Raw genomic sequence first — 144,179 nt, forward strand, 5'->3', positions numbered from 1 at the left:
AAGTACCAATCTAGTTGCATGTTTATCTTCTTCAAAAGAGAGAGAAACTAGAGCAGAATATCATTAATGCATTCTGTTGAATTGATGAAGAAATCATTCTTCATCTATTGACACCATTTAAAAAAAAAAAACTCTTCAATTTCTCAAATTCCCATAAATTTCTTCTCATTTTGATCCCGCAATCCAATCTAAGGCCATATAATAGTAGAGAAGACACTTATGGTGGTCTATAAATTGTTGGAGGGAAGAATTCAACTGGAGATCGCTTCAATTTGTGAGTTCTACAAAGGTTGTACTATAAACCCTAAATTCTGGAAAACCATGAACATGTATGCTAAATTGCTAAAATTTATGTAGTTAAAGTACTTAAGATCCTAATTGCTTCTGCATGTTGGATGTCAACACCATCAATTGGTACTAGAGTATGATTTAAGTACTCAATTTACATTAATGTTAGCTTGGTGAGTATTTTTTATAAGGTGTATGAAATGGGGCTGAAATGGATATATTATGGTTTTGACATCAAAATTCCTCTTCAATTATGTTGTAATTTTTGTAATTGGCTCCTTGTTTATGGGCCTTAATGTGTGCTTAAGAGTCTGTAAATTTGTTAGAGTCAATAGTGCTACTTGAGTAGCGTTGCAATGCTATTCTTCAGCCAACCCAGAAACAAGCGTGCGCGGGTCCAACGATTCAGCCAGTTCGTGGTTCGGCCAATTCGATTCCATAAGGTCTGATTCAACCCATTTGATGCCTTAGAGGTCTGATTCGAGCGATTTGGAATCGGTTCGGGTTGGTTCAAGCGATCCAGCAGCAATTTTGACCCTTTATTATTATTATTATTATTTTAATAATTTAGTTTATTGCTTGTTGAGGATGTCAAAACCATGATCATGCTTTCCTAATGTTCTTTCATGCAAATTTTATCACAGGAAGAGTGTGTCATAAACCATCATAATAACAACAGAGCAAACAAGACAATCAAAGCATACAAAGCATAGTCTGAGCACAATGCTCGAGGACCCCAATCTAATATAAAAACTACCCAATGAGTACCCCACCCTCAACTTAATATAATACATTGTCCCTAATGTATCTCAAGTATAGCTCAAAAAGAAAAAATAACAAGGGAATAGAAAACCTCCCTAGAAAATATAGTCGCGCACGGGATGGTGGTGGTAGTAGGGCTCACCTTTAAAAAAGATGCTCTTCTCTTCTAGGTCGTCCCTACAAAACAAAAACCAAAAAGAAACCTAATCTATAAAACAAATAAAGAAAGCAATAAATTTTTCAAGGTTGGAGCAGCTCTTTGTACTTATTAGTAAATTTTTGTGCCAATTTTTGTGATTTGAACCCACCATCATTAGTAAATTTTTCTGCACAATCTAGTGTTAGCATTGCTTGCTATAGTCAGTGCTGTAAGATTTTTAGATAGTTCTGTTGGTACTTCATGTGTGTAAGTTGTTTGATACTTCTCTGTGATATTTCATTTCATTGATGCAAAAAACAGTTTCCTTTTCTTCTGAAAAAAGGAAATCCAATCTTTGCCAATTATAAAGCCTTTAAAACTGCCATTAGACATATCTTTATCAGTATGGCCGAGAACTTCGCCAACCAGAAAGAATAGAAGCAGAGATCATGGTTCACCTCGATGAAGCCTTTAGAAGGACAAATCCACCGTTAAGGAATATCGACAATTCATTACCTTACCATAGAAAGTTTGTACATTTTCAAAATCCTGGATCCTGTACAAAATACCTAAATCAAAATGTCACTAAACTGGATTTTTTTAAATTTTTTATTCTTGGTATGCCACTATAGACAACACATCATTGGCGATCAATACGTTTACGAGGCAGTTGAAGCATTGCTCGCCTATACCCAAGGGATTCCCATGCAGTCCCAAGACCTGGACTAGAGTAACATCAAAGATTTTCTTGGTATTAAGCTCATCTGAAGATGTGACTTGGTTCAAACCTCTAAGCTGGGATTACCTATAGAGGAAGGCCTTGCCACTCAGTAATTTGAAAATGAGTGGATGGCAACCAGCTTTCAGTTTGAATATTGAACTGAGAATGACACTTATTACTTGATACTACGATCAAGTAGACACGTAGGTTTTGACTAGGAGGAGATCAAGGATTTTTTCTCGCCTTTTCTGTGCTACTACTAGTCAGAAATTTTGAGCCCAACGAGCAAGAGGTTATTCAATTGTCTAGCCAAACTTTAAACATGGATTTGCTAACTTCTAATAAAAAACAAAAATTGGATTCCCATGAACAAGAAATTATTCAATGTCTAGCCGAACTTTGAATGAGATACAAATGCAACAATGAAAATTTTAGAACTCAAGAATACAGTTGTACAAACTATAGAACGGATCTTGTTCAAGTAAGGTCGTAAATACAACAATAAAATGAGAACTAAGTCCATGAATTTAAATACAACAAAAAGGAAGGCCAAGAATATAAGGGACTATTTTCATTACGTTCCAACTACAACGTATAATTCAACAGGAATGTCATTCGGAATTCATTTTTTGACGGGAAGGAGGTATATAAATGAAAGCAATCTATGAACCATGTCCAATGTTGGAAATAAATTTTGGAGGTTGGAGGAAATTTGAAGAGATGATTGAAAAAGAGGCTACTTGTGTTATTGAGCACTTCTATTTTTTTGGTTTGATCCAAATGTTAAGACATACCTCCTATTTATACTAGTTGGCTCCCCTAAATCTATGGCTATGATTTTGCCAACACATTCATGATCTAATGATTACAAATATTTATCTAGACTATTCTCTACAATTACCTATTTTTCTCATATTTTCTAGAGAATCCTACAAAATGCTCTAATATTTCCTACATGTAATTTTCTTGAATATTCTAATGTTTGATATTTCTAGAACTTGGGCTTTTGTTTGGGCTAGGCCGAATTACTTTTAACCCAAAATCAAGTTTACATTTCAACACCCCCTCTTAAACTTGATTTTGTTACTCCCAGCAAATCTCTCAATCTTGTGAAGTCTTCTTTTTTAAGAAGCTTAGTGAAGATGCCAGCTACCTGATCATTAGTCTTCACATACACTAATTGCACATTCTTTCTTTCGATGCACTCTCTAACATAATTATAATGTGTATCAATGTGCTTATTCAGATTGTGGAAGTCTAGATTCTTGGCCAAGGCAATTGCTGATTTGTCGTCTACGAAAATTTTGGTTGGCTCCTATTGTGGTAGTCTCAATTCTTGTAATAGATTTCTCAGGCAAATTGCATGACAAACACATGAAGTAGCAACCACATATTCTGCTTCACATGTTGAGAGAGTAACAATTGGTTGCTTCTTTGACATCCACGTGAAGGCAGTGTCTCCCATGTAGAACACAAAACCAGTTGTACTTTTGCGGTCATCCACATCTCCACCCCAATCGCTATCACTATATCCAATAGCTTATAATTATTAGAAACATAATAGAATAGGCCGTAGTTATCGTACCTTTGATGTATTGGAGAATTCTCTTTGCTGCCTTCTAGTGTGTGGTTTTTAGTTTCTCCATGAACCGACTAATAACTCCAATTGCATAGAGAATATCAGGTCTTGTGCATGTTAAATATCGCAAACTTCCAGCCAAGCTTTTAAAGAGTGTTGGATCAACTCTTTCTCCTTCCTCGGAACGTGACAGTTAGATTTCACATTCCATGGGTGTATTGACTGGATTAGAATCATCCATTTTGAACTTCTTGATCACTTCCTTAGCATAGCCTTCTTGTGTGATAAAAATGTCTTTATCTTCTTGCTTTACTTCAATGCCAAGGTAGTAAGACATGGGCTCGATGTCGGTCATCTCAAACTCGCTCTTCATCTCTTCTTTAAACTCATTGAACATGTTTGGATTGCTACCTGTAAAGATCAAGTAATCTACATACAAGCATAAAATCAATATATTATTATTTTGGACTTTGATGTAAAGTACGTGCTCATATGGACATTTGATGAAATTTTTTTGGTGTAGATACTTGTCTATTTGAGCATTCCATGCTCTTGGAGCTTGCTTTAATCCATAAAATGCTTTTTCAGTTTAAAAAATTTCTCTTCTTTTCCCTCAACTTTATAACATTGAAGTTGCTCAATGTAAACTTCTTCCTCTAGTACTCCATTGAGCAAGGTAGATTTCACATCTATTTGTTGGATTTTTCAATTGTTCTAAGCTGCTAATAAAATTATTAATCTAACAGTTTTGAGTCGAGCAACAGGAGCAAATACCTTATCATAGTTGATGCTGACTCGTTGGCTATAACCTTTTGCCACTAGTCTTGCCTTGTATCTTTAAACTTCTTCTGTTGCATTCTTCTTGGCTTTATAAACCCATTTCACGCCAATTTCCTTGTGATCTTTTGGAAGCGAAACTAGCTCCCATGTGTTGTTCTTCTTAATTGCATTAATCTTTTCTTCCATAGATTTTTTCCAATTTGGATTCTCCATAGCTTCTTGAAAGTTCATGGCCTCACAATCAGCAAAAAAGACAACAAAGAAAGACTATCTTGATTTTCAATTACCTCATAAATTTCTTGTAAGCTTCTGAAGCATTGAACACTTGAGCTTGAGCTTCCGCCCTCTTAAGAACTTGAAGTTGGAAAAGTTGGTGGCATAGAAGGCTCCTCTTTTGTTTACGCTGTACTTATTTGCTCCATGTCATCTTCTTCGAAGTAAGGCAAGAAGTTGTAGTCTTCATCATGTCTTCCTCGATCCCATTCTCCTTCTTCATCGAATACTACATCTCAACTCAGGATTGTCTTTCCTATATCTGGATTATAGAGCTTGTAGCCTTTGGTATTTGAGTCATGACTGATGAAGATATGTTTCTCACTTTTGTCATCCAACTTGCTTCTCTTTTCATTTGCTATATACACATGAGCAATGCTTCCAAAGACTCTGAGATGGGAAATCCCAGGTTTCTTTTCAATCCATGCTTCTTGTGGCATTTTTTCAGATATACTTCTTGTTGGAGATCAGTTAGATAGGTAGACTGCACATGCTATTACTTCTGCCCAAAACTCCTTTGGCAGTATTTTGCTTTTAAGCATATTTCTTGCCATGTTCAAAATTGTTTTGTTCTTTCTTTCTGTCACTCCATTTTGTTAAGGGATCTCGGCACAATCAAGGGTCGACAAATTCCATGATCTTCACAATATTTTTGGAATCCATTTGATGTGAAGTCTCTTCCACGATCAGATCTCATGGTCTTAACCACTAGACCACTTTCTTTCTCAACAAGGGATTTAAACTTCTTGAAGTTCATGAACACCTCTGATTTATGCTTTAAGAAATATACCCATGTTTTTCTTGAAAAAAATATAAATGAAGAGAATAAAATAGTTACTCTTACCAATTGAACTTGGTTTGATTGGTCCACACATATCTGTATGTATGAGTTCCAAAGGCCTTTGAGCTCTTGAATTTGACTCCTTTGGGAAGTTTTTATTGAACTGCTTACTAAGTAGACATCCTTCACACACTTGATCAGATTGGCTTATAAAGGCAACCCTCTCATCATGCTCTTCTTGGAGAGTGACTCTAATCCCCCAAAATTGAGATGCTCATATCGAAGATGCCAAAGCCAAGATGCATTTTTGTAATAGATCTTAGGGCATTTTGCAACGTTATTTTGAATGTTGAGTATAAACATTCTATTTTTGGTCATTGGTACCTTAGCAATCAAATTACCTGCACTATCTCTTATAGAAAGGTTATTGTCTTTTAATCGAATGTCATATCCTTTCTCTAGGAGTTGGCCTAGACTCAAGATATTACTTTTCATATTTGGCACGTATTGGTGATCACCATTCTTCAATCGATTGAGAATGTTACCTCTTCCTTTTACTTCCACCTTGGATTCATCTCCAAAGGCTATATTGCCGCTCACTGATTCATCAAGTTCCACGATCATGCTTCTTTCTCCACACATATGGTTGTTTGCCCTAGTGTCCAAGTACCATGCATTATTTTTGCTCCATTCATCATTCATGCAAGCCATTAATAAAGTGTCACATTCTTGACTTCTTTCTTTAATGTAGTTCACTTTCTCTTCAACTTTATTGTTCTTGAGAGCTCTACATTCCGATGCATAATGACCAAACTTCTGACAATTATAGCATTTAATGTTTGATTTATCGTACCTTGATCTTGAGTTGCCTTGTCCAAGACCTCTTGTTGAGTTTCCTGATCCTCTTTGGGAGTTACTGTTGTTGTCTTTATAGGGCCTCCAACCACGTCCTTGTCCTTGTCCATGACCTCTTTTTCATCCTCGATGCCCACCATGTTCTCGTCTTTGTTCGCTTCTATTATTCGAATTAATTGCTTCACTAGTGGAATCAACTTGCAACTTAAGTATTGATCGACGATTCCTTCCTTCTTTTTTTTTTCTTTTCTTCATATGCTTGTAACGAACCTATGAGTTGCCCAATGGTAATAATCTCCAAGTCTTTTGTCTATACGATTATGGCGACAATATGTTCAAACTTTAGATTTAATGATCTTAGTATTTTCTCCATGATTTTAACATTATTAATCTTTTCACCATTTTTTTTTAAAGTTGATTGGTGATAGTTAAGACTCTAGAAAAATAGCCTGAGATGGGTTCCCCTTCTTTCATATGCAAAGTTTCAAAGTTAGCTCTTAGAGTTTGAAGACATACCTTTTTAACTGGATCTGCTCCCTTGTATGATGTTTGAAGCTTCTCTCATGCTTCTTTCGCCACTTTGCTTCCAAAATCTTTTCAAAAGCATCATCATCTAATCCTTGATAGATTAGATAGAGAGTCTTCTTGTCTCTCTTTCTTGAATCTCTCAAACTATCCCTTTATGTTTGAGAAAGACCACCATCATTCTCCGATTCAATGTATCCTTTCTCTACGATCTCCCACACATCTTGTGAGCCAAAGAGAGCCTTCATCTTGATACTCCAATTATCATAGTTGCTCTTGTTGAGCATAAGAACTTGGGATGAGACCATGCTATTGTTTGTCATCTTCTTGAAAAGAGTCTTTAGGCTTTGGTACCACTTTGTTGGAAAGAAATTTTGGAGGTTGGAGGAAATTTGAAGAGAGAATTGAGAAAGAGGTCACTTGTGTTATTGAGCACTTCTAATTTATTTTTATTTTTTTTTTGGCTTGATCCAAATGTTAAGACATACCTCCTATTTATACTAGTTGGCTCCCCTAAATCTATGGTTGGGATTTTGTCAACACATTCATGATCTAATGGTTACAAATGTTTATTTAGACTATTCTCTGCAATTATTTATTTTTCTCATACTTTCTAGAGAATCCTATAAAATGCTCTAATATTTCCTACATGTATTTCTCTAGAATATTCTAATGTTTGATATTTCTAGAACTTGGGCTTTTGTTTTGGCTAGGCCCAATTACTTTTAACCCAAAATCAAGTTTACATTTTGGCAATCCAAACCGAACAAAAGCTTAAATATTCAAAGAAAGCAAATGAAGAGAAAAAAAGGAAAAATTACAAACCCACCCCTAACCTATATGGTTAGTTACAATCACACCCTTAACTTTCAATTTAACCAATTATACCCTCGCGGTTTCTTAATGGTAGCACTCAGCCCCTTTTTATTATAGTTATCTGTGGTGTCTCTCGTCTCCTTCAATGGTTTGACTTAATTTGAATGCAAACCCACTTGAATTTTGATGTTAATTTTTTCCTCCACCACAGTGCAGATACTACTAATATTAATAGTAACAGTTTACATTTCTTGATGGTACAGTTAATGGAAGAAGAAGGAAGATTTAAAGAGGAAGTTGCAGAGGTTCAGGCTTGGTCGAATTTATAGAGATTCAAGCTAACACATGGTCGTACATGGCAAAAGACATCGTGTCACATAGTAGTCTGGGAAAAATCAATACTTCAAACGATTTAGCTAAACAGCTATCGCAAACCCTCACAACCCACCAAGCCAATGACATAGCCTCGAGGATGAAGAGAGAGATATTAGATAGGAAATCATGGTGGGTTCAAATCAATCCCAATGTTTTGTAGAGGCTATAATTGATGGTTACCAAATGAAATTTTTGGCTTTTGATGAAGAGAGGGAAGAGAGGATGATGAAGAGGGAGAAAGAAACAAAGAAAATACCAACAAATTTAATTTAATAAAATGGGTTAATTGCAACCATTAAAAAATTACAGGGGTTTAATTGATCAAATTGAAAGTTCATAGGCGTGATTGTAACCAACCCCATAGCTCAAGGGTGGTTTTTGTAGTTTTCGTTTATAAGTGTTATAATGGAAATTAGAACTAAAATCAATAAGAAAGAGTTGCATACGAACTTAGGGTGAACCCAAATTTTTTTAAAAGGGTTTTAAAATTGGATTGAGATAGACCTAAGTTCAAATGGTTCTAAAGAATTTAGTAACCTAGATTAATCTTTTAAAATCGGTTTAATATGATTAAATTGATTGGCATAAAAGATTAAATTTGTTTTAAATCTATCTATAAGGGACCTTTTGTCTAAGGCAGGTTCTGTCTAAGCTGGGGTTCTTAAGCTGACGGAAACGGAACACCCATACCTGGGAACCTACCTGGAAAGGTAAATTAGATAGATTTTCTACAAGCATGCGACAATTGGACAAAGACTCCGTTAAAGAGTTTAATGGATGATGATCAAAAGTTGTTTAACTATCCAAGGTAAAAGTTACTTGGACAAACCTAAAAGTCACTTAGTTAAAATCCTTAGCCGTGTTTTTTCTAAGTAAACTAAATCCTAGGTTATAAAATACTCAATGGGATGAAGAGATGTATCTGATATGTCTATGATTCCACTCACATTTCTCCCTGAATGTTCACACCGTGAGATTCATGCTTGGCCTCGTGGTGCCCTGGGAGAATCCCCCTTCGGATGGTATTTGCATGAGTCAATATCAAGGTGGACGAAGAGAGTGTTTATAGTAAGTGGGTGAAGGGTGTGTGTCAACACGTCCTATGGTCTTTTTCATTGGCTCACACCATGAGATCATTCTGTACTCCCTCGTGGCACCTTGGGAGCATCCCCCCTTCGGATAGGTTTTGTGCAGTTGGTCAAGATCAAGGTGAACTCCAGAAATGGATAAGGTCACTTTAGGTTTTGCCCCAATCGGATTTTTTTTCTCTTCGAATTGGCTGCTTGGGGCGGATCTCTAGGGCCTAAAATGGCATGTCACACTTACGGGAGATTGTTAAGTAAGTTAATGATCTCTTGACCAAATCAATGATGGCTAGTCGTTATAGAAGCAAGAGTTGTTCTGGTATTAATGACTGGTTGAGAACTTCTCAATTCAGAAGAGGGATAATTAACCTCCCTTCAGCGGCTTTTATCCTAAACCTTTGAAGTATCATTGCGAAACTAGATGTCACACGGGGTTCATATTAGTTTTGCTAAAACCTTATTGGGTGTTGTTTGTTTTACAACGAGTATTTGCTTAAAACCTAACGTAGGTCAATGTGCTTTTTCTTTTTAGAAACTCGTTAGTATTTCCATTTAGTGCTTTTAATATGACTGAATACATGTAGTGAAAAGAATCGTGTGAAATGTATTTCGTGGCCAACGACCTCGAATTTGTCATGGTTAAGGAGTGTCCTCAAGTCCTGACCCTTGATGCACCACGAAGTGTTCGTAATGCATATGAGGTGTAGATGAAGGCCAATTTATTGGCTCGACTTCACATTTTGGCTAACATACCTGATGTTTTAGCCACAAGGGTTGAGCACATGGTCATTGCACGCGAGATCATGGACTCGTTGCAAGATTTGTTTGGACGTCAGTTCTTACTTGTCGAGTACAAAGGAATGGATGATGAAGCCAGTAGTGTCAGTTATTCTGACACTGATCCCACTACTCTCCAAAAGAGGAGGAAAGACTCTTAATCGACGAAGATAATCTCATGTTCTCTTTCATTCTATTTTACATTCTGCACTTTATTTTCTGCAATTTAATTTTCCTATCAAACTCAATCTCAAAACTCGTCTTTTTTACTGCTTTCCAAATACCAACTTAGCTTAGAGAAGGTTTAATGTTATGCTCTCTATGGTTTGACTCGGTCTTGCTACTAAGAATACTAGTTAGTTGAAGTGCTAGATCGTGAATATAATTAGTATTTGATTGATAGATCACTTTAACTATATTATAATTCTACTTGTGCGGTTGCATGAATGAATAGATAAATAAGAGTATATTTACGAAAGACCTTTGATATCAGTGATGAATTTCTACTCACTTGATAGACTTTCAATCAAGTCAGTAATAGAAGTTTGTCATTGAACTGAAAGACTTGAGTTGTAAATGAAGTCTATCAATGATAAGTAACTTTCTTAATCACTTAGATGTTTGATGATCGGTACTTTAAGCTAGAATAGGGGAAAACGAGTTGAGGATTGAACAAAACATTTATGTGCTTATAAAGACCAAGATAGAATTGACTAAGCAAACACAAAATGATTAGTTTTAAATTTTCATATGATTGTATGCATTTGATTGAGCTTGCATATGTGAATATTTTTGTTATCTTAGGCTTTGAGGTTAAAGTAAATGATGTGCAGACGATTATATGCATTTGATTGAGCTTGCGTATGTGAATATTTTTGTTATGTTAGAGTTTGAGATTAAATTCATTTTTACTATTTTGATTGTACCTTACTCGAGGAGTAGTAAGATTTTGGTTAAGGTGATTTGATACCTCTCTTCATGAGTTATCTTATACTCACTAATCTTATTGATTTAAGTTGTTTAATATGTGTTACATGTTCATATTTGTAGGAAATTGAGCATAAGGTGCTTTTTGGAGCGTAGAGGACAAATCAGGGTCAAAATTGAGCTTTCTAGATCAAAATTGGAAAACATTACAAAACTGCCTCTAGCCTAAGCATCGCAATGCTATAGCACAATGCTTAAAAACGGTGGAATACATAAGGTAAGCGTTGTGACGCTATCCTGAAGTGTCACGATTTTCTCGAAAAAAACATTGCAATAGCATTAAGAAATGTTGTAGAACATTGGGAAAATCACTGCAAGCATTGCAATGCTACTTAAAGTATTGTGACAATCTTAGTGATGCTATAAATTGATTTCTTTTCATTTTAGGTCATTTTTGTGGAGGGTTTAGGAACTGTTAGGTTCAACTTTGGTTGATTTTGGCCAAAAATTCTTGAGATTTCCATATTTTTTCTCTGTAATTGATGATTTTGGCATCGAAGATAAAGCTTTGATGACCAGTTAGGCCCGAAATGTTGATTTTGTGGTTTATTAGGCAATTATTTGTGGATTCGATGAGATTTTGACCGATGCGTATGGTTTTTTCTAATCTTCATTTTTACTTTTCCTTGCTTTAACTTCTAGCATGAGCGTGTTAAGTAGATTAAATTGACAACTTAATTGCATACTTGTGTGCTTTGTTTGTCTATGCCACGTATATCGAGGTTATTTGTAATTATAACAAACACATGCTTAATTTGAGTAGTCGTAAGTTGGTTTTATAGGTTTTTAGAATATTTGGCATTACCAAGTTCATCATATTGCTCATAATCGACCTTAAGATTATAAAAGTAATAAAATTGAACCTGGCCAATTTAATCTTTTGTCTTAATCGATCCCTCGACTTAATGCAACTAATCGACGAGCATAGAAGGTTATTGTATCCAACTTGTTGATTATTTTAGAATTAATTGGTATGTTTTATTGCTAATTAATTGAATTAGGGGAGTTTGTCTGACATTTTCAAATCAATTGATTGGGCTGTAAAATTAGATAACCTTATTCCTGTGATAAACCAATGAACAAATTCGTAAGTAGCCAAAAAATTTCTTAATCTAATCATATCTCATTCCACCCCAGTGAACTCGCGCCCATTTCGACAATCCCACAATAGTAAGATATTTTTGTATAGCAAGATATCATACCTGAAGAAAATCGGAAGCGAAATTTCCATGAGCAGCAGAAGTAAGATTATTCCAAATCACAATCATGAATGAACATAATATTTACAGTCGACTTCAAACAAGCGGTTATACAATTCATACAGAAATTATAGCATGAAAAACTCAAATACACAAAGGAAAAAACTGTACGAACAATTGACGATGCGTCTCCATGCTCTTTTGTGCACGACCGCTAGAACAGCAGCAATCTCGAATGCTTGATCTACATGAACGCAACACCACACGAACACTTCATGCTCATTCTCAACGATCGCCTCGTACACAAACTCCTCAGCAACATGAACGGCCTCCAGAGCACCACGAACGGCCTCCACAGAATCTCAACGGTGTCGAGTTGAGTCTGACACCACCAACAAGGCTACCTTTTTATTCTCGGTGTGAGAATCCAGAGGGTGGACTCTATTCAGACTTGGAATGAGGCAGACGAAAGAGGAAATACCGATCGTATCCTCGACTAGGCAAGTGGGAGATGGTGGAGACCTATCGTATAGGTCGATGCCCAATCGTTTAGATAAAGCTAAGCGATTGTCTAGCAAAAGCTATGCGATCGTTTAGCTCGGTTCTGTCGCCTACAGACTCTATACGATCGTTTACTTTGGGCAAGCGATCGTCTAGCAAAACTATGCGATCGTTTAGTAAATACTGCACGATTGTTTATCTCACCCAGCCGTCATTTAGTAAATCTATATTTACTTGACGACTCCGTGAGTTTCTTTTGCGCGAGAGAGAAAACTCAAAAAACTTTTTGCCAGTTTGTAAAAACTCTTTTCAAAATAGGAAAACCATTTTCCTTTTAAACTCACGGTTACCATGAATGCAATAACCACTCATTCAATTGGTTATTAAAGAAAAAGAATTATCCAATAATTAATATTATTATAAATATAAATGATAATCAACTTATCATACTATATTTATAACCTACAGTTTTAATATTTCATCTCATGAAATATATAAACCATAGTTCTTTTTCTATTCCATGGTACTTAATGTAAATCTCATTTACATCAATCCTCCACTAGATGTATCTCTTACATCATACCGATTATATCATATATAATCAAAATACCTCTTGTCATTTGAACATTTCATATCAACACCAAGAACTGATCCTCAGCTGAATCCATTAAGCTACCAAGGATACCTTATGAACCTGTAGCTTGAAGCTCCAACGGTACGTGAATAACTGACTAAACTCTTTAGTCACGGGATCCACCATCCGTTAATTGTCAGGCACTCCACTAAAGCCCGACTGTTGAACTCTCCTCACCAACCAATCAGCAGTGCGACAACCCTTCACAAATCGCTCATAAGTACAGCTGGGCCAATAACCATTATGCCCCTGTAGTTACATTTGTCTCGTTAAGTACCACTGATTCCTCTAATGAATATAAGTCATAGTTCTACTATGATTGAGTCTTCTCTTCCAAAGAGAAGTTGTGGCCACTATGTTCAAGCCCCGGAATCAGCCCTTAAGGGAGCAATCTCTCTACTTATCCCTGCTTCGGGAAAGAAGTGAATTTCATCTTGTGGATTGAGTTCCCAGCTCCCAAGGCATGTTGAGTTGGCAATCTGGCCACTCTCACCCATACTAATCAAAGGACCATCCTCAAAGGAAGGAGTTCCCAAAACACTCAGGATTGAGGTCGTGTCACCTATGGTCGTTTAGGTAAGATGTAAGCCTCTAGTATCAACTGCGTTATATATAGAGTCTAGTCATCTCGTGGTCCAGGTCTTATACAAACTCTTTATATAGGACACCCCCACTCGCACGTCTCCACATGAATGGTCAGGATCTACCATCTATAGTAGTTTACAACACTTGAAAACCTCTACAAAGCGGGTCGTATCCGTAGTGTCACCAGGATCAGGTATCCCACCTTAATTCTTATACTACAGACCTATTTAGGTTATCACTTAAGGCATGATCCACTTGTATATCGCATATACATGCTTAAGTTCACATAAGATAACCAAGGAGCTTTGTTTATTGGATATGAGTAAATACCAGAATTAAATAACACTTATTTTATTCATTAAACAATGTATATCTTTACAAAATAATAAGACTCCGGGAGAATTAGGACACCAATCCCGACAATACCAACTTATTCCAATACTGCAAGAAGACAAACTCTTGACATGTTTTTCCTGCAAATATGAAATGTGCACACACATTATCATTGTTGAACTTGGTAGTTAAATTTAAGCTTATGTGATGGATGCATAGAGCGTGGAATGTATCGAAAAATACAATATCAATTGACTTAGCAATACTTTTATGCCTGAACACAAACACCAGTCCATTGACCTGATCGATCGTTGCTTCCAACCTCCTCATGAACCACGTCCATGAATCATTGTTTTCTTTATCACCCAACCCAGAGGCAACTGCTTATATGTTCTTATTGGCATCAATGGAAACAATTACAAGCATAATTCCCTTATACTTTCTTTTCATATGGGTTGCATCTGCTACTATCACGAGTCATATGCAGTTCAAATAATCCCTTAGTGATGCCTCGAGTGCCATGTACACATACTTGAAATGCCTCTCAGGATAAAGCTCAAACTCATATTGCTTATCAGCATTGGCAATCTTCAATGCTTCACCAAACCGTGTTAGCAAAAGGAAAGACTCTCAAGGGGATCCTCTGGCTAGTGTCAATGCACATTCCCTAGCTCGACATGCCCTCTCGTAACTAATGTTAAGCCCATACTCCTTTCGAAAATCTTGAATGATTTCCTTCGGTTTGTAACCTCGACTAACATCCTGATATTTGGTCTTTATTAGTTCAACAACAACCCAACTCTTGGTTTGTTTATGATCATGTTTCCTTAAGATTTTCTAACATGTGTGACCACTAACATATTTCACGATTTTAAATGTATCAGAATCTTTAAGTTTAATTGCCCTAACATTCTGTTTGCATGCCGAATCTACACATTTACAACATACAACTACATTTTATCTACACGAAATTGAAAGTTCTTCATAATGGCAATAACAGACAAACACGAATCTTCTTACTCGAAAACAGGTTATCGATCTAGACATCTTCTACAATAGACTCTGAGGAGACAATGATCGGGTACGTTTTTAAATGCGAGGTACACTTCCTCTTTCTACTAGTTGCACTTGGTTCACAACTTGTTATCGAATCAGTAGACTGTTCACCATTCATCATCAGGTTACTCTCACCCAACGGTCCTCTGTCGCTCCATGATTCTACGTTCAGTACATAATCTATATCGGTGTTGATTGGATGTTGGTCATCCAGTGTATCAACATGAACAACTTCATCATCAGCCTCAAATATGTCAACATCCTCCACACTAATATTGAAATCAAAATTGTTTGACATATCTGCATCAAATACTAACTCCCTATTCAACATCCCATTTGTATCATTATCCAATCCTATTGGAACCAAGGATGAAAATATTCGTAGATATGTCGATATATCCATAAATTGAAAGGCTTGATATTGATATTAAATATCCATGGATATCATCAACATCTTTTATACATGCTTGTAAAACATAAAAATGTCTTCTATTTTGTCCAATATGAATATGACTACTAATAACAATATTTATAACTGAGTTTTGGAGTTAAAAAAATTTAATTATTAATCTAAATAATTTTTATAAATTTCGTGACTTACAAAAATATCCGTCGATATCGATATTTTATCAATATATTCGTCGATACATCCATAAAATTGAAATCTCAATATCGATATCGACATCGATATTCTAATCGTTGATTGGAACTATGTTGTCATTCAATGAACTTAACAATTGCACATCATTCAAACTCACATCATATTCAGGTATAAAATCAAGGTGCAAAGGGAATGAAGGCAAGTTTTGAGCCATTGGGATTGGAAACGACGGTGTTGTACTTCTACTCCTGTGAACTAACATTGGTACCTTAGACACCAAAAGAGCCATTTCAGACACATTTTCACTAGTTAAGAAAAAATGAAGATCTTCCTGATTACTAATCACGAAAGCAGAGACCTTTGGCCTAACATTATACAGACATCTTATAACTAATTCATGCTCAACAGAATTTATCCCATTTATTCCATACTTTCAACTGTTCTCTTATATATTCTTTCTCATTCTCCTTCCATTCGCCCTCAAAACAGACAAATATACGAGGCATCATGAAAAAAATGCAACCAAACACATATATACCAAAAAAAAAAAAAGTAAATAAAAACCATCACAATCTCGGGAGAAGCATTAATCTTGGTGCAAACATGCTCCTATCTCACTCGAGATTTAATCCTTATCTCAAAAATCTCAGGGATAATATAAACAATCTTGAACGAGATTACTGCATTTACCCTAATATTACGTAAACTACAACGCAAACCACTTTTTTTGGGTCAATAACATGCATGTTGGGAACCAAACAATTTTAATAAAGGAAGTTAGACATATATACATTCTTTTCGTGAATTTCAGCAAAGATGAGGTCGGAAAGATTTCTAAAAATTTTGATAAAAAAATATGAGAAATGTTTATCACATAAAACTTGTAGCGCAAGCCAATTAGTGGTTTCTAAAAGAATACTAAAATAATCAGTATAATATAATATCTTGAGGGCATAATAATAAATTCATGTTTTTAGTAACCAATTCAAAGCGTACGGAAAACATTAATTTTTTTATCTTTTAATTAAATCTCGAGCCTGATCTCGCTCAAGAAAACCCTTTAAACGACTTTACCAAAAGTGTGCCATTTTGGTTATGTGAAAACGTAAAGAAGTTATTTTAGACAAATTTTCAATGTGATAATTTAAATAATAGAGATATTAACTTGTTTAAAAATCATAAAACATTTATATCACCTTTATATTTTTTTAGAAATATCCATCAACATTAACATTTTTTTTCGATATTTTCTATCAATATTTCTATAAAATTAAGACCTCGGTATCTTCTTGACTTTTAAAATTTGGGTGCAACTAAAGTTTAAAATGTCGATATCAACAAAAATGTTAAAATCTCAAGTTTACAAAATTGTTGATAAAAATATCGATAAAATATTGAGAACCCATAAGTTTGTCAAAATATCATTCAAAGTGTAGCCACATGATAAAATTTTACTACCATGGGTGCAATTGAGGAGTCTTTAATGTAATCATTCCCTCAGGTTGAATAATGTATTGAGTGAGTAATTTATTTATGGAATGGTTTTTAAGTAATTTATTTAGAGTTCGTAGATGGCCCATTAAAAAGTGTCAAACTATTTACAGAAATAGCAAAAAAAGAAAAACACTGATAGACGTTGATGGACTTCTATCAACCTCTATCTATGATAAACATGGATAACAATGTCCATTAAAATTATAATTATTGTGCTATTTGTGTAATATTTTCCCAAAAAATTCTTGCCAGCAAAAAGAAGCTCCAAACTATTGAATAGAAACATAAAGTACATGCAACAAAAAGGCTTACATACAACAAAAAGGTTCTAAGCCTTGCATACAACAAAAAGGTTTCTAAGCCTTAGGCTATCTTAGCACACAGGAGAAGAGCGCAAGCTAAGCACCATTACAAAGAAAAAACCATTTTCTTCTTTCTGGTGACAAATCAAATGAAATGTGTTACAACTGAAACATCCTTAGGGGTTGGCAAATTTCTCCTGAATTCTCAGCCACCAAGACTAGAAATATGAACTGGTAATATCTTCCTATATCCATCTTTCACATATTGGGAACTCGGTCCCGATGATACAAAGGGAATGCTAGTACTACTAAGGCTTTGATCGTCTGAACTCAAACCAGATCTCATAGTGATTGAAAAGCAAGCTATCGTGTGTGCGCTTTCCTAGATATTCAAGTCCTAAGTTTGTGAGACGCTTTGTACATTCCTCCCCTCCCAATCGCGAACAGAACTTTATGTTATGGGACACAAAAATTCGCCCATCATATGGCTTTAATTTGTTAGCAAGCCTTTCTAGTCCAATCCATACAAGCTTATCAGGCATATGAAGGAACACAGCACTAGCATATATTAAATCATAACGAACTTCAGAGCCAAATTTATTGAAGTTCATGTCCTCCCCTTTCACAATTAATGGACGCTTGCTTAAGAGACCTTGAGATGGGAGCTCGTACCTAAAGGCAGCCATCATAGAGAGCTCATCCCTCTCAAGACAATGGTAATGTCCACGCTTAAGGTATCGGATGAAATGCAAACCAACTCGTAGAGTACCACATCCAATCTCCAAAACATGTGCATCTGGTGTTATATGAGAGAACTCGGCTAGGAATTCAAACACATCTCGTCCGCCTGCCCATGGTTCACCATAGTTACTATGGTGCTCTTCAACCAGAAGCTCACCAGGGCACGGAAGTGCTGTACGGTTCTGATCCTCCAGTCCCTCATAATGTGATATACCCTTGAATCTATCATGAATTTTACAAATTACGTCAATAATGGATGAAGTATTCATATAACACATACTCTAAAGGGTATACATAATTCATGAGCACAAAGAGGAATAAGATTATATGAACAATGAACCAGCAGCAACACAAAGATATCGAAGTTACGATATATCAACAAGTAATTTGGCTGACAAAAATCATAAGAATCATTCAAAGGGGTATTGGATGACATTCAGGTGGAAGTTTGAATTTCTATCATAAAAATTATTCAAAATTTCCATTCATTATTCCGTAATGTTATGAACAATGAACAAGTTAAAACAGATAACTAAGTTACATTAGACCAATGTTACAATAGATCAATGAAGAAGTAATTTGACCAACAAAATCCACAAACATCAATCAACAAGCTTCGATAGAGTGCTATACAGCGCATACAAGTAAGTTTGATACATTATCATGAAAACTACCCCTTTTTTTTGTTAATAGTTCAAAATGATGTGATATAAAATTCTACCTCTTTTCCATTCAATTTCAGAGAAGACAGTGCAGAGATTCAATGCTGTAATAAACTAAATAACACGCAAAAGAACCAAGGTAAACAACTATCACTAGCAAAATTAGGATGGCCTTAGCAATTCTTATCTAGACTTGAGGTTCAATTCTAGATAGTCAACACAAATGACTTCTAAACAACCATAAATTTGAGATTACTAACCAAAAGTGAACGGTGCAAAACAATACACTAGGTAAAACGTAAAAGTTTAATTTTCAATTCATTAAATCACGTTTGGCTAAGATGAGAGAAAAAGCTATTAGTTATAATACTCACTGTCTGAGATCTTCAAGCTGTTGAGCTCTAGTGCGAGGGTTGATGCCTTTACGAAGAACATTTTCGTGCATCTGCAGCCCATTAGTTTTGATCTGATCCTTCACCCAGTCAACATCATCCTTGTTCGTTAGAACCCCATCACCAATGTGGGCTCCATTGCTGGCTGCAGTACCAGAGACAACAATGCGGGGAGAAACAGGACATGAACAAGAGGAGAGATTGGAGATAAAGAAGCAAAAGAGAATCACAGCAAAAGCGGTGAGTAAGAGCACTGGAAAGGTGATGACAATCCCTTTTGGAGACGATGATGAGGACCACAACGCCATTAATGGAACTCAACTGAAAAAAACATGGAAGTTTCAAGGTTAAATGTTTCCTCCTACAATGGGCTTCTTGTAAGAAGGTGAAAATTTAACTACAAAAAGATAAAGTAGTAGTAATAAGAATAATAATAATAAGGTTAAATTACTGGTTTAGTCCTTGAAGTTCAAAGCTTGTGTTGGTTTGATCATGAACTTTAAAATTGTCTAATAAGTACATGAGTCTTCAATTATGAGTCCAATAGGTTGATGGAATTTTAAAAAGTGTCTAATAGATTCTTGAACTTTCAATTTTGTATTCAATAAGTCCCACAATTTAAATTTGGTGTTAAATTGGTCATTGAACTATTTAATAATTTAAAACATTCATGAACTCCACAGACACAAAATTAAAAGTTTAGCTTCCCATTCGACATAACGTTCAATTTCATATCTAGTGGATAATTTTTTTTTTACAGAAAAATTGAATGTTAGAGACCTATTAATCACAAAATTAAAAGTTCAAGAACCTCGTACTTAAGGTTCAAGGAGCTATTAGCACTTTTACTAAGGAAATTTCCAAATTCCTTAAAGTCTTGGTCTCTTCCACTGGGATCTTGAAGTCCACTTACTAACTTCCTATGGAGTAGAATATCTAACCTTAATACTTAGGCGATGGTGAAATACCAATCCTCAACCATTTATACTAATATCTTCCTTACTTTTTTTTAATAGAAAACACAACTTTCCTTGAAGAAAAAATGAAAGAGTATAAGGACATACAAAAGACCAAACCTATGAAAAAATGAAAAAAACCCTCAAGGAAATGAGGTCCAACTAACTAAAATATTGCCTAAAGAATAGTTACAAAAGGTCTTTGAAATCAAAGCTCAAAGAGAGACATAAACCTTCACAAAGGACCAAACAACACTAAGGTCCCTTTCCAATCCTCCAAACACTGTTATTTATCTCTCCCCATAACACCCACAGAATAAGATGGAGGAGGAACTCCTCAACGTAAGGAGCCAACATGAAACTAACTCAAGGTATATATACCCAAGACCTCAATATCCTCCTTACTTTCGTTCATACAAACTCAAGGTCTTCTAACCCTTCTTTCCCTAATCAGGCTCATTGTCACAAGGTTGTTAGGAGTTTTGAATAAGATGGAGGAAGAACTCCTCAGCGTAAGGAGCCAACATGAAACTAACTGAAGATATATATACCCAAGACCTTAATATCCTCCTTACTTTCATTCATACAAACTCAAGGTCTTTTAACCCTTCTTTCCCTAATCAGGCTCACTGGCACAAGGTTGTTAAGAGTTGTGAACCTCTAGGCCACACAGAGAATGTAACCCACCTCGCTGCGGCCTCAGACGTCCGTGCAAACCTAACCTCTGAACTCCCATGTCGCGTCTTGCAACGCTCAACACCATGAGCTTTACAGCAACATAGACCCACGCTCGAACGCTGACCCACGTGGCGATGAACTTCAACGACCTTCAGCGAACCACAAGCGTTGAAGGCGCGGTTTGCTTTCTGCCACAACAACGAGCACCCAAACGTGCGGCCCACTAGCCAAGGCTCCTTCAGCAGCGATGTGTCCATTCGGCTAGTACTCCAGCAATTCAGATCTATAAACCCAATCTGTTTTTGTGTTCAGATTTGTGACCCACAACTCGAAGGACCTCGAATCTAAACATCCATAGCCTGTGGATCTGTGAGTTCGAACCTATTCGAACACAATTCATTATAGACCCAAGTCTTTTTTTTTCTTTTTTTTGGTAAGGACAAGTAGGCAACCGCTCGTCTAAACTCTTCTTGAATTCGATTAAGTGTTCAAAATGTGTTTCTCACTAGTAGAGTTCTTATGCATTTAGGTTAGGACGATTCAAATTAGGTTTAAGGTCAAATTGGGTAAGAACCCCTCAATAGCCTCTCCTGAACAACCATTTAATTAAGAATAAGGTTTTTGAACTGAGTTTTAACCTTAGAATCTAGTTTTTCTTGCTTCAAGAACTGATGGATTAGCTTAGGAGTACTTATAGAATGCATTGCTAGCAGTTTTTGCTTCTTAAGTCTGTTTGCTTAATGCTTTGTATGTTGCATGCTTATTTGATTTGTTTGAAATATGAGATTTAATCTCTATGTTGTCATGAACTATTATGTGTTCTGATAATATAAAGCATGTTATGTTCTTAAGATTGTTTGAAAGTGCATGATGAGTATATGTTCATGTGGTCATTGGGCAGGCATGGTCTAGAAAGCATGATGTAGGATTGTGCATATAGTGGTTGCTGTGAGTGTCATGGGTTAAAAAAATTAAAAATTTTACCTTTCCTCTGTGTGGCCTAAGAGGTTCACAACTCCTAACAACCTTGTGACAATGAGCCTGATTAGGGAAAGAAGTGTTAGTTGAGTTTGTATGGATGAAAGTGAGGAGGATATTAGGGTCTTGGGTATATATACCTTGAGTTTGTTTCATGTTGGCTCCTTACGCCGAGGAGTTCCTCCTCCATCTTATTCTGTGGGTGTTATGGGGAGAGATAAATAACATTGTTTGGAGATTTGGAAAGAGACACTAGTATTGTTTGGTCCTTAGTGAAGTTTTATGTCTCTCTTTGAGCTTCGATTTCAAAGACCTTTTGTAACTATTCTTTAGGCAACATTTTAGATAGTTGGACCTCATTTCCTTCAGGGTTTTTTTCTTTTTCTTGTAGGCTTCGTCTTTTGTATGTTCTTGTACTTTCATTTTTTTCTTCAATGAAAAAAGTAAGGAAGATATTAGTATAAATGGTTGAGGATTGGTATGTCACTATCGCCTAAGTATTAAGGTTAGATCTTCTACGATCCCAGTGGAAGAGACCAAGACTTTAAGGAATTTTGAAATTTCCTTAGTAAAAGTGCTAATAGCTCCATCAATTTCTTCAGTCATATCATCCAAAGGTTTAGATTGAAGCCAATTTTGAGCACAAATGAGTGCCTTTGCAATTTGAGGAGTTAATGAACTTCGAAAAGAATCTAATACCTGTCCTCCAGTGCTAAAGGCCGACTCAGATGGCACAATAGATATAGGAATACTATAGATGTCCCTGGCTACTTGGCTAATAATCTTAAATCGAGAAGAATTCAACTTCCACCAATTTAGCAGATCTAAATTTTCATCTTCTATACGAACCTCATCTAGATAACGAGCCACCTCTATTTTAGCATCATCTGGACCTATTTTATTACTTTGTTGAAATCTACAATGAACCGCAGCACGTACCTTATAAGATGCAGTTCCACTCGATCCACTAGATGAGATAGAAGGTATTTCAATCTAACTTTGAAAGCTAAATCCTTCAATAGGTGTGAATAATTGTGTTTGTGGATATTGTTCTTTTGGCATTGACATTCTTATATAATAATCGAAATGCTTCTTCAACTTTATTCATCCATGTTTTTGCACTTCCTTCCTCCAAAAATTCATTAAAGCAATAACTCAAATAAGTCAACTTGTCTCTAGGGTCAAGAACTACAGCAACATATAACAATAAATTGGTCTTCTCACTTGTAGTTATACTCTAATACTTGTTGAATTTTGTCTACATGCTTAATGTCATCTGACTCAATAATGCATTCTCATACAACGAGTATTCACGAATTATTTTTTGGATCAAACATAACTTGAAAAAAAAAGTTTGAAGTCACAGACATAGATGCTGAAAACTTTATGGTTACCTCTGAGAAAGTCTTTAGGAACTCTACAAACACTTTTGCATTATTTCAATCTTCAATAGTAGGCATATCATCCTTTGGCAAATAACTTGATCATGCTCCTCTAATCTTTCAAATGTCTTTTGACACTTAATCGCTCCATCCAACATAGTGAAAGTTGAATTCTATCATGTTGGAACATCCACTGTAAGACAATTTTTTTGTTGACATCTTATCTTCTTTAGCAAAATCTTTAAATATTTGCAATCTTGCGGGAGATGACTTAACATACTTCACATCATTTCTAATTCGAATGATGGTCATGTGCAAATCTTTTAAAGCATCACTAACTATTAAATTAAGGATATGAGCACAACATCTAACATGAATAAATTCACCATCTAACACCAATCCATTTTTGCCTTTAAACTTTTTAACCAAATATGCAATAGCTCTATCATTTGAACTTGCATTATCGACCGTTATGGTAAAAAGCCTATCAATACCCCAACTTTCAAAGCATTTTTCAATTGCTCTACCTATCGTATCTCCTCTATGATTAGCTATTTGACAAAAGTTAAGAATCCTTTTGTGCAAATTCCAATCACCGTCAATAAAATGAGCCATTATAACCATATAATTAATATTCTGCACGGAAGTCCATGCATCAGTTGTTAAACAAACTCTTTGACCACTTCGAGTCAATGGCTCTTTAACTTTTTTTGCTCCCCCACGTACATTTGAAAACAATTCTTTGTAACAGTTACTCTTGATGGAATTACAAACTTCGAATTTAATACATGACAAAATTTACGAAATCCTTCACTTTCTACAAACTTAAATGGCAATTCATCTAATATGACCATACAAGCAAGCACTGTTCTACAATTTTCTTGAGTGAAGGATGTAGCCATAAAACTACTTTCAGAATCTCCCTCTCCTTCAACATAATCTTCTAACTTATTTGTATACTTCTTACATTGCTCTATATGTCTTTTTAGATTTGTTGTACCATTTCTCTTGGAATCACAGACATACGTAACCCCACAGTACTTACAAGCAGTCCTAGGATATTCAAGATCACATCCTTCTTTAATAAAATGTTCCCATGCCAATGAAGCTGGTTTAATAGGTTTTCTTTTCCCTAACAATCACACTGGTTTAGAACGACTTTGATTTGAAGTCTCATTCGCAAAGAAGATGTCATCCTATGAAAAATAAAATTTAAATTAAACACACTACTATTTTATTCTTACTGGACTAGAACACTTGCACACACATCCCTTTTATTCTTTAAACAAAAGCCTCCACCTTCATCACACATCCCTAAAGCAAGAAGGAGAAAAAAACGAAAAAAAAAAAAAAAAGAGGTCTTCAAATGAAGGTAAATCGAAATCCTTTTCCTTCCATGTTCATAAAGCATATAACTGTAGCCAAACAAATGAAAATTCCAAAATTTTGAAACCTGTTTTAATATTGCACAAATGAAAGAATTTCAGAAAGTGTAAATCTAAAAAAAAAATGAGTGTATGACCATTTCAAAAGTCCCCATATAGTCGACCAATTTCACAGTGTACACAACATAACGGATTTCACAATCCAATTGTTAAAGTATGACGTGCATAACATGGCATTCATGACTTTCACAAACATATACAATTCACATCTTATCTCATATGAAGAGTTTTCATAAATGACGTTCTTATATCTTTGCATTTAAATTTAAGATATTTTAAGTATATAACTTTTCTATCTCATGATACACACAAGGGTTCATATAATAATATACAACAATACCCAAACTAGCCTTTACACAATATCAACAACAAATCCTTTATATCAACTGAAATCCAGTTTCCAACAATCTCTTCTTCAACTACAAAAACTTTTATCTAATTCCTACAAACAGAACATCAGTAATAAATCAATAACCCAGCCCCAAAACATTGCTGTAGAAGTCCTCTAAAATCAATAAAATAGCTTATCCAAACTTTATTTAGACCTCAAGCCTTGTCAAATGAATACAATTTAGGTGTTGAAATACTTCAATGAAAATGGAATATGTCATTCCAAAGGGTAAAGTTTGCATATAGTATTTGTGCTTAAATTGTGCAAATACATTCAAACAAGATGTGTTGACGAAGTTAGAGACAACTTATTTATCCATGGTATTGATATAGGATTTATAAGACATGATTTTTTTTATTGATAACAAGTTTCTATTAGGGATAGTGATGAAAGTGTAAATACTAAAAAGTTGAAAAAAAGAGCAAAAGAAAATCCAAACTGCCTTAACATAATGGAAATCAGTAAAGGGAAAAAAAAAAAAACACAAAAACAAAATGAGAACCGACATCAAAACTGCAAGGAAATGAGGGAGTGATCACTTTTACCACCATTTTCCATCCAAGTAAATATACTTGGCTAATGTAGGCTTTAAATCTGCTGGGTATAATATCAAATATGAATAAAATAGCAACACTTGCAACTAGTTTTTAAATGAAAGGAAGGTGAACCCTTTTCTTTTATGTTGCTAACACAACTTGTCCAGATGATGAATATGCAGAAGACGCAAACTGGAGGAAGAATACTCAGCACAACAAACAAAAACGTGCAAAGAAGTCACAAATCACAACCAACACCTAAATTTACTACCACTGAAACGCTCAACACAAACAGTGTATCTTATCAATTAGACTAAACGTGATCCACTTCCACTACCACTACCACTACCATCCAATCTATTTTTCATCTTCAAGCAGAAACCTACCATCCAATCTACCATCACAGACAGAGTAATCTATCTAAGCCCTAAAAAGTTAAAAACAAATTCAATTAGTTCACCAAATCCTAGATCCCATAAACAGAAACTTGAGTGAATCCAACCATTTCTACTAAAACCCAAATCAAATATGAAAACATAAGAACAAAATAAAGGAAAAAACTTATCGAAGAGGGAATAAGAAAACCCAGAAAAACCGGCTGCCTTCTTTTTCTATTGGGAATAAAAAAAATTTAAAAAAAAAAAAAAAAAAAAAAAAAAAACCCAGAAAGCCTAGATAACCTAGAAGAAATTTCAAATCAAAATAATAAACAAAACCCAAAATAAATTTCAGATCAAACAAACCTTATCCACGCTGACGGACGGACAGGGAGAGAGGGGAGCGGCGGACGGAGAGAACTTGATGAGGACGAAGAGATGGCAAACCTTATCGACGCTGACGGCAAAGCTGAACTTGATGTGTAACAGAGGATGAGTATTGAAGATGGGAGCGGCAGAGGAGATGAAGATGGGAGCGAAGCGACAGAGGAAATGAACATGGGAGGCTGGGAGCGACAGAGGAGATGAACATGGGAGATTGAAATCGAACTTTACTAACCCGCTCGAATCGGAGAACCGAACCAAACCTTAACGGTCGGTCAGTTCGGTCTAAATTTCAAATAGAGCCCGAACCGAAGCTTACACCCCTACTTTTACCAAAGGATAATTATGAATAAAAATGAAATACAAATAAAAAAAAAAAGCCCGGACGTAATTCGGTATCTACCGTATTTTTTAGTTTTTATTTCTTTAAAAAAGCACTTAAGTTTAAAATTTTGAATTTAAAAACTTTTCAAATTCCATTGGTAACTAGTTTATTTTTTGTTTTTGGTTTTTAAAAATTAAGCATATTTTCTCTCCATTTCTTACAACGATTTACATTTTTCTGAAGTATAATGGTTGAAATATTAGTCAAATTCTAAAAATAACAACAAATTTTTAAAAGCTATTTTTTTTAGTTTTCGAAATTTAGCTCAATTTTATAAACCATTGGTAAAAGGTCGATAATAAAGGAAGAAATTTGGAAATGGAAGTAGTATCTATAAGCTTAATTTTCAAAAACAGGAACAAAAACCAAATGGTTATCAAAAAGGGTCTAAAAAAGTAGTTTTTAAAAACTTTTTATTGTTTTTGGAATTTGACTAAGAATCAACTCTCGTACTTAAGAAAGATATAATCCAGTTATAAGAAAATGAAAGAAAATAGACTTAATTTTCAAAAACCAAAAATGAAAAACAAAATGATTACCAAACGGGGCTTAGATGTTGGAAGAACTTGTATGTATCATGTTGATTCAAACCTCTAAATTGTGTACGCATTGTGATTTCCAAGTACACCTATGTGAATATGTTTCCCTAGTGTGAATATAATACATATGAGATTTTTGGGATCCATTTCGGCACACACATAGGCTTTGGGGCATGAGTTTGGTGCTTTACAGAACTTGTGTGTATCATGTTGATTCAAACCTCTAAATTGTGTACTCATTGTGATTTCCAAATACACCTATGTGAATGTGTTTCCGTAGTGTGAATATAATACATATGAGATTTTTGGGATCCACTTCGGCACACACATAGGCTTTGGGGCATGAGTTGGGTGCTTTACCCTTAGGGAGTTGCTTTGCGTGTACGCAATCTGCTATATACTTGGGGATTATTCAGTGCATAGTATGACTAGAAATTAATTTGCTCTGCTATGTACCTAGAGATTGCTCAGTACATAATTGACTAGAGATTTGCTCTACTCAAACCTGGAGATATCAGTGTAGAGTATTAAGGGTGAGCATAAAGACATCGAAAACTGATCCAACCAATCAAAACCAACTGAATTGAGGTCGATCAGTCGGTTTTCAATTTTCATATAAAAATTTTTGGAAAACCCACCGACCGATCGATATATATAAATATTATTTTTTTAATTTTTTTTCTAAAAAATAAGTATAAAAGTAAGCCCACTACTATCAACTCAGGGCCAAGCCTATTACCTTAGTATTGAGTTATTATTATTTTCTTTTATATGTTGCCTAAATTCCAAGCCCACTACATGATTGATTTAAAAATTTTCATTAAAAAAATGATTGATTTAAATTTTTTAAAAAAGTTGCAAATTATGTCAACCTAACAATAACACTTCATCAATTCATCTTTCATTTTCATTCATTTTGGCTTTGTCTAAAAAAAAAAAAAAAAAAAAAAAAAAAAAAAAAAAAGACCCGAAAAAGTCAACTGACTAATCGTCGATCAGATTTCATGCACTTTTTTTTTTTCGATTTTCAATGTTAGTGATGAGTGGAAATCGGGAAGTCAATTTTACTCGACAACCAACTTCCCTTGGACGCGGTATGCGATGCATGTTCCTCAGATATGCGTTGATAGTCATGCGTTGGTATGAAATTGCGCCAACAATGCATGCGATGACCGTGCATCCTGCCACAAGTTTTCTTGCGTTCACGCCAACAATGTTTGCGGTGATTGTGCATGTGGCGGTTGAATAAAAGAATGGAGTGGATGTTGCTATGTTAATCCTATTCCTACTCCTATCTATCAGACAACGCAATGAGAATATGCATGAAAGGTAGAGATGCGACAAACCTTGACATGAAATAAATGTGTGGAAAAATAGATAAAATGCAGAGATGTTTTCATTACAAAACTTAAGAGTGATCGCAAGGGCAACCCTAGTCAATGCAATCCATGCAATCATGCTACAACCATATACGGCAAGTCATTTTCCAATGGAAATGCGATGCTCCTAATTCTAGGACGCATGTGTTGAATGCAAAAGTGTTCATAGAGCTTATTCCTAAGTTTCTACTCTTTTTCTATGCGATGATACAAAATACACACAACGCTGCGGTAACCACATTCAATCGTATCCTATCTCTAGGATGCATGTGATGCATTAATAACAAATAGTGCTCATTCCTAAGTGCCCATCTCTTGCTTATGCCGATCTAATCTCGCTCTCCCGAGTCTAGATTCTAACCTAGCTCTCTCGAGTCATTAGGTTCTTTCTTTAGATTCTCTCTTGAGTAGCTCTAAAGGGGTGTTGAGCACAACATAAGACAAGACAAACGCATGAACTTGGTTGACGCAAGATTGTTACTATTCCTAGTGAACAACGCATACCTTGCTTAATGTGTCCAACTACTTACCCTCACAAGCAGTTGATTGTTGCTGACTTCACTCATAAACAAGCAATGCGTTAGCCTATAGACAGGCGTTGCAGTAGCTTTACACTAAGCAAATAAGATTACTCACACACTCGCGCAACGCACACCTCTCGGTGGGTTGCTACATGCTTCATATTCCTAATCCACATGACTAATTATGCAATACCCAAGTAATCCCACTAAGTGTTGCAATGAAAGTAATGATGCTAAGTAAGAAGATGGAGATGGAGGCGAACGAACAAAGAAATGCATTGAAAACAATTGTATTAATCTCTTAATTCCAAATGTCATACAATACAATATAGAAAAAGAAAGGAAAAAGAAATGACCAGCTAGAAGCAAAGAGTTGCTTCTAGCGGATGTGCGTCAAGGCTGCCAGTGGTACCATGGATGGGCTGAGAAGCTGACTCTCTCGAGATCTAACTCCCGTCGAAGGCTTCGGTCGTCACTCGGAATGGATGAAGGAGGTAAAGAACTCTCAGCCATCTTCTCACGCGTTTGTCTGGATCGCGAAAAAATCCCTAGTTGAGGGATAATCTCCGGATGACTTGGAATTTCGCTCATCGACTTCTATTTATAGAGTTTTGACCGCCGACAGCATTAATTGGACTGCTCTGAGTCTAACGTTCGGTGCGTCAGTCCTTTCTGAACCTTTGCCACTAACGGCGCGGTAGGTGAAATGTTAGCATCAGCTTTGGATTTTCTCAAGGTAGATGCGTTGATACGTTCATTCCCCCAACCTTGCATTGATCCCATTAGAATGCGTTGTCGCATAGCCGCAATCATTCAATGGCCGTATTCGCTTAATATCGCAACTCTACATGATGACCGCAATCGCTTGATGACCGCAACTCCCATGCGATGGACGCATATGGTTGATTACTGTAACATCCATGCGTTGATCGATGCGTTTTCCTTGCGATGGAGTGTTTCTCTGAATGCGGTCGTCTTTGCGATGGTCCGGTTCTGCGTTTGCATTCATTTCCTACATTAGCTACAGAAATAGAACATTGAATGCATAATTAATGCAAAATAATGGGTTAGCTGAGATTCGACATGCTGATCGACGCAGGCTCATATTCTTGTGAATTCCTATCATGATCGATACATATTCTGCCTAACAACCTTCATAATTCTAAGTAAAAGGCCTAAGATGTCATGCATTTCTGCATGTCATCACACCCTCAAACTTAAAATCATGTTTGTCCTCAAGCATGCGTTATACTCGAGAAATTCTAACTCACCTTCATGCTTCCCTTTACGATGACCAGCTTCTCAGAATATAATTTACACACCTTTGACCATCATTGCAATGCTCTCTTCCACTTAGGTTGCTTCTTCAAAAAGATCTTGTCTAAGTTAAATCCGGCAAGCCTTTGCTCAAAAAAATCTTTATGCATTCACCGCAATTTTGTGTTTAGCTTTTTGAGATTGCGTTCATTCAAAATATTTCAAAACTTTGCGATGGTTTATTCAAATGCGGCGTTGAACCTGGTTACGTCCTTCGTTTTGGCTTACCCCCACGTGTGTCATGCGGGCATCCAACTTCGATTGCGTTCCATATTCAACTCAACTCTTGTCTCTTTTAATTTGGCTTACGCCGGACAAAGGAGTTACGCTAATGCATTGATCCTAGCGACTTGCCTTCGTTTTGGCTTGCCCTCACGTGTGTCATGTAGACATCCAACTACGAGTAAGTGCCTTTCACAACTTAACTCTTATCAACATGGGTTTCCCCATTGCATTGACAGTGGAGTTATTATTCCCAAAAGCTCACTTAAACTTTTTTTTTTTCAAATGATCGCAATATACAAATGCAAATGACCTCAATGATGATATAGATAATCATTTAGTATGCTTTGATCGTAGTAAATAATCATTTGCTTTGAATTTTGTGCCAGGTTATCAATTTTCTTTGCCTTTTCTTTACGTTTGTCTCCCACACATCTTTGTTGTTTTCTTAATATTCTTCCTTACTTTGTTGCATTATACAAATGACCTCAATGATGATACTTGTGCTAACCAATGTTGATTAGTTATGACTAGTTTTTAGTATTTAGCTTTAGGACATTTCCTTAGGAAACATTTCTAAAAATTAGTATGCATGCAAGTTTTATCTCAAACCTTTTTTGCGACAACTTTCTAAAGCCATCGCATAATTCGATTTTCAACATTGAGGACCTTGCTGCCCTCTAAATTTGGGGGTGGGAGAGGTTTGAGCTTAATGCATTCAAATTTATTTATTTTTCTAAAATCTCCTTGTCTCACCATATTTTCTTAAATAATAATAATAAAGAGGTGTTGAGATTGGAACTTACTCGTAGTTAGATGTCTGCATGACAGAGGGCAAGGCAAAATGAAGGTGGGAATCACGATCAATGTAGAAAATAATTAATCGCAACTCCACTTTCTGTGTTAAAAAAAAATTGCAAAGACATAAGTTGAGTTTGAGAAGAGTGCCTTGCTCGTAGTTGAATGTCGGCATGAAACCCGTGGGGGCAAGCCAAAACGAAGGTGAGATTTCTAGATTAGTGCATAACCTAACTAAAATAAAAACATCAAGGAGGAACTTTTTGTTAAATTTTGAACCAAAAAGCCCATTTCTGGAAAAGAAATATAAGATAGCTTTGGAAATGACTAAGAAATTTTTGAGAAATAAGTTTGTCGCATCTATGGGCTGAAAATATTCCACACATAGAAGAAGAAAGCCAAGGAAAAACATTAGTCTAATGAATCTAGAATAGGAGGCACTTTGAGAGGTTTAGCTAATGTATCAAAGCGAGTTGAGACATATTAGGACTTTAAATATATGCTTGAGGACAAGTATTGGTTTAAATTAGGAGTGTGATAACTTGTAGAAATACAAGTTATTTTTCCTCTTTTATCTATAACAATTAGGAAATATCATAGAAAATGTGTTAGCCTGACAAGGAAATCATGCAATTAATCACATTATGTGATCACAAGCATGCAAAATTCATAATCCTTGAAAGTTATAAAAATTTTGCCTTTTGAATACAAAAATATACTTAAAATGAAGCAACGACGCAAGTTGCAGCCGCATGAATGCATAGAAAAATCTTGACACTCGACTTGAAATTACATAGTTCTACACAATAAGAGAAGACATGATATTAAATGTAATTGATGCATGGGCGATGGAGGTCAAATCAAAAAGATCAAGTTAGTAACTGACGTGAAAGGTTCGTGACAGAGTCAATGAACTTCTGATGCGAGGTAGGCAGTGCAATAGGGCATGAAATTTAATGCATGGTGTCAGCATAATCATTAGTAAGAGACGAGGAAGCTTCTTATTGATGCCTATAAATAGCCCACAAAATTTCTCTCTAGAAAAAAAATATAAGAGAGACTTAACCGAGAAATTGGCCAAGCTCTACAAAACTCCCCATTCCTCATCCATAAACACTTTCTTCCAAGCTTTCCCTATGAGAAATCAATAGTGAGAGCTCAATATTTCTATCTGCAGAGGTGGAAGGAAGACATCATCACTTTCACAATCACTGTGAAACAGTCATCCAAGGATTTAGTAGGCACAAGGGATTGCAACCTACGGCTTGACTCTCTTTCCTTGTCTCTTTGTTTTACACTTTCATTAATATCTGTTGTTGTGTAAAGTTGGAAAAACTTCCCTTATCAATATGAATGCCATCATATTTTCTTATCTATCCATCTTTTTACCATCAAGTATGAGTAACTAATTTCATAATGGGTCAAGAAAAATGAAAATAACATGTACTAAGTAAAGCATAAACTTATGTTTAACTTGTTTAATGCGTGCTTCATAAGCTATTTTGATCAAATCGAGAGATTGCTCTAAATAGAACTAATCATTGTTTGAAAAATTAAGGGATTTTAGATCTCATTAAACAAGAAAAAAAAATATCTTTAGAAATAAAAGATATGTCTTTTGCATAAAACATTCATCGCATGCATCCTAGAAATAGGATATTGTGACTAAACGTGAGAAGTGTAGCTTATGATTATGAGTAAATTGCTTGAAGCTTATGCATTTTTTTGGAAGTTTAGTGTATATTTTTCTCAACTTGCTTCACATGCTGTAGCACATCCCGTCAGGTGTAGGAAGTGTCCTTGTTTTGTATGATCGATCAGTTGTCCCCACAAACCAACACGGGTTCTTTCACAGCATGCGTTATCCTCACTCACATGCATCCTAGGAAAATTCTCAGGAGGTCACCCAACATAAGATTGCTTCAAGCTAAGCACGCTTAACTTTGGAGTTCCTATGATTAAGCCAACGAAAAGGAAGGTGCACCTTATTAGTATAGGTAGTAACTTTCAATTCTTTTAAGCCTTTCTTAACCATACTTTCATGTCTTCAGGGTCCCTCTAATTCAGATGTGATACTGATTCATTCATGTACCCCTCCTGAATTCGGGTCGTTACAGGTAACATGACCTGAATCCTGAGTGAGTTGTGAAATCCTGCCTATGAGAATGATCCTTTGATTTATATGGGTGAGAGTAGCCAGATCGTCGACTCAATAAGCCTACCATTTTGGGGATTCGTCTGATTGAGGAGTTGGGAACACAAGTACACAAGAAGGAATTCACATTTAACATTTAAACGTAATGTAGAAACTAAAACCCATCGCTACTGCAAAACGATTTCAATACAGAAATGGAATTTGGAATTAGAACTACAACCTGTCTCTAATACCAATTGAAAGAACTCATTTTATAGAGATCCTTAAGCGGAAGCGAATCGTCCAAATTTCATTTACATTGAAAAACTTAATTTACAGTAAACATACAAGATATGCATTTTATATAAATTACAACATGCTTTTTATAAAGAAAAAGGGTTTGAGGGATACTACCTTTGAAGAATTTTTCTTCTTGTAAATCCCTCGAGCGGTCACAAACCTCAAACTCAGCAAAAACTTGAAGACCTTCTTCAAGAACTTCTCGAATCAAAAGGAAACACTACCACAAAGAGCCTTTTATATTCTCAGGGTGAGAGTCCAGGAGTGGTGGGCTCTGACTATTTTGATTTGGAGGGTTTGTTTGAGTTTGGAGGAGGAATAAGATTGAAGAAGATAGAACGATTCTGCAATGTTCAATCGTTTAGTAAAACTTTCAATCGTGTAACTTCTGTCTAGAAGAAAAGAAAAATAATTTCTTTTGTTTCTTTTGCCATAAAACCAATTAACCACCCACTAAGATGGTTGGAGAGAAAAGAGAAGTGGTTATTATTCAAAAATAATAAAATATAATAACTAACTTATCATATTATATTTATATTAAACTATATGTTATATTAAATATAACACATAACCTATAGTTTTAATATTGCATCACATACAATATAAACTATGGTTTCTTTTCTCTATTTTATAGCATTTAATATAAATCATATTTATATTAAATTTAACAACTATGAATCACATTCATAGAAAATATATTTGAATCTCATTCAAATATTTATTTCCTCCAAATAAACTATAATGTATCAAATACATTATAACAATTATATCATATATAATTAAATTTCCTCTTATTTATTTGAACAATTCAAATTAACCCAAAAACTTATTCTTAACTAGATCCTTCTGAGCTACCAAAGGAACTTTATGGACCTGTAGTATGAAGCTCCAACAGTACGTGAAGAATTAATTAAACTCTTTAATTACATTATCCACCATCCGTTAACTGTAGAGCACTCCACTAATGACCAACAGTTGCACTCTTCGCACTACATATATATTTTTGTGTCCAATGAATATAACCAATTAACAGTACGATGACCCTTCACAAATTGCTCTTAAGTACAGTTGAGCCAAATTATCGTTTTCCCCATGTAGTTACATCTAACTCCTTAAGTACCACCAATCCCTCTAATAAACAATAGATCATAGTCCTACTATGACTAAACCTCTCTCGGGCCAAGAGAGGGTGTGGCGCCACATTGTTCAAGACCCAGAATCAACCCTTAAGGAAGCAATTTATCTAATTATCCATACTTCAGGAAATGAGTGAATTCTATCTTGTGTAGTCGTGTTCCCAGGTTCCCAATCAAATGAATCCCTAAAATGGTAGGCTTGTTGAGTCGGCGATTTGACCACTCTCACCCATACAAACCAAAAGACCGTCCTCATAGGCAGGAGTTCACAACTCACTTAGGAAGGTCATGTTACCTATGGTCATCCTAGTGAAATGAAAATCTCTATTATGAATGACGTTATATAATGAAACTAAACATTTCGTGGTCCGGTCTTATACAAATTTCTTTGTATAGAATATCCCTACTCGCATATCTAATACATGAATGATCAGGATCAGATCATTTGTAGCACTTTACAACAATTGTAACACCTACAAAGCAGGTCATACTCGTAGTGTCACCAGGATAAGGTACCCAACCTTATCCATATACTACAGACCATTTAGGTTATCACTTAAATATGATACACTTGTATGTCTCCACATACATGTTTAAGTTACAACGATAACCTTGGATATTAATTTATTGGTTTGTGGTTAATGCAACTAAAATATCACATATTTTATAAAAAAATGAATAAAAATATCATATATTATTAATTACATAAGAGTTTGTTTATACAAAGTTTACAAACTATAGGACCCTACGAGATTTAGGGCATCAACCCTAACACTTTCCTGGCCCCAGAGGGGTTTAGTCATAGTAGGACTATGATCTATTGTTCATTAGAAGAATCAATGGTACTTAAGGAGTTAGATGTAACTACAGGAGAAAAACGGTAATTTTGGCCTAGCTGTACTTACGAGCAATTTGTGAAGGGTCATCGTACTGTTGATTGGTTATATATAATGGACACATAAATATATCTGTAGTACAAAAGGTGCAATTGTCGGTCTTTAGTGGAGTGTCCGACAGTTAATAGATGGGGAATAATCTAATTAAAAAGTTTGATTAATTATTCATGTAACATTGAAGCTTTAAGCTGCAGGTCCATGAGTTCCCCTTTGTTGTTCAATAGCATTAAATGAGAATTAGTTTTTGGATTAATTTGAATTGTTCAAATTAATAGAGGGATTTAATTATATATGATATAATTAAGTTATTTTAATTATATATGATATAATTGGTATAATGTATTTTATACATTACGAGAGGAAATAAATATTTAAATAAGACTCAAATATTATATTTATGAATTGGATTCATAATTGTTAAATCTGATATAAATGTGATTTATATTAAATGTCATATGAAAGAGAAAATGAATATATAGGTTATATTGTATATGATACAATATTAAAACTATAGATTATATGTTATATTTGATATAACACACACACACACACATATATATTATATGATACGTTAGTTATAAATCTTAGTTATAATATTTATATATATTTAGTAAGACAGAAACGTTTTGGTTGTGAAAAAGTCTCAGAGAACAATCACATTCCAAATCTTCCTCTCTACTCTCAATCTTTTCCTCATTCCAAAATAGTCAGAGTCCACCACTCCTGAATTCTCTACCTGAGAATATCAAGGTCGCCATTGTGGTAGTGCTCGTTCTTGATCGAGGGATTCTTGAACAAGGTCTTCAAAGGTGGTTTCTGAAACCCTAAGTTTCTTTGAATTAAGCATGCTATAATTCATGTAAATGCATAAATTTATTCTTTCTTTTCTCTAAAAATTACTTTATCTGAAAAATGAAAATTGGGATGATCCAGCTTCTGCTCAAGGTTCTCTTCAATTGAGATTCTTCACTGTAGACATCAAGAGGTGGTTGTTCATCGCACTATCCCACTCCACCCTAGAATACTACCATTACTTCATACATCCGAATTTTGTGGAGTGGCTAGATTAGGATTCATTTAGTTAGATTGGCATCTCATCACTACAGTGATCGAGAGATTAAGGCCTGTGACACATTCATTTCATGTGCCTACTGGAGAGTGCATTATCACCTTACATGACAGAAATCTTGTTTGGGTTACCTGTTGATGGTGAGCCAGTTACCGGAGTAATGCATAATGATTAGCTGAATATTTGTCAAATATTACTCAGTGTGACCCCACATGTCGATAATAGTAAAGGATCGAGGTTAAGTTTAACATGGTTAAGGACATAATATGAGGAAACTGTCATGAGATATACGCGAGCTTACATACTACGTATGATGGGTGGAAGCCTGTTTTCTAACAAATCAAGTCATTGTGTATACTTGATGTTCCTGTCATTGTTAGGTAGCCTCTATGATGTGGGACAGTATTCTTAGGATGAAGCATGGCTACAACTATACATAACAACAAAACTTAGACGTTCATGAAATCGTTGGGCATAACTTTGCAATTATGGGCTTGAGAACGATTTCCAACAATGGCTCCATGCTCCAACATGCCAATGATGATCAATTAACTGGACGACCCTACCATTCTCGTTATGTTATTTAAATTTAATTTAATTTAACTTAACAAATATTTTTATATGACTATTATAGTTAATTTAAAATCTACGATACTAATTTAATAATATAGATGGAGAGACAAATTTTGTGTAACTAGGTCACGACACATGTAGTTAGTCAATATAGATACATGTTTGATCTGCTTCAACCTGATCAAGTACATGAATACTGAACCAAATCGGACTTTTTATACATATGTTTAGTGTACTTGTATTTAATATTTTTAATATAATATTTTATGTTTCAGATTATTTGGAGTCTTACAAAGCTGCCATGGACATTTTTCCCAATTCAGTGCAAACGGTCAAGACATATGGCAGACAATAGGTCCTCTCATATGTTTTCATATTGGTGAGTGTCGTTTATCTAACAGGGTGATCATACAATTTGGTTTCCTACAGGATGTCCCACTAGAATGCAATACACATGACATCGACCTAAGAACTGGAATTGGTATGAAAAAGTTGCACATTTGGTACTATCGTGCCAGATTTATTACAACAAAAGTTCTAATTAGACAATTTGATAGGGATGCAATTCAAAATTACATCAATTGATACAATATTATTACAAGGCACTAAGTTACTCATCTGAGAGCAGTTGTGAACCAGACTGGTTATGCTAGTTCGATGATGATGTCACCTTTTGGTTTAGGATATTATGATTAAGAGGTTTGCCCATCGTTTTCATACATGCATGGACATGGACACAACCGTGGACATTTATACTTATTTATACTCTGAAGTGCCTGCAGATGTACAAGAGCCACTAGAGCAATCTAGAGTTCAAAGTCGACGACAACAACCAACTCGAAATTGACGACGTCCACCTTATGGGACACATTGATTTTTTTATTATTATTTTTAAATGAATGAGAAACATTAAATTATTGTTCTGATATGAACATTTTAATTGACATTTTATCATTTTTCAATTATGCACAATAGTTGTAATATGGAGGGAAAAAAAGATTGAGAATTTGTTTTTTTCTATGTCCCCTAGAGTTAAGAGTTAATGATTAATTTTACTTATTATTAAGAAATACAAGGGTAAATTTCTCTTCTTATTAAGAAATAAGATGGTAAATTTGCATCGAGTATTTTGTTTAAAGAAGGTAAAGAAATAATATTAAAAAAAGAAAAGGAAAAAAAAAACTCGACCAAGAGTTTTGAACCCTCGACAAAGGTAGGTTCAATTTTGAACTCGATATCAATAAAAAAAGAAAAATTTGTAACGTCAAACCTCTAAAACTATCCTATTTCTCTAATTATTTTCAAAACTACAATATTTCACTAATTATTTATAAAGTTATAATGTTCCTCCAATTTTACCCAACAAAACTCATCTCACCCAAATATTTTGGGTCAAATTATATACAATGCATCTGATATGAACAGAGAACTAAAGTTTGAGGAATGATTTTATGAGTTGAAGTAAGATTTGAAATCAGATCATTCCAAGATTTACGGACGAGTCTACATGTCACACCCCACTCCAAATTACCCTCTTAACCTGGACTGAATGGTGACTACAGCAGTTACCAACCCTTTTGCTGGCACTTACTGCCTATCTAACCTGTTAAATTTTACTCAAACCCTGAATATGTACATTTCATCAATATACGAACAAATTAACTCAGAACTTAACACATTTACATTACAGAGTTTCATAGCATTGTTCATACATGAATATTACAACTTAGTGAGCCCCATCTAGAATACTAGTCACTAGACAAACACATGTGTACTAACTAATACAGGTCTTCAATTAAGCTTCCTTCAACCTATTTCTTTGAGTGGCAAAGTAGCAGCAGAAAAGTCTTTTGGGAACTGACCACTACCTGAAAGGAAACATTTGAAAACATGAGCTAGAAGCCCAGTGAGTAACTAACATTTAAATCATAATTTTCATACATAAATTTGATATAAAAACTGAAAGCTTTAACTGAAAACATAAACTTGGCACTATTATTCATGTCATCATTAACATCACATAGCGTTTTTCTTACTTTGCTAGACTATGCCTTACTCTATTAGTTTAGAGTGGCCCTTTTGCTCATTCTTTATCATTCTTTACTACATTACTACTTAGCTGGGAAGGAACCCTTTTGTTCACTTCCTAAAATCATAATTTGCATCCTTAGTTGAGAGAGAACCTTTACTCAATTCCTCAACGTCAATCCATAGCTAGTGCAGAGTGATCTCTACACTACCAATAACAACTTTTCTTACATTCATGTGATTCTAGTTTAAGTACCATCATACCTTAGGTACTATTGCTCAGATACCTTCTCTGTGTACTTCAGTATCGAGCTGCTCGGATACCTTCTCCACGTCCTTCGGTATCGAGCTATTCAAATTCTAAGACAAAGCTTCAGTACCTTCTCTGTGTACTTCAGTACTAAGTTATTCAAATTCTAAAATTGAGCTTCAGTACCTTCTCCGTGTACTTCAGTATTAAGCTACTCAAATTCTACTTACATATTCTTATCTCTTAATGACTTAGTTGCCCAAACATTCTATACTAACGCATCCTCATAGTCATTGAAAAGCGTAGCATAAATATAACATTAATGTGAGATGCGTTGCTTGGTAACTATTTGAGAATAGTTGTCATAAATAGCTTTCAGTAAACATATATTGCTGGACATTCATAAGCATTAACAATTTACTTAAAATATTTAAAGCATTTAGAGTCACTCACAGTCTTTGGCAATCCTCTTCATGTATATGCTCAATGTGTGTAGAACATTTAGCCAAATTCTTAGGCCTTAACTTGACTAGGCAGCAACTTCATTACCATGCGTCCATGCCTTGTGTTAGGCGTTCAAGCCTCCTATGCAACCAAGCTTTCAGCTCACGCTTATTGTCCATTGCATGGCCCATCGCATAGCAACCTTTGCGCCCATCGTTTAGCTCATGCGCCCGTCTTGTGGCACATCAACGCATGCCCCATGCATTCGTTTGGTTGCGCTCGTTCAACTCATGCATCCATCTTGTGGCACATCAACATATGCCTCATGCGTTCGTTTGGTTGCGCCCATAAACTCCAACGCAACCTTGCGCCCATCGTTAAGCTCATGGGCTTATGGCTTCAATATGCGTTGCATAGTCTAATGCTTCTCAGCGCGTCCTTGCGCCAATTCAACATCCAACGCATGCGCTCAACATCATCGTCAAGCCCTTAAAGCTGCTTGCTTGTTCAACCCAAGCAGCTGCCTGCTTGCTCAAGATTCCAAATTTATCTTACAATTTTAATAACTAATTTTCCAGGTCTTTTCTCAAGAAATTTCCTTATACAAACATCCTCTAAAATTTCTTAGCAAGCTTAACTTAAAATTTCAGCTCAGAATTCCTCGTGGTTGTGCCGGAAACCTCAGATCATCAAGACTGGCCCAACTTACCCGTGAATCTCCCTCCGGCATTTCAACCTCAGCAACTAGACATACTCAAGGTTTGAACGGCTCTAAAATTACTTCATTTGCACAAGCGAACTTCTCCAAACCTCAGTTTGAAGTCGAGCTTCCTTTTTTAAACTAGCAGTTGTATGTTCTCCTTTTAACATCAAGTTGCCACCTTATCCTTAAAGGATAATATCAAACCTAAGTATAACAGCTGGCTTAGCTGATCAATCACCAAGATGATCTTTCCCTCTTGGTTATCGACGCAAGGGTCAGCTCCCAAGCCAACGCTTGCAACCACATTGCCGCATACCTCCTCCTCAATGCATCGCCCAATCTGGCTAACGCATAGCTCACTTAGAGGTTATTGCGTCCCTCCTTTGGTCGCATACTTCTAAGCCAACGCATGTCCTATCCCACGCATAGCTGTCTTATCATATCAACCATGTGTTAGGCTTTCCTCGTTTCATAGCGTAACTTTAGCATGCATCACATACTCCATCGTCTAGTGCCCAGCATCTATCGTCTAGCGCCAAACGTCTATCGTCTAGCGCTCAACGTCTATCATCTAGCGCTGATGCCGATCGTCTAGTGCTTATCGGGCAGCTCATCGTCTAGTGCTTGTCGTGTAGCTCATCGTCTAGCACTGATGCCGATTGTGCCATGTCAATGCCCCATAGCTTAGCGCTATCGTCCAAAGTATAGCGCTATCGTTTAGCTCTGCGCAATTACTACATGATCGCCTAGCGCTCGCCTACATGATCGCCTACCTCATCATGTAGTGTCGTTCACTTACTAGACGATCGCATACCTAATCGTATAGTGCCGCTCATCTGCTACACGATCGTCCAGTGCCTTTACTCGCACACACTTGAGGCTGCCGCAATTATTAACGATCATTCCTTTCAACTCATGCGTTCATCCTTAGTACCAACGAATAGTTTATCCTTGCCTTCAACACTTAGCCTCTACAAGCCTTGGTTGCTACACACGCAACCCCATGCTTCCACACTTCTCCATCAACGCATGCCTACACTTTGTTTTCATACTTAGCCAATTTTCACTTGTTATATTATCTAAAACTCACCTTTGACTTAGTATTTCTAACACTTAGAATTTTCTTCCTCCATCTGCCTTCTTTCTTTACCTCATTTCATAATTTTACTTAACACGCTTGTTACTCACTTATGTAGGAAAAATGGAGTACGGGGTTGACAATTACCTCCCCCCTTAAAGAAATTTTGTCCTTGAAATTTGCTCGGACTTACTTATAACTAGAGTTTCACAACATCCTTTGGTCGTAAACTTTACAACCTTCTTCTTCTCTTTCTTCTTTTTACCACGCTTTCGCTGCGCTACTCTGATATTAACTTTGTTCATACTAAGTAATACTAGTACGTATGAACAACTTGGTTATAATAGTTCACTGTATTTGTTACATCATCTAGTGACTCTTCCATTCTCCACTGAGTCATAGTATTCATTTATTACTAGGGTGGTCCTTTTCCATTTCCTAGCAATACCACTGTAACATTCTTTTCCAGTTGTCATACTTTTGAATTACTTACTAGATATGAAATCATTATTCGTGTCAACCAGACTTCCCGACCTAACTGCGAGCACTCTTCTTAAGATGTCCTGTCTATCCATAGTTGGGAGAAGATATTCATTCTACTATAACATTTCCCAACTATGGCTTACTATACTATATACATAATGTTTTCTTAACTGTACTAGTCTCTAGCTCAATCACAATTCAAACTTCGAGCTATTACCCGGAACATCAGCAGATTTGGACCTTTTCCTTTTTACCTTCTACTGACCATATTGTTCCTTTTTTTTTTATATACTCAACGTATCCCTGGTACATTTCGAGCTCACTCTTGCTCATCTTTTCCCCTTCTCTTAGGATTAATCTGACTAGGACTTCCTCTAGATTACACCTTTTTCCTGAATTCACAAGAATAGACTTCACGTTTGCCACCAACCTCTGAGCAAACCTGCTAAAATTTCTATCTCTAGTGAAAAATCTATGTTTACCTGCGTGACTCCCAACTTCCCTTCTCGAAGTCTTTCTTACTGAGCCACGGAACTTTATCTTTCACTTACTGGAATCTACACTCCTTTTGTATCTCAGAGCTTCTAAAGGTAGGGTCAGGGTTCCCATTTTCTGTCTGCTTTCTCTGCTTGCCACTTTTACTTAACATCTTCCTTTTACTTAGGTAGTACACATGCTAAAGACTCAAGACTCAGACTTATATATATAAACTTTTCTCCTTTCTTCCCAAAATATTTTGCTCCGATACCAATTTGTCTCACCCCGCTTTAAATTACCCTCTTAACCTGGATGGAATGGTAACTGCTGCAGTCACCATCCCATCCAAGTTTTGAGGGTAATTTAGAGCGGGGTGTGGCACTACAGGCGGGAAAATTGACGAACGGAAGTTTAGAAAATATTACCGAAAAAATATGCAGTGGAAGCTTCCGATTTATGTTCATCTTTGAAACTCTAAAAAATTGGTGAACGGCGGAGCAAGGTGGCAACTGGAATAGTCTATTCTTGCAGCTCGTCTGGTGAGAGATTTACGAAGATAAAAACAAAAGAAAATTGAATGTTTGATTACGAGGAAGATGAAGAGGAGCGACACAGATTCTTCTCTCTTCTTCCTACAAATTAAGATTGTGAACCCCCAGCCCTAAAGAAAGGAAAATTGACAAAAATGAACAAGTTTTTTGAACCCCTTGATGATGAAAATGATGTAAGCATGGAAAATATTGACTGTACAGTTACTCTTATACCCCTTACTAAATTCTCACTTTCAATTTCAACAATCAACCTACCAAATTAATTCACAAAAAATCCAACGTATCGTTTAGTTCCACGCCACGATTGTGTAGGTCTACATCTAAATGATTGCTCAGCGTTATCGCATAGCACTTCATTGCATCGCTTAGCGCGCGTCGTAGCTAAACGATCGTGTAGTGTCATCATTTAGAAAATCCAACGTATCGTTTAGTTCCCATGCCACGATCGTTTAGGTCTACATCTAAACGATCGCTCAACACTATTGCGTAGCACTTCATCGCATTTCTTAGCGCACATCGTATCTAAACGATTGTATAGTACCATTGTTTAGAAAATCCAATGTATCGTTTAGTTCCCATCGATCATAGCTAAGCGATCGTTTAGTACTAGGCGATGGTACTAAGCGATCGTTTAGTACTAGGTGATGGTACTAAGCGATCGTTTAGTCCCAATACCCGCCCTCTATCTACGCGCCCCCTCTCTACCCGGTGTCCTCACCCTACCCAGTCCAATACCCAGTCGAGCTGAGACTGGGCGCCACCTACTCCTACTCGGTTTTGCCCCCTTCCCCCTCGTCCTTTCCTATCTTTCCCGCCCATACCCAGTCGAAATACACTTACGACCCGGCCGGTCTACCACCGGGCACAATCCCTCTTCCCCAAATCTATCCCCAAGCAACCTCAAACTTGCCCGCCCAGTCACAATGTTATGAAGCCCGATCGGATAAGACCGATTTCTGGAAACGCATTTTAGGCTCAAATTTATTCAGAAAATGCCGAACATGATGTTTTTAGGGAAAAAAAATAACATTCAACATAGATTTCAAATATTCACATAAGAACACCTAACATAAACTAACACATTGAGTGAAACAAAATGAAAATCTATACCTTAGTTGAAAAATACCAATGATCTTTAATGAAAAGGAGAATGATAAGAAAATGTAGAATGGGAAGAGTGAAATGGAGTGAGATTGAGGACTTTTGAAATGGAAAAGAGTGAAAATGGAAAAGAAAAGTGAGGGTTTGGAGGGTTTGAGTGAGCTTTGAAATGTGAAGGGTATTAGGTTAATTTTCATTCATTTTCAAAATTATGGGGTCAAAAAAACATATTTTTTTAAAAAAGGTCCAAAAATCAAAATCAAAACTTGAAAAAGGTCATTTTTGTCAATTGTCCTTAAAGAAAAGAAATGATTTAATTTCAAAAATGCCCTTCTACACAAATACTAAAATGCCCGTTAGTAATCTTTTAAAGTTAATATTGCTTAAGGTATAGTTCATCATTAGATTTTTAAACTCTGTTTTAAGATTTTTTTTTATTAAAAGTGATATAAACGACAAGATGTTTATCTTAATCCAATTTTTTGAGAATTTGTTAGATGCCCAACCCTCATATTGATCCCACCAGTCAACCACGCCATCGATATCTTATTGGCCCCAATCCAAAAATTATGCTAATTCTTCGACTACAATGCTGTTTTTTACAAAACTTCGTCTTTTATCTTAAAATTTGAGTGTTTGTTCTTTGCCAGTCCAGTCTACGAAAACCCATGAATTCATCCACAAGTATAGCATTCATGTGCTACAAACAGTGCTTTTGTATTAACGCCAAAAAGAAATTGGCTTCATTAATGTAAATTAAATTTCTTTCAACCAAGTTTATCTATAATATATCAGTAATGTATCACATATCAATCAATATATCAACAGTATATCAACAATATATTAGCAGTATATCAAATATATATCAAACAACTTTCAAATATATCAATATAGTATATCATATATTAGTCAACTTTCAAATGCAAGCACAAAGTACCCAATATAAAATGGAAGAAATTGATTATCTTTCATATAGATTAGAAACTACTTAATATCAATGACAACTACAAAATACTTAGTATCAAACCAAGAAAAATGTTTATTACAAATCTACTAGCTTTAAGGCATAAAGTCCAACAGTTTTAGCAGTTTATATATATATATTTTAATAGAATTCTTTTAGTATATCAAAAGTCTATCAGCAATATATTACATAAGTATATCACATATCAATCAACTTTCAAACCTATCAAAACAACTTTTAAGAATATTAATAATATATCATTAGTGTATCCATAGAAATTATTAATCAATAAATTATTTGAAGTAAGACATAAGTGTATCGACAATATCTTCATATTAATCATAACATTCCAAATATATAAGCAGTATATCTAATAGCAATCTACAACTAATCAATAGATTATTTTGGATTTAAGCATGTATGGTTCATTTTATAAGCATAATATTCCAAGTGTATTAGCAATATATTAGATATAAGACATGAGTGCATCGAGCAGTAAATACTTAAAGTAAGACATGAGTACATCAACATTATATCTAACATCAATCAACATCCCAAGTGTATGAACAATGAATCTAATAGCAATCAATTTTCGATCTATAACTTATATTTAAATTTAAGCATGTGTACTTCATTTTATAAGTACGATATTATAAGTGTATTATCACAATATATCAGAAATAACGTATGAGTGTATTAGTCATTTATCAATAAATACTTGAAGTAGCACGTGAGTGTATAAGCAACATATCTAATATCAATCAACATTAAAAATGTATCAACTATGAAAAAGACAATAGGATGACTCGTCACTCGATATGCAGACGTTAAACAGAAAGCACTGACAACAACTGTAACAACAAAGCTACCAATAGCAAGTAAACAGGTATAGACACATGCATAGCAGTTGGTAACCCAGATCGGTGATAAACACCTATGTCTGGGGGGCAGAGTGATGTAACTAGAAGGCTTACTTATTTAATTAGCTATAGTTAGTTTGTTAGTTTTGACTTTAACTATAGTTAGTTTGTTAGTTTTGAACAAACTTGTAATCTTTCTCTATAAATAAAGCCTCTTCCCTCATTTTGAGGAGAGATTCATGATTCAAAATATTAGATTTTTGGTTTCACACCAAAATTGGTATCAAAGCACTCCAAGATTTGGGAACCGATGGCGGGAAGGAGAGCCCATCAACCAATCGAAGGAGATGTACACGGGCAAGAACAAGAGGTGGAAGATACTCCCACCCTCTCTCCAAGAACCTCAACCCGACGCTTGCTGTCCGTTGAGAACTCATTGGAGGGAATTCATGGCACCTTAACAAACCTTCAAGAAAGCATGGAAACCCTTGCTAGAAGAGTTGAAATGCTTGCAACCGCACCTTAAAATCGAGAGAATATTCAATCAGTTGATCAAGAATGGGGAAGAAGAGGAAGAAGAGGCAGCAGATGGGCAAGAAATGGCCAAAACCAGCAAGAAATATTTCAAGAAAGACATCCAAGAATTTAAAGACAGCACCATGAAAATCTAAGAAGACAACCAATTGGCCAAGAAAGATATCAAGAAAACCAAGATTGGGATTCATCTAGTGAATATGATCAAGAAGAAGAATTCTTTGTGCCAAGAAGAAGAAGGGGCGAGAGATGTGAGGACAATGATTTCAAGATGAAAATTGACTTGCCAAGTTACAATGGGAAGCGAGACATTGAAGCATTTCTTGATTGGATCAAGAACACAGAAAATTTCTTCACATACATGAACACTTTCGAGCACAAGAAAGTGCATCTCGTGGCATTAAAGTTAAAAGCTGGCGCCTCGGCTTGGTGGGATCAACTTGAGATCAATCAGAGAAGAATTGGCAGAAGACCAATTCATTCGTGAGAGAAGGTGAAAAGGTTAATGAAGGAACGCTTCCTACCTCCTAATTACGAACAAACCTTGTATAGTCAATATCAAAATTGTAGACAAGGAGGACGATCGATGGCTAATTACATTGAAGAATTCCATCAACTAGGAGCAAGAACAAACCTTATGGAGGATGAGCAACATTTGATTGCAAGGTTTATTAGAGGTCTACACATGGATATCAAAGAAAAGGTAAAACTACAACCTTTCCACTCTTTTACTGAAGTTATCTCTTTTGCTGAAACTGTGGAGGAGATGAACGAAATCCGAGTCAATAATTCATCAAGGTCCACTTGGGAAGCCTCAACAAGCAAAAAGGTTAGTGTTGCAAGTAAAGCACCAAATCCTCCAAATCCACCAGCATTGACCAAAGACAAAGATAAAGAAAATCAAGAAGGAAGTGAAGAGAAGAAGACCGAGACCACATTCAAGAAGAGAGCTTAAAATCCCTACAATAGGCCTTCTTTGGGCAAATGCTTTTGATGTGGCCAAGTTGGTCATCTATCAAATGCATGCCCCCAACGAAAAATAGTAGCTTACATAGAAGAGGAAGAAGAAATGATGGCTGAAAAACAGTGAAGAAGAAGATGAGGAAGCCAAGTTCATTGAACCGGATGATGGTGATAGACTCTCTTATGTTCTCCAAAGAATGTTAATCACTCCTAAAGAGGATTTGAACCCCAAAGTCATTGTCTTTTCAAAACAAGGTGTACAATCAACAACAAGATATGCAATGTCATCATAGACAGTGGAAGTAGCGAGATTTTTGTCCCCAAAAAGCTAGTGGCAGCTCTAATTCTCAAAGTGGAGACTCATCCAAACCCATACAAGATTGCATGGGTAAAGAAAGGTGGCGAGGCACAAGTAAGTGAAATTTGCACCATTCCCCCTTCAATTGGTAATAGCTACAAGGACTAAATAGTATGCAATGTATTGGAAATGGATGTATGTCACATATTGTTAGGGAGACCATGGCAATATGATACTCGAACCTTACACAAGGGGAAAGAGAATACATATGAGTTTAATTGGATGGGCAAGAAAGTGGTCTTACTTCCACTAAACAAGAAGAATGATAAAGGCGTAAAGATGAAAAAGAAAGACAGTAACCACTTGTTTATAACAGTTAATGGAAAAACTTTGATGAAAGAAAGAGAAGAAGATATATTAGGACTTTTTGTTGTTGATAAGTCCGAGGAAATACAAGAGAGTGGGAACCCTCCGGTGATACAAGAATTGTATGCCCTTGTTAGAGTTTTGAAACTATGGGAGCACTATCTTCTTTCTAAAGAATTTCTCTTGTTGACGGATCACTTTTCGTTGAAGTACCTACAATCTCAAAAGAATATCAGTCGTATGCACGCACGGTGGATTTCCTTCATTCAAAGGTTTGACTTTGTGATCAAACACCAATCAAGCAAGGAGAATAAAGTAGTTGATGCTCTAAGTCGAAAGAATTCTCTCCTTACTATCTTAGCCACCGAAGTAACTGCTTTCTTTCATCTCCCATGCTTATATAAAGAAGATGTTGATTTTGCTGAGATATGGTATAATTGCACCCACTTTATAAAGACTAATGGTTTTCATATAGTGGATGGTTTCTTATTCAAGGGAAAGCAATTGTGTATTCTACACACTTCCATTCGAGAAGCTCTTCTAAAAAAAGCACACTATGGGAGGATTGGCTGGACATTTTGGTCAAAATAAAACTTTTGAACTAGTGACTGCTCGATTTTATTGGCCACAAATTCGGAAGGATACAAATAACTTTGTTAAGAGATGTTTTATTTGTCAAAAAGCAAAAGGCACAAGCACTAATGCGGGTCTATATTCACCATTACCTATTCCCACAACCATTTGGGAAGACTTATCAGTTGACTTTGTACTTGGTCTTCCAAAAACCCAACGGGGGCATGATGCAGTAATGGTGATAGTGGACCGTTTCAATAAAATGACTCACTTTCTTGCTTGCAAAAAGAAAAATGATGCAGTTTATATAGCTAATCTCTTCTTTAAAGAGATTGTTTGACTTTATGGAGTGCCCAAGTCCATTGTATCTGATAGGAATGTCAAATTCCTTAGCCATTTTTGGCGTACACTATGGAAGAAGTTTGATACAACATTGAAATTTAGCACTACCTAACACCCTCAAATTTATGGGCAGACAGAAGTTATCAATAGAACATTGGAAAATCTTATACGTTATCTAAATAACTCAAAACCGAAACAATGGGATTTGTCCCTTGCCCAAGCAGAGTTTGCCTTTAATAATATGAAGAATAGATCAACAGGAAGATGCCCCTTTGAAGTTGTATACACCAGAACTCCAAGACTAACTTTTGACCTTGTTAACTTGCCTTCTGTAGTGGATGTTAGCATTGAGGCTGAAAGTATGGCTAAAAGAATTCAAAAGCTTCATAAAAAAGTCCATGATCATTTGGAGAAAACTACCTTGTCTTACAAAGAAGCTAGAGACAAGTCTAGAAGAGAGTTGAGGTAGGAGACCTAGTAATTATCCACCTATGCAAAGCTCGATTTCCTACTGGTACGTACAACAAATTGAAAGATAGACAAGTTGGACCATTTCAAGTATTAGAGAAATATGACACCAATGCATACCGCATTGAATTACCAATAGATTTGCACGTTAATCCAGTATTCAACGTGGCTGACTTGAAGTCTTATTTTGCTCGGAACAGCTTCCATTTAGCATCCTAATTGCCTCGCGGACGAGTCCAATCTTGAGGGGGTGGATTTGATGTAACTAGAAGGTTTACTTCTTTAATTAGCTATAGTTAGTTTGTTAGTTTTGACTTTAACTATAGTTAGTTTGTTAGTTTTGAACAAACTTGTAATTTTTCTCTATAAATAAAGCCTATTCCCTCATTTTGAGGAGAGATTCATTGATTCAAAATATTAGATCTTTGGTTTCACACCACAGAGTGCCCAGGAAAGATAATCCACCAATATTAAAGAGTTAAACAGTTTACAACGTAGTAGTTATCTGTAATACTCCAACTACTACAGTGGCTCACGTAGAGCTTAACTCACACGTCACCTAGGCTCCCCCTAGATTTGAGACTCCCTCTCATCTAAACTTAGGCTCCCTCTAAGTATGTTAATATTAGCGTCTGCTATTTCGACACCCGACAGTGTGTTAAACTCCTCTCAACTTGATTGTCTTCCTCTTGAATTAGCGAACTCCCTTCACTGACAAAACTTAGGTCCTCCTAAGATAGAGAACTCCTTCTCTGAAGCTGAGTTTTGGCTACCCCTAAGACTGAGAATCTCTTATCTGGCAGCAATGACTTAGACTCCCCCTAAACCGTGAAACTCTTTGAAGTGTTGCACTCAAAAGATGAAGAACATGTGGTTTGGCCGAAGTACAAAAAATGTCTTGATCAATTAAAAAAATGTGGCTACCCTAAAAGTATTGCAAAAACCACTTTAAATAATCGAAATCAATAAGGAAATAAGTCCTTATTTAGAATAAAAAGCCACGTTTCAAAAAAGGAACAAACCAGACTAAATATCACAGACAGATATTTCTAGATAAGAAAAATATTCTCCACAAAAATATTTTGATGTCACAACTAAATGTTAAGACTTTATTTGAGACGTCTGCAGAGTCACTGCCTTGGAGAAAATTATAAAGCCAACAAACCAAATCTCCAAAAAAAAGTGTATATCACATATTATCAACTTTTAAGTCTATCAATTGTATGTCAACAATATATATGTACATATCAAATGACTTTCAAATATGTCAATATTATATTAGCAGTATAGCACATATAAATCAACCTTAAAAAATATTAATAATATATCAACAACATATCATATATCAAACAACTTTCAAGTCTATCAAAAGTATATCAACAATATTAGTACATCAAATAACTTTCATGAATATCAATAGTATATCAGCAGTATATCAAATATAAACCAACTTTTTTAAAAGTATATCAATAATATATCAATATATACCAAATAACTTTAAAGAATGTCGATAGTATATCATCGGTATATCAAATATCAAACAACTTTTAAGTCTATCAAAAGTATATCAACTTTCAAATCTATGCACCTTTTAATGGTAAAGGGGCATTTTGGTCATTCAATTATTTTAATTGGGTTGGGCTTGCTAATTTTGATATTTCTGCAAATTTAGAATTGTTAAGTTACATGCTTGATTTTAATTTTGTATTTTGCTATTACTGTAACAGGCCTGCAAATTTTCAAGTATATTATCAACATATCATTAAGAGGATTAACTAACTAGTTAGTGTCATAATTGTGAGTACATCAACTATTAACATATCATCTAGTCATTCTTCAATTTTAATAACGACCCAAAAGAAATATGCATTCATTTGATATATATCAAAAGTATATCACTTAATTAATTCATATACATAAAATGAAGTATATCAATAATATATATATATATATATATATCGTCAAATATATCAATTAACTAATATGTTTGATATTAAGTATCTCATTAATATATTGATATACTTTATTTTAGGTATATCAATTAATTGATTAATTGATTGATACACCTAAAATAAATATATTAATAAAATAAGGGTACTTTGGACTTTTAATTTTTTAAGGTTTGGGCTGGGTGATGTTTTGCTAAATCTGCAAAGAAAGAAAAAGTAAGACATGCTTTATTTATTTTTCTTTTTGCTAAACATGCAACTTACTCTTTAATTTAAGGTTGTTTTCAAATATAGCAAAATTTATCAAAATATTTACAAATATAGTAAAATTTTACTTTCTATCTATCAAATCGTGATAGACCATGATAGACTATTATATGTATCCCAAATGGTAGTCTATTGTTGATACACTGTGATATTTTACTATATTTATAAATATTTTTAATAATTTTATCATTTAAAATAAATTTTCTATTATTTAGGCCAAGTAAGAATTATTGTCCTTATATATACGAAAGTCTTTTTTAAAATGACCTCTCACCTATCAGATAAGTTGAGATTATTGTTATAGATCCTAAAAAACCTTTTACATAAGCTCACCAAACCCAATGTTGTTAAAATTATCCTTGTATCTATTCCAAGTCCACAAAATAAATTACAACCAAATGGAGGCATTAAAAAAGCAAAAAAAAAAAAAAATAATAACAATAAATAAATTTGTCAACGTGCCCAGTTCTTACTCCAAAGATATATTTTGTGTCATAGCTTCTATGATAGATGTTGATTAACAAGAAGAGTGAAAATAAACATCATTATGTCGACAAACATTTTTTTTAATCTCAGTTTCCTTCTCAAAAATTAAAATTATTTTGTTCTTTCATACAAAGATTGTTTACTTATTTCAGGTGAACATGTAGTTATGGCTATTCTAGCGTTTGGCCAGTGATATAAAAAAAATCGCATCATTTGTTAAATTCTACTTGGGGCGTTTGGCATGTAAATTTGGATTTAAGAAACCTATGTTTGGAGTGCAGGCTTAAGTAGCCAAGGAATGAAGTGTGATTTTTAAATATTTAGTGTGTAAAATGTTTACTTGTATTTAATCATCGGTTAGATTTTAGATTAGTTTAAATTTTTTATCTTAATTATTTTAATATAATTGAGTTTAAAATAAACTAAAAAATTTAGAAGAATATTTTTTTAAAAAAAATTGAAATAAGGATTTTGACTAAAATAATAATTTTATTTAATCTACTATTTTAATAATTTTAATCTTACTAGATTTTGAAATAAAATTTTTCACTTTAACTAATTTAAAAATGATCAATTCTTTTTTACCATAATACGCTAACTTAAAATTGAAATAAATTAGTATTTTAATATTAAATTCAATTATTGAAAAACTATATTTTTTGCTTATCAAATTACATTTGAGGAATAGAAAATCATAAATTTTGAATTTTAGTTCTTACTTTGTCGCTAAGTTATTTTAAATATTTTAAATCTTTACGCTTAGAAAATGATTGTGAGTCTTCGAGCTAGTTAAATTGACCAAAAAAATTTTAAAATGTTATTAAATTAAATTAAAGCTTTCAAATATGTATAGTTCTATACATTTAACCTAAATAAATGTAACTATATAATTGCAGTCTATTAGCGTGTTTGGAATGACTTGGAAAAAAATATATTTCAAAAATTCAATTTTAATTAAACACTTTTGATAAAGCTCATTAAAATAAAAAAATAAAAAAAAGACATACATATATTGTAATTCTTTCTTAAATGTGTTTTTATATACAAATTTATCTAGTTTGTTATATATTAAGAATATTTTTATTAATGTTTTTCAAGGTTGATTGGTGGCGGTCGTCATAGATGATAGTCGGAGGGTGGCCAACGAAGTTGGTGGCCGAAATTTTGCCATGGGGAGAAGAGGGTTGCTAGAGGTTGGTCGATGGTGGTCGGAGTTGGCAAGTGGCGACAAGAGGTTTGCCGACGACGGTCACCAAGGTGGTAGCCAAAGTTGGCCAGTGGTGGTCGCTGAGGTGGCAGCCGAAGTTGGCCGGTGGCGGTCATAGAAGGTGGTGGTTAGAGTTGGTTGGTGGCAGTCGTAGAAGGCGGCAACTGGAGTTGGCTGGTGGCAGTTGTCGGAGGTGGCGGCCAGAGTTGATCGGTAGCATTCGTTGAAGGTGGTTACTGGAGTTGGCCAACGGTAGAGAGTTAGCCGGTGACGTTTGCCGGAGGTGGTTGTCGGAGTTGGCCTGTGGCAGTCGCTGGAGAGTGGTGGCTGGAGTTGGCCGATGACGGTTGTCAAAGGGAGGCGGCTGGAGTTGGCTGCGATAGTCGCTGAAGGTGGTTTCTGGAGTTTGGCCGACGTACTTCCTAGACTAAATTAGAGGAAGAAAAGAAAAGGTAATCCATGAGTTTGAATAGTAAAAAAAAAAGGAGTTAACCCATGGATTTGAATAGTAAAAAAGAGGAGGCAGGTAACCATGGATAAAAAAAAGAAAAGAAAGAACCATGAATTTTTTAAACAAAAAGGCATTATATACATCATTGAATGCTGGGCAAATGGAAGTACAAAATCAATCCTTTGTTTTACATGCATTATTGAGTCATTCGGTTTCACAAGTGTCATGCGAAAAAACAATTCTTTAAATTTGCCTAGGCATAAATTATAGAAACAGTCCCTACCAATGAAAGTTCAAAAAGGATAAATGGTGTGCTTTATATTTGCATCAAGTTGGGATGATTAAAAAACTCGATGATCCAAAAAAATCTATCAACTCAACTTAATTCGTGTGATTTGGGTTGGGTTATCAACTCATTTGGATTGGATTGGATTAGATTTAAATGTTTTTTTTTGTTAGGTTGATTTAAAGGTTCATCAAAATAACTCAAACCAACCCGAACTTATTATTTAATTTAAACTGTATATATTTTTTTTTACTAAGGATACAATTATATATATACATATATTCATTTTTTTTATAACTTTTAGATAAATTTTTCTCTAACAACTCATAAAAATAATTTACTAGCACTTTGAAAAGAAAAATTGTATTATATAAATTGAAATTGAGTTGTTTATCTTTATTTCCATTGGTATGAGACCTTTTGGGATGAAACCAAGAGTCATGCCCTTAACTTTGTCATGTCAGTAGAATCAGATGTATAGTGGAGCCTTGGATGACTATTTGAGAGGAGGCTCGATGGTTCTTTGTTCGAATAAAGGATTGTTGGAATGCAGAACCAAATTGAAGGAATCTATCCTAAGAAACTATAATATTTGGAGTCTTGCTCAAATTCCTTCATCTTGATCCTTCCAAACTTTGGATTATACAAAATAAACATGTATTATAGACATACATTTGATTTGACACAATCCAATCAAGCATGCCACTAATAACAATTCTCTTGTCCATGAATCTTCCCTTCCAAAATTTTGCATCCTCCAACACTTAATCCGATATGATAAGTAAAAAGTCGCATAAATATTGTCATTATATATTTCAATGTCCATCCATTTAGAATAGCCAACTTTTGAAAGAGAAAGTGTTGTTTCAATTTTCTCACTTTCAACATCCAAACGACAAATGACGTATTTATGCCCGTCGTATGTTAGACTTTCACCAATCCAATTGAAAGCTCCATTAAAGTAAACATTACCATATTGAATGTTAAAAAGGCACTGAACCCACCTCCATCGGTTGCTCTCACTTGCACCAAATGTGAAAATATAAAAAAAAAACAGTAGTAATGAATTTCCTATCATAAGATAATTGACTTTGAGTACTTAGTAGTCTTTCGTCTTAGGGCTAAAACCAAAACCAAAATCGTTTAGAATTTGAGAAATTCTTTTTGTAATTCAACTTCAAGAACATTGAGATCTTCATGAGAAATTGCTACTTGCAAAGAAAAAGAAATGGTTTCTTCTCAATATAATACTCAATTTGGTAGGATCTCTACTCGACTCTTTTAGGTGTATTTTCAGCAGCTCAAAATTTTTAGTTGGCTAATGCAATAAATGGACCAATAAAAATACAATGCGTCAAAAATTTTGTGACATGACCAATAACTAAAGACTTGTTTGACAACCTTTCATTTCATAGTGTTTCGGTCATTTGTTTTTTGTTTTTGAAAATTGTCATTTATAAGGAGGATATAATGAAGAAGTCCATTAAATATTATGAATGTACCTAACAAAGATTCAAAATACAGCTTGTTTAAATATCTTAAAATGGGTTAGGATAGTTTGAACTTTATATTCTTAACATGTTAAGGCAGTAAGAAAGTAATGATTTTAGTGAATGGTAAACCTCGTAGAGAATTAGAAACAGAAGGATTTTCAAAAATAGAAAAAAAATAGAAAATTATTTATCAAAAATAACAAAGTTTTAATCTAATAGTCTATCAGTGATAGAAATATATAGTATCACTAATAGGTGTTTTTTCTTTTTTTTTTTTTTTTTTTTTTTTTTTTTTTTTTTTTTTTTTTTTTTTTGCTATTTCTATAAATAGTTTGACACTTTTTCTATCGGTGAAAATTTTCCTTAGAAATAAGAATGAGAAAATATTGCGGTAGAGTATTTAAACTCAAAGTATTGAACAATAAGAGGAAACATATTGAAAAACCTTGTGTATGTGGCCAAAATCTCAGTGCCAATCTCAGTGAAAATTGGGAGATCAAGATTTGCATCAATGAAACTCAATGAGATACCCTGCGGAGTGCTCTAACATGGTCACTATCCAAAATTTTGGTCTCGATTTCCACTGAGATTGACATCAGGATAGAGAGTGAGTGAAAGTCTGTTTAATTTTATCAATTTTGGAGTGAATCAAGAACCGAATCAAACCAAATCGATATCCAATAAAGAACAAAACCAATAGATTGGTTTTCATTCAATTTGATTTATTATTGTTTGGTTCTTGATTTTTTGCATTTTTTCTTCCTTCTTCGTTTTCCCAGTTGGACATTTTTCCCTTTTCAATTAAAATTGCACGTTTCTTTTTTTATGGATTGAAATTGGACATTTTTATTTTTATTTTTATTATTTTTCTTGACATTGTTCTAAATAACAAACATACATACACCATAATAATTGGTCATATTTCTAAGCAACAAATATATATACACTATAATAATTAAAATCTTAAAAAGGACCTAGGATTAGAATTTATCGGAGATTGATCATTCATGACTGAGAGCACGCCAATTTAAATTATCAACAACCAGAAAAGGTTGCTCTTGGAAAATGTCACTGAAAAAGTCCAAGATAAAGCCCTTTCAATAGCATAATCCGAATAGCTCTTTATATGTTATTGGTTTTGAATTTCAGAAATGAAGTTGAAACGCCTTCTAACCATACAGGTGTTATGGAAGAAAGTTGTGTTTTTGACACCTTCATTCAACTAGTTAAATTTGTACAATTGTCTCCACTTTCTAGTTTTTGCGAGGCCAATACCTTATAAATTGATCAAATTTCAAACAAAATTCTCTGATTAATAGATTGCTCTTTAATGTTACCCTGATCTATCTCAGCGATGTGCTTTGTAATGTCATTTGTAATTATCTCCCCTTCTTTCTCACTGGCTAAATCATTGAACAAGCCATTTAAATAGTTTTTCATCTATGGCCTCAGGAGAGATAAATATTGTCATAGGAGACAATTTGCCTAAATCCACATTATATATATATACATATATACATACATACATATAGATATATAGATATATATACATACATATAGATATATAGATATATATACATATATACAGATATACAGATATATACATATATACAGATATATACATATATATACATATATATACACATATATATACATATATATATACATATACACACACATATATATATATATATATCTGCAAAAGTAAAAGTAAAGATGCTATGTTCCTTAACTTCATAATCTCTTCATGGTTGAAGAGTCAGTTTTAACAATGCTTTGGCCCTCCAATTTTGGCTTTAAGTTGTGAATTTTTTTCCCTTAATCTTTGGTATTTAATCTGATTATTAGTTCACTCCTAGTTTTCAACACATATCTTAATCATGTAATATGCTACTCATTTACCCTTTATCGTTGGCACCTTTGTTGTTACAATAGTATTCATGCCTCGGGATGTCACTAAATTGAATGCAATCCTAAGCCTAGAGCTAAGGTCCATGTCGTTCTCAAATTTTGGTTAAATTAACCCCAATCCTAGGGTTGAGATTAAACCTGTTTCTATCAAATTCAATAATTATCAAACCTAACCCTAGAGCTAAGGTTGATATCTTCTCGAATTTTAGTTAAATCAAACTTTAGTCCTAGAGCTAAGGTTGGAGTTTGTCTATCAAGTTGATGTTAAAAATTAATTATATTCTTTGAAAAAGGCTTAAAACCAGTAAGTTATTGATTTATAATAATTTATACAAAGTGATCCATGGAATCAATTCTCAAAAAAAGAAAAATCTTTAAATAACAATTCTAAACAAAAGTCGGTCTAAAATTTGACATTCTTGCCTCAGATATCATCAAAAGAGGGGAAAAAATTACAATTCTAAGCAAAAGATGTAATAGTTGTTGATTTTAACCAATGTTAATGCAACTTTTAAAGTATAGAAAAGTAATTCAAAGTGAAACTTAATTTGAATATTCATGAGAAGAAAAACACAAATATTGCTTAAGCAAAAGGATAAAAATATCGATTTTAATTTAAAACTACTGATCAAGATAGATGTTCTTCAATCATCAACTATTTCTCCACTTAGTATCTTTTGGAGAGAACCAAAACTGAAGGAATCTACTCTACACAAAAAATAACATTTGGAGCCTTGCTCAAATCCTTTCATCATCTTGACACTTCCAATGTTTGGATTATAAGAAATAAATTATGTATGATTGACAAGAAACACTGTCTCTCCATCTTCATAGCTTTTAATGAGTTTAAAGAAGATAGGCATTTGATATGCACCATCCAATCAAACATGTCACTACTCATAACAAATTCTCTTGTCCATGAATCTTCCCTTCCAAAACTTAGCATCCTCCATACTTCAATCTTATTAGATGGGTCCAGTAGATAAAAAATTGCATAAACATTGTCATTAAATATTTGAACGTTCATCCATTTAGAACGACCAACTTCCAAAAGAGAAATCGTTGTTTCAATTTTTTCACTTTCAACATCCAAACGACATATGACATATTTATGGTCATTTTCTAGGTCTACACCAATCCAATAGAAAGCTCCATTCAAGTAAACACTACCACATTGAAGGTTAAGAGGCACTGAACCAACCCGTCTCCAACTCTTAGTTCCACCAAAAGTGAAAATATCAAAAAGAGTAGTATCGGATTTTCTCATTATACGACAATCTCTAACTACTTTGTATACTTTCGTCTTAGGGCTAAAACCAAAACTAAAAGCATAAATTCTACTCTCACTATTTTCATGTTCATCAAAATTATTTCCAACGGGGAGTTCCAGGTATTCATTTGTCATCAGATTTAATATGCCATAACCATCGGAAGTCCCAAATTTCGAAATGAATAGCAGTCCATTACAGCAAATCCTTGATAAAGGCATGCCCCAAATTGCGATGAAACGCAGCTGAGGCAACAAAACTCATCCCTCCTAAATATTTTGGATCAAAGTCTATATAATGCATCTTCAATATAGGATACGAACAGAAAAAGAAATTTTGTGGAACGATTTTATGGGTTGAAGTGTGATTTGAAATCAGATCATTCCAATATTTACAGACGAGTCTATAGGAGGGCAAATTGACGATCGGAAGTTTAGAATATTACCGAAAGAATATGCGGTGGAAACTTCCGAGTTATGTCCATATCAATCCTCTTCCTTATCGGCTTCTCCATCTTTGAAGCTCTAAGAAATCAGTGAGCGGCAGAGCAAGCCGGCAACGCGACTGGGTCCGGCGAGAGATTTACAGAGATATAAACAAAAACAAAATTGAATTGGTGATTGCAAGCTCTAGAGTTTTATTTCCAAATTCCTATATATAGACAATCTGAGAAATCTTATTTTCTCGAATAAATTAAAAAAAAAAAACAATTTCCAAATATCTTAATTATAAAAGTCATGAAAAATATTTATAAATTTTTCTGGTAGTTGGAAGAGAAAAAATCAATAATTATTTTATTTATATAATAATATATAAACTAAAATATTATGTACTATTCTTTTTTAAAATTTGGTGATAATATCTCAGTAAAAAATATTTTTTATTTTGACTGAATGATTTGACCATCTTTCTCATTCCAATTATTAATCTAAACAGCCAAGGAAGAAGGTGGTGTAGGAATCGTTTTTGAAATCATCAAAAGGAGAGTCCACATTTTTATCGTTTTCATTTTCATTTCCATGCTCTAATAAGAGTTCATAATATGAGGACTTAAGAATCTAAAAGTGACCTTTGGATGTTGTCGTGACGCTTTGGTTACGAAGGTTGCCGGGGTCTAGGTTTATGGATGGATTCAGTCAACGAAAGTCCCTCAAACTCAGCGAAGTACTGCAAAAGCTAAGGAGGCTTTTCTAGTAGCTAATTGAAGACCGAGACAATCTGAGCATCTGGCGAATCCAATCCGTACAACCGGTAGTTGACAAAGAAGTTCTTATTCGAAAGTCCCAGTCTAGAACAGTCTCTACGTGTTTCAGATACTCCTCCCAGGTCTTGCTATAAACCCTACCAACGTGTGCTTTTTTTATTCTCCTATTTTTTACTATAGTCACATCCTCATAAATAGTTCTATGATCTCGGCTAATTTCAGTAGTGAAACACGATTTCAGTATTCAAAATATTGTTATTTAAAAAAAATCATGTCCACTTGGTTAAAAAAATATGTTCGTTGTTTTAAATTAAAATATTTTTTTAATATTTTTTGAATTATGTGATAATCTCTCTTTTAATTATAAACAAAAGCATTATTTTTATAAAATAACAAAAAGATAATAAAGTTGAAAACGAAGAGAGAGAATCATCAAAGGTGAAACTTACCTTTTAGAATTGGAAAGAACATTAGAAAGTTCAAATAAGGAGAAAAAAATATTATTAAAAAAAAACTGAATATGAGTATGGAGCTACAAAACAATTCTATAAAAAATTAAAGTAAAACATTTCAAAATAAAAATAAAAAGGAAGAAGATTGGGAATAGGATATACCTTATGAAAATAAAAACATGGTGCTACATTTCATATAGCTAGATGAAATGTAGGTTTGAAATATTAATTTGATTTCATTTTGAATCAAATATTTTGAATTGATTTGTTATGGTAGATAAAAAATAAAATGAAATAAGAAACAAGTTTTAACGTGAGGATTTAAAAATGAAAATAAAAATATTTCATATATCCATATAACCATCAAATAAAAGTGCAAATCTTTGGTTTAGTATTTATAATTAAAATAAAATTATCTCATGTATCTGCAAAATCCTCTATATCTATATAAGCATTTGTCATCACTAATTGGATACTACGTGCCCCTATAAGAAAAAGAGGATTTTCTAATGCGAAAATCCACCATCGGAAGATCGATCATCGAGAGATAGGGTCTCTCTCGACGACGTAAGATATGCGTCAGGAGTTAGAAAGAACGCCCAACGACGTATACGTTTCATCGGGAGATTGGAACTATCTCCCGATGATGGGACACTACCCGTCGGAAGTTACTATAACTCGATGGGACACTACCCATTGGGAGTTACTATAACTCTCACGGTTCTCCCGATGGCTGTTGAGGGTCGTCGGGAGATCTAGTATAAAAACCAGATCAAGCAGAAAGCGGATCGCCTGCCTTCTTTTTTTCCCATTCTGAAACCCTAGGTGCTCCGTTGGTGCTGTCCGAGAGAGCTGTCGAGAGAGGGAGCCCTGATCTGTTCACCGCCCTCCGTTTGTGTCGTCCGAGAGAGCACTATTCGTCCTTCACTGGTAGTAGTTATAATTATTTAATCCCCATTTGTTTTATAGTCTTAGGAATCTTGATACTTTGAGTCTTGGATCGAACTTGTTTTGGAATCTTGATACTTTCTACAATTGTTTCAAGTTGGAAGCTACTGTTTGTTTGTGCAATTGTTTCAAGTTGGAAGCTTTTGTTTGTTCGTGCAATATTTCAAGTTGAAAGCTATTGTTTGTGCAATTGTTTGTCCTCAATCCCTGTCGATATTTCTGAAAAATTTCTGCAATTGTTTATCCTCAATCCCCGCCGATAGAGATGTTTTTGGAAGCTATGAAAATCTATCTACAAGTTGCAAAGAGTATGGTCTAGAAAAGTTTGATCAAGAAAACATGATCAAATTTGGGACACATACAATTCCAAGTTGTTTGGAGAATTGAAAACTTCATAAAGGAAGGATTTTAGATTAAAACTACAAAACCAAATATTAAAATAATTGTATTAAAATCATTTTTTAAAAATCTATCTACAAGTTGCAAAGAGTATGGAGTTTACTTAATTTTGAGTTTAATATGGTGAACATGAGTGGCTAAACTCTTTATTGCTTTTTAGAAAGGCTAAACTCTTTATTTTAGGGATTAATGTAAGTATTAGACTTAATAATGTTTTGATTAGTTGAATGTCGTGGTTGATTATTTGTATGACCAATCATGGTTGTACATGTGTAAAGCCTATTATCCCTTAGGCACAAATTGTTTATTAACTTATCAAAATTCATGCTTAATAAAGGAAGGATTTTAGATTAGAACTTAATATATTTCAAAATTGAAGGTAGTTTTAACATATTAATGATTAAGGCTTTTTTAGAGGTTATTTAAAATTATAAATTCTCTGAACCAACCTGGATGTGTTTATTAAATTAATGAAAATTCATTCTAAATATATTGCATAATTGAAGGCAGTTTTAACATATTAATGATTAAGGCTTTTTTCCTTAAAAAATGTTTAATAGATTTTAATATATTGCATAACTTAATATATTAGATTTCCAATATGCGAACAGTTTCTATGTTCAAATGTAGATGGTTTGACACATATAACAACAAAAGTAAAAAGACACATGTGGATTTAGGATACAAATCTGTAGTACGAAGAGTGCAGTTGTCTGTCTTTGTCTTTAGTTGAATGACTGGCAGTTAACGAATGTTGGGTAATTTAATTAAAGAGTTTAATTAATTATCCGAGTACCGTTTGAGCTTCAATCTACAGGTCCATAGGGTCCCCTCTGTAGCTCAACAGAGATTTAATTGAGAAGAATTCATTTTGGATTAATTTGAAGTGTTCAAATTAATTGAGGAAATTAATTATATATGATACAATTAATTAAATTTATTATATATGTGATATAATTAATAAAATATATTTGATACATTATAATTTAAGGTAATATGAGAGGAATTTGAATATGATTCAAATACTAATTATATGAATGAGATTCATGTAATTAAATTTAATATAAATATGATTTATATTGAGAGAAATTAAATATTTGGATATGATCAAAATATCAATTATATGGATGGGATTCATATAAGTGAATTTAATATAAATGTGATTTATATTAAATGTCATGTATTGTTGAGAGAAAATAAAATCTATAGGTTATGTTGTATTTGATGCAATATAAAACTATAGGTTATATGTTATATTTGATATAACATATAGTGTTTATGTATATAAAAATTAGTTATTATATATATTATTAATTTAATTGAAATTAAAGGGAAGGAGTTACAACTCCTTTCCCTTAATTCTCTCAGTTAATTTACGTGGAATGTGGTTGGAGATTCATCTTTTTCCTTAATTCTCTCAGAGAGAAAGGTTCTCTCTGAAAGAATCACACTAAAGAGAAACGTTCTATGAAAAATCCCTCTCTTCCTCTCCATCTCCTTCCCTCTTCCAAGGATTCAAGCAAAGCCCACAACTCTTGCTTGAATCCTTTATCCCAAGAGAATACAAAGAGTTCTAAAGTGGTGGTGTCCCTTTAAGGAGTTCCGTGTGGAGAAGGTGATCCGTTCGTGTTTTGTTCGATGGAGTTCTTGAAGAAATGGTTCTTCAAAGGTAAGGGTTTCTGAAATCCCAAGTTATTTTTTAAAGCATGCTATAATTATGTAAATGCATATCTTATTCTTGTTTTACAGTAAAACTTATATTCAATGAAAAATGGAAATTGAGTCAATCTTGCTTCCGCTCAAAGGATATTTTCCGAAAATTTCCTTCATAATCAATAGTACGATGACCCTTTACAAATTGCTCGTAAGTATAGCTAAGCCAAAATTATCATTTTGCCCCTATAGTTATATCTAACTCCTTAAGTACCACTGATCCCTCTAATGAACAATAGATCATAGTCCAACTATGACTAAACCCTCTTGAGCCAGGAGAGCGTGCAGCGCCACATTGTTCAACACCCGGAATCAACCCTTAAGGGTGAAGGAACTCCAATTACAGAGGACCTTTGAGTGGAAGCGGATCGTCCAAACTCCATTGTGAATGAACACATGCGTTTACAGTCATACATAACAAATTATGCAATAAACTTAAATTACAGCATGCTTTGAAAGTAAAAATAAAGTATAAGAGTGATTATACCTTTGAAGAACCGTTCTTCAAGTATAATCCCTCGATCATTCACCAATGCGTCGAACAACACGAACACAACGAACAACTTGATCTCCTTCGAATAAGTAACAACTCGATCCTCAAAAAAACCGAACACTACCACAAGATTACCTTGGTATTCTCGGTGTGATAATCCAAGAGTGGTGGGCTCTGGCTTATTTTGGTTAGAGGAAAAGTTTAAAGTTTAGAGTTTAAGAGGAAGACAATCGAGTTGAGCACAGCATTGTCGTGTAGACGACAAAGTCTATCGCATAAACTATACTCGGTCGTTTAGGCTATCTGAAGCTATCGTGTCGTAAAACTCTTTTACTCAATTACTAATAATGTCTATTGTGTGAGATTTTGAAATCAAATTTCATTTTATTTCAAGTTGCCATAAAACTGTATAACTACCCACTAAGGGTGGTTATGGAAAAAAAAAGAATTAATTATCATATAATTAATATATTATAAATAAATACAACAACTAACTTACCATATTATATTTATAACCTGTAGTTTTAATATTACATCAAATGCAATATATAAACCATAGTTATTTTTCTCTATTTTATGGCATTTAATATAAATCATATTTATATTAAATTTAATAACTATGAATCTAATTCATAGAAATTATATTTGAATCATATTCAAACATTAGTTCCTCCAATCAAATAATAATGTATCAAATACATTATATTAATTATATCATATATAATTAAATTTCCTCTTATTAATTTGAACATTTCAAATTAACCTAAAAACTGATTCTCAACTTGAATCCATTGAGCTACCAAGGGGACCTTATGGACTTGTAGCTTGAAGCTCAAACAGTATATGGATAACTGACTAAACTCTTTAATCACATTATCCACCATCTATTAACTGTCGGGCACACCACTAAAAACCGACAGCTGCACTCTTCGCACTATAGATATATTTCTGTATCCATTGGATATAACCAATCAATAGTACGATGACCCTTCATAAATCGCTCGTAAGTACAATTGGGCCAATTTACCGTTTTGCCTCTATAATTACATCTAACTCCTTAAGTCCCACTGATTCCTCTGATGAACAATAGATCCTAGTCCACTATGACTAAACCTCTCTCAGGCTAAAAGAGGGTGTGGCGCCACATTTTTCAAGTCCCAAAATCAACCCTTAAGGGAACAATTTATCTACTTACCCCTGCTTCGGGGAAGGAGTGAATTCCATCTTGTGTAGCTGAGCTCCCAACTCCCCAATCAGATGAATCCCCAATACGATTGTTGGGTCGATGATCTGGCCACTCTCACCCATAGAAAATAAAAGGACCGCCTCATAGGTAGAAGTTAACAACTTATGGTCATATTACCTATGGTCATCCTAGTGAAATGAAACTCTTAATTATGAATGGCGTTATATAACGAGACTAAACATTTCGAGGTCCGGTCTTATATAAACTCCTTTGTATAGAATATCCCTGTTCGCATGTCTAATGCACGAATGATCAGTAGACCCACATCATTTCTAATGAATAGTATATCGTCAGTAGACCTACATCATTCTTAATGAGTAGTATATCGTCTACATACAACACTAAGAAAGTTACTGAATTGTTGACTATCTTCTTGTAAACACAAGGTTCATCAACGTTTTGGTTAAAGCCATACGATTTGATCTCAGCATCAAACCGAATATTCCAAGATCGAGAGGCCTGCTTCAACCCATAAATATCGAAGAATGCGAGATGAGCGCTCCCCTGATTAGAGAACGAGAGTTCGTGCTATTGTTTATCAAACTTTTCATCGCCCAGCTCAAACTGAACGAACCGATTCAATTTGCAAACCTTTTTCTCTTGACCTTGGGCAATGAATCCTGCGAGTTGCACCATGTAAATGGTTTCCTCAAGATTGCCATTCAGAAAAGCCATCTTGACGTCCATTTGTTAGATCTCATAATTATAATAAACAACAATGGACAGAAGGATGCAGATCGACTTTAACATGGCAACGGGTGAGAAAGTATCCTCATAGTCGACTCCCTCCACCTGGGTACTTTGCCACAAGTCGAGCCTTGGAGGTTTGCACCTTCTCATCAACACCTCGTTTGTGCTTGTAGATCCATTTACAACCTATAGGTCTTACCCCATCAGGCTGATCTACAAGATCCCATACCAAATTGAAGTACATCGACTCCATCTCGAGATTCATGGCTTTGACCCATTCATCCCGGTCAACATTCTCTATTGCCTTTTAATAGAACAATAGACCCTCAACGTCGCCATCTGCCACCATAGCTAGGATTTCCGTGAAACCCATATAGCGATCAGGTGGGTTCGTAATCCTCCCACTGCATCGAGGTTCTCTCAACTCTTGAGGTGGAACCGACCTACCAGATGAACTATCTGTTGGGGTTGATTTCCTAAAGTCTGTGTCCTGTAGTTTATAAACAGTTTGTACGAACGCTTGTGTTGTTAATATATGGTATTTACTTCACATCTTGTATTTTTGCTCAGTTGCTTGTTTTATTTGCTTTACCACAAACCAATAAACATAAAATCCATCGTTATTTGTACGTGACTCAAGCATGTATGTGGTGACATACAAGTGGATCATGTCTTAAGTGATAACCAAAATGGTCTATAGTATATAGATATAAAAAGGGAAACCTTATCTTGGTAACGCTACGGATGCGACCCGCTTTGTGGAATGGTCACAAGTGTTGTGACTTGTCACAGATTGTTTGATCCTGATCATTTGTGTTGGGGACATGTGAGCGAGGGCGTCCTATACAAAGAGTTTGTATAAGACCTGACCACGAAGTGTTAACGTCTTATTATATAACACAGTTCATGACAGAGACTTCACTCCACTAGGATGACCATAGGTAACATGACCTCAATCCTGAGTGAGTTGGGAACTCCTGCCATTGAGGGTGGTCCTTTGATTTGTATGGGTGCGAGTGGCCAAGTCCCCGATTCAAACCTACCATTTTAGGGTTTTGTCTAATTTGGGAGATGGGAACTCATCTACACAAGATGGAATTCACTCCTTCCCTAAAACAGGGGAAAGTAGATAGATAGCTCCCTTAAAAGCTGATTCCAAGGCTTAAACGATGTGGCGCCACACACCTTTTCTTGGCCTGAGAGGTGTTCACGCATAGTTGGACTATGTTATATTGTTCATTAGAGGAATCAGTGGTACTTAAGGAGTGAGATGTAACTAACGGTAAATTGGCCCAACTATACTTACGAGCATCTATGAAGGGTCATCGTACTCATGATTGGTTATATCCCATGGACACAGAAATATATCTGTGGTAAGAAGAGTTCAGCTGTTGGTCTTTAGTGGAATGTCTAATAATTAACGGATGGTGAATCTCGTGGCTAAAGAGTTTAGTCAACTATTCACGGACGATTGGAGCTTCGAGCCACAGGTCCATTAGGTCCCCTGGGTAGCTTGGATAAAGTCGAGAACCAGTGTTTGGGTTAATTTAAAATGTTCAAATTGACAAGAGGAAGTTCAATTATATATGATATAATTTGACTGGTTAATTATATATGATATAATTGGCTAAATGTATGAGATACATTATTTTGAAGGAAATTAGATATAAATATGATTTATATCAAGTAGAGGAGAAAATACTATAGTAGATATGTGATATCAAACTATAGGTTAAAAATATAATATGATTATATTTATTATTAATTAATTGGTTAATTATATGATAATTAAGCTAATTTTTCACGTTCGGACGTGGGTTAGTAGGGCAGCGTCAGTTACTGTAACCGATGAATTAAAATGAAAATGGTTTTCATTTTGAATCGTCCTCTGAAAAGAAATCAAGAGAGAGCGCTGGTGAATCGTAAACGATTACTTAAGTATCTCAAGACCTATACGATAGTCACTCTCCGCCTTAACGATCATCCATCTCGCACCTAAATGATCGCACACTAGTTCCTACACGATCGGATAGCTCCCCTAAACGATCGTAATGTGTACCGAGTTTGTTAAACGATTGTATATCATTTCCTAAACGATCGTTCAATAAAATCTACATGATCGTGTAGTTTCTCCTAAACGATAAGCATCGTGCTATATGATAATGCCTTTTTCCCTCCCACTTGCTTATCGCCTACATGATCTGGTCTTCCTCCGTCGTCTACCAAATTCACCAAAGAACACGCTTTGGGTTCTCACTCCGAGAATACCAGGGGCTCTTTTCTGGTGGTGTCGTCCTTGTTGCGTTCATGATCTTGCGGTTGTGCGCGTTGCTGCAGTCAGCGCTTCTACTGAGTGTTGGTAGATCACGTGGAGGTTTCCACTGCGTTGAGTTCCGAAGTTTGAAGACTGTCTTCAACTGGTATAGCAACTCATTCCCTTGATATTTTGTTGTTCATACATGCCTTTAATTGACTATATGTTTGCATAATTGTGTGTTTGAATGTATATTGTTGTATTTCGGTCACTGTGAAATTGGAGCGATCCGAACGCGCTCATGGAACTCTTCGGTAAAAGATTGTTCAATTGCTATCAGAGCTAGGTTCTGATACTCTTATGTCATATGTTGCAACGAAATGACATTTACATTCTTGGTAGGTGCATTTCTACACTATTTAATGGTTAAATTTGTTGTAAATGTACGGGATTAATGGATGTTTTCATGGATGATTAGCCTCGATTTAATTTAAATTTTTTTACATTTGCAGTTGTTTTTAAAGGCCCAGTGTTTTTGGGCATTAATAATCGTTATCGAGTCTGTACTCAAAGTTTGTTTGAAGTTTTGAGTCGTTCGAAGAAGCAGATATGTGCAAGCGTTGTAGTTCTTCGAGGAAGGAGACGATCTAGGGCTGATCACATCGTGCAGAAGATGTGGTACACGATTGCTATTGATCGCATCGTAAAGATGATAGAGTACGCGATCGCTGTTGAACGCATCGGTTAAACGACGGGGTATGCAATTAAGAGTTGGTCGCATCGGGTTGACGATCAGGTACGCAATCGTAGAGTATCAAGTCGTGTAGATGATAAGATGCTCGCGTATCGTTTAACGCACATGCGCACTAGACGATCATTTAGATCAACAAGCTTCATCCTTAGGAACTGACTAAACGATCGCTTAGTAACACGAGATAAATCATTTACCTGTCGTCGCGCTAAGCGATCACTGACGATCAGGCTTCACAACCTCATCGTCGTCTACGTGATCGTTTAATTATGCTTCTATCGTCTAGTGCGCGCTGAACAACCGTCTACCTACTGCGTTTACTACACAATGGAGTCCTCTGGTGGTTCAAGACCCAGTTCGCCTGTGAACCAGTTTGCTCGATGAAAAATGTAATAGATAGGGTTTTTTCATTCCGATTTTTGTAAAGGCTCATCCCGGTCGATTAATCCTTTATTTATTACATGCGATGTATGTTTTTTATATGTCATATGGTATGCACATATAGTAAATCATACCTTAGGTTATGCAATAGTCATGCATCATCTCTTTATTGTAATTGTTATAATTTAGAGAAGCATGATTTAATTATGTAAGAGTATGCTCATACATCATATAATATAAGAGTTATATTTATGCATGCATAAAATGCATTGGCATGCATCATCTTTATATTATAATTGTTATAGTATAAGGGTGAATGATAGCATGTTTTCTTGGTTGTTACGCGATATATATAAAAATTATATATAGTAATGACCGAAAATTGCATGAAGCAGATTACTTTATAAATGTTATAAACACCTCGTTGTGCGCAATGGTTTTAGTTGTTTCTTTTAAAAAGTTAAAGAGAAATTAGAACTAAAAAAAATAAGAAAGACATGCATGCTCACTTAGGTTTAATTCATGGTTTTAAAGTGTTTAAAACTTGGATCACATAGACCTAAGATCACGGTTCTAATATGATTAGCAACCCTAAGGCTTTAATCTTTTAATCAGTTTAATAGGATTAAATTGGCTAATAAAAGGTTAAAGTGTAGCAAATCTATCTATAAGGGACCTTTTGTCTAAGGCGGATTCTGTCTAGGCTGGGGTATTTAAGTTGACGGAAACATAACACCCCTACCTGGGAACTTACCTGGAAAGGTGAATTAGATAGATTTGATGCATGCATGCAAGTTAAGGACAGTCCATTAAAGTGTTTAAATGTGACTACTTGAACTTGTTCATATTTCATAGACAAACGTTGTTTATGAGTAGAGTTTAAAAAGACGACTTAGACTAAAATCAATAGCCAGATTGTCTAGGTTAATGAACCCCTAGGTAGAACATTCAGTGGGAGGTACTTGGGACATAAGATGCTTTACTTAAACCTTTCACGTTTCTCCTAAATAGTCCACACCGTGAGATCTACCCTTGGCCTCGCGGCACCTTTGGCATGTCCCCCTAACGGATGGATTTTGGGTAGGTTAATATCAAGGTGGATGGAGAGAGTGTTCATAGTAAGTAGGAGTAGGAAGTGCGATAGCATATCTCTCGGTCTCCCTCGTTAGGTTGAATAAAGTTACTGCGTATCATCTCGAGGCACCCTGAGAGTGTCCCCCTAAAGGATGGTAGTTTTGCACGTTTTTTTATTTGATCTTTTGTAAGAGGATAAGGTAACTTAGTCTTTTGTCCTAATCTGCTTCTTGCCTACGGTGGGCTCATTAGGGCGGGACTCTGGCACCGAAAGCGTGGGATTACACTTACGTGGAATTGTTAAATTTTAACAGTTCTGGACCAAAAAATGGTGGTTGTTAGGTTCAGTTCCAAGAGTTGGTTCTGCCTAATGGTTGAGAATGTCTCATCCCAGCGAAGGGAAAACTGATCATCCCACCAATGATGTTTGTCCTGCCTCACTGGGCATCATTACAAAATAGAAGTCTATATCTTAGGGTACTTGAAACTGTTTTGTAAAACTGATTGGTTTAAAAGTAGTTTAGCAAAATCTAATAAAGTTTTGTTCGCATTTTCAGCAACTCTTTCAAAATGGCAACAGCCACGTTGGTATTACTAAGCGCCGAAAAACTTACTGGCGATAATTTCACAACATAGAAACACATGATTATGACGATCTTGATCATCGAGGATCTCATGTTCGCTCTCACGGAGGCTTGTCCTTCTATTCCAATTCCGAATGCCGCTCAAAATGTTCAGGAGGCATACGAGCGATGGACAAGGGTGAATGAGAAGGCCCGAGCCTACATCTTGGCAAGTCTTTCTGAAGTCTTGGCCAAGAAACGTGAGCCTATGGTCTGAGCGCGTGAGATCATGGGGTCCTTGTGGGGGATGTTTAGACAACCATTTGAACAATTTATGCATGAGACTCTTAAATACATATTCAACTCCAAAATGGAAGAAGGCACCTCTGTTCGTGAACATGTGCTTAACATGATGGTCCACTTTAATGTGGCGGAGTTGAATGGGTCTATCATCGATGAGGGCAGCCAGGTTACCATCTTCCTGCATTCTTTGCCGGAGAGCTTCCTGCACTTTGTTAGTAATGTGTTTCTTAACAAAGTGAAATATAACCTTACAACTCTCCTCAACGAGTTGCAAACCTACCAATCTTTACTGAAAAGTAAGGAGAGGCAGAAGGGTGAGGTAAATGTTGCTTCATCCTCCAAGACGTTCCATAGAGGTTCGAATTGAGGAACGAAGTCTGCACCTTCTACTTCTAACTCTGCAAAGGGGAAGAAGAAGAAGGGTGGTAAGGGAAAAGAGAAGGCACCTGCTAACTCACCGTCTCGCCCCAAGGAGGCGTCCATAGATTGCTAAGGGAAAGTGTTTCCACTGCAACCAAGATGGACACTGGAAGAGGAACTGTCCTCAGTATCTGAAAGAGAAGAAAGCAGCCGAGGCTAAGGCCAAGACCGATAAAGGTAAATGTGATTTACTTGTTTTTTAATCTTGTTTAGTGGAGAATGATGATTCTGCCTGGATAATTGATTCGGGTGCCACTAACCATGTTTTTTCTTCTTTTCAGAGGATTAGATCTTGGCGACAACTGGAGGCTGGTGAGATGATGATGCGAGTAGGCTCCGGGCACATCGTCTTAGCTCTGGTAGTGGGGGGACTCTAGTTAGCTTTACAGAATGGGTTTCTTATTTTAAATGATGTATATATTGTTCCCGAACGAAATAGGAACCTCATTTCTGTAAAGTGTTTATTGAGATGTAAATATACTATCTCGTTTAATATGGATAAACGTTTATTCATAAAGATGGTGTTTTTGTTTGCTCAGCAAATCTGGAATCGAATTTATATGTGCTAAGGCCGTTAGCCATTAATTCCCTCCAGAATACTGAATTGTTCAAAACTGTTGTAACTCAATCAAAACGTTGACGAATTTCCCCAAAAGAAAATGCCCAACTTTGGCATCTTCGTTTAGGACACATCAATCTCAATAGAATTGAAAGATTGGTGAAGAATGGACTTCTAAGTGAGTTAGAAGAAAATTCTTTACCAGTGTTCGAATCTTGCTTTGAGGGTAAGATGACTAAACGACCTTTTACTAGAAAAGGTTATAGAGCCAAGGAGCCTCTTGAGTTAGTACATTCTGACCTTTGTGGTCCTATGAATGTGCGAGCCCAAGGTGGCTATAAGTATTTTATCAGTTTCACTAATGATTACTCTAGGTACGGGTATGTTTATCTTATGTAACAAAAGTCTGAATCCTTTGAAAAGTTTAAAGAGTTCGAGGCTGAAGTTGAAAACGCATTAGATAGATAGATTAAAACACTTTGATCAGATCGAGGTGGAGAGTTTTTGGACTCGACATTCCAGGACTATTTAATAGAACATGGAATTGTTTCTCAACTCTCAGCGTCAGGTACACCTCAATAAAATGGTGTAGCGGAGAAGAGAAGTAAGACCTTATTAGACGGTTCGCTCAATGATAAGTTACATTTCCTTACCAAACTCATTTTGGGGTTTTGTAATGGAGACCGCGGTATACATACTCAGCTGTGTTCCCTCCAAAAGTGTTGTCAAAACACCTCTGGAGTTGTGGAATGGGCGTAAATCTAATTTACGTCACTTCCACATTTGGAGTTGCCCTACACATGTGCTTGAGGCTAATCCCAAGAAGTTGGAACCACGGTCGAGGTTATGTATCTTTGTAGGCTACCCCAAAGGTACACGAGAGGGTTATTTTTATGATCCGACAAAAAATAGGGTGTTTGTTTCAAAAAACACTACTTTCCTGGAGGAGGATCATATAAGTGAGCACAGTCCACGAAGCAAAGTCGTGTTGTGTGATCTTTCCAATGAAACTACTGAAACTTCAACAAGAGTTGTTGAAGAGCCTGCTACATTAGCAAGAGTTGTTGATGGGAATTCATCCAGTAGGTCAGTTCCACCTCAAGAGCTGAGGGAACCTCGACGTAGTGGGAGGGTTGCAAACCCACCCATTCACTATCTGGGTTTCACTGAAATCCTTGCTATGGTAGCAAATGATGACGTTGAGGATCCGTTGTCTTATAAGAAGGAAATAGAGGATATTGACCGGGATGAATGGGTCAAGGCCATGGATTTCGAGATGAAGTCGATGTACTTCAACTCATTATGGGATCTTATAGATCAGCCTGATGGGGTAAGACCTATAGGTTGTAAATAGATCTACAAGCGCAAACGGGGTGCTAATGGGAAGGTACAGACCTTCAAGGCTCGACTTGTGGCAAAGGGTTATACCCAGGTAGAGGGAGTCGACTATGAGGAAACTTTCTCACCTGTTGCCATATTAAAGTCGATCCACATCCTCCTGTCCATTGCAGCTTATTATAATTATGAGATATGGAAAATGGACGTCAAGACGGCTTTTCTTAATGGAAATCTTAAGGAGGCCATTTACATGGTGCAACCTGAGTGATTCATAGCCCAAGGCCAAGAGCAAAAGATTTGCAAACTGAATCGGTCCATTTATGGACTGAAACAGGCTTCTCGATCTTGGAACATACGGTTTGATACTGCGATCAAGTCGTATGGCTTTGACCAAAACATTGATGAACCTTGTGTCTATAAGAAGATCATCAATGCTTCAGTAATATTCTTAGTGTTGTACGTAGACAATATCCTACTCCTTGGGAATAATGTAGGTCTACTGACTGCAGTTAAAACTAGCTAGCGACCCAATTTCAAGTGAAAGTTTTGGGAGAGGCTCAGTTTGTTCTAGGTATACAGATCTTTCGGGATCGTAAGAATAAAGTGCTAGTACTGTCTCAGGCATCGTACATTGACAAGATGTTGCTCAAGTACTCTATGTAGGACTCCTAGAGGGGCCTACTATGATTCAGGCATGGACTCACTTTGTCTAAGGACATGTGTCCTAAGACGTCTCAAGAGGTTGAGGAGATGAGACAGGTCCCATATGCATCTGTCATTGGAAGTTTGATGTACGCGATGCTCTGTACTCGTCCAGACATCTGCTACATTGTAGGCATAGTCAGTAGGTATCAGTCTAACCCAGGCCAGGGTCACTGGACTGCAGTAAAGAACATCCTCAAGTATCTTCGGAGAACGAGGGACTACATGCTCAGGTATGGTTCTAGGGATTTGATCCTTACCAAATACACGGATTCTGAATTTCATACTGATAAGGACTCTCGCAAGTCCACATCAGGGTCAACCTTTACTCTTAACTGAGGAGCTGTAGTGTGGCAAAGCACTAAGTAGGGGTGCATCACCGACTCCACTATAGAGGTGGAGTACGTAGCGGCTTGTAAAATTGCTGAGGAGGCCGTCTGGCTCAAGAAGTTCTTGACAGAACTGGAAGTTGTTCCATATATGTCTAGGATCATTACCCTATATTGTGATAATAGTGGGGCAGTGGCGAACTCTAAGAAGCCGAGGAGTCACAGGCGTGACAAACACATAGAGCGGAAGTAACATTTAATCCGCGAGATAATGCATCGAGGGGACGTGACCGTCATGAAGATCGCTTCGGAGCACAATGTTGCTTACCCGTTTACAAAGGCTCTCATAACTACAGTATTTGAGGGTCATCTACGGAGCATGGGTCTACAGGATCGCTTGCGGCTAGACTAGGGCAAGTAGGAGATTTTCTTGTACTGGGATTTTATGCCCTAGTTTATTGTTTTATACTAGTTTATTGTACACCCCATTTCGCTTTAGGACAAGTGGAAGATTGTTGGGGTTGATGCCCAAAAGTCTCGTGTCCTGTAGTTTGTAAACAGTTTGTAAGAATGCTTGTGTTGTTAATATATGATATTTACTTCACATCTTGTATTTTTGCTCAGTTGCTTGTTTTATTTGCTTTACCACAAACCAATAAACATAAAATCCCTGGTTATCTGTGTTACACCCCGCTTCAGATTACCCTCTTAACCTGGATGGAATGGTGATTGCAGCAGTTACCAACCCTTTTGTTGGCGGTTACAACCTATCTAACCTATTAAATTTATCTCAAACCCTGAATATGTACATTTTATCAATATACTGAATAAATTAACTCAGAACTTAACAAATTTACGTCACAAGGATTTATAGCATTTCATACATGAATATTACAACTTAATGAGCCCCATCTACGATACTAGTCCCTATCTGACAGACACATGTGTACTAACTAATACAGGTCTTCAATTAAGCTTCCTTCAACCTGACTCTTTAAGTGGCAGAACAGCAGCAAAGAAGTCTTTTGGGAACTGACCGCTACTTTAAAGGAAAACATTTGAAAACATGAGCTAGAAGCCCAGTGAGTGACTAACATTTAAAGTATAACGTTCATACATAAATTTCATATTAAAACTGAAAGCTTTAACTTAAAACCTAAACTTGGCAACTATTATTTATGCCATCATCAACATCATATAGCACTATTTTCTTTCATTCATGTGATTCTAGATTAAGTACTGTCATACCTTAGGTACTACTGCTCAGATACCTTCTCCGTGCTTCAGTATCGAGCTATTCAAATTTTAAGACTAAGCTTCAGTATCTTCTCCATGTACTTTAGTACTGAGCTATTTAAATTCTCAGACTGAGCTTCAGTACCTTCTCTGTGTACTTCAGTACTGAGCAATTAAATTTCTAATACTGAGCTTCAGTAACTTCTCCGTGTACTTCAGTACTGAGCTATTCAATTTCTAAGACTGAGCTTCAGTACCTTCTCCGTGTACTTCAGTATTGAGCTACTCATACTCAACTTGCATATTCTATCTCTCAACGACTTAGTTGCCTAAAACATTCTATACTAACGCATCCTCATGGTCATTGAAAAGCATAGCATGAATATAACTTTAATGTGAGATGCGTAGCTTGGTAACTATTTGAGAATAGTTGTCATAAATAGCTTTCAGTAAACATACATTGCTAAACATTCATAAGAATTAGCAATTTACTTAAAACATTTAAAGCATTTAGAGTCACTCACAGTCTTTGGCAATCCTCTTCATGTATATGCTTACTGTGCGTTGAACACTTAGCCAAATTCTTAGGCCTTAACTTGACTAGGAAGCAACTTCATACCATGCGTCCATGCCTTGCGTTAGGCGTTCAAGCCTCCTATGCGACCAAGCTTTCAACTCACGCCTATTGCCCATCGCATAACAACCTTTTGCTCCCATCGTTTAGCTCATGTGCCCGTCTTGTGGCACATCAACGCATGCCCATGTGTTCATTTGGTTACGTCCATCATTCAACTCATGCACCCATCTTGTGGCACATCAACGCATGCCCATGCGTTCGTCTAGTTGCGCCCATAAACTCCAACGTAACTTTGCGCTTACGACTTCAATATACGTTGCATAGTCTAATGTTTCTCAGCTTGTCCCTGCACCAATTCAACCTCCAATGCATGCGCTCAACATCATCGTCAAGCCCTTAAAGCTACTTGCTTGTTCAACCAAAGCAGCTACCTGCTTGCTCAAGATTCCAAATTTAACTTACAATTTTAATAACTATTTTTCCAGGCCTTCTCTCAAGAAATTTCCTTCTATAAATATTCTCTAAATTGTCTTAGCACGCTTAACTTAAAATTTCAGATTAGAATTCCTTGTGGTTGTGCCAAAATCCTCAGATTATCAAGACAAGCCCAACTTACCCGAGAATTCGACCTTCAGTCAGATTCTTCCTACTCCAGCTCGATTCCACTAGAATCTCCCTCTAGCATTTCAACCTCAGCAACTAGACATACTCATGGTTTGAATGGCTCTGGAATTACTTCATTGTCACGATTAAACTTCTCCAAACCTCCGTTTCAAGTCGAGCTTCCCCTCTTTAAACTAACAGCTATATGTTCTCCTTTTAACATCAAGCTACAACTCATCCTTAAAGGATAATATCAAACCTGAGTATGACAGCTGGCTTAGCTTATCAACACCAAGATGATCTTTCCCTCTTGTTTATCAATGCAAGGGTCAGCTCCCAAGCCAACGCTTGCAACCACATGGCCACATACCTCCTCAATGAATCGCCCAACCTGGCTAACGCATAGCTTACTTAGAGGCTATTGCATCCCTTCTTTGGTCGCATACTTCTAAGCCAATGCATTTCCTCGCCCATGCATAGCTGTTTTATTATATCAACCATGCGTTAAGCCTTAGTAATGCAAGACGTTTCACCATGCGTCCACCATAGTTTGTCTCATCGCCTAGCTCGTCGTCTAGTACTGTTTCCGCATAACACCATCGCATAGTGTTGCCGCATAACATCATCGCGTAGCATTGCCGCATGACACCATCACGTAGCATTGCCACATACCATTGCGTATTTCCGCACACCATCGAGTAGCATTGCCGCATACCACCATTGAGTAGCATTGCTCTGTTTTACTACCTGATCAATCAGCGCACGCAATCCCAACGCCCAGCGCCTATGTCTGCGTAACTTGAGGCTGCCACACGCTTTGTCAACCTCTCATGACATTGGCTGCCGCATGCGTTTCTCTTGGCCACACTTTGGCTTCCTTCAACGCCCAACTAACCTCTAAATGAGCAAAGCTAACGCATGGAACAACACTAAGCCTCTACAAGCCTTGGTTGCTACACATGCAACCTCATGCGTCCACACTTCTCCATCAATGCATGCCTACACTTTACTTCCATACTTAGCAAATTTTTACTTGTTATATTATCTAAAACTTACCCGACTAAGTATTTCTAATACTTAGAATTTTCTTCCTCCATCTTCCTACTTCCTTTACCTCATTTCATAATTTTACTTAACATGCTTGTTACTCGTTTTTGTAGGAAAAATAGAGTACAGGGTTGACAATCTGTATATGACTCAAGCATGTATGTGGTGACATACAAGTGGATCATGTCTTAAGTGATAACCAAAATGGTCTGTAGTATATGGATATAGGAGGGAAACCTTACCTTGGTAATGCTACGGATGCGACCCACTTTGTGGAATGGTCACAAGTGTTGTGACTTGTCACAGATTGTTTGATCCTGATCATTTGTGTTGGGGACATGTGAGCAGAGGGCGTCCTATACAAAGAGTTTGTATAAGACCTGACCACGAAGTGTTAACGTCTCGTTATATAACATTGTTCATAACAGAGACTTCACTTCCACTAGGATGACCATAGGTAACATGACCTCAATCCTGAAGTGAGTTAGGAACTCCTGCCATTGAGGGTGGTCCTTTGATTTATATGGGTGCGAGTGGCCAAGTCCCCGATTCAAACCTACTATTTTGGGGATTCGTCTAATTTGGGAGCTGGGAACTCATCTACACAAGATGGAATTCACTCCTTCCCCGAGATAGAGGTAAGTAGATAGATAGCTCCCTTAAGGGCTGATTCTAGGGCTTGAACGATGTGGCGCCACACACCTTCTCTTGACCCGAGAGATGTTCACACATAGTTGGACTATGTTGTATTATTCACTAGAGGAATCAGTGGTACTTAAAGTGAGATGTAACTACAGGAGCAAAATGGTAATTTGGCCTAGCTATACTTAGAAGCATCTGTGAAGGGTCATCATACTCATGATTGGTTTTCCGATGGACACAGAAATATATCTTTGGTAAGAAGAGTTCAGCTGTTGGTCTTTAAGTGGAATGCCTGACAGTTAACGGATGGTGGATTTCATGGCTAAAAAGTTTAGTCAGCTATTCACGGACGGTTGGAGCTTCGAGCCACAGGTCCATTAAGGTCCCTAGGTAGCTTGGATAAAGTCGAGAATAGTGTTTGGGTTAATTTGAAATGTTCAAATTGACAAAGGAGGTTTGATTATATATGATATAATTGGCTAAATGTATGAGATATATTATTTTGGAGGAAATTAGATATAAATACGATTTATATCAAGTAGAGGAGAAAATATTATGATAGATATGTGATATCAAACTATAGGTTAAAAATATAATATGATTATATTTATTATTAATTAATTGGTTAATTATATGATAATTAAGCCAATTTTTCACGTTCAGACATGGGTTAGTGGGGTCGCGTTGGTTATTGTAACCGATGAATTAAAATGAAAATAGTTTTCATTTTGAATCGTCGTCCAAAAAGAAATCAAGAGAGAGCGCTGGTAAATCGTAAACGGTCACTTAAGTATCTCGAGAGCCTATATGATAGTCACTCTCCACCTAAACGATCGTCTACCTCGTGCCTAAATGATCGTACACTAGTTCCTACATGATCGGATAGCTCCCCTAAACGATCATAGTGTGTGCCGAGTTTGCTAAACGATCGTATATCATTTCCTAAACGATTGTTCAGTAAAATTCTACACGATCGTGTAGTTTCTCCTAAACGATAAGAATCGTGCTATACGATAGTGCCTTTTTCCCTCCCACTTGCTTATCGCCTACATGATCTGGTCTTCCTCCGTCTTTTACCAAATTCACCAAAGACCATACTTTGGGTTCTCACTCCAAGAATACCCGGAGCTCTTTTCTGGTGGTGTCGTCCCTAGTGCATTCATGATCTTGATGTTGTGCATGCTGCCGCAGTCGACGCTTCTGCTGGGTGTTGGTAGATCGCGTGGTGGTTTCCACTGCTTTGAGTTTCGAAGTTTGAAGACTGTCTTCAACTGGTATGACAACTCATTCCCTTGTTATTTTTTGTTCATAGGATGCCTTTAATTGATTGTATGTGTGCATAACTGTGCATTTGAATGTATATAATTATATTTCAATCACTGTGAAATTGGAGCGATCCGAACACGCTCATGGAACTCTTTGGTAAGAGATTGTTCACTATCATCAACAACTCTGGTTAATGAAATAGGTCCTTCAACAACTCTTGTTGAAGTTTTAGTAGTTTCTTTGGAAAACTCACTTAACACGACTTTACTACGTGCACTGGGACTCCCTGATATGATCTTCCTCCAAGAAAGTATCGTTCGTGGAAACAAACACCTTGTTTTCGGACGGATCATAAAAGTAACCTCTTTGTGTACCTTTGGGGTAGCCTACAAAAAGGCACAACCTCAGCCGTGATTCCAACTTCTTGGGATTTTCCTCAAGCACATGTGTTGGGCAACCCTATATGCGGATCCACAACTTTAGAGGTGTTCTCATAACACTCTTAGAAGGAACACAAATGAGAATGTATACCGCAGTCTCCACTGCGAAACCCCAAAACGAGTCCGATAAGGAATCATAACTCATCATCGAATGAACCATGACTAACAAGGATTTGTTTCTCCTATCCGCTACACCATTTTGCTGAGGTGTACCCAACGTCGAGAGTTGAGAAACGATTTCATGTTCTAATAAATAGTCCTAGAAGTCAGAATCCAAATACTCTCCACCTCGATCTGATCGAAGTGTTTTAATTCTTCTATCTAAAGCATTCTCAACTTCAACCTTAAATAATTTGAACTTTTCAAAAGATTCAGACTTTAGTTGCATCAGATAGATATACCCATATCTCGAGTAATCATCAGTGAAACTGATAAAGTACTCATAGCATCTTCGAGCTCGCACATTCATAGGGTCGCAAAGGTCATAATGAACTAATTCTAGGGGCTCTTTGGCTCGATAACCTTTTCTTGTAAAAGGTCTTTTAGTCACCTTACCCTCAAGGCAAGATTCGCACACTGGTAAAGAATTTTCTTCTAACTCGCTTAGAAGATCATTCTTCACCAATCTCTCAATCCTATTGAGATTGATGTGCCCTAATCGAAGGTACCAAAGTTGGACATTTTATTTTGGAGAAACTCGTTGGCGTTTAGGTTGGGTTACGAAAGATTTAAACATTTCTATGTTATGGAGGGAACTAAAGGCTAACGGTCTTAGCACATACAAGTTATTTTCCAGTTTAGCTGTACAAATTTCAACACCATCCTTATGAATAAACAATTTATTCAATTTAAAAGAAAAAGTGTAGTTGCATTATAACAGACACCTTACAGAAATAAGGTTCCTTCTTAGTTCAGCAACTATAAAGACATATTTTAATACAAGAAACCTATTATGTAAAGTTAACTGGATGCCTCCCACTGCAACAATTGAGACGACATGCCCAGTGCCTACTCGCAATGTCATCTCACCAGCCTCCAACTGTCGCCAGGATCTAATCCCCTGAAAAGAAGAACAAATATGATTAGTGGCACCCGAATCAATTATACAAGCAGAATCATCATTCTCCACTAAACAAGTTCCTAACACAAGTAAATCACATTTACCTTTGTCTGCCTTGGCCTTAGCCTTGGCTGCCTTCTTTGTCTGATACCAATTGAAGGAACTCTTATTCAAGAATAGTACGAGCGGAAGCGGATCTTTCCAATTCATTGTGACAGAATTTCCACATATACATTCAAAAATACTAATATGCATTCATAATGCTAAATTTTGACATGCTCAAAAGAACAATACATAAGAGATGGAGAGATCATACCAGTTGAAGACTTGTTCTTCACAGCGAATCTCGCTTTTGTTGAGACGGTAAGCTATTGCTCAGCAAAACAAAATCGTCTACCTCGAACAGTCTCCACACGAACATGAGGAAATGGGGACAACAACACGACTCAGAGCCCTCAGTATTCTTGGAGTGAGAATCCAAAGGTGAGCTATGTTTGAATTTGGTAGAGGGAAGAAGGAAGGGAGATCGTATATAACGATCAAGCAAGTGAGAGATAGGCTCATCTATCGTGTAGACATAATGCTTGATTGTTTAGGTGAAGTATACGATCGTGTAGGAAAAGGTAAGCAAGAGTCTAAACGGTCGTTTAGGAAAAACTAAGTGATTCTCTATACGATCGTTTAGTAAATATCGGGCACTAAACGATTGCTTAGGAAAAGGTAAACGATCGTTCAGTAAATAGTGTGTACGAGTGTAATCGTTAAACGATCGTTCAACACTATCGTATAGATAAGCGATCGTTAAAGCACTATCATATAGGCACAGATTTTGCTAAGCGATGACACTCTTCAACACAATGTCCGCCCATCCTATGCTTAACATACCGTGAGCTATTTAAGCGTCTCAAAGTGATTTTTCAACTTACTCATCCATTATGAAAATAGAAGAAACGCTGTCCTATTATCCTTTTAACCGTTCAATTAATAGACAATGAATATCATCATATCATATTCATAACCTATGAATTAATATCATATATTAATCATAGTATTTTTCCTTCACTAGATATAAATCATATTTATATCCGATTTCCTCTAAATTAATGTGTCTCGTACATAAAGTTAACTATATCATATATAATTAACTAGTTCAATTATATAAATCGAACTTGCTCTTGTCAAGTTGAACATTTCAAATTGACCCAAAAACTAACTCTCAACTTGTATCCAAGCTACCAAGAGGACTTGATAGACCTATGGCTCGAAGCTCCAACGGTACATGAATATCTTACTTAACTCTTTTACCAAGATATCCACCATTTGTTAACTGTCAAGCATTCCACTAAAGACCGACATTTGAACTCTTCTTATCATAGATATATTTGTATGTTCATTGGATATAACCAATCATCAGTACGATGAACCTTTACAGATGCTCGTAAGTATAGTTGGCTAATTTACCGTTTTGCCCCTGTAGTTACATGTTACTCCTTAAGTACCAATGATCCCTCTAATGAAAAATACAACATAGTCCTACTATGTGTGAACACCTCCTGGGCCATGAGAATGTGTGTGGCGCCACATCGTTCAAGCCCCGGGATCAACCCTTAAGAGAGTAATTTATCTACTTACCCATGCTTCAAGGAAAGAGTGAACTTCATCTTGTGAAATTGAGTTCCCAACTCCCAAATCAAACGAATCCTCAAAGTGGTAGGTTTGAGTCGGCGCTCTGGCCACTCACACGCATGCAAATCAAAGGACGAACCTCAATGGTAGGAGTTCCCAACTCACTCAAGAATGAGGTCATGTTACCTATGGTCATCTTAGTGAAGTGAAGTCTTAATCATGAATGGAGTTATATAACGAGACGTTAACACTTCGAGGTCAGGTCTTATACAAACTCTTTATATAGAATGCTCCCGCTCATGTCCCTTACACAAATAATCAGGATCAAACCATCTGTGACAAGTTATACCACTTATAACTATTCCACAAAGCAGGTCGCATCCGTAGTGTTGCCAGGATAAGGTTTCCCTCCTATATCCATATACTACAGACCATGTTGATTGTCACTTAAGACATAACCCACTTGTATGTCACTACATACATGCTTAAGTTACATAAAGACAATCTGGGATATTAAGTTTATTGATTTGTGGTAAACTAAAAAATATCTAAATGTGCAAAGTCAAGAAGTGAAGTAAATATCATATATATTATACATCACAAGCGTTCTTACAAAGTTGTTACAAACTACAAGACACGAGACTTTAGGGAACAAACCCCAACACCTTGTGTCTATAAGGAGATCATCAACAGTTCAGTAGTTTTCCTAGTGTTGTATGTAGATGATATCTTACTCGTTAGGAGTGATGAAGGCTTACTGACTACAGTTAAGAATAGGCTGGTGATCCAATTCCAAATGAAAAATTTAGGAGAGGCTAAATTTGTTCTGGGTATTCAGATCTTTCGAGATCGAAAGAACAAAATGCTAGCATTGTCTCAGGCGTCGTATATTGACAAAATGCTTGTCAAGTATTCGATGTAGGACACCAAAAAAGGCCTATTGCCTTTCAGGCACGGAGTTACTTTGTCTAAGGAACAGTGTCCTAAGACACCTCAAGAGGTTGAGGATATGAAATGGGCCCCCTATGCGTCTACTGTGGGCAGTTTAGTGTATGTGATGTTATATACTAGACTTGACATCTTCTATGCAGTGGGGATAGTCAGTAGATATCAGTCTAATCTAGGATTAGATCACTGGATAGCTGTTAAGAACATCCTCAAATATCTACGGAGAAAGAGGGACTACATGCTTGTGTATGGTTCTAATGATTTGATAATTACAGCATACACAAACTTTAATTTTCAGACTGATAACGATTCTCGTAAATCCACTTCAAGACCAGTGTTCACTCTTAATGGAGGGGTAGTAGTATGGCGAAGTACCAAGCATAGGTGCATCGCGAACTCCACCATGGAGGCTGAGTATATAGCGGCTTGTGAAGCTACTAAGGAGGCCGTTTGGCTCAGGAAATTTTTTACTGATCTGGAAGTTGTTCTAAACATGTCAAAGCCCATCACACTTTATTGTGATAGTAGTGGTGTTGTGGCTAATTCCCGTGAGCTGAGGAGTCATAAGCACGGAAAATACATAGAACGAAAGTACCATCTAATCCAAGAGATTATACATCGAGAGGATGTGATTGTCACGAAGATAGTTTCGAAGCACAACATTGCTGATTTGTTTACAAAGGCCCTCACGACTACCATGTTTGAGGGTCACCTGTAAAGTATGGGTCTATGGGATAGACCACGACTGGACTAGGGCAAGTGGGAGATCTTGAACTGGGCGGATTATGCCCTAGTTTATTGTTTTGTGTACTTTTATTATCTTGAACACCCCACTAGCTTTAAGACAAGTGGGAAATTGTTGGGGTTGATGCCCTAGATCTCGTAGGGTCCTACAACGAAAACCTTGTATGAACAAACTCTTATGTGATTTATAATATATGATATTTTATTCAATTTGTCTATAAAATGTGATATTTTAGTTGCATTAACTACAAACCAATAACCTAACATCCAAGGTTATCGTTGTAACTTAAACATGTATGTGGAGACATACAAGTGGATCATGTTTAAGTGATAACCTAAATGGTCTGTAGTATATGGATAAGGTGGGTACCTTATCCTGGTGACACTACGAGTATGGCCCGCTTTGTAGGTGTTACAAATTGTTGTATGCTACAAATGAACTGATCCTGATCATTCATGTATTAGACATGCAAGCGGGGATATTCTATACAAAAGAGTTTGTATAAGACTGGACCACGAAATGTTTAGTCTCATTATATAACACCGTTCATAATAGAGACTTTCGTTTCATCAGAATGACCATAGGTAACATGACCTTAATCCTGAGTGAGTTGTGAACTCCTGTCTATGATGGTGGTCTTTTGATTTGTATGGGTGAGAGTGGTCAGATCGCCGACTCAACAAGCCTACCATTTTGAGGATTCATCTGATTGGGGAGCTAGGAACACAGCTACACAAGATGGAATTCACTCCATTCTCGAAGCAGGGATAAGTAGATAAATTTCTCCCTTAAGGGCTGATTCCGGGTCTTATACAATGTGGCCCCACACCCTCTCTTAGCCCAAGAGGGGTTTAGTCATAATAGTACTATGATCTATTATTCATTAGAGGGATCAGTGATACTTAAGGAGTTGGATGTAACTATAGGGGTAAAACGGTAATTTGGTTCAACTGTACTTACGAGCAATTTGTGAAGGGTAATTCGTACTGTTGATTGGTTATATCAAATGGGCACAAAAACATATCTGTAGTGCGAAAAGTGCAGCTGTCGATCTTTAGTAGAGTGTCCGACAATTAACATATGGTGGATAATGTAATTAAAGAGTTTAATTTATTATTCACGTACCGTTGGAGTTCAAGCTAGAGGTCCATAAGGTCCCCTTGGTACGTGAATAAATGACTAAACTCTTTAGCTACGATATCCACCATCCGTTAACTGTCAGGCATTCCACTAAAGACCGATAGCTGAACTCTTCTTACCAATGATATATTTCTATGTCCATTGGATATAACTAATCATCAGTAGATGACCCTTCACAGATGCTCGTCAGTACAGTTCGGCCAATTTACCATTTTACCCCTGTAGTTACATCTTACTCCTTAAGTACCACTAATCCCTCTAAGGAACAATACAACATAGTCCTACTATGTGTGAACACCTCTCAGGCCATGAGAAGGTGTGTGGCGCCACATTGATCAAGCCTCGGGATCAGCCTTCAAGGGAGCAATCTATCTACTTACCCCCGTTTCAGGGAAGGAGTGAACTCCATCTTGTGAAGCTGAGTTCCCAGCTCCCAAATCAGACGAATCCTCAAAGTAGTAGCTTTGAGTCGGCGCTCTGGCCACTCGCACCCATGCAAATCATGAACGAAGTCACTCAGGATTGAGGTCATGTTACCTCTGTCATGAACGGAGTTATATGACAAGACGTTAACACTTCGTGGTCAAGTCTTATACAAACTCTTGTATAGGACACCCCTGCTTGCATGTCCCCTACATGAATGATCATGATCAGACCATCTGTGACAAGTCACAACTATGCCACAAAGCCGGCCGCATTCGTAGTGTTACAAGGATAAGGTTTCCCTCCTATATCCATATACTACAGATCATTTTGGTTATCACTTAAGACATGATCCACTTGTATGTCACTACATACATGCTTAAGTTACATAAAGACAATCAGAGATTTTAAGTTTATTGGTTTGTGGTAAAGCTAATGAAACATCTAAATGTGCAAAGTCAATAAGTGAAGTAAATATCATCTATTATACATCACAAGCGTTCGTACAAAATGTGTTTACAAACTACAGGACACGAGATTTTAGGGCATCAACCCCAACAAAAGGTACTTCAAAGGTTAGTGTTGAAAGTCTATTTTTAGTTCATGAGCATGCTATTTTTGAAGCCAAAACTAATGAATTAGAATGCTTAATGATCTTTTTTTGCTTCCGCTGCTTGCTTCTTAGATCCAACATGAATTGTTTGCTCTGACTGACCATCCGTCTACAGATGAAAAGTTGTACTGAAATGTAGCTTAGTGCCTAGAGTTTTCTAAAGACTAGGCCAGAACATTGAAGTAAACCTCAGATCTCGATCTGACACTATCGTCACTGGAGCTCCAAAATGGCTCATTATTCTGTCAACATACAGCTTGGCCAACCTGTCTAGGGTAAAAGTGATATTCACTGGTAAGAACTTAGCTGTTTCAGTCAACCTATCAACAATTATCCAAATTTCATCTAACTTGATGGCGTCCTAGGTAAGCCAAATAGAAAATCCATCGTGATAGGCTCCAACTTCCATTCTGGCACTGGGAGTGGATTAAGTAATCCTGCCAACCTCTGCCACTCTGGCTTTACCTACTGACAGATCAAACACTTGTCAATAAATTCTGCTATTTCTTTTTTCATACCAGGCCACCAGAATGACTTCTTCAATATTCTATACATCTTTGTAGTGCCTGAATGCATAGCATAAGTTGAACTATATGTTTCTTCCAGAATGGCCTGCTTCAAAGCTCAACATTGGGTACACATATTCTGCCTTCTTTAAGTAAGACTCCATCTGCTCTTAACTCATAATCTGTTATCTAACCTTTACCTACCTCTTCAGCTATCCTTTGGAGATCAACATCTCCTAACTGCTCACATAGAATATCGTCAATTAAGGTGGGTCGTACCTGAAATGAAGCTAATAAAACTCCTCAAGAAAATACATGCCCAAAATAGCATCAAACTCAAGTAACTCTAATAGAATCAGATCAACCCATAAACTTTAATTCCAATGACTACCTTACAATTCCTATAATACTCATGCACTACTAAAACATCTCCAACAGCCGTAGAGATAAACAAATCCTCTGACATGCTTCCGATCATCCTATATATATGTAATGCAAACAAGTTAGATTTGAATGAATGCGTAGCACCAAGATCAAATAATACATAAGCAGACTTGTTACATAAAGTTACTCTAGCAGTTACAACATTTGGAGACTCCTCTGTTTCCTGGTGAGTCACTGCATACACTCTACCCTATTGCTGAGGTCGTCCTGCTACCTCTTTTCACTTTGCTCCACTGGAATCCTCACCTCTGGCTCCCGTTGCTTTCGACTAATCTACCGTTTGAGAAGTTATTTTCTGTTCAATCTCAACCTCACGAACTAACTAAGGACATTCTTTCTTAAAATGCCTTGTCTGTCCACACTGAAAACTGACGTTCCTTCCATTGTAACATGCTCCTGAGTGATGCTTACCCTGATCTAACCTAAGAAACCCATCTCTCTAGCTTCTCTAACTGATCTAGGATAGCATTTCTCTTCAAAGGCTTTCCTGAACTCTGACTAGGTCATAGTCTCTAAACTATTCCTTCTGGCGTCTATAATCTTCCACCATTTTTTAGCTCCATTCTATAACAGAAACACTGTTAATCCAACCTTATGTCGTTAGGACATCTCATCACGTTAAAGAACTTCTCAATCAAATCTAGCCAGACTTCAGCATCTGCTTGATCTGTGGCACCCTCAAACATCGTTGCACCTAAGGCTTTAAGCTTTTCGATGTTGTACTTCTTTTATGAGTCTACCTATACGGACCCTAATTTTCCACCAACCTTGGGCGATCCTATCAAACACCCTGTCCACTAACTAAAGATCTGCTCCCACCTGTAGGGTATTCGACTCACTCTCTAAAGTCGTTTCCTAAACTACTGGATCTTTACCTTTTCTTCAACTTGAATCTGGATCCTCTTTAACCTCAAGATCTCTAGTGGTAGGGTCAGGGTCTCCATTTGTTGTCTGCTTACTCTGTCTGTCACTTCTTCTCGGCATCTTCACCTAATTAGGAAGTACATATGTTAGGGACACACAATAGAGACCTAGACTAATGCATGAACTCTCTCTTACATCCAAAACTTTATTACCCTCTTAATTTATAAAAGAATATGACGGCAACAGTTACCAACCCTTTGTGGCACTTACTGCTTAACTGACATCCTTAACCTACCTGAAAACCCTGAAAATACATACTCAACATTCAATATGCTAATAGAACTTAAAACTGTTGGATTGATGAAGCAAGTAGCAGAAGTAAAATAGGAACATTAAACATTCTAATTCATTAATTTTGGCTTTAAACTAAGCATGCTCATAATCCAGAAATAGAGTTTCAACACTAACCTTTGAAGTACCTTTGATTCAAGATTTTCAGTTGCAATCTCCTTGATTTCTGCTCATAAACCACCACAAAGACTTCCCTACTATCCTCTTGGTACCTTGGATTGAGTTGTGGGACTCAAAATAAGCTTGGATTAAGGGAATAAGGAGAGAAGGTTTCTGGTCTATCACAATGTGAAGAACACTTCTTCAGGACAAATTCTCAGCTTCAGCAACGATTGCACTCTCTCTTTTCCACTCAAAATTCTAGCCTTATATTGCGTGAATTTCATGCAACTAACAACCTTGCATGAACCATAACTCATGCTTGAATTATTGAGCTGAAGTGAAATGGAATTGTGTGTGAGCTGCTGAAAAATGAAAGTGGAAAAAACCATTTTGCCATTTCTAGTTTTCCTGTTTTAATTTGATTTCCCAAAATCAAATAACATTTCAATTAAAAACATGAGATTTTTTTAATTTTACAAAACTAATTCAATAATTAATTTTTTAATAAAATTAATAAATTAATTAAACAATTTAATTAATCTTATTAATTTAATAAAATATTAAATTAATTTGTCACCAATTCCATTAACATGAATCTTTATTCATGAATTTAATATTTAAACCATATTTAAAATATTAATTGATTCTCTAATTCCATTTAATTCCAATAATAAACGTGTAATTATACCACATATAATTACTAATTCCCTTAGTTTTAATTTGAACGTTTCAAATTAACTTATCACGCTACTCTAAGGCTAATCCATTTGTGAACTAGTAGGGGGACCTGGTGGAGATCCGAGATTAATTGGCTAAACTTTTTACACCGAATTAACCCTCGTTCGTTACCTATTGGGTCACTCTACTAAAGCTCGTAGTTGCACTCCCCTCACTTTAGATATATTGTATCCACTCGATATAACCATGATTTGTAAGTTAACCCTTCACAAGTTGTTCATAATAACGGCTGGGTCAAAAGGTTGTTTTACCCCCGAGATTATCTCTTGTTCCTTAAGTCCCGTTGATCCTGTAATGAACAATTGGTTTGTGATCCGATCATCAAATCGAGACCCTCTCGAGCCAATGAGAGGGTGGGGCCTTTTGTTCAAGACCCGGAGTCAGTACTTAAGGGAACAACCTTCATAGTATCCCTGAAAGCGGGTAGGAGTAAATTCCATTTTGCACCATATGTCCCCAGCTATCTACCCAGTTTTACCCCTGAATGGGAGGCTTATTGAGCCGATGTTGTTCAGCCAACCCTCACCTATGCAAATCTAAAGATAATCCCGAACAAACAAGAGTTCATAGTTAGCTCAGGATTTAGGTTAAGTTACCTAGGTCATCATTGTGAAATAGTCAGTTTTAAACAGTAAACAGCGTTATAAAGTAAAAGTGGCTTATTTCGTGGTCCGATCTTGTGCAAACTCATTACACAAGACGCCCCCACTCCTCATGTCATGACATGTACGAATCAGGATCACTTCGTTTGTAGCACTTTACAACTTCTTGTAACACCTACAGAGTAGGCTGCATCCAATAGTGTTACCAGAATAAAGTACCCAACCTTATTCATATACTATAGATCATTTTGACTATTTACTCAAACTTGATCCACTTTTATATCTCCACATAAAGTTCAAGTACTCATGTAGCAGTCATTGATCTTTTAGTTTATTGGATTTATTTCTAAAACGAAGTAAGCAGTTCATATATTCAATAATAACTCATTGATTTTTCAGAATAAGTTTATTGTTTTACAAACCACGAGTTTTAGGACATAAAACCCAACAAAAACAATTTGAGCAACACCAGGGTTCAACATACAACATATTTATTTAAACCATATATATAGAAACAGAGTTCAATGGATCCCAAAACTTATCCCTAGTCCCTAACATGAACAACACGCATGCATAGACATTTACAAGTAAACATCTAAAACTTCTCTTTAAACTGTGAGCTTGACTGCAAAGCAGCAGTGCAGCTAACTTCTAGGGAGATGACCACTACTTGGGGAGGAGGAAAACATTTAAAAAAAAAAAAAAAAAAAAGTGAGCTACTAGTCTAGTGAGTGACTAATAAAACATAAACATCATGCTTTAAACTGAAAATTGTCAAGCAAACTCATACTTAAAACTTTAAAACATAAAGTTGCTAGAAAACATTAAACATTTGTATCCTTAGTTGAGAGAGAACCTTTTTGCTCAATCCCTCAACGTCAATCCTTAGTTGGTGTGGAGTGATCTCAACACTACCAACATCAGCTCTATCTACATGCACGTGGTAATAACTAAGTACCATCATACCTTAGGTACTGCTACTAGATACCTTCTCATAGTCCTTCGATATCAGCTCAACAGATACATCATAAAAATTTGATCACTGAAGCTTATATACTTGGAAACATAATAATATGAAACTTGAGCTTAAAATCTTTATCATATAAACATAAACTTCAAACATATGCTTGTGACCATAAAGCATATAAAACTTTAAACATGCTTCCATAAACTTTCTTTTAAACTAGCATGCGTTAGTAACTCTTTAAAACTTAGTTTTCTTAAAAACTATCTTAAACATTCTTTTAAAATAAGCAAGCGAGTCTAAACTTTTAAATAAAACATGTGCTACTAAAACATTTAGAAAACTCTTAGTTTTGCACTCACAACCTTAGGCATTCCTCTTAGGGTTGATAAGCTTTTCCTATTGGTGTTAACCCTTTGGACATGAATAACATATTTAGCCAATGTCATTGGTCTCCTTGTGAGACTATCTCTCATAAAGAAGCTTAACATTTAACTTAGAATATCACATTTCAACTCAACGCATACCTCCCTTATGTGTTCAAACACTTAGCTTTTTCTTGAGTTATGATTCTAGGCTATGTGGCCACAAGACCAACTATGCGCCTATTGCATGCCTCATGCACTCATCTAGTTGCACGCCAAAGCATGCTCCTTGCAGCCCTTGCGCTCAATGCCTTGCACTTAGCGCCTTGTGCGCACACTCATGCCTCATCTCACTCACAGCTGAGTGCCCTCACCTGCGAGATGCCTTGCATTAACCAGCCCTCATGTACCCGCTCACCAGTGCCTCTGCCTGGCTATTCAAGTTGCTTGCTTGTTCATCCTAAGCAGCTACCTGCATATTCAAACCAAAATTTCAGATACAATTTTGAGCTGGAATAACTTATTTTCTAGAACCTATCTTGGAAAGTTTTCTTCTACAAACTTTTTTATAAATGTTTTAAATGCTTACCTTAAAATTTGAGCTTCAAATTTTTCTTGGTCTATCTGAAAACCTCCAATCTTCACCTCTGGCTCAGATTCACACAAGAACCTGACCTTCTTGAAGATTTTCTCATATTTCAACTTGAATCCTTAGGAGATTTTTTCCGGAAGCCCTGGAGCTTTAACTACCTCTTTAAGATTTAAATGGATCTAGAATCACCTCTTTTGCATGAGTAAACTGCTCAAACCGAGCTCCTGAACTGAAACCTTCCCTTTTATACTAGCCTTGCATGCCCTCCTTTTAATCTTAGGCTGCCGACTCACCTACTAAGTGGGATTAGCACCTCTGATCATGACAGTTGGTCAAAATAATCGGTGGTTAAGCTAATAAACCCCTTTAAACCAATGCATGACTCATCAAAATCCTTACCATCGCAAGGCACACTCGACGCTCACCCTTTTGGAAAACACATGCCTCGGCGCCCCTTGCCTTGTCCATTACCTTGCCTTTGGTCACTGCATGGCTTCTCTTGCATGTAGCCTCACATAGCCAATGCACACTATAATCCCATCACCTAAGGGCCTTGTTGTGCCGCGCGCATCCTTGCCCATCTAACCTCACATGGGCTTGGTTGGTGCATTGTTCATGCTCAACACATGGCACCACTTTAACCAACACTTAGCCTTATGGCCAATGCCTTCATGTGTTCATTCTAACCTCCACAAATCATGGCTGCCACACCTAAGCATCACCCTTCACACATCAAGGTCTTCAACACTAAGCTTCCATACTTAGCCAAAATTTTCATTACTAAATGTTTATATACCTTACTACCTAAGAGCTTCCTTCTCAACACTTAGAAGATTTTCTTCTTCTTAATCATCCTCAAGCTTTTCCCTATAAACATAATATTAACTTATACTTAATCTTAATTAACATATTAATTATCATACTTAAGTAGGAAAAATAGGGTTCGGGGTTTACAATAGTTCTATTATTAGTTCAACACTTTCCTCCTTCTTCTCCTCCTCTATTTATAGTTTTGTTGTTAGTTCAAAAATATAAATTTGAATGATAATGATAGACAATGGAAAACCAAATTATAGATCAAGCGATAGTTTTTTATAGTTTTATTGCTAGTTCCAAAATAGTAATTAGAATGATAATCATAGACAATAAAAGACCAAGTGAAAGACCAAGTGAAAGAACACTATCATCATCTATCACAGATAGACACTGATAGTTGTCTGTCACTGTCTATTTGTGATAGACAATGATAGTTTTCTATTATTGTCTATCAGTGATAAATAATGATAGATTACTATCGATGGTCTATCAATAGATAATGATTTTGTTCATAATTTTGTTGTCATCAACTATACACTAGAAGTCACTATGAAATATTTAAAAAAAAATTACTTTTAGATAGTTGTGATAGACATTGTTATCACTATCTATCACAGATAGACATTGATAGTAGTCTATCACTATTTATCAATGACAAATAGTGATAGGCTGCTATCAATTGTCTATCAATAGATAATCATTTTTTTGTTGCTAGTTGTTGGTAATTTTTTTTCTATTTAGATAGTTTAGGATACATAAACTAGACATTGTTATCAAAAAAATTTGTTGCTTTTAGATAGTTGTCATAGACATTGTTATCAACGTCTATCAGTGATAGAAACTGATACAAGTTTATCATTAACGAAGATAGAAGTCTATCAGTGTTTATCAGTGATAGAAACTAATAGAAGTTTATCATTAATAGAGACTGATAGAAGTCTATTAGTGTCGATCACTGATAAAACTGATAGAAGTCTATCATTGATACTATCAGTAATAGAAACTGATACAAATCTATCATTGGTAGAGTTTAATAGAAGTTTATCAGTGTCTAGTAGTGATAGAAATTAATAGAAGTTTATCATTGATAGAGGTTGATAGAAGTCTATTAGTGTCTATCAATGATAGAAACTGATTGAAGTCTATCATTGATAAAGGTTGATAGAAGTCTATCAGTGTCTATATATTTATATAGTACATGAAAGATTGTCAAAGTTCTCAAAGGCTTTGAACCAGAGTGATTTGTCAGTGATTTCCATTCCAACCAATAGATGTAAAAGTCTTACTACAATATCCACTACTACCAATCGCAATGACAATGTGTTTTTTTCAATTACATAAGCCAAAGTTTGTTCATGATGATATATGGACTGAAAATTTATTGCAAGGGGTGTAAGTGGATGAAATTGAAAGTTTATTAAAACTAAAACAAATTAAATGGTAAGTTTAAAGATAAAAAAGAGAACGTTGAGAACCTGTAAATTAAAAATATAAAATGGGTTGTTTCCCATATCTAAAATCTTGCGTTAGGGAAGGAAATAAAATGGGATGGAATTTGTATGACTAATTTATTATTATTTGTAAAATATAATGTTGCCAAATGTTGTAGACGTGTCAGAATCAGATCGACACTTTGACACATAACTCCTCAACTGACTTCATTCACTTCACTTTCATTCTTTCCTCTTCATTCACATTTCACGTTTCACATCCCCAATCAATAAACCAAATAGAAATTCATAATCAAAGGCAAAAACCCAACTATTAAACAAGAAGAAGAAAGGAGACGATTGACGAAGAACAAGAGGAATACGCCGATGGACGAAGAACAAGAAGAACTACTCCACCGTTGATCAACCTCAATTCAATCGAAGAAGAAAAAAGAAGCAACCAATCGACAAAGAAGAAGAAGAAAGAGATGAATGACGAAGAAGAAGAAGAAGAAGAAGAAGAAGTCGCACACGGGGATGAAGAAATCGGCGATAGAAACGTGAGAAAATAGGGGTACTTTGGGTATTTTATAAAACTTTTAAAGATTCACGTGTGCTGAATTTTTTTTTTTATTATTATTATTATTTTTATAAATAATTTGACATTTTTTCTATCGATAAAAATTTCATTTTTGTAATTGCAGCACTGCTTCCTCCGAGTGTATTTTTGGATGCCTAGAACTTGAGATGAACTCTATGTGCAACAAATCGATTTTTTAACAATTCTACAATAAAAAAAAGGTTACTCCCATTTAGATTTCAAGAATCCTCTTTTTGTTTAGAAACCCATGGTGAGCCTTAGTACATGTAACCTTCTACAACAACACATATAGGAACTTATAAAAAAGATTTAAAATATATACTTTTTTTAAAAGAAAATCAGTACATTTGTTGTTGGGTGACATGTCAGATTGGATGGTGTTTACTAAATTCGTCAAAAGCTATGAAGTGTCTTGTCAATAATACTTGTTTTATTTGGTACAATCCAAAGTTTGGAAGGATCAAGATGATGAAACAATTTGAGCAACACCAATTTTATAGTTTTTATAGTGTAGATTCCTTCCATTTTGCTTCACTCCAAAAGATATGAAGTGGAGAATAATTATTTATTTTAGAATTGATATATTTTATCTTTTTGCTTATACATTTGTGTTCTTTTCATAAATATTGAAATTGTGTTTATATGCTTTAAAAGTTGCACTAGCGTTGATTAAAACTCAATACTATTATTTTTTTTTTCTAGATTTTTTTTTTTTTAAACAATATGTAGGGTAAAAAATTTGAATTGCATACTTCAATTGGTAAAACAAATTTATGTTAGTTGAGTCGTGTTCCTATCGACTTTTATTTAGAATTGTTATTAAAAAAAAAGTTTTGAGAAATCAATTTCATGAATCACTTCATATAAATCAACCTAAATAAATAACTTACTATCTTAAACCTTTTTTCAAAGAACATGTCGAATTTTTAAAATCAATTGGTATACTTCCATTAATTTTCTTCAAAAGTATAAATGTCTAAATGTGTTTAATTAATTTTAATTTAATTTCAAGTTTACTATTTTTCAAATAGTAAATTTAGAGGTTTCATATGAAAAAATAACAAAAAAAAAAAATTCAAAATTTCGAAAATGGCAAAATTGAAATGATAAATGGTCAAAATTGCCCTTACAAATAAATACTTAACGTTCATAAGTTGAAGCAAAAAACTTCAAATACGTTTTACAATGGTAACCAATGTAGTTTATCAAAAGTCCAATCAACATCTATATGATATAATTACTACAATTCTCTCAGCATTCATAGAGAAATAAAAAAAATTAATTAAAACCAAAACCAACAACTCAAAATTTAAAAAAATAATAATAAATAAATAAATAAATAAAACTAGGGATTTGAAAAACTTCTCATATTCCTATGGTTTTCCACTCTAAAAGAAATTAGACATTTGAGAATTTCTTTACACGATCACGCCTCTTCCTTCGGTTTTTCTTTTCGACAAGCGATCACAATACACAATGTCACAGAGAATAAAAAACAATTGAAGGAAAGAAAAATCATATATTGGAGTTGTATGCCTGCCGATTACAGGTTCATGAACGAACAAAAAAAGTGAGAAAAGGAAAATAACACATCTTAACCTACTGGTGGTATGGTATGCGGCTACGATAATGGTAGAACAATAAAAATATGAAAAGAGAAAGAAGTTGTAGCCCGTAGGACTCTACTTTTTATTTTTTTTCCTTTCTTTTATTCATTTTTTTTTTCATTGATTTGAATTATATTAAAATTGAATTCTAAAACGAAATCTAGACCTTTCAAACTCTATGGAAATTTATTAGGTATATATATATATATAATTCAAAGTAAGGTTGACTCTTATACTTTTCCCTCTTAAATTTAAAATTTGCGAATTTCAAATTTTTTATCAACTTAAATACAAAATTCTCAAATCTCGTATCAAATAAATTTAAATGGATTATCTTCTCAATTATATTACTTTTAACACTAAAATACAAAATTAAAAGGAAACAAATCCAATAATTTGAGATAGTTAATTTAAATTCACACGATCTCGGAATATTACAGTTTATATACCAATGATATATTATTTTATTATTATATTACATTTAAAAAAATAAATTATATAAATAGTAATAATAAAAAATAAAAAATGTATGAAATAAAAAAATAGTTACCTAAGAATAAAAATCTCTAAATATATAAAAAAAAATTGAAAAATAATTAGATAAACCTTAATCAATTTGAAAAAAGAAAACAATAAAAAACTAAATTTGATAATAAAATGTATAAATAAATTAAAAATGAATAAGATAAAACCAAATTTGATTAAAAAAAAAATCTATAAATAAATCTAACAATGAATAAGATAAACTTAAATCTAATGACAAAAGATAAATTTGGATAGACAATCATGGAGAAAAATCAGGAAGATACAAAATTTGTTATAATAACGGATAAAAAAATTATGGTTAAAATCTCATAAATTTACATTACAATTACGATGTATGTGTAAATGTAAAATAATTAAATCCCATAGCTTCATATTACTATTACATATGTATAACTATATGTTAGTTAATTCGTGAAATTTTATATAAACATAAATATAATAGTATGATAAGTGCTAAAATTGATCAAAAAAATTTTGAAGAATATTTTAACCATTTGGAAAAAATAATATCACTTCGTAAAAAATGGTCATTCAAGGATATGAGAAATATATAGCTATTTTATTAAGAATATATATATATATATATATATATATATATATATATATATATATATATATATATATAATTATAAAATTCGTTAAAATAATAACAAAAATAGTATATAAAAAAATTTAATCCTTCAAGAATATGAGAAATATACAGTTAATTTATTAAGAATATATGTAAAACATTATGAAAAACAATTCAATGATTTAAATAAAATTGAATATGTAAAAAGTAACTAAAAACCATTCAAAGATTTGGATAAAATTTGAAATTTGATTAGATAAAATAAAATTTAATAATATATGGATATTTAAAATATTAATTTGGTAGAAAAATCTAGATATTTAATACAGGTGAGATTAACTCAAAAAGTGGTTAAACAAAATCTAAATTAATAATAAAATATGGAGATTATGTTAACTACATAAACAAAATAGGGAGTCGTTCTTGAGGAAAATCAACAATTACTCTGTGTACATAACTCGATCTTGTGTTTTATTCTACAATTACATTGTATTTGTAGTTTCATCAATAATAACTATGAACCAGACAAGGGCAAATCAGGAATTTAGAAATTTGTGGTCATGTGCATGTCACGTGAATTACCATAAATCTTATCTTGGGTGATTTTGCCATTTTTCAAAACAAAACCTTAAATTTTGTCATACGCTCTAATTCCCCTAGAAATTAACGGGTTGTTGGGTGGGTTGGAGTTGGATTAGGTAGGCTTAAAAAGCCCACCCCGTGTTTGATGGACGCTCAAATTAAAACGGTGGGTTTTAAACCCCTGTTTCACTCCCCATTTGTAGCGTTTTAATTACTCTACCCCCTCTCTTCCCTCACACTTTTTCATTACTCACCTCTCTCTTTTCTCATCTTCTCCTTTCTTTCGTCGTTCTTCTTTGGTTCGTTTGCATGTCTATTTTTTTTTTCTTTTTGTTTCTTTGTATGTTTATTCCTCTTAGATTTCTTTGGTTTCTTCTCAGATTTGGTAGATATGAACGCTTTTCTAGTAGATCTAAAGATATTTCGGTAGATCTAACCATTTTCTTGGTAGATCTAACTATTTTTTTAGTATACATGAACGATTTTATATAGATCTAGTTTTTTTTGTTTAGATTTGTGTGTTGTCCTCTTGATTTCCTTATGTCATATTCTTCCTTGCATGTTTTATTTTTTCGATTACTATTGGCTTTGTACTTCGTTTGATTTCTGACTATTCTGATATAGCTTACATGTTTGTGACTACCTAGGATTTACTCCTATAATTTGTTCTTCAGCTCTCACAATTAGCTTCCACTTTTGTTTCCACGAACTCGAATGGGTTATATTTTCTTTATCCATTTATATTGTATTTAATTCGTCTCTGTTCTTCCTTCCATATCTATTCTATTTCCTATTCCATACTTTTTTTATCCAGATTTTCTCTTGTCGCTTCAATATTAAATCACGTGCCCTCCCCTTGCCCTTTTTCTTATGCTTTTCCATCGAAATGGGATGGCAAGTGGATCCGTGGTAAGGGATGCTAACCGTGTTATTAGAGCTTGGTAGGGGTCAATCTGCCCCAACAAAAGGTCTATTTTCTTTTCTTTTCTTTTTTCTAAGGGTCAATGATGATTTGTTCTAAAAACCAACAGTCTCATATTAGGGTATGATTTCTGTTTTAATTCTATTACCTTTCATGATTTCTGTTTTAATTTTATTGCCTTTTCATTTTTAGATTACAAAAAGGCATACATCTCTGGTTTTCCTTATTTTTTGAATGATTTTTTTTTTATTTCCTTTCAATCTGTTTTTCCTTATCTTTTGAGTATAAATTCTGCTTTAATTTTATTTCCTTTCAATTTTTTTTCTATTCTAACTCTGTTGAAGGATTTTTTTTTTCTTCGTTCCATTGAATTTGTTTTCAGTATTGAAATAATTTAATTGTACATTTAAATTTGACTTCAATTTTAGAAGTGTTGAAACTGTTTATTTTCTTTGCTTGGAATTGGATTTGTTCCAATGAAATAACTTCTTGAAATCATGAGGCCTTCTCATATGTATTATTATGTCCTTTCATGTGTTAGATATTATGTTGTATTTATGTCCATTTCTAGCCCAACCACTAGTATTGACCTGACCATTACTTAATTTATTTATTTCTGAGTTGACTGTTTTTATTATGGGTTTACCTGAATTTATTGAAGTTAGGTGCACTAACTGTACCTAACTTTCCTCACCAATCATATTTATTGTATCCTCTACTTATACCAATCTCTCCCTGAGACTTCTCCACAGACTTCTTTGATAAAGTATGTTGATACGTCCCTGATCCTTCCTTTTTATTTCAATTTTCTTTTAAACCGATAAACATTCTCATATGTGTTGTCTGACGGTTGCAACTTGCAATATACTTTGTTTCCATATACTTTGTTTCCTTCTTCCACCTCTAATTTCAACGTATTCCGTTCATATAAGATATGCATCCTCCTTTCTTTATAATCAAAGTAAGATATGTCACTAACATTTTTATGTTTTTGTTAGGCCTTGAACCGATTATTTGTCCCCCTAGTTGTGGACCGACTCGACCTTCATTCACTCTGAACATAAACAAAGGTATGATATCGTATATTTTATTACTACTTCAATCGTATGCACTATGGTCTAACTACACTTCTTTTTCTTCCGTGTAGAGCCCAAACTAATCGAACATACCTTTCGTAACTAGTTTAAGGTTCGTGAGTTTTTACATTCGGAATGATCTTTGTTATTGTCTATTCTTTGTTGTACTTGTTGGAGACTATTTAGTTGTAATGTATTATGGTTACTTATTTTTGACTTGTATGTTGAACATTTTCCCACATTTTCTCCCTTGTGAGAATATTGGATTTCTTTTTTATCCTCTTTTTCTTCAAGAAGACTATTATAATAAAAAGTTATTAGGAAAAATATTATTTTATAATATTAAAATCTGGGTTGTATCAATTTAAATTTTGAATTATCAAATGAATGAATTTAAATCCTAAGTTTTCTCAAAAGTATATTAACTTACATCTTCCATTATGTTTGATTTGGATAAACACAGGGTCAAACTTATAATTTTGTAAATTAAATTCCTACATTTTCACAAACGAATCAATTTAAACTTACTTTGAAAATTGTTTGTGCATCAATTATAATTGTCCATTTTATTAATCTATAAATAATTATATGTTTTGCATGATATTTTTAAAATAGAAAAATTATTTCAAATAGTAAAACTGTTGAAAATATTTATAAGATATAGAAAAATTTTAGAACTATCAATAATAAACGCGGATAAACATCGATAGATTTCTATCATTGATAGTTCTAAAATTTTGTTATATATTGTAAATATATTTAAAAAGAACCCTTTAAAATAAGTCTAAAGGAGTACTAATTAATATACTTACGAGAAGTTCAAAATTTCAGTTGATACAATTATTATTTTACAGTTTAAATTTATACAAATATTAAAATGTATAAATTGAAAATTTTTCCAAGTTATTTATTATTAACCCGTTGTATTTACTTTAAAAACATGCTAACAAAAGAAGAATAATAACTAAATTTAGGATAAAATGATTTTTAGTTTGATGTTTTTACTATATCATATTCAAAGTTAATAGGTTTCTATTGATGTTTTTATTTATCTTTTTTAAGTTTTAGTTAAGATTTTAAATCTACACATATGAAATAATTCAAACAATATAGATTGAAACTTTGAAAATAAAGAAAACATAGCAATAAAATGAAAATTTTAAATAAACTACTGTATTTATTTTAAAAACGTGCTAACAAAAGGAGAATAATAATAACTAAATTTAGGATAAATTGATTTTTAGTTTGATGTTTTTATTGATACCATATTCAAAGTTATTAGGTTTTTATTGATGTTTTTATTTATCCTTTTTAAGTTTTAATTTAAGTTTTAACTAAATTTTTAAAACTACACACATGAAATAATTCAAAAAATATAAATTGAAACTTTGAAAATAAAGAAGATATAGTAATAAAATGAAAAAGTTCTTAAAATAAACTTTGAAAATTAACTACACATATGAAAGTGTTCGGCCAAATTTCTTATTTTTTGGGTGTGAGATGACAAGGGCTTTCCTAGAAATAATTTTAGGTACTTTTGTATTTTTCTTTACATTTTTTGTCCACTATATAACTGTTTCAAAAAATTTAACCATCAAATATTGACTAAAACCAATTGTCCAAATTATTTTATAATATGAAAGTAGTGTTTTGTTTTAATATGCATATATTACATTTCAAGTTGATATTTATTATATTAATTACATAGAGTTGTTCTAAGTAAGGTTAAGTAAGTCTCGAAACTATCATTACAAACCAACTCTAAATTATGCTTAAATTGTATACCATTATAATAAATTTTAGACAATCCCAAAAACAGACCTTTCGTTTGTCCACCAAAAGACAAACGACTATGATACTGCACACACCTACTTGCTCAGACGCACTAGACTGGTCACTTAATATTTTAACCCGAAAACACATATTTTGTGAATTTGTTTTTTGAAATTGTCACATGTGATCGTTTAATAGAAATTTTGTGATGTTCAAAATAATATAACTATACTACACTATCACATTCTCACCATCATTATGAAATGGAGGGTAGTTATTCCCTATACAATTTTAGTTCCACATATACGATCCATATTATATAGACATAAACTGTTAAGTTATCCAGTTATTCAACGTTTATGTGTACAATATGTGAAATAATAATGTCAAGTTAACAAGATTCAATATACATATATACAATATACCAATTCATTAGTAATTGAGCATCAATATGACATGTATTTTGGTGATGTATTTTACAGATTGAAGAGAATTAAAATTATTACAATCTTTGAAAAGAATACATTGAAAATAATCTATTGTGTTTTACAAATTGAGATTAAAAAAAATGAAATTGTTCCATTTATGCCATAAAAGATTTGAGAAAATAGGTGTATAATTAAAGATTAATCAACAATAGCAAAGCAAAATAAAAAATAAAAGAAAAGAAAAAGAAAACACAAAAAAAAAATATCATTTAAAAAAACTGTATCAGATACTTCAACTCAACTCAATCTTACACTCAAACACAGACTTTCAAACTTAACTCAATTCAATTCTACACACCAAACACAGACAACCGACTCAACTCAACTCTACACAACAAACATAGACAATTTAACTCTCCAGATAATTTAACTCTTTAGATAATAATTATCAATTCAACTCAATCCTCTACTTTTATCACGCACCAAACGCTCCCTAAGAAGTAACTTTACATTTTTTTAAAGACTTCCCAGAGAAGAATTAAAACAAAAACAAAAGGCAAAAGGCAAATAGATATCAAACGTACCCTTAGCTACTGGCCACACTACAAGATTTTTTAAGTATGGTATTTTTATTGGTTCATCTATAGCATTTCATATATAGCCCAACTGTTGAGCTACTACTAAAAATAAACGGAAAAAGATGAAAATCTCAACGTACTTAAATTGAAAAAGAATTGCTCGAACTCTAAATATTACTTACTTCTAAACATTAGTTGTTACAGAATATGATTCAGTTTATTGTGGAATCATAATGTTTGAAAATTTGAAGCTACATAAAAATTCGTTTCTTCCTCAACTTTGACAATAAACATAAAAAAATCTCAAATACATATACTACATAAAAATAACAATCAGAAATTATGAAAAAAAAATCACTTAATTGGAGGGCCAAAGAATAAACAGAACTGACTCTTCACCGCAAAGAGATTTTGAAATTAAGGAACATAGCATTCTTTCATTTTATAGAGATCGTCACATGGTTGTTCCTATCCTTCAGCAAGCTTGATGGCAGCTAAATTGGACTTCAGCAAAATATAAAGACTTTTTTCTCTGATGTTGCCATCCTTTTTGCTGTTACAGTTCCAACTATTCTCTCCAGCTAACATAATATAGACAACAAGTACAACAGAACAAGTTGTAAATATGAGCATTAGCACAATTAATTATAACACCTATCATCTCATCAGAGGTTCGAATCTGCACCCCATTTTTGAAATAGAAAAGATAGTAAAAGAGTACAACGGTACAGCACAGCAACACTTACCCGGAGCTGATCAAAAGGAGAAAATAGAACCCTACATGTCATGTTCTGGGATTCATCAAGCATATTTACAATCTGAAGAATTGGGGTGAGGATGTCATAATGAACTCAAAGATATGGTGGAACATAACATTATAATAACTAGTTCAGTAGACCATCATTGTATTTACCTCGGGGTAAAACTCTTTCCTCTCTGGAAGGGAATACATTATTAAGTTTTGTATGCCACGAATCTACGACCAAGAGGAAATAGCATGGTCAATGATAACAATTTGTATACTATTACCGAGGAGCAAAAGTAATGGAAACTACTAAAATCGATGACTAAATATTACTTACTTCTAAAATCAATGACTAATGAAACAAATACAATCAGGAAAAATATAAAACACAATTCTCCATAAAATTTGGTGTTTTCTGAGCAAACATAAACAGAACTAAAGCAATCTCTCCTTTAAATACCATTCAGCTATGAGATGTTGGGGCAAAACTTTTAATGAATTTAGTTTCTATTGACCCTTCCTAAGAAATTATTTGAACTGCTCAAAACAACTTCATTGTCGGCATCCCTTTAAATTTAAAGTTCAATTATCATGGTCTAATACAAGTTAAGGTTGTGATTAAAAAATTTCAAGTGGAGTGGATTTAGAGGATGTATGGGAGATGATTAAAATTTTAGGTAATTCTTAAAGTTTTTTTTTTGAAAAGGATACGGCCTTTATTAATCATTAAGATTTAGTACAAGAGATGTGTACTTGGAAAAAAAAGGCAAATACAAATAACCAAGAAAGAAAACATAGGATCAGCAGGCGCACCCGGGCATCTCAACTAGGTTGACACCCCCATAGCACCCTCATCACATCCAACAAAATTGATGAGCCCTTAAAGGCTAGCAAAAGGTTAATACTAATGAGAAAAGACAAGGAAAAGCTTCACAAACAGAAGCTGCAAAGAACTAAAAATACAGCAAGGAAATTAAAACGGTCGAGAATACTTAAAGTAATCTTTGAAGAGTCTTCATTTTCTTCTAATTATAATTGTATAGGATCACAGCCAACAAGAGGAACCTTTTTCAACCAAGTAGTTTCGAGTGGCTAGATATCTAATCTCCTAGTCTTTCTTTTCTTTTCTTAAACAGTTGGTCTTTCCTTTATATTCTTTCATTCTGGTAAATGGACGTTAGTTCTTAACGTTCCACACAAAATGGATACACATGCAAATAATTCTCAGTGGCAGATAACAAATATACAATAATGCAGTCAAAATTGAGCTCTTGAGAAATGTACACAGCCCTAAAAATAACCTTATATCTGTGATAAAAATGAGCTCTCTCTGTGTATAATATGATCTTCCGCTTTCCCTCAAAAAACCAATTTCGCGCTCGTGATATATCACTTTGCTTTGTATACCTAAAGAATAAAACTAGATCATTATGCATGACAACAGTGAAGAAAAAATTTAAAACTAATTTAAAAAATTATGCATCAATTTAGAAGTAAAACGATTGGCTTCTTACTCCCCAAGGAGACAGAATGAAGCGTTCTGCGCCTTCAAAAAGTTCCGAACTCGGACAAACTCAAAGTAAGAACTAATGAATAGCATGACTCCACCCTGAAGTGCCAAATTCCAGGGTAAGATAAGGCAAAAAAAGTAAATAAAATAAGTATAGATAAGGCTTCGACAATCTCGCAAGTAGACTTATCTCAACATCTAAGATAACATCATTAGTAGTAAAATATTGTTACCTGACTAGATTCGTTTATCTTTGGAAACACCTGAAGAAGAAACCCTTTAAATCATCATATCAATATTCAATAATAAAGATATTTAATCTCGTTTCTGCTAAGTTTTTCCCAAAAATACAAGAAACTAACCTTCTTAGAAAAGTATTCAAGACGAGCATCATCAACATCAGCTATAGAGTCTGCATCAAATCTTTCGTACACCTGAATCAAATGTATACACACAAGAAAAGTACCTAAGATGAACCTTCATGAACATCAACTTACAAGAGGTTTGGCTACATGTTAAAATTTTAAAAGTGCTTTAAACAACTTTAAGGTGCTTTTGTAAGAAGCCGCTCAATATTATTCAAAACAACTGCTACAAAAGGAACAATAAAAAGAGAAGGGACAATAGAGTAGACAAACCTGCCGCACTTGGAGCACAACTTTTGGAAGGATGCCTTTGTATTCACATAACAACCTCACCTACCAAATGTCACATTGAACATTGAGGATATATAGTAAATGGAGATAAATCGAATCAAAGTCACAGAGAATCAGTAAAACAAAAGATCTCGACTCGTCTCATCTCCATTTAATAGTAGGGAAATTATTTTAAAAAATAATATTGATAGACACGGATAGTAGTCTATTACTGTCTATTGCGATCTATCACAGATAGACCATGATATTTTGCTATTATTCGTAAATATTTTGGTTCATTTTCCTATATTTGAAAACAGCCCTTAATAGTATGTAATAGGTCCAAAAAAAATATAAATAAATAAAAAGGCCAAATTTTTGGTGATTCTCTGAAGCCAGGCCAAGTTACAAGGTAGGAGAGAAGAAAATGAGAAAGATAGATATCTGTGACATGATAGAAAAGGAGATTATCATTTACTGTTTCTATTATCATATCTTGTACAATTTTCAATTCTACTCCAATGCCTAAAGGATGCCTGGCCATTGATTTAATCAAAATAACTATTTAAGAAAATGTGTATATTCAATGGGAAGAATAAAATTAATGAAAATGAAAAGATGCTTATAAGAACAACAGGTCAAACTCAACTGGCATGCTTAACCAATGTGCAGAGATTCATAAAGTAGGAAAGAAAGGAATTCCAAAAAAGAATGAAAAATAAAATAAAAATTAAAGAGTCCAAGTATAAATAGGCCAATGGGGTGATATGAATTTTCTGACATGCACAAGCATCATATTCTCAGCAAAATTTTAAAATGCAATTCAAATATAGCATGAAAAGAGCATTTGACTCCTCAAATTGGTCTGTATTATTCTTGTCTCACACTCAAAAAACTATCCATGGAATCAAATAAGAATTAAGACAACGATTAGAGAGAGAAAATGAAATTTCTCCACTACAATAATGTAACAAAGGAACGAGATGCACCTTTCCTTCGAAGTTGTTGCAGTAGCGATTGAAAAACCCATTTATATCTGGCAAAAAATGGGTATGGAAAAAGTTAAAATACTTCATAGGAATCATGAGGAGTATGATAAAAGAATTGATGCTGTATGAATACTTTATTCATAAAAGATCTGAACATCAGAAAACTAATTAATTTTCCTTAGAATAAACCAATAATTTATAAAAAGGGAAAAATCTAAAACACCATTCTGGATAATTGCACAGCACGACGTGGTGTGTTATGCAATTGTATTTGCAGATAGTATTACTTGATCCAATACATTTATTTTTGTTTCTTAAATTCCCTTTTATTCATTACTTATTTGTGTTACTATTTTATTCTTACCTATCATCTTTTGCGGCTTTGCCAAATTTGTAATTTCTAGTTCTGATATGTTACCTAAAAATGTGAATTAATTGATGCACAACTGTTAAAACTAAACAAAATGAGATTTTTTAAGACCATTATTATTCTTATTAGCATAGATACCTAGATAAAATAGGGTAAATTTTTCAAGTGTTCATATTATGTGTTCGAACACTTTCCCTGCTCACAATTGTCCATGATGTAAACAAACTTATTATTATTAGAAGACTAATCACCATGATTCACACCCAATATTGTTGTTGATGACTCCAAACTTTTCTTTCTCAAAAGACATCCTTATGGGAGGATGAGTCACTCTATGTTGCAATGATATTGCAAAAGAAATTACACCTTGTACGGTTAAAAAGAATTGTTTATACGTGATTCAACAATTTACATAGGAGAACCCTCTTGCTCAAGTGATATCAAATCAAAGACCCCACTTCTACAATTTTATCAAGCCAAGCCATATAGGTCTGCATTGGCCGAAAGCAATCATCAGTTTTCACATATATTAATGAAATTGAGTTTTGGACCCAACAAGAGAATACTCTCACTCACATGGCACTAAATCGAGTTAGAAAATTAAAAATCCAAAAGTTATTTGGAGATTCAAGAAATTGAGCTACACAGATTGGATTATATACAAACATATAGACACCTTACCAGGGTTTGAGTGGAAACCCAAAACTATCGACTGCCTATATAACCTTGCATATCCATCAAGATACCTACAATATGAAAGAGATTTTATACATTTAGATGATGGGATAAAATTTTCAGTCGTGTATACCTAATGAAATCAGGTAGAGTAAAATAATGTGATGGGTGGACAGGAAACCAGGAACCCTACCCAAGGAACCTTAAAACTACGAACAATTCCTAAACAATATACTTTACCATCTCAAAAGCATTGCATGTTAAATCATCAATAAACTCAAAAGCTTAAACAGATGGGTTAGAGTAAATTTAATTGTATCAATACTCTAACATACACACTATAATAGACCATAGAAAAATAAAAATTTCAATTTTCAAATCAATCCACAAAGTTTATAAATGAAAATTGGAATGAAATGTAAATTGTGGAAAACAAGCTTACAAAAATAATAAAGAAAAGAGAAAAAAGATGAAAAGGTTATTGAGTGGAGTACAGTTAGTCCTAAGACAGGGAAATATATATCTGAACAAAGATAATCTGGAACATACCACTGCCTTATCCGCATCACATCAGTTCCATGCTGCTTCGAGGGTATCTTATTCATGTGTTCAATAACAGTATTCACATGGGACCAGTTCTAGTTTCATTAGAGAGAAAGCTCCAGGTTATTACGCAGCATAAAGCCTATAAACAAAGTTTCTAATTTAGTAGAAAAGCAAAGTACCTGCATTGCTATAATATCTGCATGATCAATGATTAGAACCTGTTCAATGAAGCACAATATTCATATAAGTCACATATACAGGAAAAGAGGAGCTACACTAGAATACACTTGTAGCACAGAAATAATACCTCAATGGAAGAAAGATAATCGACATCTTTCTCCTTGTTTTGCTCTATTTCGCCAAGTTTCTGACATAAAATGTTGTCATTGCATGTTGAATCAAAATATGCCAATGTACCAACCAGCAATAAATATCTATCAGAAATTAATTCTAGTGCTATTATAAAAATAAAAATAAAAACAAGTAAAAAGAGGGGTAAAGGGGGGGAGGGACACATAGGAATATCTGTACAAACAAACAAAAAGAAAAATGATCCTTGAGAAACAAAAAAAAAACAAAACAAATTTCTCGATTATAAAGTAGTTTAAAAATAAAATGTCTTGAACACTGAACAGGCCAATAGCGTCATTAATGCAGAAATAAGACAGTGGTAAATAAAATTTCAGCAGACACAAAACCACATTAAATCTCCAAAATCCTATTGAACCCTAAACTGTTTCCAGCTAAAATTCTTACAACAGTCTTGCAAGTTGCAATTGGATGATAAAGGATCCCTGACCCCTAAACATATTATCATACAACTAAGACAGTAATTATGTGCCTATGTTATACGGTTCCCCAGAAATTCAAGGGATTAAGGAAAGACACTTTCTTAGCTACAAGTAAATATATCAACCAATAATACTCAATGGCTCATTGACTTCTACATTACTGACAAAAGCATAATTGGTGGGGTCCATTTTCACTATAAATATTAGAAACTCAGCAGATTCTCGAAATATGAGCCAGAATATCATCATGGAGAACATTTGAAAAATTCATAACACTGCAGATAATCAGTTAATCAAAGTACGCGAATATTGCCTCAGATATAGTGGAAATATAAATTTACGGGGTAAAGAAAGGATTCTTAAAGTTGACGAAGAAAATAACTCACTGTTATCAGACCAAGGGGAGAAGCAACAATGATATCCGATGAATAGAAATCACTGAACAACTTAATGCTCTTCCTACAAAAAAGAAAAATTGGTACGAATAAGTCAAAAAATATATTTATTTTGATTGGATGAAAAATATATATCAATAAACAAATTTACTTATTTTTAATTATTTAAGTAATTAATTAATTTAAATTTTATATATATAAAAAAATTAATTATTAAGAGGGAAAAAATAAAATAAAAACCCACAACAAAAAGCATTACAATTATTTTTTTGGAAACCCCTATAATTTAGCCGCAAGCAAAAACAAAAAAGAAAAATTAAAATGATAAACATATAATCAATTGTTGAGAAGAGAGAGTAAAAAGCCTATAGCACTTTCAGATCATATGTAAAAATAAACATTTCATGAAACTACCATATTAGACGGTCATGAGACTTCCTGCCAAAAAAATGAATTTGAATAGAACTATAGTGCATGTGTAATTCACCTGGTGAACTTGATACCGATCATAAAGAGATCCTCATTATTCCCACCAAAGAGTGCTTGAAAGTCAGAAGGTTTTGAAGATTTTTGAGAGCTGGAACTCTGGTCATTAAGAGATAATTCAACCATATCTTCGTTCTTCCCAACATCTCCATTTCCAAAATCTTTGTATAGACGGTCAAGATGCTCCACTGTAACCTAAAAATCAAAGGCAAAAGGTTAAAGATGGAGCTACGTATCTTGGCTATGGTTGAACATCCAGTTGTTTCCTTCAACTTTGTGGTGTTCCTCATTGCTAGACATGCAGTGTGTCACAATCGCACACTCGCAAGGGTCTCAAGACAATCCTGCGGCACTTGTTCTCACCCTCAAACAAGTCGGCCGATCCAAATCCGAATAGTCGATGGCACAATGGACGTATCTCACAACCTCCACCCCGTTCTTGAGAAAATGTTTTAGAAAACGGGTTTTAGAGGAAAAGGTTTTCGCAAACATTTGAAAGCATGCTTAAGCAAAGAAGATTAGTCTTACAGCTAGAAAGCAATAAGCAACAACGCGAATTTATAGCATACAACTCACTGGTATGAGGATATGATGATTAGTCTTACCCCCATATAGTGCATTCCGAACAAAAACATATCCGTCACCCTTGCATATGGAAATGGGCGAGCGGTCACACACTAAGAAAAGTATATAAAAGCAAACTACCTAGCAAAAGAAAATACATAGGATGAAAGCATAGTAAAAAGAGGTAGAGGCGAACATGCGGCCATGGGCAATACGCCCTGAACAAGCATGACCGTGACAGTGCATGCAACGTGTGTTGCCGGTTTATTCTGACAAGTGCATTTGCATGTGTTCATAATCCTATTAACATGTGTTCAAATTCATACAAGTGCACATGAATGGGAAGGGAGGAAAAAAAAAAAAAAAAGAACACCATTTGATAATAGGTGAATGAAATGAAGAGATACTACAAAAGGCATATTTTCCTACCCCCACCACATGTCCAATATGATTCAAATGATATAAACAGTTTTTTCTGCATACATATATGATTATTGTCAACTAATACAGCAATCTTGACATAGATTAAATCTGCGGACAACCCAAGTAGATGCCTTCAAAGTCAGTAACATATTAAGTTCCGGAAAATAACCTAGCACATATGTCCTACAAAATTTACACTAAGGTACCAACTGAGATCATGTGAGCATGGAATATAGTAGCAGTGTGCTAAAAATGCACGGGAAAGCTAGTTCTTCAAGTTATATAGTTCATCACAAACATTATCCTTCCGTAAAAAGAAATGTACCTTGTTTGCTGATGGGGTAAGATGCAAAAGCCTTTTAATTACACGAAGTGCAATGCTTGCAAGGGGCAATAAAATCAGAACCTGAAGCAAATCGTTGCAACAAAGAATTTAACTTTTTTTTGTCTGACAAAACAAACAAAACTCTTGAGTTAATTACAAGCCAAAGCATAAATCTCCCCATTAAACGTTCAGCAAACATGCCCCATGAGCTAATCACAATGGGTAAGCATAAATGTAATTTGAAAGTTAACAAATCTAAATAATATAAAAAATTGGAACAAAAATAGATAAAACTGCCTCCAGGTCCTAACAAAAAATTCATGAAATAAGGGGGTCAAAAACAACTAGTTGTAGTGTGACATTCAAAGCCTTTTCAGTATGGCGAATAAAAATATTATGAAAAGCGGCCACTGTTACAACCTTTGGACGAGTAAATCCATGATCAAGAAATTTCTCTCCACTAAGAATCTCAGCACAGTCTTGATGCTTGGCTACTTTAGAATCATTCTTCATGATGAGGTCTCTAGTTTTGAAAACATGATTCAACTGCAAAACATATTTTTCCTGTGATCATTCACCAGAACAAACAAGTATTCTAAATGAAGTTCCATAAGGAGATAGAGGCATGCACATACGGAATGCATAATATATGAATCCACGATCCTCGAGTCCTCTTCAAGACCTTTCAAATAAAAGGGTTTCTTGTTGCAGTACAGTATATCCCGGTAGCTGTTGCCTAAAAGAAAATTATAAGGATAAGCAAAGTGTATCCACGCAAGCATGCACATACACAAACAAACAATTACGAGAACGAAATCCACAAATACAAATATTTCACCACTCTTGACAGCCAAACTTACTGCTTTTAGCAATCCAGCAAAATCAATACCACCATAGATGAATTTGCACCAGAGACCAAATCTCACTAGGATCCCTCTAAATGCCTCTAAAACTTTAATATTTCTCTCGCCCCACAAGTCCCATAACATCACACACACTCCTACAAGCCATAGAACGACCCTTCTCCCAAAGAGGCAAATAGAAGAGGAACTCTCCGATCATATCTTTGACGTCCCTCTGAAGAGCTAACGAAATGCCAAACACCTAAAAGAAATGAACTCAAACAGATCTTGCAAGCTCACAATCCCAAAGAAGGCAATCCATGTCTTCCTTTGCCTTCCAACGGAGAAAACAGCAAACAGCCCAACTAACAAGGGCAACTTTCTCAAGTGTTGATCCAAGGTGTTCACACGATCGAGTAAAACTTCCCAGGTAAGAACTTAATCTTCTTTAGTGCAGTTTTGTGGCCTTGGTTTTTTGTATCTCATATTTTTTTATTCTTTTTATTCTTTTTCCTCAATGAAAGCTATTCTTTCTATATATGTACACATAATAGCTTAATAAGAAACCACTCTTCTTTCTAAGGAGCAGATAGAGGAAGTACTCCTTAATCATATCTTTGGCTTGTTTGGGTATACAATCCCTATTACGCACCACAACAACCCTAAATACCCTAAAAAACCAAATCCACGAGGAATAAGAAAACTGGCAACCCCATAAGAGATGGCTAAGATCCTACTCCTGCATATGACAAAAGACACCCCACTACAGACACATGAAAAAATGCCAGAAGATACAATCCTCGGTGTCACTTTGACATGTAAAACCTGCCTAGCAAAGAAACTTGGGAACATTCACCTTTCAAAGAGAGGAAAAAACAGAGGCAACTGAACGGGAGAAAGGGAACAAAGAATGTGGAAATCGAAGTGACAAGAAAATCCTTCAAACAGTATGGTTTTGTAGTAAAAAAACGCCATGTAAACAATAAAGAGCCTAATAGATTAAGTCAATATAACTATTCCAACTCTTTTATGGGTTGGATAGGATCCTTGGTGTTCACTCTACCGCATAAGACTTGCCAAGCAAAGAACTTCACTTTCTTAGGAATTTCTACCTTCCAAAGAGAGGAAAAAACTAGAGCTCCCTCATAGGGAGAAAGGGAACAACAAATGCGGAAAAAATAGTGACACGATAATCCTTCAAACGAGTTGCCTAGTGGTAGATAACAAGGGTCATGTAAATTATAAAAAGTAGAAAGTTAAGTAAATATCACTACTCAACTTTTTTTTTGGCTTGCCTACTTAAGGGTCATGTAAATAATAAAGGGTTTAGAGAGAATGGGTTAATGCCATGGTGGTTACCTACCTAGGGTTCAATACCCTATGACTAGGAGTTACCTTGACAACCACATGTAGTAGGTGTTGTTCCATGAAAATAGTTGAGGTGGTGTAAGCTAGCCCAATTACTCACATATATCAAATATATATATAACTTCTCAACTTATTAGCAGCAAGCACTCTCCACAAGTCGGCTAAACATCACAACAACTAATGCAAAGCTTGAAACTTCCAGCATCATAATTTCATGCAGCAGTTTTTTCTCTCTGACGAGGACATGTTTATATGAAAAGATTGAGTTAGAGAGAAACATGATTGTAGGTTGGAAAAGGAGAATCCTTTTGAGATAACAATTTTGCAAAGATCCAACTAGTTACACAACGTTAAGAATTGGTCCTCGGATGAGTTGATCATATCAAGGGATTATAAATGTAGGTCTCTACACTATAGGGAAAGAACCACAGATTGGAAAGACAACAAAGAAGCTAACGTCTCTGCCTTTTGACTAGAATACTAAGAAATACTGTACATCAATTGTGATTTCAGAGAAGGCAGGCTCTCAACTCCAACTGAGACTTTTTGTGTACGATCAATGCTTACTCCTGCATCATACCTATGTTTCTTTTCCTATTCCATCCATCCATTTGGAGTCTAACGTAAAAAACTCATTTTAACCTATACTTACAAATATGTTTATGGGAAGAAATGAATTAGAATATGTTAGTGAAATATTCATTTCTTATCCCACAAAAGAAACCTTTCGCCAGGAGAGAACCTGAAAGCTTGTGACAGTATGCGGCAATATATCTAAAAACCATGTGTATGCATAACCATATAAGCATATATATACCCCAAAAAGAACTCACAAAAGGAAAAGAAAGATCTTTGTCTCGACGAATGGAAGTCAGTGCCTCCAGATGTCTTGTACATATCCAACCAGTGCTCATATAACCTTAGCTTAAGATCATAATTACTAGATTTAACGTCGAGTTCCTGAAACATAAAGAATAAAAATATTTAACATTAAACAATCATAAGAACTCGAGAATTTTCTTCTCAAAAGGGGGGGATCACAAAAATAAATCAAATTGCAAAAACTCTATAGATATTAAAATACCTCTAAAAAGCACTCTCCGGTACCTGACCACTTGCAGTTTGACATTCCTACTGCAGGAACCGCCCATGTATATTTCCATTTCATTTTGAGGAAATTCTCAACCTCTTCTTTAGATAACTTGTGCTCCATGTGTTTGTTAAAAGAACTGCATAAATGGCATATAAAAAAATAGATCTTATGACTATGATCCCTACAGCCACAGGGTTTACTTAATTCTTAGTTTTCTTTTTAAGAAACAATTTTTCTTTTAACAAGAATTAAAACTTTTCACAAGAAAACAATTATAATAATAATCATACGGGATTGAAAGGCCACAACCATGCTCTTCCACTCCAACCAACATCCTTTCAGTTACCGTACGTCCATACTAAACTCTCCTATCAAAAACACCCACCGAAAATTGTCCTCATCTAGTCGCCAAAACTTAAAAATCGAACCCAGCACCCATTAGTTGAGTTGGGATAATTAGTCTTATCAAACTGGTTTGGGTAAAACAAGAACAACTTGAAATCATTAATTAACAAAATATTGCATTCTACTGGTGGTAAAGTATTGAAGTACATATTTCCCATTTCTTTTAGGAAACAGAAAATATATTCATATAGCAAAGCTGGGAGATGAGTTATACATCCCCAAAAAAGCCACGGACTATAAAACGAAAATATATTCATATTGGGAAGCCAAATGATCTCCACGTGTTTGACTTTTCCCGTCACAAAATTTAATGAAAATTCAACTTAGAACTTTTAAATATTAAAATAAATAGTTTACATATTAAATTTTATACATCAAAACAGGCATATAAGCTCACAAAGTGTTAGTGATTTACTATCTTTCAAGTGCTTTCTAAATAAACAACTAAACCAACTCAACCAGATAGAGACTATAATCTAACTAGAGTCATTGAGGGTCAAAGCACCACCTCACCCAATCAACGAACACCCTGAATTTAGAATTAGTAAAATCCAAATAATACAGTTTAATAACCAAACAAGCAATTATAATCACTGACTTCATAGTTCCAATTAAAGAAAGGGAACAATGGATATTTGAAGAGACTTTTATTACATGAGATTAGATTTCAAAAATAAGGACACCATTTAGCTGATGCACCAAAAATTATGGACTAACCTAGTTCTCTCTGATGTAGAAGGGTCACCGTGAGAACCAACTTCAAGTTCATTCTCCTTATCAATGTCGGAGCTATCAGAGTCATCATCAATTTCAACGTTTGGCACTGGCTCATACATAGTGTTCCCGAAAGATGGACTTCTACGAAACCCCTCATCAGTCACTACAATATTGAGAGTTCATGTAAATGAAAATAAAAACAACAATTTGATATGGGATGAATCGAAAACATAATATAAAAAATAAAGTCAGGTTATGTCAGTTTTATACAGAAAAGATTATAGAAACAATGCTCAAATGCTACGGGAAAAAAACAGTGAGAACTAATTCAAAATACTTTTTACAACTCAATTTTGTTTTTTTCATAGAACCACTTTCTAAGAAGAATGAAATATTACAAAACTAGGCTAGACATAAGCAGAGGTTTAAGCACACAACAGAGGCACCAAAAGAAAACTAGAGGAAGAAGCTCCAACTATTGAGAATTTCAAGTGTTCTGACACATAAAAGTAGATCTTTTTTAGGGTCATATTTTCAATTTTGAATATTCTTAAGCAACATGCATCCTTCAATGAAATGTTGAATGACATTCTAGTGGCAAAAGACTAAAAGCATAATGCTCAAACTTCCCATAACAAAATTGTATGTAAACCCTAGTAAAGTAGATTGTGCTTCACAACTAATTTTAAGGTCTATCCACAACAACGGGCCAAAACCTCAATATTCCAAAAAAGACCAAGAAAGAAGTGGTGAAACATGAGAAGAATTTCCAAAATCTGTAATTTCGGACAATGGGCACCGTGTTTTCATGGTTTAACATACTAAAGGGGCTCCTAGCAAAGCACATAATAGGGATAGGTCGATGAGAGGTCATGGTCAGAACTCAATTTTCCCCATATTTTTTTATTTGGTGGTAGAAAAACAATGAGAAAAAATCGTTTTTTTTTATTGCCATTTACCAACAAGTCCAAAAAATACATAAACTGGAACCATCAAGGTTGTATAAAACAGCATTACTGCTAAATATAGTCTAATAATCTTAGCCATGAATGTATATACAGGTAACGAGAAGAAAAATTTAGGGTGTGTTTGGGGCAAGGATTATCCTAAGACTATAATAACCACCTCTTGCTATAGTAAATATTATTTTCTATTCTCCAACCAGCTACAGTCAACATTATCTTAAAACTCTTATTTGCTATAGTATTTACTATTTGCTATAGTGTTACTATTTTACATTCATTATTTTTTTATTCTTCGTTACAGTGTTTACTATTTCCTTCTCAAACTAAAATAGTTTACACTTCAAACACATACTATTATAATTCAAACTAAAATAATCTACACCCCAAACACAAACTATTATAACCCAACTATAATAACTTATGATTATAATAACCAACTCCTTGCCCCATACATTTAAAACCAATAATGAAACACGTCATAACAAAGGATTATTCTGATTACAAGTTCTAAAACCAAGCCAAATTATTAAAAATCAAAAAAGGTATTGAAAGATAGCAATGCATGAGATGCCCACATAACTCTTACCTCCTCCTCCTCCTCCTTCTTCTTCTTCTTCTTCTTCTTCTTCTTCTTCCTCCTCCTCTAATGCACTAGAAGATTCAGAACAGTCATCCTCATCATCCTCTGTGTCACTTTTTCCTTCTTCTTGTCTTTGTCTAGGGAAAGACATGGACAAGGCAATGCATAAAAGAGTAAGTTCAAAAGGTAACTATAACTTAGGTGTATTAGCTACTTGCAGAAAGAAATAATAAAGAATATTTTTCTAGTTATGATTCCACGAGCTAACTAGTATAGAAGGAATTATTGTGTTGCCCAACTTGTATATTTAGCAAACATGTCACTCATGGTAATTTACAGACATAATATATTCTCCAATAAACGCAATTTTTGGGGAAAGAAATGAAACAGTGGCTAATTTGTGGAACCCACACATAGCTTCTTGGAACATATGGCCTAGAAGAAACATGAAGGACTGGGAGAGAGAGAAATGGGCTGGCCTTCTGAACACACTTGAGGCAATTACTCTTAATGGGTCCTCTGATGTGAGGAGTTCCAAACTGGAAATTCTGGAACCTTTACCTCGAGATCTCTCACTGCTGCTCTTCCATCTACAGGATTATTGGCTGTAAGGTCTTCCAATCCATTTGGGAAGGCTATTATTAAAAAATGTGAGGTTTTTTATTTGGGAATTGGGCAATTAAATACATTTGACAAGCTTCAAAGGCGTTCTCTTTGGATCTCCCACTTCCCCAGTTGCTGCATTCTTTGTAAAAGTGATAAGGAATCAAAAGATCACCTTTTTATTTCGTGTTAGCAAGCCACAATTTTATGGGATTTTATTATTGATGCGTTTGGTTGGAATCTGGTTTTCCCCCATGGACTTAGAGAGCTTCTTTGCATGGTTTTCACTGCTCATGGTTTCAAGCGTGCCGAGAAGATTCTTTGGTTGAATTTTATTTGGGCATTCTTTCGGTCCATTTGGTTGGAGCGTAGTTCTATTTTCAATGACAAAGAACAAAACCAACATTCCTTCCTCACATCTATTAGTTTCTTAGCACTTGATTGATGTAATTTGGTTCCCCCTTTATGTGATTACAGTCTTACTAGTCTTATGACCAATTGAAGAAGTTTTCTGTAATCCATTGGATAGGATCTCCAATCTTTTTGTATACTTCATCACAACAATGAAATTCTCATGTTTCCTACTAAATACACACACACACACACACACATCTATATCCTCCAATACATACTTAACCACTCAAACTACAAGTTTTTTAAAGAAGCATCAAATCTCAACATTAACTATGGCTAATCCAAGATAGCCGGGATCAATTTTTATATTTATTCTTTTGATGGCCTTGCTTCTAATTTTTTTAGCAAGATTGGTTTGTTTTATATGATAGAAACAACAACTTTCATTGAGAAAAATGAAAGAACACATGGGCATACCAAAAAAAAAAGAAAACAACAACAACAACAACTCAGCCCACAAAAAATGCACCTCTCCCAACAGGAAGGGACTCCAGCTATGCAAAATAATGTTTATAGAATAGTTACAAAAGGTCTTTAAAACCGAAGTCCACAAAAGGTCCAGATTGGTTATTGGTCCAACTCTTAGTGGAAGCTTTCTCTAAATGGCAAGCATCATGATAGAAACATGGACAGTTCAATAATAAATCATGCTTATTAATGGCATGTAACCCCAACAAATGGAAATACTATTGATTTCATATTTGTGACAAATTAAATGATAAAGCTATCAAGCACAATTGGACAAACTAAAGCTCGTAAATACTCTCCATGCTTTTTTCATATAAGAAACTTCAAAAGATTTATTGAAAAGGGAAAACAACTGTGTCATTCAGTTCTAAGGAAAAGGTAAAACAAGATCCTAAGGGTCCAAGGTAGAGAGAACCCATGCTTGGGAAACTACTTGATAAGCGGTCTTCCAATTATTTGATAGGTCATTTACAAAAGAATTTAGAAAGCAAGGAAATCAGAAGTTATATTTTATACAAAGCAACAAAAATAATCAAACTTTAAATATTCTTGAAAATTGGAAAAAAAACCACATACAACAGAATTCACATTTTTTATAATAATAATTCATAATCAAGATCCAGTTAAAGAATACTACCTTTTCACACATGAAGCAGCAACATCCTTATTACATGATCGTAATTGCATTAACAAATTTTCATAGTTAGATTGCTCCGTGAAAACTTCAAGTTCCTCGGCCTCGCTGACTCCTACAAAGAAATAGTCATTTCAGAACTGTATTTCATTATGAACCAGCTAAGCAATCAAGCCATAGTCCCAACAAAAGAAGAAAGAGAGAAAATGAAAATCAAGAATCCTCACCTCGTTTACGAACTAATTGCTTCACCATTGGAATATTGTTGAATACTTCTATGGAAAAACTGAAAAGATGCCCGGCTTCTATGTTCAAGTCATGTTCCAATGTTATCTTGAGACATATAAACAGAAATGTGGTCATATAAGTTATAACTCAAAGCTGACCTTCTTTTATGACACACTGTTTTGGACAATTGTACCTGTTTAATCTCTAAAATTTTAATTGTGTTCCATAACCTTTAATTACAATTCAATCCCTATCATTCATATTTTGACTAAATAATGACATAGCAGGTTTGTTGGATAAATATTGGTTGATTTGGCACCAAGTAGCAAACAAAATGGATAACAAAGCGCGCAGCATCCTTCTGGTGTGGGATTGTAATTATATCAAAGAGAAGATGACTAGCGTGGTAAAGTTGTGGAATTATATTTCCCTCTATCTGGTGCTCTCTTTCTAGCTTTTTTTGTAATTTCAATTTTGTACATATGATGGTTGATTGGGAGTCTTATCTATAGCCCTTTGGCCTTTTGGGGATATCTCATCTCCCCTTTTCCATCTCTGTCTCATTCAATATAGTATTTGTTTTGTATCAAAGAAAAAACAACAACAACAAACAAACAAACAAACCACATAGCTTCATAAAATAAAGTTTACGCTCTACAGGGGAGATTTGATACATTGCTTTCAGAAAAAGAATATATGTTGCAAACATCATTTACATCACCGTCAATCTACCACATCGTGTCGAATCAATCAACTCTTATTCAATACTAACAAACACGTCATGTCATCACCACATAACAATCGAATCAATCAACTCTTATTCAATACTAACAAACACGTCATGTCATCATTAAATTAACAATATAAGAACTATGATTTCTATATGATCACAATTCAAAGTTCAAAGACATGACCGAAACTTCTTGAAGTTTACGGGCTAAATAGACACAACCATCAAAGTTGATGCATTATATTCATTATTTAACCTTCAGTCTATGATCAACATTCAACAATTGGTGAAACCTACTCTGCTATCCCCAAACCCAATTTCAAACTCTTAACCTAGAGAGGTCCACCGAGTAGTTCTAGTAAAAATATTGATTTGAAAAATAATAAGATGTTTCAATGCCCTATGTTCACTGGGACGCAGAACCCAGAAAATACAACTCAATTTCAATAGTCTACCACCGAAGACTTTCAAACACTCCTCTATAAAAACGCATACTCATACAAATACAATAGAGCAACATTAGTCGAGGCCTACATGCAGCAAAGAGATAGCAATTGCAAACAACTTTTCCTATTGTCTTAAATGGGTGCATGAAATACAGAGCATATAGATGGGTCTTGTTTCAACCAAAAAAATGTATACTATATACTCAATGTCTTCTCCCAACTAAATATGGTTCAAGTTGTTCGGCTATCAAAATAACGACAACAAGCTTGGAATTAAAAGAGAATTGGATGACTGATTCTCTAATAATAAAGAATAAGGGAGATGCTGGAAAATCCATGGTAGCAGAAACAAGAAACTTTTAAGTCGAGACCAAAGAGATAAAGAGATGATCAAAGCCTCAATTGATAAACATAAGCAACAAACACAAGTCTAAATGGAACATCCAAACACTAATCACGTCCCAGTTTGCCGCGAGGCTGTTTATTCTTCTTTTTCTTTTTCTTATCTCTGTTCGCATTCGTCTACTTTATTCAAAAAAAAAAAATCAAACAACTCCTCTATTCTTTCATTAGGAATTCCTAGTTTGGGTTTTTCGTGAGATGAAAATCATAATGGAAAATGGGAGAATACCAGTAACAACAATAGAGTAGAAAAAGCAGTGCCAGCCCACTAAGAAGGAGGGTCCGGCCGCACGAGCGGAAGAAATACGATGGCGGCGGCGGCGGCGACACTGAGCTGTGGAGAGGGGGACGAGCAGGCGTGAAGAAGAAGAAGAATAAGTGGCGCGTGGGGCACGTGAGGGTGAGAGGAAAACGAGGTTTTTAGGGTTTTGGTCTCTTTTATTTATCTGAATTTTTTCCTCAAAATATATGTTTTTTATTTTTATTTTATTTTATTTTGTAAACGTGGCCTTAAAGATAAAAAGAACGCTAGAGTTTTTAATTACGGATAAACTTTCTATTTTGTAGTTTCTGTTCATTTTAGAGTTTTTTTTTTCCTTTTTGTACGGATGATCATTGATGTCCTTGTGATTAATGATTCGATTCCATAAATTTATGGAATCTAATCTAATTTTATATTTATGTCAAAGCAGATCGTGGAGATGATCATTAATCATGAAGATACTCGTAAAAATGTCATCCATACAAAAGTCAGATGGGTTATTAATCATAAAGGTGCTTGTAAAATGTCATCCATACAAAAATCGTTTCTCCTTTTTTTATCATTTGCAGTCTCTTTCATTTATCGTTTTTGGTTTCTTGCACTTAATCGATGTCGAAATTTTTTGGTAATTTTAAAATAACAGATTTGTAGGGGCCTTTCGATATTAATAAAAAGGCCCAAATTGTTTACGATGAATAGCAAAATTCAAAAAGAATCCAAAACTGATGGAAGAAAGCCCAACCCAAAGAGTGAAATACCAAAACTATCCCAACCCATACAAAAAATCGTGACCCGCTAACGATTAATTGGATTATCCAAATCCGCCCGATACTCGCGTCCGTCTTCCACGTCTTCTTCTTGCAACGACAACCGATCTCTATCTATCGCCTTCTATCTCGTCGGCTTCTACCTCGTTGCTTATTTTTTTCTCTCATCGTTGTTGCTTTCGATTTTTTTTTATCTATCCTTCTTCCTCTTCCTCTTGAATCTAATTTTGCCTCATCTTCATCTTCTTCTCCCATTGTTGCTTTCGGTTTTTCAAGGTTACAATCAATCATCATATCCTCAAAGGTTATAATCATTCTCTTTTCTTCTCATTTCATTGATTCTTCTATTTAATCATACTATTTAATGTTATTGAATCTAATTTTCTTTTAACTAGATGGTAAGCAAAAAAAAATAGTCAATATTGAAGGAAGCAAAGGAAAATGAAAGAAAATAATGAAAGTTGAATCATCAATAATCAGAGCAAAAACAAACAAATCTGAAGAGAATAAGAAGGTAAACTATCAATAGAACTTTAACATCAATACATACTTGTTGTGATTGTGTCAACTATCTATCTTAGAAACTTTAGCAAAAAATTTAACATCAGTCCATCTATTATTGATAAATTTGAGTTAAGATAGATAAATATAGAGTTCTATCTCTGTTTATCTCAAATGGACAGTGACAGAGTGTTAGATAGACAATGATAAGCTTCATTGGTTAACACCAATATATGTTTCTATCGTTTCTATATGGTTTGCACTATATATTTGTTTAGTTGAGTGGATTTATTATTGATGACTTTGAATTGAGATAAATGAGATGTGATAGAGCACTAGACGGTGATAGACTTTAATGGTAAACACTAATATATATTTCTATCATTTCTATATGGTTTGCACTCTATATATATTTGTTTGGTTGAGTGAATCTATTATTGATAATTTTGAATTGAGATGGACAGTGATAAATTGCTATCTCTGTCTACCTTAGATAGATAGTGATAGAGTTCTATCACTATCTAAGATATCTCTATCTTTCTATAAAATTCTATCATTGTGTTTATGAGATAGACCATGATAGACTTCAATGGTAAGCGCTAATATCTATTTCTATTGTTTCTATATGGTTTGCACTCTATATTTGTTCGGTTGAGTAGATCTATTATTGGTAACTTTGAATTGAGATAGACAGGGATAGAGCACTATCTCTATCTATCTGAGATAGACAGTTATAGAGTTTTATATTTATTTATCTCAGATAGACAGTGATAGAGAGATATCTTTATCTATCTCGGATAGACAAACAAATGGTTTGCACTCTATATCTGTTTAGAGATGAGATAGACAGTGATAGAGCACTATTTCAAATAGACAATGAGATAAACAGTGATAGACTTCAATGGTAAACACTAATATTTGTTTCTATATGGTTTGCACTCTCTATTTATTTAGTTTAGTTTTATTACCAATAGCTTTGACTCAAGATAGATAGAGATAGAGTACTATCTCTATCTATCTCAGATAGACAGTAATAAATATTGTTAAATACTATTGATAGTTATCTTAATAGTTGTCGGTGTTAATCAACTTTTATTTTCTAACGTATTTTTAAATATATCTTTTCAATGGGTAGAACATGAATTGATCATGAAAAATGAAAACAGACACTTAAGAGTTATAGTTTACTTTAGTGTAGAGGTCTTAAATTTGATAAGAACAAAGTTAGATGAAACAATTTTTTCAGAAGTTTTAAATGACTCATCTAGATACTTTCTTAATATTAAAATGGCTAAAATACTCAACCAACTCCTCAACTACTTAGTAATAAGACAATGTTATATAAAGAAACTAAATGTCCTTACATTTAACTTCACTAGCCATATAGTAGAATTTGGGTTGAATGAATTTTGTTTAGTAATTGGATTGAAAGGTCACAAATTATCATAATTAGATCGAGGCCAAAGAAAAGTGTCTAAAACTTTCCGATTTAGATGTTGGATTTAGAAGGAAACTTGGAATCAAATTTCCAAGAATCATTACATGGGAGTGCTTGGAGATGGATGAATGAATGACTCTAAATGAGAACATTTTCGAAACTGAAGATGTAAGTAATTTCTTAAATGATGACATTTTCATTGTCTATCACTTTAAAGATAGACAGTGATAGTGTTCTATCTCTGTCTCTCACTGATAGACAGTGATAGACTACTATCACTATCTATAACTAATGGTGCTAGTTTTTTTTTTCTCTAATAATTTAGCATTTGTTCACTTGTAGTTTTGCATGACACCACTGCAATCAACAGAAGAAGAATGTCAATCAATTTTCAAATATTTCATAGAAGTTGAGATAGATGAGCAGAAAAATGGGGGAAAATAGAAGGAGGAAGAGAGGCAAATGAACAAAGAAAAGAATGATCAAATTCAATAAGAATGAGCAAACAGAATAATGAAAGAAATTAGTGAATCGAGAAAAGGCCATAGAAAATAGTACAAGAACAAAAACTTTTGAAACAAGGTCAAGAAGAAATCAAAACAATGTTGAGGTTAATTATAGAAACCCTGAATTGTAGACTTCCATTAAAAAATATTCCACCACAACAAGAGCATGAATAAGGTGTAGAAAAAAATAAACTGCCTTCTCTTAGCAATCGAATTTTGGAAGAAAGTCATGATCTTGATACTATAGTTGACTGTGCAACAACATATTTATCTGGGTAAGTATATGGTTTGTAATATACTTTTTTTTTATGCCTATTTATTAATTAAAATTGTCTTTCCTTGTAGATCCAAGTTGAAAATGAGAGTCAAAGAGAAATAGAGGTCTGTATGTATGATAGATAGTGATAGTCCTCTATCATTGTCTATCTTAATATTATATTTTTTAAGTTTCTTACTTTTTTAGATAGAAAACAATAGACTCTTTAGAAAACAATAACAAACTATTTTCTCATAGGAAACTGAGATGCAAACACAACAACTTGAAATAGAAGGTGATTTGGATCTGATTCCAACTACAAATTTGGAAACACCCAAAACACAACTATTACCTGAGGTTTGATTATTTTCTTAATCTACTTTTTGTTCAAACATGGGAGATAAGATAGTGATAGTCCTCTATCACTATGTATCTTAAATAGACAGTGATAGACTGCTACCGATGTCAATTTCACATAGACTCTGATAGAGTTTAATCACTGTCTATCTGAGATAGATAGTGATAGTTTATTGGAATGTCCTAAACTCGCAGTTCGTAAATAATGTTAACATATTATATTTATCAATAAAAGTATTGTTGAGTATTTTATTCAATAAATTGTTGTTGATGTTGCATTCTTTATGAAAATCCAATAAACGAATCCATTACTATAATATGAATACTTTAACTTTATATGACGACATAAAAGAGGATCAAGTTTTATTATATAGCCAAAATGGTCTATAAGCATATGGATGATATTGGGTACCTCATCCTGGTGAGACTATTGGATGTGACCCATTTTGTATACTGATACAAATGACGTGATCAAAAAATCATTCATGTAGAGACATGTGAGTGAGGGCATCATGTGCAATGAGTTTACATAAAACGAAACCTTGAAATAGTCATTTTTCTTTATAACAACCGTTTACTATTAAAACTGACTATTTTAAATTCAATGACATAGGGTAACTCGATATTAATCCCGAGCTAACTATGAACTCCTGTTTATTCCGGATTATCCTTTTATATGCATAGGCGAGAGTAGTCCAATAACACTGCTCAATAAACCTCCCATTTTGGGGATAAGACCGATAGATAGTTGGGGACATAGCTTTGCTAGATGAAATTCACTCCTACCCGACTTAGAATTAACAGATAGGTTGTTATCTTCAGCGTTGATGCCTAATCTTGAACAACGGAGTCTCGTTCTCTCATGATTGAGAGGATTATGATTAATAAGTTGGACTATAAATCAATTGTTCAATGAAGGTTCAGTGGGAACTTAAGGAACAAGATGTGTTTATAGGGGTAAAACGATAATTTTGACCTGGTTGTAAATACGAACAACCTGTGAATGATTGACTTATCGATTATGGTTAAAATAGACAAAAATATATCTAAAATGAGGAGAGTGCAACTATCGATTCATAGTGGTATGTCTTGGTAGTGGACGAATAGTGATTAATTCGGTTTAAAGAGTTTAACCAATTAATTGTAAATTGTTGGAGCTCGTGATCTGTAGGTCCATAAGGTCTCTCTACTAGCTTGTAAATTGGCTTAGTAAATTGAGTAAATTTGATCAGATTCGAAATTAGGGTTTAGAATTTGAAATGTTCAAATTCGATTAGAGTTTCTATTTGTATTTGATACAATTGAAATGTTTAATTTTATCAAAATTAATCAAAATCGAAGAGTTCAAAATATTTAAATATTGATTCAAATATTAGATGAGGTGTAATATTGTATTTAATTTTTTATATTAAATTTAATTAATTAAGTGAGTTTAATTAATTATCCAAATTTAAATTCAAAATTTGAAATTGTTCAAAATTAGAATTTATTGAAATTCAAAATTACCAAATTAAAATTAAAATTTATTTTTTGAAAATAATATTTAAATTAAATTAAATTAATTGAAATACATAAATTAAAATTGGTTTTAAATTTGAAAGTGGGAAAATCCAATATTGGATTTTTTTTTCTCTCAAATTTCCACCTCATGCAACTTTAATTTCAATGGAAATTGAAGTGGTAACGAGCATGTTAAGTTAATTGCATGAAATTCATGTATATATTGAAGTTTTGAACTTCAATTAAGTGCTTCGTACAAACTTATCAGCTCCAGAAATTATGCAGAAATTATTCCATCCAAACCCTCTTCAATCTTATAAAAAACCAGGTCAATTCAGTGTTTCCACCATACAATCCTTGCAAGAGATTAGTAGAGAAGATCTCTGTGGTGGTCTACTTAAAGATTGAAGCATCAATTCGTGGAGTTCAGTTGAAATTAAAGAGGGTTCATCAAAGGTATTGTGTTCAACAAGTCCTCTTACGTAATTGTATTTCAAAAGCATGTTTTAAACACAAACTAAATGTAATTAGAGTGCTTATTGATTCTGATTTTTTCTACTGCATGTTAGTTTACTCTATCATAGTTCCTTATCACTATTTATCTAACATACACGTGATTCTTACTTTCTATCGTATGCTTGTAGGCAGATGAAGATGAAGAAGATGATGAAACTAAAACAGAAGAGGAAGAAGATGAGGTTGAAGTAGATGCTGAAATAGATAAATAAGAACGAGAAAATGAAGTAGAAGAAGTTGAACCATAAGAAAATAAAAAAAGAGAAAGAAGATCTAAACATAAAAATATGCATGTTTACATATGTGATGATAGACAATAATAGTACTATCATTGTCTATCTTTCAATGTTCTTCTTATGAACTCCAATTTCTTCTTGAAACAAATCAATGAATAAGAGCAAATTGAGAACGAGAAAGAAGATGGAGAGCAGGAAAAGAAGAGCAAAATGAGGAGGAACAAGTCGAAGAAGAGCATAAGGAAGAGAGTGAAGAGATTCGCTTTCAGAATGAGAGACTAATGAGAAACCAGAAGCAAAAGCAAATTGTTGATGAAAAAGATGAAACAAAAGAAGAAACTGATAGTGAAGAGGATACAAACGAAGAGATTCAAACAAAAGGAAAAAAAAGAAAACAAAAGGGAAAGCAGTAAGGGGCAAGTGTAAAAAGTTTAGACCAAATGTGCTAGAAGACACACACTTTCAAAAGGATAGACCAAAGAAATAGCGAAAACCAACCAAAAAAACATATGCAAAGAATATCAAGAAGAAACCTGAGAAGAAGTACGAAGTACAACCTCGAACTTCAACTCGAGAATATGCAAAATTGATGACGGACATTGCTTCAAGCTTTAGTTTGAATATTTTTCAAACTCAGTTTCAACCTAAATCCCAATCCCAATCCCAATCTCAATCCTGATCGTAGAATTACTTTATACAATTTGTAAATCTTCAAATGTGACATTTTTTTTGTACTTAGTTTTCTACTTTATATAATTTGTAAGGTTCTTTCTATTCGTCGACAATTAACCACTTCTGAAATTTATAAAATTCACATGTTTTGTTCATTACTGTGTTCTACCATCACTATAACTTTAACATCAATATATACTTGTTTATTCGAGTGGATTTATATTAATAAAATTGAATTAAGATAGACAAACATAGAGCACTATTTTTGTCTATTTGAGATAGAAACTGGTAGAGCACTATCACTGTCTATCTAAGATAGTCAGAGATAGAGGGTTATTTTTGTCTATCTCAGATAGATAGTGATAGAGGGTCATCTCTATCTCAGATAAACAGTGATAAAGGGCTATTATTGATAAATTTGAATTAAGATAGATAGAGATAGAGTTCTAGATAGAGACAGAGCTCTATCTTTGTCTATCTCAAATAAACAGTGATAGAAGGCTATATCTATCTATTTGAGATAGATAGTGATAGGCTTCAATGGTAAACACCAATATCTGTTTCTATAGTTTCTATATCGTTTGCACTCTATATTTGTTTAGTTGAATGGATCTCAGAGACAGTATTCTACCATTGTCTATCTCAGATAGATAGAGATAGAATTGTCTCTCCATCTATCTTATATAGACATGATGGAGTTGTATCATTATCTATATGAGATGAATAACGATAGAATACTACTTGTTTATCCGAGTGGATCTATTATTGATAGCTTTAAATTGAAGTAGACAAAGATAGAGCATTATCTCTGTCTATATGAGATAGACAATGGTAGACTACAACAATGAACAATAATATCATATCAGTATTTTTGTTGTTGGTAGATAATTGTTTATCATACATACTGATTTATGATAAACAATAATAATTTCATCAATATATACTTGTTTGTCTGAGTGGATCTATTGATAACTTAAAATTGAAATAGATAGAGATGTAGCACTATCTCTATCTATCTGAGATAGACAATGATAGAGAGCTATCACTGTTGGTGTTGACAATCAACAAGCGGAAGCAATTTAGATTTTAAGCACTCTAGTTCCATCAATTTTAGCAATTTAGCAAGCATGGTCATAATAAATAAATAAGGTTTCAGAATGCTTACCTTTGAAGAACCTTTCAATTTAGTAACACCTTGCTTGTTTTTCCTCTCCAATTGCTTGTAGACCACTATTTGATATTCATTACTATTCTCTTGGACCTTAAATTGAGAGGTAGAACTCAAAATGAGATTGAAATTTAAGGTACTCAGAGAAGAATTTCATATTTTTGGTGCAAGTGTTTGAGAAAACTAATTTTCTCACACTTTTCAAATTCTATCCGGCTCGATTTCACCTAAATGAAAATATTTAGAAACAATTGAACATGCAATATGATTGCATTGAATATTGACACCAAAACACCAAGATTTAATGGAATTTAAATGTTAAAAGTAGGAAAAACCCACTTATTCAATCCATTTTTAACTCAATTAAAATTCAATTTTTTAAAAATTTTATTTTGAAATCTAATTCAAAAAACAAAATTGGAAAAACAACAATATTAATTCAATAATTAATATTAAAAACCATTAATTTTAAATAAAATTAGTTCTATAATTAATTTTAAATAAAATCAATTCTTATTTAATTAAACAATTTAATTAAATAAATAAATTTATATTAAATATTAAATTAACTAAACACCAATTTTTTCATCATGAATCTTTATTAATGTAATTAATATCTAAATCATATTTAAATACTTTTTCAATTCTCCAATTCCGTTTAATTTAATAATTAAACGTTTAATTATATCACATATAGTTAATAATTTTCTTAAATCGAATTTGAATATTTCAAATTTACTCATCACGCTATTATAAGGTTTAATTTGTTTGTGAGTTAGTAGGGGGACCTAATGGACCTAAAGATCATGAGCTTCAACGAGATTAATGGGCTAAACTCTTTAAACTGAATTAATCAACATTCGTTAACTACCAGGTCACTCCACTAAAGCCCAATAGTTGCACTCATAGATATATTTTTGTCCACTTGATTTAATCATGATCAATAAGTCGATCATTCACAGGTTATTCGTATTAACAGTTGGTTCAAAATTATCTTTTTACCCCTGTAATACATCTTGCACTTTAAGTCTCCATCGATCCACTAATGAACAATTGGTTTATGGTCCTATCAATAAACCGAGTCCCTTTCAGCTATAGAGAGGGCAGGGCCTCTTGTTCAAGATCAGACACTACAAGAAAAACCACATTTCTCGATGTTTGCAATTTTAAAGACTTGACATTTTTATGAAAAATGTCAAGAAATAGGTGATTTTAAAGAAAAAACGTCAATTTTTTTTAAGGCAGAGGTTGTGCATTTTTTTCGGAAAATACACTACTCGACATTTTAAAAATGTCCAGTTTAATTAATGATTTTTTAACGTGTTAAAAATGTCAAGAATATTAGCTAAATACTTTATACGCGTGCGATTAAAATTGGGCAGAATGCTGATATACAGGGTAGTGTTGCAACGCTACGGATTTTGGCAGAAAAATAAAAACCATGCGCACCTCGCCCAAATAGTTTCACAACGCTATAACCTTGATATAAAAGCAGTTTTTCAGCCATTTTAGCAAAAGGAGAACATCAATTTGCTCGATTTTCTCTCCAGAATTCTAAATTTATGCACTTTTTCTTTAGTTTTTCACTTCCCTTCGATGCACTCTCTTATTCCATAATCAATCTTGAAGAGATGCTTCATTAAGGTAAGTAAATTTAGTTTAGATTAGGTTTAATTCTTGATTTTCTTGGTTTTAGGCATGAACTTTATATAATCTCTCATGTATATTCTCAAATCTCATAATAAATTCATGCTTAATATTATTATTGAATGAGATTGGATTTTAAACATTGAATTTTAGAGAACTTGGTCACTTTTCTTTAATTTAATGCTTGCCAAAGTTAGATATGTCAATATGACTATGTTAGGGCTTTTGAACTAAGTAATGCAAATGTGTAATTCTTGGTTATTGGGATTAATCTTGATTACAATTGTGCATTTTTAGTCTAGGGTTGCGGGCCTCTAGTCTAGGGTTTTCCTTCACTACGAACTTCTATAGTACTATATTCTTCTCCCTTTCCCCCCCTCTTTTTCCAATGATTAAGTTGAAAAAGAATAAGAGCTTATTGGACTTATTCACTGTCCATATTCTTCTAATTAACTTACAAAATCTTTCATGGAATTGAAAGTTTTATAGGACGTTGTAGGTTTTGGTGCTTAAGTTTAGTAATTTTAAGTTATTTTAATCTATATGTTGTAGTTTTGGTATATTATTTTATTGATGTAAGTGCTAAAAGCGACAAGTTCAAGGTGGGCTACGTTATTCTTATGGAGGCAAGAGCATAATGAGCGAGATTTGACTAGGATTACTTCATATGGGATTGATAGGTGTAATGTTTTTTTTTAATTGTTCATAGAGGGGATGGAGGTTGATTGTAGAATAGGAAATGTGTTTAAATGAGGGCTGATAGTTGTTATACTTTTGAAATTGTTCATATGGGATTGACTATAATGTTGGAATTGTTCATATGGGGTTTTCCATATTCTTTTAACTTAGAAATGCTTTATGATGTTGTAATATTGACGATGTTAAAGAAGTGGAGTTTTTATAAAGATATTGGTGGAAATTTGGTTGATATATAAGATTAAAAATACGTGTATTATTTATTTATTGATGAATGTATGTCATATATATACCAAATGTGGTTGTTGGATCAAAATACAGGAGCTTATAACTAAAAATGAAGATTACAGGTTATTCTAAAAACAAAAAATCACAAGCATGCTTGACATGTTGTATGTGTCAAGATTATAGACATTCTTGACATATTTAATAGGTCAAGTACTCCCATATTCTTGACATTTTTAAGATGTCAAGTACGATATATTTTGATGTTTTTTCATTATCAAGTTAAAAAATATCTTGACGTTTTTTCATTGTCAAGAACGTTTATATTCTTGACATTTTAAACATGTTAAGTATCACTATTCTTGACGTTTTAAAAACGTCAAGAAAATCCACATTCTTGACATTGGATTCCGTGATGTTTTTTAAAACGTTAAGAAAAGTGACACTTGACATTTAAAAAATGTCAAGAAACACTGTTTTTGTAGTAGTGAGGAGTTGGTACTTAAGGGAACGACATATCTACTAACCCTAAAGTGGGTAGAAGTGAGTTCCATCTTACAGAACTATGTCCTCAACTATCTACCTGATCTTACCCATAAAATGGGAGGTTTATTGAGTGGCGTTGGTGAGTCACTCTCACCCTATGTAGATTAAAGGATAATCCTCAATAAACAGGAGTTCATAGTTAGCTCGGGATTGAGAACGAGTTACCTTAGGTCATTAGATAGAAATAGTCAATTTTAATAGTAAACGACATTATAAAGAAAAGTGACTATTTCGTGGCCTGGTTATGCAAGCATCTTTTACATAAGACGCCCCCACTCGCATGTCTCTACATGAACGAATTAGGGATCACATCTTTTGTATCAAACATAAAGCGGGTCACATCTATAGTGTACTTTTAAAATTGATTATCCTTATACTTATACTTATAGACCGTTCTGGCTATATACCTAAACCTGATCCTATTTTATATCTCCACATAAGGTTTAAGTATTCATACTATAGCCAGGGGTTTGTTCAATTTATTGGATTTAGACTTTATAAGTACAATTTACATATTTAACAATAGTTTTATTAAATAAACCTTAATAATATCTTTATTGCTGATAGAATATGTTTAATTTTACAAACTATGAGTTTTTAGGACATACAACCCAACAAACTCCCACTTAGACTAAAGCTCCAATGAGTTTACATATATGCAAGTATATACAATGTTGAGTATGAGAAAATAGATATAAATACAATAAACTAGGGCAACAGATACCCATTAATTCTCCCACTTGTCCTAAATTTATCTATCTTGTAATCCTAGTCCGATTAGGCGACCCTCGTGAAGGAGATCAAACATGAGAATTTTCATGAGCAGCAGAAGGATCGTTCCAAATTCCATTCGAAATTGAACATACACAATTACAGTACAAAAACGAAAACTAACAGGTCATGCAACAACTAGAAATTACAACATGCTTACACAAAGAGTCAAGGGATAGAGTATGCATACCTTTGAAGAATCATTCTTCAAACTCCCTCGATCAAAATCAAGCGTCCAAGACAACAATACACAAATGCTCGAACACAACGACCGATACGACACGAACACAACAATCACGAGCCTAACGAACGACATGCCTAAACGTTTCAACCCTTAACGTGTCTTGTCCAAAATTAACTTCAACCTACCTACAACAACAACTGAAACAACCTCACCAATACCGACTCAAACAGTCAACTTTCCCTATGGCCACGTTTGCCAGGAACTAAATCCTTGATAGAGGAATTGACGTGGTTCGTAGCACCTGAAACAAGGATCCAGGCAGAATCATCATTCTCTACCAAACACGTCTCCAAGACCAATAAATCATATTTACTGTCTTTGACTTCCTCCTCTTTTGAAGAGTAGTGGGATCAGTATCAGAACCCAAATAAGCTCCAAGTTCCATTTCATAGAACACTTCTCGTCTACGAACTTCATTAGAGTCAGCAACACTTGCTTTCTCTAACTGGAGGTTAACTTGAGAACTGACACTACTGGTGTCTTTGTCATCCATCCCTTTGTGCTTAAAAGCAAGAACTGATGTTCAAACAATTCTTGCAACAAGTTCATGATCCCACATGCAATGACCATGTTCTCAACCCTTTTGTCCAAAGCATCAGGTATGCTAGCCAATATGTGAAGTCGGGCCAATGAATTAGCCTTCATCCACAACTCATATGCATTACGAACACTTCGTAGTGCATTAAGGGTCGAGATTTGAGGACACTCCTCAACCATGAAAAACTCGAGATCGTTTACCACAAAATATATTTTAACGAAATCTTTCCACTGTATGAAATCGGTCAAACTAGAGGCATTTAACGAAAAATCAAACATGTGGGTGAAAACACAAACACATTAACCTACATTAAGTTTTAAGTAAATACTCGTTGAAAAACATAATCCATCTACGAAATTTAGCTATGAATGAAATCTCATCTTCCCAGCTAGGAAACTTAAAGAATGAAAGATCCTTTGAAGCTTGAGAGTATTAGGTTATCCCTACCCCGTGAAAACGTGTGGAGTGATAGGATTAAGGAGGAGAATCACCCTAGGGAAAGAATTGGAGAGTGAGAGATCGCCTCAAGGCATTATCAGATCATATTGTATTTCCAACATTACTTTAATTATTTTTTGCACGGTTTTATCTTACATTTCTTTTCATTTGGTGAACATTCATCTTGTAATCATGATTATTGATCCAATGAAATCCATTCATTTGTTCTTAATCATAGCTAAATTCTCTAACGGGTTCAACAATGTAGATATCCTAGAGTTTTATGGCTTGAGTAATGCTTATGCTTCATATCGCTTTTTCTTATGCATTTCATTTGTTGATCTTAAAGATAAAAATTGTTAAGTTAAACTGTCCATTTAATTTAGCAATCTAGTGGAGTTTTAATACTGAGAAGATTATGATATAAGTTGATGTCATAGAGAGATATAGGACTAAAAGCCTAAAAATAGGACTGCTACGTAACCTTAGAAATAAGGGACTATAGAATAAATAAACTACATGTGAATGAATTTAAGATCCAGCTAACCATAGAAATATATGAAGTGATAGAGTTCCAAGCGGAAGCATGTGGTCGCTTTGCTTCAATTTAATTTCATGAATTAAAAATACAGAAATAAAATATAGAAGATTAAGCATGTAGAAACACAAGGAAGAAGAAGATTACCTTTGAAAGATACCTCTTTAAATCTTCTCTAATTCTTAAAAAAACAGCACGAACCGTTGTTTTTGTTCAAGACACCACTAATAAGACTTTTCTGCTATATCTCTGGCAAGAATCACTTTGTGGGAATCTTTTTTAAAGAAGAAAATTATATGGTTTTGGTAGAGAACTTCTTTTATGTGTTTTTTCTTTTGGGAAAGATTTCTTCACGTAAAAAAAGAACTCCTTCAAACTGCAGAACTTCTACAACTTAAAGGAGAGAGGGGAGAGTACCTCCTCACTACGTATCATTCTTCACTCCCTTGCATCCCTATAACCGTATGGGAGTTAAATTTAATTTAGTTAAATTAAATTAAAATAAATAGTTAAATATATATAAATATAAATATATCAATATATCAATATATCAATAACGAATTAATTTTAATTAAATATCTAACACTCGCAAGTGTACACGTCGAAGTATTAAAATGTCAATAAATTGGGTATCGTCCTTAGGAAATTAGATATTAGATTTGACTAGCTATCAAGAAATCATCTTAACTTTGTTTAGGGAATTGAAACAAGATGGTTGTGTAAACATAAAACCAAAGAAAACAAATAAATGTTGAAACTAGGGAATCACTTGACTAAGATGTCCTAGGGTATTGATCTCATCCAATATTGTTATGGACTCAAAATATTTTCTTTCAATTAAATCAATGTATCAATTTAGGCCTAGAAGATCTATGGTTCGGGTTTCCTCTTACATGCTTAACCCCTTTCTAATGTTTAAAAGCCAATTTTATTTTCATGCTTTTGAAATTAAAGACATAGCATTAAGCCTCTTCATTCTTGGCCTCTAACGTTTTCCTATCATTCTTAATCCACTCCAAATTGTAGCTTTCAGGTTTGTAACGTATTGCGCAATGCCATTGCACTCTTCAGCTTCTTTTTCTCTTCATTTTTTTACCTTATGTATGCATGTCTATACATAAATGATCAGGATTAGATCATCTAATTAAACACTACCACGAATGTTATCTTGGTATTCTCAAGGTGAGAACCCAAGAGTGGTGGACTCTGGCTATTTTGGATTTTGAGGGAAAACTTAATGTAAAGGAGGGATTGGGAATTTTCACAATAAATAAATAAATAAATAAAGTCACAGAACACTTTTGTCGTTTACACTTTCTCAATATCGATTAACCAAAATTAGCAAGAAGAAGAAGAAACTTTTTCTTTTCTACTTGCCAAACATAATACCACCATTCACCTACGTGGGAGGAGAGAAAATAAGAGAAAGGGAGTTATAAATCCCTTCCTATTTATTTAATGATAATAATATAAATATAAATATGATAACTAACTTATCATAATATATACAAATATAACATATAACCTATAGTTTTAATATTATATCACATACAATATAAACTATATCTTCTTTTCTATTTTATATGACATTTAATATAAATCATATTTATATTAAATTTAACAACCATGAATCCAATTCATAGAAACTATATTTGAATCTCATTCAAATATTTATTTCCTCCCATTAAACTATAATGTATCAAATACATTATGACAATTTTATCACATATAATTGAAAAAACTTAATTATATCATATATAATTAAATCCCTCTATTAATTTGAACATTTCAAATTAATCAAAAAATTGATTCTCAACTAAATCCCATTGAGCTACCAAGGGGACCTCATGGACCTGTAGCTTGAAGCTCCAACGGTACATGAATAACTAATTAAACTCTTTTAATTACATTATTCACCATCCGTTAACTGTGGGAACTCCACTAAAGACTGACAGCTGCACTCTTCATACTATAAATATATTTCTGTGTCAATTGGATATAACAAATCAACAGTACGGTGACCCTTCACAAATTGTTCGTAAGTACAGCTAGGCCAAATTATCGTTTTGCCCCTGTAGTTACATTTAACTCCTTAAGTACCACTGATCCCTCTAATGAACAATAGATCATAGTCCAACTATGACTAAACCCCTCTAGGGCCAGGAGATGGTATGGCGCCACATTGTTCAAGACCCGAAATCAGCCCTTAAGGGAGCAATTTATTTACTTACCCCCGCCTCGGGGAAGGAGTGAATTCTATCTTGTGTAGCTGTGTTCCCAACTCCCCAATCAGATGAATCCCTAAAATGGTAGGCTTATTTAATCGGCGATCTAGTCACTCTCACTCATACAAATCAAAGGACCACCCTCATAGGCAAGAGTTCACAACTCACTCAAGATTCAAGTCATGTTACCTATGGTCATCCTGGTGAAATGTAAGTCTATATCATGAACTGCGTTATATAATGAGACCAAACATTTCATGGTCCGGTCTTATACAAATTCTTTTGTATAGAATATTCCTGCTGGCATGTCTATACATGAATGATCAGGATTAGATCATCTAGCACTTTACAAACCTGGTAAAGAAAATAAGCGAAATTAACATGAACCTCGTGTGACATCTAGTTTCGCAATGACGTTTCAAAGGTTTAGGACAAAAGCCACCGAAGGGTGGTCAATTTATCCCTCCTCTAAATTGAGATATTTTCAACCAGCCATTAATACCAGAACAACTCTTGTTCCTATAATGATTAGCCATCATTGATTTGGTCAAGAAATCATTAACTTACTTAACAATTTTTCATAAGTGTGACCCGTCATTTTAAGCCCTAGCAGCAAATCCGAAGGGGAAAATTCTGATTGGGGTAAAAACTAAAGTGACCCTATCCATTTCTGGAGTTCACCTTGATATTAACCAACTGTACAAAATCCATGCGAAGGGGGACACTCCGAGGGCATCACGAGGGAGTGCAAGAATGATCTCATGGTGCAAGCCAATGAAGGAGACCGCAGGACGTGTTGACACACACCCTTCACCTATTTACTATAAATACTCTCTCAGTCCACTTTGATATTGACTCATGCAAACACCATGAAGGGGGATGCTCCCAGGGCCCCACGAGGCCAAACATGAATCTCACGACGTGAACATTTAGGGAGAAACGTGAGTGGAATCATTGACATATCATCTATATCTCTTCCTCCCACTGAGTATTTTATAACCTAGGGTTTAGTTTACTTAGAAAAAACACGGCTGATCAACTGTCGCATGCTTGCAAAAAATCTATCCAATTCACCTTTCCAGGTAGGGGTGTTCCGTTTCCGTCAGCTTAAGTACCCCAACCTAGATAGAACCTGCCTTAGATAAAAGGTCCCTTATAGATAGATTTAATACAATTTTAATCTTTTATGCCAATCAATTTAATCCTATTAAATCGATTTAAAAGATTAAACTAGGTTGCTAATCCGATTAGAACCTTGAACATAGGTCTATCTCAATCCAATATTAAAACCCTTTTAAAACATGAGTTCGCCTAAGTTCACATGCAACTCTTTTTTTATCGATTTTAGTTCTAATTTCCATTATAACGCTTATAACAGAAACAACCAAAACCATCCACAACGCGAAGCAAACACATACAATGCATTCATAACTTTTATAATAGCCTAAGTGTCATGCTCCCTGCGTTATTCATTCATTGCTACTTTTATATAACACTTATGCAACCAAGCAAACATGATTCCATTCACCCTTATACTATAACTCTTATAATATAAAGATGATGCATGAAAATGCTTACTGCATTCATAAATATAACAATTATATTTCATGATGCATGCGCATGCTTTCTTGTAATTTCATCATGCCATTATAATACATGATGCATGAATAATTGCATAACCTAAGGTGGGTTTTAAATATATATGTCATACACTATGGCATATAAACCAACATACATCTAATGTATATTAAATAAAAGTAGATGAATCGGGATAATTAGCCCCAAAATCCTCAAAACCAAAGCTAACTATTACAAATAGCAAAGAGTCTTTGGTTCAAACAGGCGAACTAGGTCTTGAACCGTCCGGTCGAAGTTCGCGTCTCCACTGATCATGTATCAACTCCGAGTGATCGCCTATACGGGAGAGTAAACGCTTTACTTAATCGTTTACTAACACTTCTTGAGCTAAATGATCATGTACCTTTGACTATTCGATGAAGCATGGGGTATGCGATTGTGTAGTGCGCAACGTACATTGCAAGCCTTAAACGATCATCTAAATGACAAAGATGTGATGAAGCACAATCGTCTAAACGATCGCTGAGCAAGAGTGAGGTATCACATACCGGGTGATCGTGTAGTCAGTGACTATGCGATGAAGCATGCTAACTACACGATCATTTAGTGTGTGTGCCTTTTATTAAGTGATGACATCATATGCTCTATATGATCGTCTACCTCCAGAGTCCACGCGATCGGGCAACCAACGCTATGCGATAAAGCAAACACTTTACCCCATCATTTAGTAAATACTATACGATCGCGTAGAAAAAACTACACGATCGTTTAACCAAATCCCAATGATCGTTTACTTGAGGCTACATGACACGGCCAACCCGTGGTCTTTTTCCTCGTTGAGAACTGCATCTCCATACTTCGAAAATTTATCACGAACAACTCAACAAACTCAAACACTTTGAATTACAGACTCAATTGCATGTTAATTATGTTAAAAAAACACAGGGGTCCTTACAAATTAACACTTTATAATCAAAATAAAGCTTTAAACCTAGGCAATTAACCCGTAAACATTCATCAACACCATCCACAAATGCATTTAACACTTAAACGCAATGCAGAAATCTTAAAAACCCACCACAACTGTAAAAGAAGTTTAAAATAGAAGTGAAATTTGTAATATCATAATAACCTAGCTCTGATACCAATTTAAGAAAATCAGACATGGGGATTTCCATGAGCAGTGTAAGGATCGTTCCAAATTCCATTCAAAATTGAACATACACGATTACAGTACAAAGACGGAAACTAACAGGTCATGCAACAACTAGAAATTACAGCATGCTTACACAGAGAGTCAAGGGATAGAGTATGCGTACCTTTGAAGAATCATTCTTCAAACTCCCTCGATCAAACTCCAAGCATCCAAGACAGCAATACATGAATGCTCGAACACAATGACCGGTACAACTTGAACACAACAGACACAACGATCACGAACCCAACGAACGACCTTCAGAACCTCGAATTCAACCGAGTTGAGTGAGAACTCCACCATAACGGTTACCTTGGTATTCTCGGTTGAAAATTCAGAAGTTGTGGGCTCTTATGAACTTGGTTAAAGGAAGAGACTAGAGGAACAACAATCGTGTAGACGATTGAGCAAGTAGGAGATGACATAGTCTATCGTATAGACGAAATGCTCAATCGTGTAGAAGATGGCAGCATATCGTATAGACAATGCCACGTGATCGTTTAGCTACGACCAGCTGAGTGAACTATCGTATAGTTAAACTCCATGATCATTTAGTCTCTCTATGAGCTATCGCTTAGTGATCACTTGATAGCCTTGTCCGTGAGTTTCTTTCCGAATCAAGTAACTCCCAATTTTAGGAAAACATTTTTTTTTGTCTCACGGTTACTATAAAAGCACCAATAACCTCCCACTCAATTGGTTATAGAGAAAAGGAGATAATTATCAAATAATTAATATTATTATAAATATATATGATAACCAACTTACCATATTATATTTATAACCTATAGTTTTAATATTTCATCTCATGAAACATATAAACCATAGTTCTTTTTTTATTTCATGGTACTTAATGTAAATCATATTTACATTAATCCTCTACTTGATGTATCTTATATATCACACTAATTATATCATATATAATTGAATTTTCTCTTGTTAATTTGAACATTTCAAATCAACCCCAAGAATTGATTCTCAACTTGAATCCATTAAGCTACCAAGGGCACCTTATGGACCTGTAGCTTGAAGCTCCAACGGTATGTGAATAACTGACTAAACTCTTTAGTCACGGGATCCACCATCCGTTAATTGTCGAGCACTTTATTAAAGACAGACAACTGCACTCTCCTCACTACAAATATATTTTGTGTCCATATCAACCAATCAACAGTGCGATAATCCTTCACAAATCACTCATAAGTACAGTTGGGCCAATTTACCGTTTTGCCCCTGTAGTTACATCTAACTCCTTAAGTACCACTGATCCCTCTAATGAACATTAGTCATAGTCCTATTATGACTGAGTCCTCTCTTCCAAAGAGAGGCTATGGCCACTATGTTCAACACCCGGAATCAGCCCTTAAGGAAGCATTCTATCTACTTACCCCTACTTCGGGGAAGAAGTGAATTTCATCTTGTGTAACTGAGTTCCCAGCTCCCAAATCAGAAAAATCTCCAAAAAGGTAGGCTTGTTAAGTTGGCAATTTGGCCACTCTCACCCATACTAATCAAAGGACCACTCTCAAAGGCAGAAGTTCCTAAAACACTCAAGATTAAGGTCGTGTTACCTATGGTCATTTAGGTGAGATGTAAGTCTCAACTATCAACAACGTTATATAAAGAGACAAATCATATCGTGGTCCGGTCTTATACAAATTATTTGTATAGGATATCCCTGCTCGCATGTCTTCACATGAATGGTCAGGATCAACCATCTGTAGTAGTTCACAACACTTGTAAACCTCTACAAAGCGAGCCGTATTCGTAGTGTTACCAGGATAAGGTATCCCTTGTTTATCCTTATACTACAGACTTTTTTAGGTTATTACTTAAGGCATGATCCACTTGTATATCTCATATACATGCTTAAGTTTACATACAATAACCATTGAGTTTTGTTTATTGGATATGAGTAAATACAAAATAAAATAACTCTTATTTTATTCATAACAATGTGTATAATGTTTACAAACTACGAGACTTCGGGAGAACTAGGACACCAATCTCAACACCTCGAACACTTTAACCGTGAGGGCCTTTGTAAATAGATCAGCTAAATTGTCTTCTGAGGCTATATGCGTGACGATCGTGTCTCCTCGGTATACTATCTCATCGATGAGATGGTACTTGTGCTCAATATGCTTTTCATGTTTATTGCTTCTTGGTTCTTTGGAATTTGCAATTGCTCCATTGTTATCACAGTAGAGGGTGATTGACAGATGAATTTTTGGAACCACTTCCAAGTCGGTCAAGAACTTTCTTAGCCATACTACTTCATTGGCTGCTTCACATACAACTACATACTCTGCTTCCATGGTGGAGTCAACAATACAACTTTGCTTTATACTCCTCCATACTATAGCTCCTTTATTCTGAGTGAATACTGATCCTGAAGTTGATTTCCTGGAACCTACATCAGTTTGAAAATTAAAATCAGCGTATCCTGTAAGGATCATATCTTTAGTACCATAGCATATAGTCCCTCGTTCTCCGAAGATTCTTGATGATGTTATTAACAACAATCCAATGATCATATTCAGGATTGGACTGATATCTGTTGACTATTCCAATTGCATAACACATGTTTGGGTGTGTACACAACATGACATACATCAAACTTCTAACTATCGATACATAGGGAATTCATTTCATAACTTCAACCTCTTGAGGTTTCTTAGGATATTTGTCATTAGACAAATGAACTCCATGCCTGGAAGATAACATACCTCTCTTGAAATTTTACATTTTATATATATAGACAATATCTTGTCTATCTAAGATGTCTTAGATAATGCTAGCGTTCTATTCTTACAATTCCAAACTATTTGGATTCCAAGAACATATTGTGCATCTCCCAGATCCTTCATTTGGAATTGCGATGCCAGCCATCTCTTAACGTCAGCCAGAAGTTCTATCTCATTTCC

The 144,179-nt window shown here is 34.6% G+C and overlaps 2 protein-coding genes, 2 long non-coding RNA genes and 3 pseudogenes across 9 annotated transcripts; 1 reads left to right on the top strand and 6 right to left on the bottom strand.

The window, feature by feature from the left end:
* Nucleotides 1-3,225: 3,225 nt before the first annotated feature.
* LOC150037675 (uncharacterized) lies at nucleotides 3,226-7,074 on the bottom strand (annotated as a pseudogene).
* A 10,317-nt stretch (nucleotides 7,075-17,391) lies between these two features.
* Nucleotides 17,392-26,607, bottom strand: LOC120071376 (S-adenosyl-L-methionine-dependent methyltransferases superfamily protein). Of its 3 annotated transcripts, XM_039023623.2 has the most exons (4): nucleotides 21,996-22,056; nucleotides 21,862-21,918; nucleotides 19,226-19,564; nucleotides 17,392-18,411 (listed from the first exon to the last, which is right to left on the bottom strand). In XM_039023623.2, the coding sequence occupies exons 3-4, from the start codon at nucleotides 19,549-19,551 to the stop codon at nucleotides 17,757-17,759; spliced, it is 981 nt and encodes a 326-aa protein (XP_038879551.1). In that variant the 5' UTR covers nucleotides 19,552-19,564; nucleotides 21,862-21,918; nucleotides 21,996-22,056; the 3' UTR covers nucleotides 17,392-17,756. The 3 variants fall into 3 exon arrangements, with proteins under 3 accessions (XP_038879551.1, XP_090167317.1, XP_038879549.1); XM_090311191.1 differs by lacking the exons at nucleotides 21,862-21,918; nucleotides 21,996-22,056 and adding an exon at nucleotides 26,353-26,607; XM_039023621.2 differs by lacking the exons at nucleotides 21,862-21,918; nucleotides 21,996-22,056 and adding an exon at nucleotides 23,250-23,390.
* Nucleotides 22,206-23,070, bottom strand: LOC150037676 (uncharacterized; annotated as a pseudogene).
* LOC150037677 (zinc finger BED domain-containing protein RICESLEEPER 2-like) lies at nucleotides 23,166-25,816 on the bottom strand (annotated as a pseudogene). Its single transcript, XR_016527803.1, has one exon. The product of XR_016527803.1 is annotated as a zinc finger BED domain-containing protein RICESLEEPER 2-like (transcript).
* Nucleotides 26,608-53,756: 27,149 nt separating the features above from the next.
* Nucleotides 53,757-60,070, bottom strand: LOC150037678 (uncharacterized). The gene is made up of 2 exons (XR_016527984.1): nucleotides 59,886-60,070; nucleotides 53,757-54,458 (listed from the first exon to the last, which is right to left on the bottom strand). It is a non-coding gene; the product is annotated as an uncharacterized LOC150037678 (long non-coding RNA).
* Nucleotides 60,071-99,461: 39,391 nt separating this feature from the next.
* LOC120071712 (uncharacterized) lies at nucleotides 99,462-101,581 on the top strand. Its single transcript, XR_016527566.1, has 3 exons — nucleotides 99,462-100,274; nucleotides 101,227-101,298; nucleotides 101,376-101,581. It is a non-coding gene; the product is annotated as an uncharacterized LOC120071712 (long non-coding RNA).
* A 2,658-nt stretch (nucleotides 101,582-104,239) lies between these two features.
* On the bottom strand, nucleotides 104,240-122,944 carry NOF1 (U3 small nucleolar RNA-associated protein). 3 transcript variants are annotated; one of them, XR_005480168.2, is made up of 25 exons: nucleotides 122,662-122,902; nucleotides 120,854-120,959; nucleotides 120,630-120,741; nucleotides 118,514-118,644; nucleotides 116,963-117,125; nucleotides 115,832-115,976; nucleotides 115,581-115,707; nucleotides 113,173-113,273; nucleotides 112,958-113,083; nucleotides 112,538-112,618; nucleotides 111,227-111,420; nucleotides 110,731-110,803; nucleotides 109,861-109,920; nucleotides 109,733-109,771; nucleotides 109,557-109,645; nucleotides 109,014-109,078; nucleotides 107,963-108,009; nucleotides 106,977-107,036; nucleotides 106,701-106,772; nucleotides 106,572-106,615; nucleotides 106,343-106,437; nucleotides 106,130-106,235; nucleotides 104,997-105,059; nucleotides 104,830-104,901; nucleotides 104,240-104,664 (listed from the first exon to the last, which is right to left on the bottom strand). XR_005480168.2 is itself a non-coding variant. In XM_039023270.2 (25 exons), exons 2-25 carry the CDS (start codon nucleotides 120,879-120,881, stop codon nucleotides 104,590-104,592), a joined length of 2,154 nt encoding a protein of 717 aa, XP_038879198.1. In that variant the 5' UTR covers nucleotides 120,882-120,959; nucleotides 122,662-122,944; the 3' UTR covers nucleotides 104,240-104,589. The 3 variants fall into 3 exon arrangements, 2 of the variants coding, with proteins under 2 accessions (XP_038879198.1, XP_038879199.1); XM_039023270.2 differs by having other exon boundaries at nucleotides 106,572-106,601; nucleotides 122,662-122,944; XM_039023271.2 differs by having other exon boundaries at nucleotides 106,572-106,601; nucleotides 120,854-120,912; nucleotides 122,662-122,866.
* Between the last annotated feature and the right edge of the window lie 21,235 nt (nucleotides 122,945-144,179).

Source organism: Benincasa hispida, chromosome 2 (assembly GCF_027475165.1).
Source record: "Benincasa hispida cultivar pf3 chromosome 2, pf3_genome.v1.1, whole genome shotgun sequence".
NCBI lineage: Eukaryota > Viridiplantae > Streptophyta > Magnoliopsida > Cucurbitales > Cucurbitaceae > Benincasa > Benincasa hispida.

Bases quoted from the DNA above. Each gene is read 5' to 3' on its own strand.
- LOC120071376 (XM_090311191.1), bottom strand. From the start codon at position 19,551: ATGGCGTTGTGGTCCTCATCATCGTCTCCAAAAGGGATTGTCATCACC. The intron at 18,412-19,225 runs GTGAGTATTATA...AATTCATGATAG, and splicing joins CAGCTTGAAGATCTCAGACA to ATTCAAGGGTATATCACATT.
- NOF1 (XM_039023270.2), bottom strand. From the start codon at position 120,881: ATGGTGAAGCAATTAGTTCGTAAACGAG. The intron at 115,977-116,962 runs GTTAGTCCATAA...CCATTTATGCAG, and splicing joins TCTACATCAGAGAGAACTAG to TTCTTTTAACAAACACATGG. The intron at 110,804-111,226 runs GTGAATTACACA...TCTTTTTTGTAG, and splicing joins ATCGGTATCAAGTTCACCAG to GAAGAGCATTAAGTTGTTCA.